This window comes from Schistocerca gregaria, chromosome 2 (genome assembly GCF_023897955.1).
Source record: "Schistocerca gregaria isolate iqSchGreg1 chromosome 2, iqSchGreg1.2, whole genome shotgun sequence".
Classification (NCBI taxonomy): Eukaryota; Metazoa; Arthropoda; class Insecta; order Orthoptera; family Acrididae; genus Schistocerca; species Schistocerca gregaria.
This window is the reverse complement of record NC_064921.1, coordinates 1045693413-1045837591: the sequence shown is the minus strand read 5'-3', so window position 1 is coordinate 1045837591 and position 144179 is coordinate 1045693413.

Genomic DNA, 144179 nt, shown 5'->3' with positions numbered 1-144179 from the left:
CACAGTCAACGTCTATCTTCAGGAGTTATGGGGACTGGGGTGATGCAAAACTTTTTTTGATGTATGTGTATACCTACATGTAAGACACGACAAAATTAAGGAACACAGAAATGGATCAACTGTCATTAAATATTTTGATTTGCGTAGAAACATCTCATGTAATACCTGTAAATTAAATGATGCAGTTGTTTCTTAAACCGTAATAAAAATGATATAAATTGTCATTAAGCTTAGATAAAATTTCACCTTACAAACAGCACTAACACCATACAACAACACTTAGAAATAAGGAAGTCAGAGCTGCACAAATAATGTATGGATTATGCCCTGTGTAAAGTACATATGACCTATAACAACCTTAATATAAGACTAATAGAAATAAACCTTTGTACATATAAATATAGGGAATGAATATCAAAGATTGTGACAGGCTCGAAGATTTCCCGCGTCCTCACAACCGAGACATCTAGTCGAGGAGATCTCTAATACAAATCTATGTACTTTCCTACTATCTTTTATTGCTTTTCCTTAACTGAAAGAACCTTGTTACTTTAGAAAAAATTCCGAATTTACAATATTTCATAAAGCTATAATATGTCACAACCTCTTTCCTATATTCCTAAATTCCTAATTTCTACACAAAAATTGTTAATTTTAAGATCTTCTGTTTCTTACTTATTTTTAAATGTATAAATATTTAAAGCTGCAGCATTGTCTAACCTTATTAAAAAAAAGAGACTAACAAAAATGTTTTGTACAGTTTCCTATTACGAAAATACTTGTGTTAGTATCAAGATGGGGTCATTTGTAAATGGCAGAACAAATGAAAACTTTAATTATACTCTGTCTGTTTGAAAATGCAAAAGAATGCATCGGTTTTAAGTGAAGAGGAAAGTGGTTTTAGGCAAGGACGATCGTGTCTTGAGAACAATCACTTTGTCAGTTATTTGAGAACAGCTGAAATAGAAATAAAAGCGTATAAATGACATTTTTGGGCTTGTAGAAAGCGTATGAGAATGTTCCTACAATAAAATTATGACATGCAATGAGAAAGGTTAATATGAGAGAAGAATGCATTGAGCTGTTTAAAAAGTTATATAAAAACACCAGAGGAATGGTTAAAATCGGAAACCGGTTACTCGAAATATTTTCATTGACAAACGTCTAAATAAAGGTTGTGGAATGTTACGTGTCTGGTTTACCAGCCATTCAGTGCTTGTTCCAAATAGGTATTACAGGAAATTTTCAGGGTTGAGATAATGACTGTTGGTGATAATGACTGTTGGTGATACTCTTCAGTCGCTTTTAGTTTTGGATGACCAGCTAATATTGTATCAAGACGAAGACGATAGGGAATATATGCTGAGAAAGCTTCAAGAGGCGAGAATTAGGACAAGACAATACATGTTTATGGGACAGAATTTGGTGAAAACTGACACAGAGGAAGGAGAAATAAAATGCTTCAGAATGTAGGAATATTTGAGAACAATAATAGACAGCTCCGGTACATGTGACAAGGATATTACTTGCAAAATAGCAATGGGGAATAGAGCTAGTAAAGCTTTTAATGGGATATTAGGGAATAATTATATTCTGCAGGACACTAGGAAAATAACATTGCAGAATGTGGGGAAGACCTTAGTTCTATATGGAGTTGAGATGTTGCCTCCAACGAGGAAATTAGAATAGTAGATACGGACTATATGAGAAAATATCTACAGTTGTGGAGCAAATTTTGGATACTATGAAATGAGGAAGTATGTACTGGATTGAAGTAAGGTGCTCCAAAACTGGATAATAGAACCCTTCAGTGATACGGGCACTCACGGAGAATGCCTGTCCATAGGTGGTCAAGGACGATTTTAAACTGAAAGCCCCCAGAATGAAGAAGGAAGGGAAGGCTGGCGCTAAGATACAATAGATACATGAAGCAATGGGAAGCAGAAATCTAGGACCAGATCACAAGAAGGAAAGAGGCCTTTGAAGGGTCGGAAACGGCTATGTCCTACGTGATAACACCGAAGCAGAGACGAAGATGCTGCTCTCTGCGTTGTTTACTAACCCTACGAATCTGCTACTGCTCAACTAGACATTTTAGGCGTATGTGAGTTCAAGCGCTGTCATTAAGAACCCCGAAGGAAACAACACGTAAGGCAGGAGCTGTTTCGAGAGACGACCGTTGCAGAGATCACTTTGTGGCTTCAATGGGCATACGGCACACTCTCATGCCTCCATCACCTCGTCACAACTAAAACTATTATTCATAGGACCACGCTAGGCGCAGTCACTGTTCATGCACTGGTTAAGTTGTCTGCTGGCCCTTGTCAGTCATCTATTGAGCTTTGTGTGGACGTGTCAGCAAAGGGAGGCAAATTGTCAGCTGCTGGCGCTTATGTAGTGAATTTCTCTCCTTACAGTAGTGAGTTCCTCATGTCTAAAATTCAACTCTACATCTACATCTACATCCATACTCCGCAAGCCACCTGACGGTGTGTGGCGGAGGATACCTTGAGTACCTCTATCGGTTCTCCCTTCTACTCCAGTCTCGTATTGCTCGTCGAAAGAAGGATTGTCGGTATGCCTCTGTGCCGGCTCTAATATCTTAGACTTTATCCTCGTGGTCTCTTCGCGACATATACATAGGAGGGAGCAATATACTGCTTGACTCCTTGGTGAAGGTACGTTCTCGAAACTTCAACAAAAGCCCGTACCGAGCTACTGAGTGTCTCTCCTGCAGAGTCTTCCACTGGAGTTTATCTATCATCTCCATAACGCTTTCGCGATTACTAAATGGTCCTGTAACGAAGCGCGCTGCCCTCCGTTGGATCTTCTCTATCTCTTCTATCAACCCTATCTGGTACGGATCCCACACCCGTGAGCAGTATTCAAACAGTGGGCGAACAAGCGTACTGTAACTTACTTCCTTTGTTTTCATATTGCATTTCCTTAGGATTCTTCCAATTGAATCTCAGACTGGCATCTGCTATACCGACGATCAACTTTATATGATCATTCCATTTTAAATCACTCCTAATGCGTACTCCCAGATAATTTATGGAATTAACTGCTTCCAGTTGCTGACCTGCTATTTTGTAGCTAAATGATAAGGGATCTTTCTTTCTATGTATTCGCAGCACGTTACACTTGTCTACATTGAGATTCAATTGCCATTCCGTGCACCATGCGTCAATTCGCTGCAGATCCTCCTGCATTTCAGTACAATTTTCCATTGTTACAACCTCTCGATATACCACAGCATCATCTGCAAAAAGCCTCAGTGAACTTCCGATGTCATCCACAAGGTCATTTATGTATACTGTGAATAGCAACGGTCCTACGACACTCCCCTGTGGCACACCTGAAATCACTCTTACTTCGAAAGACTTCTCTCCACTGAAAATGGCATGCTGCGTTCTGTTATCTAGGAACTCTTCAATCCAATCACACAATTGGTCTGATACTCCATATGCCCTTACTTTGTTCATTAAACGACTGTGGGGAACCGTACCGAACGCCTTGCGGAAGTCAAGAAACACGGCATCTACCTGAGAACCCGTGTCTATGGCCCTCTGAGTCTCGTGGACGAATAGTGCGAGCTGGGTTTCACACGATCGTCTTTTTCGAAACCCATGCTGATTCCTACAGAGTAGATTTCTAGTCTCCAGGAAAGTCATTATACTCGAACATAATACGTGTTCCAAAATTTTACAACTGATAGACGTTAAAGATATAGGTCTATAGTTCTGCACATCTGTTCGACATCCCGTCTTGAAAACGAGTATGACCTGTCCTTTTCCAATCCTTTGGAACGCTACGCTCTTCTAGAGACCTACGGTACACCGCTGCGAGAAGGGGGCAAGTTCCTTCGCGTACTCTGTGTAAAATCGAACTGGTATCCCATCAGGTCCAGCGGCCTTTCCTTTTTTGAGCGATTTTACTTGTTTCTCTATCCCTCTGTCGTCTATTTCGATATCTAAAATTTTGTCATCTGTGCGACAATCTAGAGAAGGAACTACAGTGCAGTCTTCCTCTGTGAAACAGCTTTGGGAAAAGACATTCAGTATTTCGGCCTACAGTCTCTCATCCTCTGTTTCAGTACCATTTTGTTCACAGAATGTCTGGACATTTATTTTGATCCACCTACCGCTTTGACATAAGACCAAAATTTTTCGACGGCAGTGAGAGTCACACTGGGTCGTCGATCGGCCGACTTGATTTTCGAGTTGACGTGATGTCCAGTCTTCAGGTACTTGTGATCGCTCTGAGCGCCAGTTTCAGCGTATAGAAACACTGTCTATGTGGAACTGAAGATTTAGCCTAGACACTGTTTACCTTGGAAACGCGAATTCTTTCGTAAACTTTTATACGTTGCGTAACCAAGCGTTTTGCACCAATTATCACTCTACGTTTAAGGCCATTCAACTCGCGACGTCTTGCCACGTTAATTACACAGACTGCTCCGATATCGTGATCGCATTCGCCCCATACACCTCATCTACTCGCAACATTCTGGCAACATACACGGAGCGTCTTCAAATGGGCAATCATCCCCCTGACTTTCGCCCATTCACTTTAAATAGACTTGATAGGATTTGACATTTTGGTGATCGTTACGTTATCTTCGACAACGTGAAAAGTAAAATAATTTTAAATTGTCTCATCATCCTGACTATGGGCGAAAGGTAATGACAACAATGTAGACGACGTAACTTTCTCTCACGGTTGGAGAGCTCAGTCATTCGGGGCGAGGAGTCTGTTGTCTACTGACGGTACTTACATGCCCTCCGCGTGGCCCATTGCGGCGACTAAGTACTGCAGTTAGACGACATTTAGTCGGCTTGAAGTTTCTGACGTGTTTCTTCTATAGATGTATAGTTTCGGAGCAGTAGTGAAATCTGGTGTCAGCATGATGCTCACTCGGTGAGGTGCAGCCAGGTTCGCACCAGAGCGAAGTCATTCAGTGGCGTCTACAGGTACAGCCGATCACGTGTAGTCCGTCGGACGAAGCATTCGAATGCTAGCCGAGTGGCGTACTTAATTTTACGGTCGCATGTCGGTGGAAGGGTACCAAGCCTGCTGAAGAGCAAGTCACAAGTACGAAATATCACCGAGGTTGCTGCGTTCGTTACTATAACTCAGTAGTAACTTTCATAAGTGGATATAACAAAAAGTGAGATCTGAGTCAATACGGTTAACGAAGTCCGCTCAACCAGTCATCAAATGATCATGAGAAACGAGCAATAATCAGCAAGGAGAAAAGCAGCTACCAACGAAGCAAGCAAGTGAGAGAGCACATGAATCTGGATCCACGAACAGTAGTGGGCAGTCAGCACAGGTTGTTGGTCTGCAGGTTTGAAATCCCACTGGATACAGACACAAATTCTCTTTTACGCACGTCAGGCGGTGCTCAAAGTAAAGTCTATACTGCCGTGGAACACAGTCACAAACGGTACAAATTGGGAGACGTGATACTCGATTTCATCCAGAAACTTGCAAGCCAAATAATTCCAGAACGGATGCCAAGTTCGTCCTAAGCAATATGCAAATAATCAGAGTTGTATCCAAATCGAAATCAAAATCCAAAGCGACGTAGTCTATACTATAATTGTGCTAAATGGGGTGTTTCATGTGCAGTAAGTATACAAACTTATTTACATCCGCGTAGCGGGCTTATTTAATGTCTTTAAAGCATGTAAAATAAAATTTGTTTTCTTCTTTCGTTTCACCCTCTTTGGGGTACGCTGGATCAGTCATTTCTTTGAGCGTTGTTCTTTCCTTAGGGCCTATTATTTCTTCATTCTCTCTGATATTCTTTTCCTCTCTTCTTCTGAGATATAGGGTTTGGAATTTTCTGTAGATTTGTCTTGGAACCTTATGTTTTCATCTTTAGTAATTAATTTAGCTGTTCGACCAATAAATGAATTTTCTGAAATCTTTAATTCTACTAGGTCTTTCTCACTTTCTTTAAACCAGTTGGCTTTTGGTTTTGCAGTTACGGAAAAGTCAAAGATTTGTTTAGTTAACGTGTTAGAACTCATTCTGAGGAGATGACCATAAAAATTTATCCTCCTTTTTCGCATAGTATCTGAAAGTTTTTCAACTTTCTTATAGAGAGTTTCATTTCAGATGTATATAATCTTATTGTCTTGAAATTTTGGTCCAATGCTTTTCCTTAAAATTTTTCTTTCCTTTAGCTCAAGTTACTCCATTTGGCCTTTGAAATTCATTTTAAGTGTTTCTGCTGCATACAGTGCTTCTGGCTTAATCACTGTCTTGTAATGTGTAATTTTGGACCCTCATGAAAGGGATTTTTTGTTGTATGTATTTTTTGTTAGTTGGACGGCCAATTCAAGTTTATGTTTTCTGGATTCCATTGCTTTGCTGTCCCCAGCGTTCCAACTAATCCAATCTCCGAGATATTTGAATTCTTTTACCATTTCAATCTTTTGCTCTTGAACTTTGAGGTATTTACATGAATGCTTGATGTTTGTCAATATCTTAGTTTTTTCAAAGGAGATGTGAAGACCTATTTTACCTATTTGTTTCTTTAGTTCAAGGATTTGCTCCCATGCTTCTTCCATTGTTTCAGCAAACAGGGCCATATCATCTGAAAAAGCAATGTAATTTACTATATGGTTCTTCTTTTTGCAACCCAGTCTTATACCACACTTAATATTTGTGTTCCATTCTTGACTACTTCCTCAAGCGCACAATTGAACAGCAACGGTGAGCTCCCATGCACCAGTAGCACTCCCATTTTTATTTCAAAGGGTTCCGATAGTTCGTCCATAAATTTAACTTCCGAAAATGTATTTGCAAGGGTCGTTTATATAATATTAGTTGTTTTCTTATCCAAACCCATTTCTTCCCGGACTGATAATAGAGATTTTCTATCAATCGAATCATACGGTTTTTTGAAATAAATGAAGGAGATTACATGTGCCTTTCCATTGATTTTTGTATGGCATAATGGTTTTGAGGTTCAGTATTTGTTCCGAACATGATCTACACTTTGTAAAACCTCCCTGGTATTCCCCGATTTGTGAGTCCAATTGCGCGTCTGCCCTGTTCAAAAGGACTTTAGAAAGATATTGTATGTTATATCCAGCAGTAATATTGCTCTGTAAGTGTTAGGGTCTGTCTTCAAACCTTTGTTGTGGTTAGAGTGGATGAGAGCTGTTCTCCATTCTGTGGAGATTTATTATATTTATTATAATTTACTGTAATAAGTGACTTTTCTAAAATGTTACTAATATCATTATCATCTGGGACAACTAACGCCCGCAGCTCCACCACATAAACCATTCCGTTTGCGGGTAAGAATTTTCAAGAATGTCTCAATAAAACTTCTATGATAATGTATTTGAAGTACTGTTGTTCTCTAAAGGATTTTCCAAACACGTATTAACCGTCATTCGCTTGGCAAGCGCTTTTGTATGCGGTTTAATCTAATAGTGCTCAAAATGGCCAAATAACGAGAAGCCTCTAGAAGTTTTTTGGAATTTTTGAAGTACCATGAAAGTTTCAGGTCAAAAATGGAAAAAAATACGTTAAAATGATACTTTTTGGGTTTTCCTCTTATAAATCAGAAACGATGTATTGAGCAGGGTGACGTAGTAGTTACCACACTGGCCTCGCATTCGGGAAGACGGCGGTTCAAACACGCGTCCGCCCATCCTAGTTTAGGTTCTCCGTGCTCTCCCTAGATCGCTACAGACAAATACTGAGACAATTTTTTTGAAAGGGCGCGCCCGATTTCCTTCCCCATCCTTCCGAGCTTCTGTTCCGTCTCTAATGACCTCGTTGTCGACGGGACTTTAAACACTAATCTCTTCCTCCTCTTTTTCTTCCCCTTCAGAAACTAGTCAGTTTTCGGCAAAGTTTCTTATTTATCAAAATAAAGACGATAAAATTTCCATGTCAATAGGTCTGAGTGACGTTGTTTGTGAGACCACACGTGTGGCGTATAGCGCGTGTTGTAGTTAGCTTGATGGCCACCTCAGTACCTCGCCCCTCCGCCATCTTACCGTACTTTCCTACACACCCATTGCTGAATTCCATCCTCCAATACTGTCCCGGTGTTACTGAAGTGGCTGGTAGATGATGCTTACCACGGTGGAGGGCTAAGACAGTGACACTGACCTCCTCGTCTTGATGGAGAAAACCTGTTGCATCAAGTTGTTTAGCACAAAGGGCAGTCATTTTCAGATACCTGTGACAGTAACGTTATCTCCATTCAGACGAAGTACAATGTTCGATGATTATTCTGAGAATCTGAACAACGGCACCAAGGAGAAAGAGCGAGGAAGAAGGCCCCACAAACACAGCTATGTAGAAATAACCGTCAACGAAACGGTGGTAACACGTGTCGCTCAGGAAAAATTTCCTTTTTAAATCGAAGATAAAGGACCGCTTACTAATAATGTTAATGGGCAAACTGGCCAAAGAAGGCATAGCTTCCACGCAAGCTGTGGAAGATGCTGATATCTTGAACCTTGGGCCTTGCGGAAGTCTTAGGTCCTTTACTGTTCTTGATATACATTAATGACTTACCATTCCATATTGATGAAGATGCAAAGTTAGTTCTGTTTGCTGATGATACAAGTATAGTAATAACATCCAAAAACCAAGAACTAAGTGATGTAATTGTAAATGATGTTTTTCACAAAATTATTAATTGGTTCTCAGCAAACGGACTCTCTTTAAATTTTGATAAAACACAGTATATACAGTTCCGTACAGTAAATGGCACAACTCCAGTAATAAATATAGACTTTGAAAAGAAGTCTGTAGCTAAGGTAGAATTTTCAAAATTTTTAGGTGTGTCCATTGATGAGAGGTTAAACTGGAAGCAACATATTGATGGTCTGCTGAAACGTCTGAGTTCGGCTACGTATGCTATTAGGGTTATTGCAAATTTTGGTGATAAGAATCTCAGTAAATTAGCTTACTATGCCTACTTTCATTCACTGATTTCGTGTGGTATCATATTCTGGGGTAATCCATCGTTGAGTAGAAAAGTATTCATTGCTCAAAAACGTGTAAACAGAATAATTGTTGGAGCCCACCCACAGTCATCTTGCAGACATCTATTTAAGGATCTAGGGATCCTCAGAGTAACCTCACAGTATATATATTCACTTATGAAATTTGTTGTTAATAATCCAGCCCAGTTCAAAACCAATAGCAGTGTGCATAGCTATAACACCAGAAGAAAGGATGATCTTCACTATGCAGGGTTAAATCTGACTTTGGCACAGAAGGGGGTAAATTATGCTGCCACAAAAGTCTTTGGTCACCTACCAAACAGCATCAAAAGCCTGACAGACAGTCAACCAACATTTAAAAATAAATTAAAATAATTTCTAGATGACAACTCCTTCTACTCATTCGCTGAATTTTTAGATATAAATTAAGGGAGGGAAAGAAACTAACTTAAGCATTAGTGTCATGCAATATTTTGTGTAATGTAATATCTTGTACAGACATCTTTCATTAACCTGACACGTTCCACATCATTACGATGTGTCGTATTCATGATCTATGGAACAAGTATTAATCTAATCTAATCTAAGAAACACGGCATCCACCAGGGAACCCGTGTCTATGGCCCTCTGAGTCTCGTGGACGGATAACCGAGCTTGCGCTATTCGTCCAAGAGACTCAGAGGGCCATGAAAATGGGTTCCCAGGTGGATGCCGTGTTTCTTGACTTCCGCGAGGCGTTTGATACAGTTCCCCACAGACGTTTAATGAACAAAGTAAGAGCATAAGGACAATCAGATCAATTGTGTGACTGCATTGAAGAGTTCGTAGATAACAGAACCGAGCATGTCATTCTCAATGGAGAGAAGTCTTCCGAAGTAAGAGAGATTTCGGGTGTGCCGCAGGGGAGTGTCGTAGGACCGTTGCTATTCACAATATACATAAATGACCTGGTGGATGACATCGGAAGTTCACTGAGGCTTTTTGCGGATGATGCTGTGGTATATCGAGAGGTTGTAACAATGGAAAATTGTACTGAGATGCAGGAGGATCTGCAGCGAATTGACGCATGGTGCAGGGAATGGCAGTTGAATCTCAATGTAGACAAGTGTAATGTTCTCCGAATACACAGAAAGAAAGATCCTTTATCATCTAGCTACAATATAGCAGGTCAGCAACTGGAAGCAGTTCATTCCATAAACTATCTGGGAGTACGCATTAGGAGTGATTTAAAATGGAATGATCATATAACGTTGATCTTCTGTAAAGCAGATTCCAGACTGAGATTCATTGGAAGAATCCTAAGGAAATGGAGTCCGAAAACAAAGTAAGTAGGTTATAGTACGCTTGTTCGCCCACTGCTTGAATACTGCTCACGGGTGTGGGATCCGCACCAGATAGGGTTGATAGAAGAGATAGAGAAGATCCAACGGAGAGCAGCGCGCTTCGTTACAAGATCATTTAGTAATCGCGAAAGCGTTACGGAGATGATAGATCAGTGGAAGACTCTGCAGGACAGACGCTCAGTAGCTCGGTACGGGCTTTTGTTAAAGCTTCGAGAACATACCTTCACCGAAGAGTCAAGCAGTATATTGCTCCCTCCTACGTATATATCGCGAAGAGACCATGAGGATAAAATCAGAGAGATTAGAGCCCACACAGAAGCATACCGACAATCCTTCTTTCCATGACCAATACGAGGCTGGAATAGAAGGGAGAACCGATAGAGGTACTCGAAGTACCCTCTGCCACACACCGTCCGGTGGCTTGCGGAGTATGGATGTAGATGTAGATGTAGAAATTCCTTACGCCGTCAAGGGACAATACACATTAATATGTGACATATATGTACGTCTAACCGTTCCTGAGAAAAAGGTTTCTTAACAGACGGAGGGACAGTCTGACAACAAACGACACACAAAAATTTGTTTTGTATCATTACACATTAACGATTTTCGGATTTTTTCTCTTACGTGTACCTTGAAACCTATCTTGTTGCCAAATTTAATGATTCTAAGTGAACAGGAAGTACCCAGTGGATTCTGATAAGTAGGTTAGCCAGTAACAAAATATGTGACATAACTGGCCTTTTATTTTGATCGCATTGCGATGCCGGCTTAAATGTTTTACCATTTGAAGAGATCATAGACCTTCGTAAGTGACATAAATTTCAACTTGATACCCGCTCCTGAGGGAAAGTTTTCTTAGCAGTTGGACAGACAGGCAGAACGACAGATAATAGTGTGATCTCATAAGGATTCCGCTTTTATCGATTAAATTACAGAATCCTAAGAAAGAAAAAATTGGCAGTAGGTAGTAGAACCACCTGCTTTGGTAAAAACAAGTGATTCTATTCCATATACGTTGTGCTATGGATCTTATTAAATGATATATTACCCTGATATTTTATGTGGTTAAACGAAGTCAGCATCCGCTGATCGTGAACATAAGTGCCGAAACATATTTCCTTAAAAGATTGAAGAAGTTTTTTTGATCTATTTTTATTTTAATATTTTAAATCGTCTAGCCATTAGTGTCTTCAGACACTACGCTAAATAAATCGTTTACTAGTTACAACACTTTATTCTTTTCCATCATCCAATAAAGATTTACAATAAAATAAATTAGTTCTGTATTTCCATACACAGGGGAGAGATCTGTACGTAAAATTGGACCAAATAAACGTGTTTTCTTCCAGTATCTCTTCACAGATCAAATTCCAAGATCTTCCAAGTCGTAAGATATTGCGATGATTCTTATACATGACTTTCGGAAATGGCAAAAGCTAAAGTAGTCGTTCGTCGACCACAACGCAGCTTTTATGAGCTAATGAAGACAGATTTTATTCTTTAAGAAAATGACTCTGCGTCCGACCAGGAGTACTTGACGACAAGCTACGAGCAATTCATTACAACGATCGGCAGGCTCTTTTCTCGTTCTGGCATTTACGCGGTGTGCTATGGGTTTCGCATTCCTAAGGGTGACATGTTTAAGAGCCAGTATCGCTTATCCCGTTGTAAAAACAGTCAAAGCCGTATTGACTCGACGAAAGATGCCAACCGTAATTCTTTTCTTTGTTATACCGCTTTCACGTCAAGAAAGGCAGTTATCGTTTTGCATCAAGACCTCAGACCAGTTTTCTATTACACTGTACAGCTAAATAAATACTACATGTGTTTCAAAGATGTGAACGACGGGACCATCTAATGGCGAACCCTGCTAAATAGCAAGTAATCGTTGTACGTCACAAAGACTAGTCAGATCACCTTTGGACGAATTCAGTCCACACATCTCTCCTAATCGGGTAGCTACCCAGTTCAGTTTCTTAGCGTTATTAGGGCAAAATTAAATAACCACTAAATACTGACTAAAAAATGCTGTATGAAAAAATAAGTGAAGCACCCGCAAGGATAGAAGCAAAAAAATGAAAATTCACGATTGTGATGTTGTTTTAGTGATTACAAAATGGAGAACTTGGCAGTACCAGCCCACGTCAGAGTACAATAATGAAACATCCTGGCAGATTATCCTTGTTTCCCTTCGGTATCTGTTCTCTTTTCCTTGTGTTTCCTTTCCTTTTTTAGTGTGTTTCTTCTCCTCTTGTTTTGCCTCTGTATGTGCGCATTTGGAACTGCGTCAGGCCTGTGTCTTTTAGCCGTTCTCCTTGTTCGGCGTCCGTCTTCGTCCCTTCACCGCTTGTGTTCCTGTTTCTATGCGTTTGGGCGCTGATGACCACGCTGTTTAGCGCCCGTAAACCTCAAACACACACACACACCACACACTAAAACTGTGTGCCGGACCGAGACTCGAACTCGTAACCTTTGCCTTTCGTGGAAAAGTGCTCTACCAACTGAGCTACCCAAGCACGACTCACGCTCCGTCCTCCCAGCCTTACTTCTGCCAGTATCTCGTCTCCTACATTCCAAAATTTACAAAAGCTCACCTGCGAATCTTGCAGAACTAACAGTCCTGAAAGAAAGGATATTGCTGAGACATGGCTTAGCCACAGCCTGGGGGATGTTTCCAGAATGAGATTTTCACTCTGCAGCGGGGTGCGCGCTGATATGAAACTTCCTGGCAGATTAAAACTGTGTGCCGGACCAAAACTCGATTTCGGGATCTCTACCTTTCGCGAGCAAGTACTCCACTAGTACAATGTTGTGCCCCCTCTAGACTGCATGCATGCACTGATAAGATTGGGAAGGGTGTAATAAAGCATCTGTATCTTCTCCTGAGGCTAGCTGCCACACAACTGCTGTAACTGCTCCTCTTTATTCTAAATACTGATTTTGGGACGGAGTTGACGTCCCAGCTGGCCCATGTATGTTCTAACGGGGACACATCTGTAGATCTCGCTGACCGTGAGAGTCCGTCCACATCATGCAGGCAGTTCATAGAGACACGTGTTGGGAGCGAACGAGTTATTGTCCTGTTGAAAAATGGCACCACGATACTGTTGCTTGAGAGGTAATACATGAGGATGCTGGATGTCCGTGACGTACCGTCATGCCGCCAGAGTTCCCTCAATCACTGTCAACTGTGACCTAAAATCTTACCCAAAGGCTCCCCACAATATAACGCCAGGAGTAACAACACTGTGCCTCTCAGAAACACTGGTAGAGCGAGAGCACGATCGCCGGCCGTTGTGGCCGAGCGGCTCTAGGCGCTTCAGTCCGGGACCGCGGTGCTGCTACGGTCGCAGTTTCGAATCCTGACTCAGGCATGGATGGTTGTGATGTCCTTAGGGTAGTTAGGATTAAGTAGTTCTACGTCTAGGGGAGTGATCACCTCAGATGTTAAGTCCCACAGTGCTCAGAACCATTTGAACCATCGAGACCTCACTCCAGTTGTCACCATACACGCCTACGAGATCATTCGAAGCGATGTAGAACTGCTATTCAATGTTGTACACACGTCATTCATAAGCAGTTCAAGCTTTCCGAACATGGCTCCATTCAAATGCTACCACTTTTATTGCGATATTAAAGGAGCCTACGCCTGGGATGGTAATTCCATAATCCAGCTATTGTCTCCGACGAATGGTGCGTGATGACATACACTACTGGCCATCACAGCTCCTACACCAAGAAGAAATGCATATCATAAACGGGTATTCACTGGACAAATGTATTATACTAGAACTGATATGTGATTACATTTTCAAGCAATTTGGGTGCATAGATCCTGAGAAATCAGTACAAAGAACAACCGCCTCTGGCCGTAGTAACGGCCTTGATACGCCTGGGCATTGAGTCAAACAGAGCTTGGATGGCGTGTACAGGTACAGCTGGCCATGCAGCTTCAACACGATACCACAGTTCATCGAGAATAATGACTGGCGTATTGCGACGAGCCAGTTGCTCGGCCACCATGGGCCAGAAGTTTTCAATTGGTTAGAGATCTGGAGAATTTGCTGGCCAGGGAAGCAGTCAAACATTTTCTGTATGCAGAAAGGCACGTACAGGACGTGCAACATGCGGTCGTGCATTATCCTGCTGAAATGTAGGGTTTCGCAGGGATCGAATGAAGGGTAGAGCCACTGGTCGTAACACATCTGAAATGTAACGTCACAGCTTTACTTCTGCCAGTATCTCGTCTCCTACCTTCCAAACTTTACAGAAGCTCTTCTGTCAACCTTGCAGAACTAGCACTCCTGAAAGAAAGGATATAGTGGAGACATGGCTTAGCCACAGCCTGGGGGATGTTTCCAGAATGAGATTTTCACTCTGCAGAGGAGTGTGCGCTGATATGAAACTTCAGGAGTGCTAGTTCTGCAAGGTTCGCAGAAGAGCTTCTGTAAAGTTTGGAAGGCAGGAGACGAGATACTGGCAGAAGTAAATCTCTGAGTACCGGGCGTGAGTCATGCTTCGGTAGCTCAGATGGTAGAGCACTTGCCCGCGAACGGCTAAGGTCCGAGTTCGAGTCTCGGTCGGGCACACAGTTTTAATCTGCCAGGAAGTTTCATATCAGCGCACACTCCGCTGCAGAGTGAAATATCACATTCTGGAAACATCCCCCAGGCTGTGGGTAAGCCATGTCTCTACTAGATCCTTTCTTTCAGGAGTGCTAGTTCTGCAAGGTTCGCAGAAGAGCTTCTGTAAAGTCTGGAAGGTAGGACACGAGATACTAGCAGAAGTAAAGCTGTGAGTACCGGGCGTGTGTCGTGCTTCGGTGGCTCAGATGGTAGAGCACTTGCCCGCGAAAGGCAAAGGTTCCGAGTTCGAGTCTCGGTCGGGCACACAGTTTCAATCTGCTTGGAAGTTTCATATCAGCGCTCACTCCACTGCAGAGTGAAAATCGCATTCTGGAAACATCTCGCAGGCTGTGGCTAAGCCATGTCTCCACTATACGCTTTCTTTCAGGAGTGCTAGTTCTGCAAGGTTCACAGAAGAGCTTCTGTAAAGTTTGGAAGGTAGGAGACGAGTTGCTGGCTGAAGTATATCTGTGAGTAGCGGGTGTGAGTCGTGCTTCGGTAGCTCAGATGCTAGAGTACTTGCCCGCGAAAGGCAAAGGTCCAGAATTCGAGTCTCGGTCCGGCACACAGTTTTAATCTGCCAAGAAGTTTCATATCAGCGCACACTCCGCTGCAGAGTGAAAATCTCATTCTATATCGATGATGTTTTGTTGAAGGACTCTGACGCTGTCGCTTGTTGATGGCCCAGCATTGAAATCTGAAGCAATTTGTGGAAGAATTTCTTTTTGTCTCGAACGATTTTCTTCAGTCGTCCCGTTCTCGCAGGATCTTTTTCCGGCCGCAGCGATGTTGGAGATTTGATGCTTTACCGGATTCCTGATGTTCCAGGTACACTAGTGAGATCGTACGGAGATGCCGTGTCCTATCGCTCGTGCGCCGTTTATAACACCACGTTCAAACTCGCTTAAATCTTGATAATCTGCCATTGTAGCAGCAGCAACCCATCTAACAGCTGCACCAGAAACTTGTGTTATATAGCCGTTGCGAATCGCACTGCCGTATTCTGTCTGTTTACATATCTGCATATTTGAATAAGCGTGCCTATAGCAGTCTCTTTGTCGCTTCACTGTTGTTTTTTCTCCGACGAATTACCTCTTGCACGTCTCGAATAAGTCATCAACCAACTGTAGTGTCCTATGACACTGCTGGCCATACTTCCGTGTTTCCATTACTCTGATGTCTTCTAATAAATAAAAACAATCGAGATGACTGTGTAAAAAGTGAAACCTGAGGCTCATGAGATAGTCATTCCTCTTGAACTTTTACAGATTATTGGCCGAATATAATGTGGTAGCTCTAGAATGTCACATCCGGCGGCCTCTTTCGGTGACAATTCTAGCGGATGGGAGACTTACCATACAAATAGAATCTTGAATCATTCTACATCTTTAGGTAAGGCTTTCACATCTGATTCATTAGGCCCAGTTTAATATGGAGCGTTAATTACAGATCATTTTTCTGGTCGACAAGATTCTTCTGTCAAATGATGAGTCAAAGAGCTAGTCACAGTAGTTATGATATGTACAAATTACTGTAACCACTGTTACTGACATTTTAACATCTTATCGTATATTAACCGAAATAATATGTACACAGAGAAATAATTTGTAGAAAATTGTGATACGATTTCCTTTGTTATAATACCGGGTGATTCAAAAAGAAAGAACAGATTTCAGTTGCTTGTTACAGACAAACTCGAAAGATAGAGACACATTGCGCACGTTTAGACACAACTGCGTTGTCATTTGGTTGTAGCAACATGACGACTACACCACAAGAGAAATAATTTTGTGTGTTGATACGAGCAGAAAGTCAGTCCACTGTTCAAGAGTAACGTGCATTAGGCCTCTGTACCATCAGATTTACGACTGGCTCACAAAATTCTTGGAAGCTGGTTGCTTACACAAAACAAAAGAGCTCTGGTCGACCATGCACGTCCGATGAAAACGTCGAGCGTATTCGAAATGCGTTCAAACTGAATCCTCGGAAATTCACAAGACGGGAACTCCAGTAATTTCAATATCCTGAAACGACGCCTTGTAGCCTCCCCACAAAATACCAAGTGTAACCTCCCCACAAAATAAATTGCGTAACCTATCAATAATAAAAATGTGACTAATATATCAATAAAAAATGTGGGTCACTTATAACCTTTCAATAATTGATAGTCAATTTAACCTGGTAAATTTTGGACGTCAGAAATGCCATGACGGCCCTGATACATAATTCTGAGTAAACTGAAAAATCTTACCTTAATTAGATCGCCGGATAACGCGTATATATCTGCTCCTATAAGAAATTTTCCTGGTGCAGCTAAGTGCAATGCTGGCCGATAGATTTGCTTATATAAAAGGAAAGAACTGATTTTTCTTTTCAATAATCGGGAAGGCCAAGTATTGGAGAAATTAGTGAATTCTTTAAATTGAGATGAATGTCAAAAGTTACTTTTTATGAGAAAGATTATTATTAACAGATTTTTTTATAAACATTTACATGGGACTTGATGTAACAATACTACATATGCGCGAGTCTGCTTTTACCTTATCCTAAAACGCTCAGGCTCTGCCATCGCTGCACGCGACCGGCCCAGCCAACACGATACACCAGACACGACTGCTCGCTAGCAACAACTTACTCCTACTAACACACAGTTCTTACTGCAGTCAACACTGCTCTTTGGTCTCAGATTCTCTTACAGCTTACATATCGCAGGAAGCGCGTGAGCAAAACATCGAAATTACATTAGCTCGAGTGCGCTAGCAACACATTCTTTAATTATGGACCTCTTACAGCCTGCATGTGATGCCTTACAAGTTGTAGTTACTGCAGAAATTGCGTGCCGGTGACCGTAACAGTAGGCACGTACTTTGCATTTCATTTCTCCAGGTAATGACAGAGGACAATTTTTTCCGAACGGTTCATCTTCTCAGACGTATCGATGTTTCATCTATCTGTTAATATAAACCACCATAGTGTAAGAATTTGGGGGTCACAAAGTCCTGACGTCACCGAAACTGAGTGTGTTTTGTACCATTTCTTTTCACACGTTTTATGGTTCAAATGGCTCTGAGCACTATGGGACTTAACATCTGTGGTCATCAGTCGCCTAGAACTTAGAACTACTTAAATCTAATTAACCTAAGCAGATCACACACACCCATGCCCGAGGTAGTATTCGAACCTGTGACCATAGCGGTCGCGTGGTTCCAGACTGAAGCGCCTAGAACCGCTAGGCCACCCCGGCCGGCAAGGTTTTATGGATCTTTATTTTTTGCGGAGCAAACTGTGACAGGAATGTCATACCTGGACATGTTGGAAAATTGGTTGTTTCCTCAGCTTCACGAAGATTCGAATGATTTCATTTTTATGCATGACGGCGCCCTGCCACGCTTGAGATGCGGCATTGTCTTAACAACACCATCCCACAACGTTGAGCTGGAGGAGGCAGGCAACAAGATCTTGCTCACAGCGTTTAGCCTCCCGTGTCACCAAACCTCACACCTTGTGTTTTTTTTATGTGGTGGTAAATAAAAGACAGAGGCTTTGTCACACCTATGGTACTGCTCTTCAATGGCTGGGAAGTCGAATTATTGAAGCTGTCAATGCAATAAACAGGACCTTGTTGTTTCACGTGTGGAATGAAACGGACTATCGTATCCACGCTTCTCCAGCAACACATTGTGTTCATGTTGACTGTATGGTAGAGTGTCTGTGGGTACATAAATTCTGAACTTCCCTCTACCCAACGGCGTGCGCAATGTATTCCTGTCTTTCAAAGGCTGTCTGTAAGAAACAACTGAAATCTGTTCTCACTTTTTGAAAGACCCTACATTTGGACTAAGCTACTTACACTAAAATTTCTTTCATCATTAGTCTTTGTAATGACGCCCAGCTGTAGGATTTCTCCATCCTACAAGCAACAATAGTTGGTAAGTACGACGTCGAAGTGTGACTGCCAAACAAAGAAGTTGGTCCATCACTTGACAAACGCAAATATCCATAATTTTTCACACATCAACAACATTTCTTAAACATCACTTATACCACACTTAATCTTTACTTCCAATCTCCACTTGTTATGGAAAATCCTTCTTACACCATTGCATTGTATTCGCCATAGCAGTGTTTCACAAGATGTGCACCATTACTAGAAACTTTATCGTCATGAAAAATGTGTGCAGTGATTTTGAAATTCCACGCACTTCGCTCTTCCTGCACTGTCCATCCGGCTGTGAAATGTTGCTCTTGCTGTAGTATTTGGCTAGAGGTCGCGGTCAGCGGAGTGTGTGACACAGCTAACGCCCAGAGGTGTACAAATTCTCGTTCCAGCTTCTCTGCCTCTGTTTCCGCCACAACCATTACAGCAGCTCAATCCTGTCACAACGGAGACACAAGATTACATGTGTATTGAAGCACACTGGTCAAAGAACACTAGCTTCGTTTATCGGAAACCTGGTAAGCTTCACGAGACCCGTCCAGCCTGCTCCATCTGAAAACAGGTTGCCGTATCAGCGGAGCATGACTAGCCAGGTGTATGTCTGCGTAGGTAGTTTCACCCCAACACAGTTATCTTAATAGTGAGAGTGGCAAAATGAATAAAACAAACTTAAAGGAGACTGAGGAGAAATTAAGAATTGGGGAATATATAGTAGACGTGAAATAGAGCCCAAGTCCAGCAAGGAACATTTTTCGTTTGTTTGTGAATGATCTTGAAATAAATCGGTTGATATCTCGCATTGCAAAATATGTAAAAGAGCCGCTGAGTACGCTTTCGGGTATCTCGAGTGTATTACAACGTATTTGTAAATTAGACTAGCTGTTACCTCACTCCATAAATATTTTGAAAGAGAACAAAGAGTTAAAAATGGCTATGAGCACTATGGGAGTTAACTTCTGAGGTCATCAGTCCCCTAAAACATAAAACTACTTAAACCTAACTAACCTAAGGACATTACACTCATCCTTGCCCGAGGCAGGATTCGAATCTGCGACCGCAGCGGTCATGCGTTTCCAGACTGTAGCGCCTAGAACCACTCGGCTACAGAACAAAGAGTTAATGGAGGACAAGTGTGTGGCAATGTGTGTTTAGAAATTAAGGATATTTAACGACACATAGGGCAGACATTGACTGAAGTAGGAGAAAAATATGGCCCAGTGGATATTAAAAACCATATTCAGGTCGTATGCCACGTGTTTGCTAAAAGGCGTTTGGGCAATTTATAATCAACTAAAATTTCCTGCTATATTAAAATTGTGTGCCGGACCGACACTCGAACTCGGGACACTTGTCTTCCACGGGCAAGTGCTCACTTGCCCTCGAACCCGTGAAAGGCAAAGGTCTCGAACTCGAGTCTTAGTCTGGCACACAGTTTTAATCTGCCAGGAATTTTCATTTCAGCGCACACTCGCTGCAGAGTGAAACTCTCATTTCCTGGTGAACTACTTTGCCTACTTGTAATGAATTCAGAGTATCTGTAATACACACCCTGGACAAGTAATTGAAACTGGTATTACTGGGTTCATATTTGGCAGAAACACTCTAAGGATACAGAAACTAGACTTCCAAAGCCATACATTAGACTGCGTTGGAGTATAATAGACATCTTCAGGCTTTTAATTGCAAATGATCTCGACTTTCAGATATGCTGCTGCTTACTACAGAAAACATGGATAACAGATGAGATAATGGTCGCTCTAACATGGAATAGCCAGTGCTAATCGAAAGAGAGGAAAGTTCGCGTTGAAATAATTAATTAATCCCGAAGTACGCCAAAAACGAAGAAAGGGACAAACAAAAACTACCATTTTCTGGCCTGTTGTTGTTGTTGTGATCTTCAGTCCTGAGACTGGCTTGATGCAGCTCTCCATGCTACTCTATCCTGTGCAAGCTTCTTCATCTCACAGTACCTGCTACAACATACATCCTTCTGAATCTGCTTAGTGTATTCATCTCTTGCTCTCCCTCTACGATTTTTACCATCCACGCTGCCCTCCAATACTAAATTCGTGATCCCTTGATGCCTCAGAACATGTCCTACCAACCGATCCCTTCTTCTGGTCAAGTTGTGCCACAAACTTCTCTTCTCCCCAATCCTATTCAATACTTCCTCATTAGTTATGTGATCTACCCATCTAACCTTCAGCATTCTTCTGTAGCACCACATTTCGAAAGCTTCTATTCTCTTCTTGTCCAAACTATTTATCGTCCATGTTTCACTTCCATACATGGCTACACTCTATACAAATACTTTCAGAAATGACTTCCTCACACTTAAATCAATACTCGATGTTAACAAATTTCTCTTCTTCCGAAACGCTTTCCTTGGCATTGCCAGTCTACATTTTATATCCTCTCTACTTCGACCATCATCAGTTATTTTGCTCCCCAAATAGCAAACCTCCTTTACTACTTTAAGTGTCTCATTTCCTAATCTAATTCCCTCACCATCACCCGACTCAATTCGACTACATTCCATGATCCTCGTTTTTCTTTTGTTGATGTTCATCTTAGGTCCTCCTTTCAAGACACTGTCCATTCCATTCAACTGCTTTTACAAGTCCTTTCCTGTCTCTGACAGAACTACAATGTCATCGGCGAACCTCAAAGTTTTTATTTCTTCTCCATGGACTTTAATACCTATTCCGAATTTTTCTTTTGTTTCCTCTACTGCATGCTCAATATACAGATTGAATAACATCGGGGATAGGCTACAACCCTGTCTCAATCCCTGCCCAACCACTGCCTCCCTTTCATGCCCCTCGACTCTTATAACTGCCATCTGGTTTCTGTACAAATTGTAAATATCCTTTCGCTCCCTGTATTTTACCCCTGCCACCTTTAGAATTTGAAAGAGAATATTCCAGTCAACATTGTCAAAAGCTTTCTCTAAGTCTACAAATGCTAGAAACGTAGGTTTGCCTTTCCTTAATCTATTTTCTAAGATAAGTCGAAGGTCAGTATTGCCTCGCGTGTTCCAGTATTTCTACGAAATCCAAACTGATCTTCCCCGAAGTCGGCTTCTACTAGTTTTTCCATTCGTCTGTAAAGAATTCGTGTTAGTATTTTGCAGCTGTGGCTTATTAAACTGATGGTTCGATAATTTTCACATCTGTCAACACGTGCTTTCTTTGGGATTGGCATTATTATATTCTTCTTGTAGTCTGAGGGTATTTCGCCTGTTTCATACATCTTGCTCACCAGATGGTAGAGGCCGTCAGTAGTTCCAATGGAATGTTGTCTACTCCGGGGGCCTTGTTTCGACTCAGGTCTTTCAGTGCTCTGTCAAATTCTTCACGCAGTATCGTATCTCACATTTCATCTTCATCTACATCCTCTTCCATTTCCATAATATTGTCCTGAAGTACATCGCCCTCATATAGACCCTTTATATACTCCTTCCACCTTTCTGCTTTCCCTTCTTTGCCTAGAACTGGGTTTCCATCTGAGCTCTTTATGGTCATACAAGTGGTTCTCTTTTCTTCAAAGGTCTCTTTAATTTTCCTGTAGGCAGTGTCTATCTTACCCCTAGTGAGATAAGCCTCTACATCCTTACATTTGCCCTCCAGCTATCCCTGATTAGCCATTTTGCACTTTCTGTCGATCTCATTTTTGAGAAGTTTGTATTCCTGTTTGCCTGCTTCGTTTAGAGCATTTTTATATTTTCTCCTTTCATCAATTAAATTCAATTTGCGTTGGAGTATAATAGACATCTTCAAGTTTTTAATTGCAAATTATCTCGACTTTCAGATATGCTGCTGCTTACTACAGAAAACACGGATAACAGATAACATACACTCCTGGAAATGGAAAAAAGAACACATTGACACCGGTGTGTCAGACCCACCATACTTGCTCCGGACACTGCGAGAGGGCTGTACAAGCAATGATCACATGCACGGCACAGCGGACACACCAGGAACCGCGGTGTTGGTCGTCGAATGGCGCTAGCTGTGCAGCATTTGTGCACCGCCGCCGTCAGTGTCAGCCAGTTTGCCGTGGCATACGGAGCTCCATCGCAGTCTTTAACACTGGTAGCATGCCGCGACAGCGTGGATGTGAACCGTATGTGCAGTTGACGGACTTTGAGCGAGGGCGTATAGTGGGCATGCGGGAGGCCGGGTGGACGTACCGCCGAATTGCTTAACACGTGGGGCGTGAAGTCTCCACAGTACATCGATGTTATCGCCAGTGGTCGGCGGAAGGTGCACGTGCCCGTTGACCTGGGCCGGACCTCAGCGACGCACGGATGCACGCCAAATCCGTCGGATCCTACGCAGTGCCGTAGGGGACCGCACCGCCACTTCCCAGCAAATTAGGGACACTGTTGCTCCTGGGGTATAGGCGAGGACATTTCGCAACCGTCTCCATGAAGCTGGGCTACGGTCTCGCACACTATTAGGCCGTCTTCCGCTCACGCCCCAACATCGTGCAGCCCGCCTCCAGTGGTGTCGCGACAGGCGTGAATGGAGGGACGAATGGAGACGTGTCGTCTTCAGCGATGAGAGTCGCTTCTGCCGTGGTGCCAATGATGGTCGTATGCGTGTTTGGCGCCGTGCAGGTGAGCGCCACAATCAGGACTGCATACGACCGAAGCACACAGGGCCAACACCCGGCATCATGGTGTGGGGAGCGATCTCCTACACTGGCCGTACACCTCTGGTGATCGTCGAGGGGACACTGAATAGTGCACGGTACATCCAAACCGTCATCGAATCCATCGTTCTACCATTCCTAGACCGGCAAGGGAACTTGCTGTTCCAACAGGACAATGCACGTCCGCATGTATCCCGTGCCACTCAACGTGCTCTAGAAGGTGTAAGTCAACTACCGTGGCCAGCAAGATCTCCGGATCTGTCCCCCATTGAGCATGTTTGTGACTGTATGAAGCGTCGTCTCACGCGGTCTGCACGTCCAGCACGAACGCTGGTCCAACTGAGGCGCCAGGTGGAATTGGCATGGCAAGCCGTTCCACAGGACTACATCCAGCATCTCTACGATCGTCTCCATGGGAGAATAGCAGCCTGCATTGCTGCGAAAGGTGGATATACACTGTACTAGAGCCGACATTGTGCATGCTCTGTTGCCTGTGTCTATGTGCCTGTGGTTCTGTCAGTGTGATCATGTGATATATCTGACCCCAGGAATGTGTCAATAAAGTTTCCCCTTCCTGGGACAATGATTTCACGGTGTTCTTATTTCAATTTCCAGGAGTGTAATAATCGTTCTAACAGGGGATAGCCAGTGCTAATCGAAAGAGAGGAAAGTTCACGTTCAAATAAATAAATAAGCCAGAATTACGCAAAAAAGGAAGAGAAGGACAAACAAAATCTACAATTTTATGGCCTGAAATGATTCAAAATAAATATATACGAGGGTTGTCCAGAAACTATGTTCCGATCGGTCGCGAAATGGCCACCACAGTGAAACCCCGATGATCTCTGCACAGATGTGTTGGGTGATGTCTCTGGTGTGATTGTCGATCGGATCAAGAAGCTCTTTTCAGCTGTGAGCGAATAAAGGTGCCTTGAACAACGATGTCTCCCACCAAGTAGGAGGGCCCACTGAGAGGCTTCGCCTTAATGAATGCATCCCCCCTGCCACAACTGCCACGCACTTCCTTCTTCCTGGCAATTCTCGGCCGCACCCTGCATGGGCAGTGAAGACGCTCCTGCAGCCTTTTCGATGGGAAGTGTTAGGTCACCCACAACACATCCCTAATTGGCTGGCCCTGAGTATCATCTCTGTTCACATGAAGACAACATTTGGGCGCAGGCTACTCGCTATAGACCAGCGTTTAGAATTATCAGAAGGCACAGACGGCTGCCTTATATGACGATGGTGTTGGAAATTTGGTATAACGCCCCGACAAATGCCTAAGTCAGAGTGGCGACTATGTAGAGACTTCTCTGGAAAGTGTAGCTAACTCTTGCAAATAAAGTGTTTCTGGTTTTCGCTGTGGTTTCCATTTAGCGACCTATCGGAACTTATTTTCTGAGCAACCTCGTATTAGATCGGTCCCTCCCTGCGACACTCAGGTAAAAAACTACGAAGCCTCGTCATAGTACTACAATGAAAGCGTACAAAATGAAGTGCTTCGTAGCGTAGCAATCGCGGGAAGGCAGAAGGGTAAGGAAGATTCCTTCAGGCTTCTTAGGTTGGGCGTAGCTTGGCTTGGACGGTAGTGAAGCAGCCTGCCCGTTCGGCTGATAACGTGTGGCAGTTTGCCTGCCTAGCTAACAGGCGAACATGGGAAGACTGAAAGAGGAATGTGTACACTGATTCTAGCGCCACTTCCAACTAACCTGGAACAGTGAGAGATGGAAGAAGCCAGTCACCTGTTCCGCTCGCAACGAGGCAACATCTCTCGGGAGCCAGCGCCGTGATCGCTGAGAGGGGTCGGAAATCCCGCAGAGTGTCGCCAATAGTGTATGCGGCGCGCGGATGTGCTGGCTAACGTCAGTGGAGGTTGTCGGAAGCGCGCTTCCCTTGGAGGTTGGGGCAGCTGAGCCGCAGATAAGGCGACGTACAGGGAAACGAAATGACGCAATTTCAGAGAGTTATCTGGTCATATAGGTATGATTTTATGCATACAGGGTGGTCCATTGATCGTGACCGGGCAAAATATCTCACGAAATAAGCATCAAACGAAAAAACTACAAAGAACGAAACTTCTCTAGCTTGAAGGGGGAAACCAGATGGTGCTGTGGTTGGTCAGCTAGATGGCGCTGCCATAGGTCAAACGGATATCAATTGCGTTTTTTTAAATAGCAACCCCCATTTTTTTTATTACATATTCGTGTAGTACGAAAAGAAATGTGAATGTTTTAGTTGGACCACTTTTTTCGCTTTCTCATAGATCGCGCTGTAATAGTCACAAATTTATAAGTACGTGGTATCACGTAATATTCCGCCAGTGCGGGCGGTATTTGCTTCGTCATACATTACCCGGGTTAAAATGGACCGTTTACCAATCTCGGGAAAATTCGATATCGTGTTGATGTATGGCTATTGTGCTCAAAATGCCCAACGGCTGTGTGGAATGTATGCAGCTCGGTATCCTGGACGACATCATCCAAGTGTCCGGACCGTTCGCCGGATAGTTACGTTATTTAAGGAAACAGGAAGTGTTCAGCCACATGTGAAACGTCACCCACTACCTGCCACAAATGATGATGCCCAAGTAGGTGTTTTAGCAGCTGTCGCAACTCATCCGCAGATCAGTAGCAGACAAATTGCGCGAGAATCGGGAATCTCAAAAACGTCGGTGTTGAGAACGCTACATCAACATCGATTGCACTCGTACCATTTTTCTATGCAGCAGGAATTGCATAGCGATGACTTTGAGCGTCGTGTACAGTTGTGCCACTGGGCACATTAGAAATTACGGGACGATGGCAGATTTTTGGACGCGTTCTATTTAGCGACGAAGCGTCATTAACGAACAGCGGTAAAGTAAACCGGCACAATATGCACTATTGGGCAACGGAAAATGCACGATAGCTACGCAGGTCGGCCCCGGATCGCGGACGGCAGTTATAAACGACGTGTCAGCTTCCAGGAACTTTGTGTATAGCAAGAACTGTACCGCTTCAATGGCGCCTCTCGCTAGCGACATTTGATATAGATAAGTTAAGTATTGTCAATTATCTTTCTAAAAATAAAACTACTAGTGTTTTTTGTTTGAAATCGTTGCACAGCCTTCCGAGAACGCTGCATACCGTAGGCACCCTATTGGCGACGAGTGCGCAAGACCCCACACTTGCGTGAACTACTGTGGTAAGATGGCTTAGTGGTTAACGCACCTGCATAGTAAGCAGGAGACCTGAGCTCTATTCTCGGCCGTGGTACAGTTTTCCCCTACCACGTCAGTCTATATACATAAAACCACATCTGTGTCAGACCAGTAAACCCTCTGAAATTGTGTCGTTTCATCTGGATAAGCACCTCCACCTCGATTTCAGGCTGGATCCCCCATTTACGTTCGAGGCTGAGGTCCTGGAGAGCGCCGGAAATTCTCTTCGTGTATTAGGGGGGAATTTGAGGTAGTCTGAGGCGGAAGTGAGAATTTGGATCGAGGAGGGATTTGTGCCAGGGTAAACCGTGCAGTTGTGCAAACCGCTAAGCCAAGGTCGCGTAGTGCCTAACGCACCTGCTAAGCAAGCACGAGACGCTGATTCGATTCCCCGCCTCGGTAGAAATTTTCACTCGTCTCTCCAATCTACACACATAAACACAGAGGATCCTCCGCCGGTAACCACGGTGCGAGCGGCTAGCGAGTCGAGAGGCAGAGTACACTGTTCAAGAATGGACGTGCAAGAAGCCAACTGAATCTGAGGTCCGCATTTATGATTTATTGTCCTTATTAAGTGAGAGTGTTTGAAAACTATTTCTTATTTTGTTATTGTTCGCTTCGTTCGAGGGGCGTGCAAATAGTAACGCAATACTTTTTTATGTCTCGACCAATTTCGGTTGGAAAAATGCGGAATTTCTTGCGAGCATTGTGGAATATTCCTGCTTCAGCCCCTATGGTTTCGTGAAGTTGAGATAGCCGCCTATAGCTGGCGTCTGTATCGGAAGTGCCTCCCAGGAGTGAGCTGTCACTGAGAAAACCAGAGTATAGCAGATATTCATAAACCCTTGCGTAATGGTTGCGGAAACCTTGCAGTGAACAAAAGTGCTGTGAGTCTTTGAGAGAGGCGTCTGTCATCGCAACAAACTAGCGCATTCCTACCAGATCTCCTGCGTACCCTCAGGAAATTGAAGAAACAGCTTCGGCGTGTTCATCGCCACGAACTTTTTCCTTCTCTCGAACCTTCCGACTCTCATCTCTTCGGCCCAATGAAGGATGGTCTCCGCGGGAAGTAGTACGTCGATGATGAGGAGGTTATCCATGCAGCAAGATGTTGGCTTCAGTAGAATGGTAACATGCTGGAATACACGCCCTCCCACTGAGACCGTCGCATTGACGGCAGATTACGTTGAAAAATAGGGCGTTTTAGCCAAACTAGTGAGGAATCCCGAATAAACCCAACCTGGTTTCAGAAAAAGAATACATTGCATTACCTCCTGAATGCACCTCGCACTTTCAAATGTGTGACACGATCATGGGGCCACATTCATAGACTTCAAGCAAGAGCCACGCGTTGCGTGAGTAGAATTAATTGTTTCTTGTCAGTCGTTGGTAGGGAAACTAGACAAACGTTGAATGAAGTGAGAAGGTCGAGGGTTGAAAATGTTACTAGGGGGCTCTTACTAGGGGTAGCTGGAGGGACGTGAATTTGGAACACGCATGTTGCCTATACTGTGAGCCTGTCTGCAACATTTTGTGTTTCTTTTATTGCTGGGCGTGGCGCAGTGTTCTGCCCGATCACTGCCTGGTACTGGAAAGGCAGGGCCAACTTGGAAGCTATTTGTATTTTGTGCTTACTGTACTATTGGCCAAGTGACCTATTATTATGAACTGGTTGTGTTCTTCCTGTTGCCCCCACTCCAGTTTCATTGTACCTAGAACAGTTTTAATTTATAACAGTTTTGTTGTCAAGCTGAAGAGATTTTAATTCAATTTTTGAGTTTTTCTAATAACGATGCCTCAGGAATTATAACTTGGTCACTTACATAACTTCAGTTTGACAGTTCTCAAGGAATATGTTATTGGGTTAAAAATACTGTTTGTGAAACTAAGTCTACTCCTGTACAACCTCCAGACGGAAACCCTCTCCATCCAAACCCTACACTACAGATAGGAAGGAGTCCAGCGATTTTCGTTTCACCTCCTTTATGTCCAGAAAACGTTTCGCTATTTAGGTGCTTTAGAATCCTGTTTATCATACCCGTCGTTTGAGTTTCCGTCTTCGATTAGTAATCATAACTTCCTCTGTCCTGGGTTCGAAACCAGCCACCGTTTACAATCTGATTAACAACCAGCATTGACGGCCGACGACTTCCAACATAAGAAGTGACGCTCATTCTGCCAAAGGCCTTGTCAAAGAGGGTGGAATAGCGGACAGAGAATCAGAGCACACTTTTGTCCTTGGGGTGGGAAACTGCCCCTAAAGCCGGAAGAATCAGCAATGATCAACTTCATGAGGATACAGGCGGCACTGGAAACCATTGCATTACAGTCACATAACGTGTATCCACAGGACATGTGACCTGTAATTGAGAAAGTGTAATGATGATCTCTCCATTGGTTAAAGATACCGGAATAGACCCCCATTCATATATCCGGGAGGGGACTGCCAAGGGGGAGGTGAGCATGAGAAAAAGATTGAATAGCCAACGAAAGGAAAAGGATAATATTCTACGGGTAGGGGAGTGGAATGGCAGAAGCTTGAGCGCGCTAGGGAAGCTGGAAAATCTGGAAAGATAAATGCAAAGGCTCAATCTAGATAAAGTAGGGATTAGTGAAGTGAAATTGAAAGAAGACAAGTATTCATGGTTATACGAGTATAGGGTAATATTAACAGCCGCAGATGGTATAACGGGAGAAGAACTCGTTATGAATAGCAAGTAGGGCAGATTGAGTGTTACTGTGAACAGTTAAGTGACAGATTTCAGGTAGCTTACACCACGGTCAGAGAGAGATTCCGAAATCAGATACTGGATTGTGAGGCGTACCAAGGAGCAGATACAGACTCAGTTTACAATGTAGCTGTGATGAGGAGTAGGCTGAAGTTGTAGAGATTAGTCTGGAAGAATGAATACGCGAAGAAATGATATGCAGAACTACTAAGAAATGACGAGATACGCTTAAGTTCTCTAAGGCTATGTATAAAGCCATAAGGAGTACCGTAAATGCGGGCTACTTGAGCCCAGATTTCGAAACTTCTGACATTATATTTAAAAGTGGGCAGAACAGATTTTTTTCACTGACATACTCACATTATATTATTAAACTATCGTTTATTATAGATACTTTAACGTGCAGTACGCATTGTTTGTGACGTAGTAAATATTTTTATTTTCTATTTCATTTTGGCTCAAGTTAACCTTACAGTTGGGTTACTTGAACCCAGACTGTAATTACCATAGATACTACCATTTGAAGGCAGTTTGGGTCCAAGTAGGTTGATGGTTATTTGAATAACACACTTTCTGAACATCCAGTGAACTTCCAGACATTTATTTTACGGACAAATATTAATTTTGAACATTAATTTTGAACATCACTTTTTAGATATTGTACAAACAATAGAATGTAGGGATATAACAGTGTTTAGAGTCCAGTTAAAGAAAACAAACCTCTTTTCATTATTCATTACCACATCTTCAAATTTATACAACAAGACATCCCTATTTTTGGGTCACCTCCAGGCTTTTAGTGTAGGCTCCATGCAGTCGACTCTAACACCTTCTACTTCTATAGCGAGGGATGACTCCTGGGTATTGCCTCTCGTTCCATTTTACCGGAAAAACCTTGCCTATTTTTAGGTCATCTTTCGTTACAGGCACCGGTGACGGTGTTGATTTGCCTTTGGTTTGGTAAGAAGTCATAGACAAGTGTCCTATATGTTCCCCATCAGTATTGTGGAGGCTGATGTCGCTGTCACCTCCTGATGTCAAACTGAATGCGTCATCTTCTTCTGACGTGGAGTCTTCAAATTTTTGTTTTCTTTTTCCTATGGTTGTCTTGGTGGTTTTTGAAGATGCTTTCATTTTTGGACTTTCCTGGTGTTGGGTGTTTTCCACGGAGACACTGGTATTACTGGTAGAACACAAATCAGACACACACTCTGTCCAGGTGGCACTTGGAGTTTTTTCCTCTTCGTAGAGCGAAGTGTGACAAACTCGCCCCTCTTCTCTTGAAGTCGTTGAAGAAATGTATCCCCAATCATAGACAAGTCTATATTTGCCTCTTGGATTTGTCTTGATTTGACAAACGGCGTATGATCTGATTTTCATCTACAGGCAGCAATCCAGGTTTCTTGAAACCTGCCTTTAGGTTGCTTTTGATGTTTGGACCAATTTCTTCTAAAACAGTTCGCAACAGCATTGGGAACTGATCCTTTGGAAGCACACCGATTCTTTTACTTGCATCTGATTGCTTCCAACGGTCAAGAACATCCTTCCACTCATTTTGAGAGGCCTAACATATGCCAGATCCAGTGGCTGAGTGAGGTGGGAAGAATTAGGTGGAAAACAAACAAAGTGCACATTGTTTTATTCACAGAGCTGAATCATATTGATGCTGATGTGTGAAGTAAGATTGTCACCAATTACAACCTTCTTATTTTCTTGTTTCTTAAGAATTGGAAGCAGATGACTGGTAAACCAGTCCTCAAAAATTGCTAGATCGATCCACCCAGGCTTACTGCGGTAATATCTAGCCCCATGTGGGCCACCTTCCATCCAAGGTGACCACAGATTTTCGGCGTTAAATGTGATATAAGGTGGAATGGACTGTCCGGCTGCATTGCCACAAAACATTACACTTATGCTGGCTTTCGTTGTGTTCAGAATCCGCTCAGGGTATTTTTTCCTACCCAGATCATCACTCATATTTGTTTCGTCATAGTTGTAGACATTTTGAGGGAGGGGGGGGAGGTGTCCTTGAGCAGTTTTCCCATATTTCGAATGTATTCAGTGATGATCTTTTCATCGACAGCCGCTCTTGTTCTTTTTATGTTAGCTCCAAATCGAACTGAAAGACTCGGATGCCTATGTAGGAAGGACTTACAGATACCAGGCATTCTTCCAACTTTTCGGGAGTAAAAGCGTATGTCCGGTTTCCAGGTAGTCTTATATATTTATAAGGCCTGTCGTCAGATAATCCTGAAAGAAAACAACCTCAAAATTAGGATTTCCAGTGCGGAACCTTACTTCTTCCTGGCAACTTGAGCCCATACTTATTAATACACTGAACAGCAAGAAATGTCGTTATGGGTTATGCAGGTAACGTGTACCAGTTGTACTTAACCACATATTGTACAATTAATGAGTTATTCCGGACATGAACTGCCCTCAGTTGGCTTTGATGATCAACTAAATATGAAATAAATGCAGTTAACTCCATTTTTAGGCTATTCCTGATATCTCTACAGACGAAAATTTTCAGAGTGAAATAAACAACTAACACGTGTCTCGGTAGCATAACCAGCGCTGCTACTAGTGGCGACTTCCCAAAAATCCTAGACTCACGCTATGGTCTGTTTAGTGCTGCCGCCTTCCAGCGAAGCACTAAACTATGTCGTTATACTGACGCTGAGAGTGCACAGAGAACCAAACAACATTTTTCTGCTTTGGGCTCAAGTTAGCCTCCAGGGCTCAATTAGCCCACATTTACGGTAGCTCAGTATGCAGTACAATTGAAGACCAATGGACATCTCTAAAAAGGACAATCACAGAAGTTGGAAAGAAAAGTATAGGTACATTGAAGGCAACTGCGAAAAAACGACAGGTAACACAAGAAATACTTCAGTTGATTGACGAAACAACGAAGTACAGAAATGTTCAGGGAAATTGAGGAGTACAGTAATAGAAATCGCTGAGGAATGAAATAAATAGGAAGTGCAGGGAAGCTAAGACGAAATGACTGCATATGAAATGTGAAGAAACTGAAAAAGAAATGATTGTTGGAAGGACTGACTCAGCATATAGGAAAGTCAAATTAAGAGCAAAGGTGATAACATTAAGAGCGCAATGCGAATTCCGCTGTTAAATTCAGAAGAGAGAGCGGATAGGTGGAAAGAGTACACTGAAGGCATCAGTGAAGGGGAAGGTATGTCTGACGTGACAGAAAAAGAAGCAGGAATCGATTTAGAAGAGTTATGAATCAGAATTTAAGAGAGCTTTGCGGGACTTAAGATCTAAAAGGCAGAAGGGATCGATAACATTCCATCAGAATTTCTAAAATCATTAGTGGAAGTGGCAACAAAACAGCTATTCACGCTGATGTTAGCATGTACGAGTCTGGCAATATACCGTCTGACTTTCGGAAAAATTCACACAATTCCGAAGACTGCAAGGGCTGACAAGTGCGAGAATTATCGCACAATCAGCTTAACAGCTCAAGCATCCAAGTTTCTGACAAGAATAATACACAGAAAAACGCAAAAGAAAATTGAGGTTGTGTTAGACGACGATCAGTTTGGTTTTAGTAAAAGTAAAGGAATCAGAGAGGCAATTTTGACGTTTCGGACGATAATGGAAGCAAGACTAAACAAAAATCAAGACACTATCATAGGACTTGTCGACCTAGAAAAAATTCGTTAGACGACGTAGAATGGTGCAAGATGTACAAAATTATGAGAAAAATAGGGGCAAGCTCTATGGAGAAACTGGTAATATGCAATATATAGAAGAGCCAAGAGGGAATAATGAGAGCAGACGACCAAGAATGAAGTGCTAGGATTAAAATGCGTGTAAGACAGGGATGTAGTCTTCCTACTGTACTGTTCAATCTGTACATAGAAGAAACAATGATGGAAATAAAAAACAATCAGAAATGCAGTTTTAAAATTCAAGGCGAAAGGATATCAATGATACGATTTGGTGATGACATTCCTAATCTGAGTGAAAGTGAAGAAGGACTGAATGGAATGAACAATGTAATGAGTACAGATATGGATTGAGAGTAAATCGAAGAAAGACGACAGTAATGAGAAGCAGCAGAAATGAGAACAGCGAAACTTACGGTCACGAATTAGATGAAGTTAAGGAATGCTGCGACCTAGGCAGCAAAATAACCAATGACGGACAGACCAAGGAGGACATGGAATGGAAACTAGAAGGGCATTCCTGGCCAAGACAAGTCTACTAGTATCAGACATATGCCTTAATTTGAGGAAGAAATTTCTGAGAATGTGCATTTGGAGCACTTGATTGTACGGTACTGTAACATGGACTGTGGGAAAATCGGAAGAAGAAAATCGAAGCATTTAAGATGTGTTGCTACAGACGAACATTGAAAATTAGGTGGACTGATAAAGTAAGGAATGAGGAGGCTCTGCGCAAAATCGAAGAGGAAATGTGTGGTAAACACTGATAAGGAGGGACAGCATGATAGGAGATCTGTTAAGACGTCAGAGAATAACTTCCACGGTAATAAAGGGAGATGTAGAGGTCAAAAATTGTAGAGGGAGACAGAGACTGGAATACATCCAGCAAATACTGAGGACATAGGTTGCAGATGCCACTCGGAGATCAAGAGGTTGGCACAGGACAGGAATTCGTGGCTGGCCGCATCAAACCAGCGAGAAGACTGGTGACTCAAAACAAAAAATATTTAAGCATATCCTTTTCATATTTATCCTGAAAACCTAATGTCAGGATAGAGAATAATTATTTGGAGACTGAGGTGTTGTAGTGTCTGACATATTATGGACTCTCACACGTGGTGCGCCGAATAAACAAGATTTTCTTCCTAATTTAATTTTTTTATTTTCCGTAAATATCCAGGCAGAGGAGAGTAAAGTAACTGAAACCTGGCGGTAATTGGGAAGTAACTTCCAATGGAAGGAACACCCTTAGCTGCTAGAGTAATGAGTATAATGGGCGGGGCCACCACGAATGTAGTGCGGGACAATACGTTGAGAATGTGGGTTTCGCGGGAGGCGTGCCAGAGATAAATCCCTGCAGTCGCGCTATCCTCTGTGTCCTCGGTGGCTCAGATGGATAGAGCGTCTGCCATGTAAGCAGGAGATCTCGGGTTCGAGTCCCAGTCGGGGCACACAATTTCATCTGTCCCCGTTGACGTATGTCAACGCCTGTAAGCAGCTAAGGGTATTCCTTTCATTGTAATTTCTTCTAACGAGCTGTATGGTCACCGATGGTATCATGTTCGAAAGAACAGATATCATCTAAGTATATATATGGGAAGTAACTGTTTGTAACTGCTACTCTCTAAGATATTAATCGAAAACTCACACAATGTTATTAAGTCTTCTGGCACAGGCACAAAGTGTAGTGAGAACGAAATACGTTGTTACTACAGAATCCGATTTAAATAAAACGGATTTTGCACTGTCAAATCTGAACAATAGCCGAACGTGGAAAACAGCGTACTAAACTTTACGCTCGATGTATCTGTCTTCTCGTGTGATACAACACTAGTTTAGTAGAAGTTGAACCACTTTGTACGATAATCATATTAACTTTTTTCATATTACTATCGAAAGAATTATTCATTTCACATTTCATTCCATTTATACTCCCTCATTTTCTTTAACTGTTTGTTCTTCTCTTGCGAAGTACTTTATTACTTTTTAACCACTTATTTCTGCTCTTGACACTTTTATCTTTGCATTTTCTGTCTCGCCAATTTTTCAGTCTTCTTCGTGTTCACTGTCCCCTATCTCACAGTCAAATACGCTCTTCCTAACCAATTCTACTGTTACTAGTGTTATAAACCATTCTTACTACACCTCAAGCGATTCTGTTACCTCCAGTTACCTAGACATTGCTGTTATTCATATTGCCATTATTACTATTACTATTCCTTTCGCTAACTCTAGAACTGTTACACTACGTAGTTCAAGATTCTAATAGATTAAAATACATTTAGAGTAATACTAGAAACGTGTATGGAATCAGAAACCCATGCACTAAAATTTCCTGAAACATAGGCAAAACTAAAATGTAGTACTGTACTGGTGCAGAAGAGTCACGAAAGTCATACAGCCAGCGAAAAATTACTTTATTACTCAAATTGCTCACTTGACGCCTATTTGATTTATTTCCGTCATTAGATATCTGTTACATCATCGTAATATTTGGATTTATATACCAAACGAAACTTACTTTTTACGTTTAAACGTTCCCCTTAACACCGTTTGCACTCGAGGCTCGAAGATTTATGCTTGGCGTAAATAAGAACCACACCGCTAACAAAACACTTCCTGATCATGCAATGTAAACTTTAACAGCCGGTAGTGACTTCGCCTGAAACTTGATACTTACAAACGCCGTACTAGTTTTAACAGAAAAGAGGAAGGTGTCAAATTAGATAAAATTTGGGTGTCAACGTTTCACCGTAAGAATGACGATCGATTAATTTTAATCGTGAATGTTGGCATTACCAGGCATAACATCACAGCTGACTTCAGGTGACAGACTGTGGTTCCCTCTACATTCCCCGTGCATACTACCGTTTGGCCATCTGATGCACAGATATCTGTTCACCCGAAATCCAAGTGCTAACAGAGAGTACTGGAGCGCTAGTCGTTATAGATACGGAAAGCCGGCTAAAGACGGAAATAAGTTCAGCCTAATTTCTTTCAGAGACTTAATCGTGTTCACAAAGGACAGATTAAATACACTCGGTAATGGAGTGTTTGTTGCTGTCACAAATAGTTTACTTTATAGTGAAACTGAAGTAGATAGTTTCTCTGTGTTAATACGGGTACAGGTTATACGTGACAACCGGAATAAATTAACAACTGGTACGTATTAACGACCCCCCTGACTCAGATGACGCAATTGCTGAACAGCTCAAAGAAAACTTGAGTTACATTTCAGATAGGTACCCCACTCGTACAATTTTAATTAGTGGTGACTTCAATCTGCCCTCCATATGTTGGGAAAAATACATGTTTGAACCTGGCGGCAGGGATAAAACGTAATCCGAAATTGTACTGGATGCTTTCTCAGAAAATTATTTCGAACCGTTACTTCAGGAGACCACTCTAAGCGCAAGTGGTTGCGCAAACGTGCTTCACCTGTCGTCAGCAAATAATCCTGAAGAAATAGAGAGCATCATGACGGATATAGGGATTAGTGACCACAAGGTAGTTGCAACGAGACTGAATACCGTATCATCCAAACCTACCAATAATAAACGCAAAATACATCTGTTAGAAAAGGTATATAAAAATTCGCTAGACGCCTGTCTAAGAAACATTCTCCACTCCTTCCGACCTAACTGGCGAAATTTTAAAGGAACTCGAAATTTGGCGCAGATTTCAATGCGAGATTCTTTTAACAGCTTCCACAATGAAATTCTGTCTCTAAGTCTGGTAGAAAACCCAAAGAGATTCTGGTCATTTGTAAAGTACGCCAACGGCAAGACGCATTCATTACCTTTACTGCGCAATAACAATGGCTATGTCACTGATGACAGAGCCACTAAAGCAGAGCTACAAAACACAGTTTTCCGAAAGTCGTTCACGAAAGGGGGGGCAATAAATATTCTATAATTCGAATCTAGAACAACAGACAACCTGAGTAACTTAGAAGTAGATATCCCAGGTGTAGTGAAGCAGCTTAAATTACTTAATGCCGGTCGAAGTGGCCGTGCGGTTCAAGGCGCTACAGTCTGGAACCGCGCGACCGCTACGGTAGCTGGATTGAATCCTGCCTCGGGCGTGGATGTGTGTGATGTCCTTAAGTTAGTTAGGTTTAAGTAGTTCTAAGTTCTAGGGGACTGATGACCTCAGAAGTTAAGTCCCATAGTACTCAGAGCCATTTGAACCATTTTTGAAATCACTTAATAAAGGCAAGGCTTTCGGTCCAGACTGCATACCAATCAGGTTCCGTTCACAGTATGCTGTTATAGTAGCTTCATATTTAACAATGATATACAATCGCTCGCTTATCGAAAGATCTGTACCTAAGGACTGGAAAGTTGCACAAGTCACACCAATATCCAGGAAAGAAAACAGGTGTAATCCGCTGAATTACAGGCCATATCGCTAACGTCGACTTGCACTATTTTGGGACAAATTCTGTGTATCAAAATGATGAATTATCGAAAAGAAAATGATTTGTTGATTGGATATGGATTGGGGCTAAGAAATGAAAGAGGAAGCCGCCTAGTAGAATTTTGCACAGAGCACAACTTGATCATAGCTAACACTTTGTTTAAGAATCATGAAAGAAGGTTGTATACGTGGAAGAACCCTGGAGATACTAAAAGGTATCAGATAGATTATATAATGGTAAGACAGAGATTTAGGAACCAGGTTTTAAGTTGTAAGACATTTCCAGGGGCAGATGTGGACTCTGACCACAATCTATTGGTTATGACCTGTAGATTAAAACTGAAGAAACTGCAAAAATGTGAGAAATTAAGGAGATGGGACCTGGATAAACTGAAAGAACCAGAGGTTGTACAGAGTTTCAGAGAGAGCATAAGGGAACAATTGACAGGAATAGGGGAAAGAAATACAGTAGAAGAAGAATGGGTAGCTCTGAGGGATGTAGTAGTGAAGGCAGCAGAGGATAAAGTAGGTAAAAAGACGAGGGCTGCTAGAAATCCTTGGGTAACAGAAGAAATATTGAATTTAATTGATGAAAGGAGAAAATATAAAAATGCAGTAAATGAAGCAGGCAAAAAGGAATACAAACGTCTCAAAAATGAGATCGACAGGAAGTGCAAAATGGCTAAACAGGGATGGCTAGAGGACAAATGTAAGGATGTAGAAGCTTATCTCACTAGGGGTAAGACAGATACTGCCTACAGGAAAATTAGAGAGACCTTTGGAGAGAAGAGAACCACGTGTATGAATATCAAGAGCTCAGATGGCAGCCCAGTTCTAAGCAAAGAAGGGAAGGCAGAAAGGTGGAAGGAGTATATAGAAGGCTTATACAAGGGCGATGTACTTGAGGACAATATTATGGAAATAGAAGAGGATGTAGATGAAGACGAAATGGGAGATACGATACTGCGTGAAGAGTTTGACAGAGCACTGAAAGACCTGAGTCGAAACAAGGCCCCCGGAGTAGACAACATTCCATTAGAACTACTGACGGCCTTGGGAGAGCCAGTCATGACAAAACTCTACCAGCTGGTGAGCAAGATGTATGAGACAGGCGAAATACCCTCAGACTTCAAGAAGAATATAATAATTCCAATCCCAAAGAAAGCAGGTGCTGACAGATGTGAAAATTACCGAACTATCAGTTTAATAAGCCACGGCTGCAAAATACTAACGCGAATTCTTTACAGACGAATGGAAAAACTGGTAGATGCAGACCTCGGGGAGGATCAGTTTGGATTCCGTCGAAATGTTGGAACACGTGAGGCAATACTGACCTTACGACTTATCTTAGAAGAAAGATTAAGAAAAGGCAAACCTACGTTTCTAGCATTTGTAGACTTAGAGAAAGCTTTTGACAATGTTGACTGGAATACTCTTTTTCAAATTCTAAAGGTGGCAGGGGTAAAATACAGGGAGCGAAAGGCTATTTATAATTTGTACAGAAACCAGATGGCAGTAATAAGAGTCGAGGGGCATGAAAGGGAAGCAGTGGTTGGGAAAGGAGTGAGACAGGGTTGTAGCCTCTCCCCGATGTTATTCAATCTGTATATTGAGCAAGCACTAAAGGAAACAAAAGAAAAATTTGGAGTAGGTATTAAAATTCATGGAGACGAAGTAAAAACTTTGAGGTTCGCCGATGACATTGTAATTCTGTCAGAGACGGCAAAGGACTTGGAAGAGCAGTTGAACGGAATGGACAGTGTCTTGAAAGGAGGATATAAGATGAACATTAACAAAAGCAAAACGAGGATCATGGAATGTAGTCAAATTAAATCGGGTGATGCTGAGGGAATTAGATTAGGAAATGAGACACTTAAAGTAGTAAAGGAGTTTTGCTATTTAGGAAGTAAAATAACTGATGATGGTCGAAGTAGAGAGGATATAAAATGTAGACTGGCAATGGCAAGGAAAGCGTTTCTGAAGAAGAGAAATTTGTTAACATCGAATATAGATTTATGTATCAGGAAGTCGTTTCTGAAAGTATTTGTTTGGAGTGTAGCCATGTATGGAAGTGAAACATGGACGATAACTAGTTTGGACAAGAAGAGAATAGAAGCTTTCGAAATGTGGTGCTACAGAAGAATACTGAAGATAAGGTGGATAGATCACGTAACTAATGAGGAGGTATTGAATAGGATTGGGGAGAAGAGAAGTTTGTGGCACAACTTGACTAGAAGAAGGGATCGGTTGGTAGGACATGTTTTGAGGCATCAAGGGATCACAAATTTAGCATTGGAGGGCAGCGTGGAGGGTAAAAATCGTAGAGGGAGACCGAGAGATGAGTACACTAAGCAGATTCAGAAGGATGTAGGTTGCAGTAGGTACTGGGAGATGAAGCAGCTTGCACAGGATAGAGTAGCATGGAGAGCTGCATCAAACCAGTCTCAGGACTGAAGACAACAACAACAACAACAATATCATCAGATGATCAGGGGTGTAAAGTTAGTTCGCGTCCGTAGTGTAACACTACACGTGCACCCTGGGTAACGCTAAATGAACAAGCACATACAGACAGACAGATAATCGGAGGATCTACTGACTATAAGACACTTTCAGTAAGAGTTATATCACCAGACAGACCAAACGGCCCTTCTAAGGTCCCTCTGACCAGGAAACTCGGACCCGTGGTTCGAATTTGTCACATAAACATAGAAGGCATAAGCTATGCTAAGTGCCAGTTTCTATCAAAACTATTAAAAATGACAACATTGACTTGGATGCTGTACAGGAAACCCATTGTGATACAGTGCAACAACTAAATAAAAGGGGCGAAATACCAGGCTATGAACTGTTGGAAGCGACCTATCATAGGTCTTATGGAGTAGCCACATATGTCAAACAAGATATTTAAAACGCTTTCCTAATTTCTACACCAACGAAGACATTCATAATTTTGTCACAAAAATCGGACGCATTACCGTCTCCAGTATTTATAAGCCACCTGCTACACCCTGGCCAGCCCACGTTCTTCAAACTCATCCACATCCTACTGCATACGTTGGGGATTTCAATAGTCATCATGAACAGTGGAAGTATAAACAGAATGATGCAAATGGAGAAGCACTATCAAAATGGGAAAAGACGAATACTTATACCATGTACAGTTCTGTCCGACTTTCCGCACACTCGACACCGTCCAATCATAATAGAGGTAGGAACTCAAATTCCCCTAATTACCTCTATTCTTCGCCCACGATGGAATTTTAAAAAAGCCAATTGGACTGGGTTCTCCACAGATCTGGACAGATGTTTGGGATGGATAACACCTACTAGCAAAAATTACCAAAGATTTGTTGGTGCCATGATAAGCACGGCCAAAAAGCACATATCAAGAGGGTACCACAAAGAATACATTCCTGGATGGTTCCAAACCAGCGAAGAACTATACCAGAGCTTCCTTGAATCCGGAGAACAGGAAATAGCGGATGAACTGCTTCACACCTTGGATCCCGCCAGAAGACAAAAGTGTACAGAAAATGTAGAAAGCCTCAATTTCCAAACATCTAGAAGGCAAGCATGGTCACTGCTGAGAAAACTAGGTAGCAGCCCACTAACACAACGACAAAAAGCAGCTGTAAAACTAAATGCCATATCTGCACATCTAGTTAACACGTCTAGGACACCAAAGGATAAAACTCATACAATCCAAGTGCAGGTAGAACTCAAAATATTAAAACATGAAGCCACAGAAACTGAACACTCTCGCCCTTTCTCTAGCGAAGACAGAAAAAGCTCTGAAAGATGTCAAACCAACAAAGGCGCCAGGTTTCGACAACGTTCACCCTGAATTCATAATAAACTGTGGCAACTATACAAAAGTATGGCTGGCTCAATTTTTCACAAACATAATGCAAACTGGCAATATCCTACAAGAACTCAAACGATCTAAGGTAATAGCTATTCTAAAGCCTGGGAAGCCAGCTGACAACCCTAAAAGCTACAGACCAATTGCCCTGCTGTCTGTAATTTACAAATTACTAGAGAGGCTTATATATAACAGAATTAGCCCAGAATTGTTCAGGGCGATCCCAGTTGAACAGGCAGGCTTTCGGCCAGGGAGAAGTTGTACTGACCATGTATTGTCACTCACTACTTACACTGAGGAGCGATTCCAGAGAAAAATGAAAACATCAGTCGCCTTTATTGACCTCTCAGCAGGTTACGACACTGTGTGGAGAGAAGGCATCATGTACAAAATTCTTCGAGCAATTCCTTGCAAATCTATAGGAAGCTTAACAGACAGCATGCTCAACGATAGGGTGTTCCAAGTAAGTATGGACACTGACTACAGCTCCATCGAAAAACTAAAGAATGGCTTACCACAAGGATCAGTGCTCGCACGACTGCTATTTAGCCTCTCTTATGCAGACCTGCAGGAAACACAATCAAGAAAGTTCGCGTATGCTGACGATTGGACCATCGCTACAAGATGCACCACAATTGAAGCATCTGAGGATATCCTAACGAAAGATCTGAAGATACTGGGTGAATATTTCCGGAAGCGGAGACTTCAACCAAATGCTTCCAAAACAGAGGTTAGTTGCTTCCATCTCAACAACAAACTCGCTGAAAAGAAACTCAACATTCGGTTTGGAAACACCGTTCTCAGGCATAATAAGACTCAGAAGTACTTGGGCATGACGCTGGACAGAACACTATCTTTTAAAGAGCACCTAACAAAGACTGCCGAAAAATTAAAGACAAGAAACAACATTATTCAAAAGCTCTGTGGTACTACCTGGGGAGCAGCGACCTCCACTCTCCGCACCTCTGCTTTAACAGTTGTAGTCTAGGCTGCCGAATACTGTGCTCCGATTTGGCTAAACAGCCCACATGTAAAAAAAGGTGGATGTCCAGTTGCATAACACTCTAAGGGTGATTTATGGAGTAATTAAACCCACTCCGACGCAGTGGCTCCCAATATTAAGCCACATCCCGCCGCCAAACCTGCGACGTACTGACGCCCTTGTACGTGAATACAAAAACATCATGGGAATCGAAGCCTGCCAATCCACCAAGACATTGAGGCTGCAAACACTAATAGGCTTCCATCTAGGAAACCGCCAACAATGACAGCAAGTAACTGTGTACAAGAAGGTTTCAGTATCACAAACGCACGGTCTGAAAAATGGAACGCATGGCAAAATCATAACATGCCTTGCTTCACACAAAAGCCACCTGGTTTTGACCTACGACCCAAAACGAGGTCCACTCTAAATAGGATTAGAACTCGCCATGGCAGGTGTGCTTACTCCCTGTATTAATGGGGTAAAATACTATCCCCTCAGTGTGACTGCGGAGAAAATCAAACCATCAGCCACATTGTTGAGGAGTGTTCCAGAAGAGCCTATAATGGGAGCCACGACGACTTCCTGCTCGCAACTCCAGAGTCGATAGATTATGTTAATAGACTTGATGTTTGTTTGTAATCCGTAAACTTTGTTATATTAGTAATGTTGGTTTGCAATTATTAACGTTTGCTATATTAGTGATTTGTCTGTTTGTTTCTTATGTGTCTGTATTGCCATACGATAAATAAATAAATCAGATGATCAAAACCAACTGAAAAAGGATTTAGACAAGATATCTGTGTGGCGCAAAAAGTGGCAATTGACTATAAATAATGAAAAGTGTGAAATAATTTACATGAGTACTAAAAGAAATCTGTTCAATTTCGGTCACACGACAAAATCACACGAATCTAATGGCTGTAAATCCAGCTGAATGCTTTGGGATTACAATTACGAATAACTTCTATTAGAACGATCACATAGATAATGTTGTGGGTAAATCAAACCAGAGACTGCGATTTATTGGCAGAACACTTAGAGAATGCAACAGATCGATTAAAGGTACTGCTTCCACCACGCTTGTCCGCCCTCTTCTGAAGTACTGCTGAGCGGTGTGGGATCCACATCAGATGGGACTGACGGAGGACGTCGAAAGATTTCAAGGAAGGGCAGCTCGTTTTGTATTAACGCGAAACGGGCGAGAGAGTGCAACGGACATGATGCATTAATTAGGGTGGCAGTCATTAAAACAACGGCGTTCTTCGTTGCAGCAGAGTCTTCTCGTGAAATTTCCGTTACCAAGTTTACCCTCTGAATGCGAAAATATTCTGTTGGCTCCGAAGTACATAGCGAGAAATAATCATCATGATAAAACAGAAATAAAAGCTCACACAGAAAGATGTAAGTGCTCGTTTTCTCCGCACGCTGTTAGAGAGTGGATTGGTAGAAAAATAGCTTGAAAGTGGTTCGATGAACCCTCTGCAAAACACTTAATTGTGAACTGCAGAACAATCATGTAGATGTAGACTGAAGCAGCAGCCTGTGCTTTCCAACAGTTCTCTACACTCGTCTGCAGCTTGTTGTCAGTGTCAAAATGCGCCGGCCGTTGTGACCGAGCGGTTCTAGGCGCTTCAGTCCAGAACCGTGCGACCGAATCCTGCCTCGGGCATGGATGTGTGTGATGTCCTTAGATTAGTTAGGATTAAGTAGTTCTAACTTCTAGGGGACTGATGGCCTAAGATGTTAAGTCCCATAGTGCTCAGAGCCATTTGTCAAAATGCTGTTTTCATAGCCAGCGGTTCACGTGAGCACAGATGAAACTCAGGACGAGTCATTTACGGGCTGTGTTGTGGGTGATCCAACACTTTCTATCGGAAACGGTGCAGGAGCATCTTCATTGCCTCTGCAGAGTGCGTCCGAGAACTGTCATGAAGGAAGAAACGGGTGACAGTTATGTCGGCTGCACAACATCAGGCGAAATCACTCACCAGACCCTCGTATTTGGCAGGAGGCACTACTGTCTAAGCATCTTTTCATGTACACTGTACACGCAGAATTGAAAAGAGCAACGTGCTGCGTTCGACGGGCATATTAGAGCCTTTACCCAACACATATGTGCAAAATTTTATCTTATTTTCACAGTGGTTTCCATTTCGCGACCGATCGGAAACTGCTTTCCGAATAGTCCTCGTACTACGTTATTCCGGGCTACACTACTATACAACTGCAGGAGCGTCTATAGAAAGGTCGCAGAACTGCTCTCATTAATAAACGGTTACAATGCCCACATAGTACTAGGCATCGAAAGTTGGCCGAAACCAGATGTAAACAGTAATTAAACTCTAAACTCAGGTTGGAATATATACCGCAGAGATAGGCTGAAGAGTGAAGGGGGAGGCGTGTTTATAGCGATAAAAAGTGCAGTAGTATCGAAGGATATTGACGGAGACCAGAAACGTAAAATAATTTGGGTGAAGGTCACGGTTAAGGCAGGCTCAAACATGGTAACTGGAGGTCTGTATAGGCCCCCAGGCTCAGCAGCTGTTGTGGCAGAACACCTGAAGGAAAATTAGGAAAATATTTCAAGTAGATTTCCCGACTATTTTATTGTACTGGTTGGAGATTTTAATTTGCCGAATATAGACTGGGAGACTCAAACGTTCATAACGGGCGGCAGGGAAAAAGAATCCAGTAAAATTTTTAAAGTGATTTGTCCGAAAACTACCTTGAGCAGTTAAACAGAGAACCGACTCGTGGCGATAACATATTAGACATTCTGGTGACAAACAGACCCGAACTATTTGAAACAGTTAACGCAGAACAGGGAATCAGCGATCATAAAGCGGTTACAGCATCGATGATTTCAGCCGTAAATATAAATATTAAAAAAGGTACGAAGATTTTTCTGTTTACCAAAAGTGACAAAAAGCAGATTATAGAGTACCTGACGGCTCAACACAAAAGTTTTGTCTCAAGTACAGATAGTGTTGAGGATCAGTGGACAAAGTTCAAAACCATCGTACAATATGCGTTACATGAGTATGTGCCAAGCAAGATCGTAAGAGATGGGAAAGAGCCACCGTGGTACAACAACCGAGTTCGAAAACTGCTGCGGAAGCAAAGGGCACTTCACAGCAAACATAAACATAGCCAAAGCCCTACAGACAAACAAAAATTACACGAAGCGAAATGTAGTGTGAGTAGGGCTATGCGAGAGGCGTTCAATACATAGAAAGAAAGATCATTTATCTACAACACAGTAGGTCAGCAACTGGAAGCAGTTAATTCCCGTACCAGATAGGGTTGATAGAAGAGATATAGAAGATCCAACGGAGAGCAGCGCGCTTCGTTACAGGATCATTTAGCATTCGCGAAAGCGTTACGGAGATGATAGATAAACTCCAGTGGAAGACTCTGCAAGAGAGACGCTCAGTAGCTCGGTAAGGGCTTTTGTTGAAGTTTCGAGAACATACCTTGACAAGAAGAGAATAGAAGCTTTCGAAATGTGGTGCTACAGAAGAATACTGAAGATAAGGTGGATAGATCACGTAACTAATGAGGAGGTATTGAATAGGATTGGGGAGAAGAGAAGTTTGTGGCACAACTTGACTAGAAGAAGGGATCGGTTGGTAGGACATGTTTTGAGGCATTAAGGGATCACCAATTTAGCATTGGAGGACAGCGTGGAGGGTAAAAATGGTAGAGGGAGACCGAGAGATGAGTACACTAAGCAGATTCAGAAGGATGTAGGTTGCAGTAGGTACTGGGAGATGAAGCAGCTTGCACAGGATAGAGTAGTATGGAGAGCTGCATCAAACCAGTCTCAGGACTGAAGACAACAACAACAACAACAACACCTTCACCGAGGAGTCAAGCAGTATATTGCTCCCTCCTACGTATATCTCGCGAAGAGACCATGAGGATAAAATCAGAGAGATTAGATCCCACACAGAGGCATACCGACAATCTTTCTTTCCACGAACAAAACGAGACTGGAATAGATGGGAGAACCGATAGAGGTACTCAAGGTACCCTCCGCCACACACCGTCAGGTGGCTTGCGGAGTATGGATGTAGATGTAGATGTAGACTTAGAACACTACACTACAAAACGCTACACTAACTATATTACTACGCGTGGTGTCAGAACCACACTGGATTTCTTATTTGTCTCGGCAGTTAGCGCCCGGCGAGCTGAGATGCAACTCAGCTCTCACAGGTGCTGCGCTGCTGTTCCACCCAAAAAGCGGAGTTTTGGAGATGGCTGTCAGTGTGTCAGAAAATCCTTCCTGGTCCTCCGCGAGGCCAGTCTCCTCACTGCTTCCAGAAGGCTGCTGTAGGTGGGAGTTATCATAATCCGTATTCACTAACATATAATGCCACTGTTCATTTTGGTGACGAACATTTCTTCCAGCCTCACAGCTTAAAACAACCATCTCTTGCACCACCGCCACGGACTTAACTAAGTTTGCGTGTCCGATTAAGGACTCGCCTCAGATTTTGGCGTATGGTAAGAATTTAGCGATCGCATTGGGTGAATACGTTCTGGATAACAATCAGAAATTTTATCTTCACTTTGCTCTCCTATAAATAAGGGCCGCGTAAACAAGCAGTCTTTCCCAACATTAGTTACATTGTAACACGACAATCCTATTGACAGATGTTTTACGACTTGCTTCCTACTATAGAAGCAGCAAGCTTATCCTGAAGAGATCAGAAGACGAAGTGTCGCTTTCCTCCTTTCAAGACCCCAATTACCATATTTAGCCTTTCTAACACGACACTCTTCAATGCCGCTGTGTTTCCGATCAGTGGGACGGAACGGGAAGCTAGCTAGACACCTTTGCGTCCGCCGTCATAGCTTCGTCCGAATTAATTATAGCACGAGGCCGCCACATAATTTCAAATTAGAGACCCGGAGGGCGCGTATCTCAGAAGCTGCACAGTGGGTAACAATTCTCGGTGGATGGCGACCGCCGACAGAGGAACGCGGATCCCTCGGCCTAGCCGATAGACACCGGGAGCGACGATCCAAATGTCGGCCGTCCAATTAGAGTTAATGAAAAGGAACTGCCGGGGCGACCAATTTACAGGGGCAGCGGCGCGTGTCTTGTTAGGCCGTGTGAGCCCGTGTGAGGATATGACGCGCCCAGCCCGGCGTCCGTTACTTCGACTCTGGCGAGCACCGGGGCGGATCGCAGGCCGCGACTGCAGTGGTCACGCGCGGCACTTGACCGCAGTGCATCTCGTTGCGCCACTTCGCGCATTAGGGGGCGAGGGGCACCCATCGTACATCTCTGCGGTATGCCATTAGCGGGTCTGGCGTACCTGCTCCGGGAACAGATGTGACCTCCCCCTCACTTATCGACATTAATGACAGTAAAAAATTAAACCACGTGCACCTGATGGAAATTTGGGAATGCAGTCGTCACCGAAGTTAATTTGTCGGTGAATACGGAGGAAAGTGTTACATCTACATGAAAGGAAAAATTCAAATGAAATTGGTGGAAATTAATTTTGAGAAAAGGGTAAAATTAATAAAGAAAGTAAATGTGCGGTCGTTACGTTAACAATTAATTGGCGTTAATTAGATATTTGAGATTTGGGGAAAATTACGGTCGCCAGTCCAATGGACAACTACTATAATAACTGAAAATGGAAGATTAATGCACATATAATTAGTACTAAAAGCGTGGCAACTGAAGGTTGACACGTGCTGTGTGGAAACTGAATGTTTGACAGAAATAATAAATTTCGCTACACTCTAACTTAATTTAGCAAAATAATTAATAAAACATGAAAATTTAAAGTTAATTTAGTGACTGAAATTAATAGTGAGCTTTGTTTCTGAAGCACGTCGAAATTCAGTAAATTAAGGTTAGTCTTGGGATACCTCAACAATCATTTCAAAAGCTACTTGAATCTACGCAATTTAGATACAAGAGTTTTAACTTTGAACTTCAATTAAAAGATTCTGAACAATTAACAATAGTAAAATTTAGTACGTACCAAGCTGAGCTGCAGTCACAGGTAAGCTAAAATATGGTAACAAAACTCGCACTCTGAATTTGTGCTTGTGTAATCTAAATATTGTAGCCAGCTATGAATACTTTAACTGAACTTTGAAATTAAAGCAGTGAAATGGAATATTACTTTAATGCTGGCGTTTGAATTTCAACGACACTCGGGTTAATTCCGGAAAATGAAGGGACCCTGCTTGGTAATGCAATTGTGACAATGACCAACAAAGAAACTTCCTGGCATATTAAAACTGTCTGCGGGGCCGAGACTCGAATTCGGGACCTTAGCCTTTCGCGGGCAAGTGCTCTACCGACTGAGCTACCCCAGCACGACTCACGCCCCGTCCTCACAGCTTTACGTCTGCCAGTACCTCGCCTCCAACATTCCAAACTTTACAGAAGCTCTCCTGCTAAGCCATGTATCAGCAATATCCTTTCTTTCAGGAGTGCTAGTTCTGCAGGGTTCGCAGGAGAGCATATGTAAAGTTTGGAAGGTTGGAGGCGAGGTACTGGCAGAAGTAAAGCTGTGAGGACGGAGCGTGAGTCGTGCTTGGGTAGCTCTGTCGGTAGGCCACTTGCCCGCAATAGGGAAAGGTCGCGAGTTCGAGTCTCGGTCCGGCACACAGTTTTAACCTGGCAGGAAGTTTCACGTCAGAGCAGAGTGGAAATCTCATTCTGGAATGAGCAACAAAGGTTCATGCTACGTTGCTGTAATTTTGTGATGCAACAGTTTGAAAAGCTGAGGTCTGCCATACAGTTCTAAAACTTTACGCGCTTCTAGTTTTCCTTGTTGGTTGATTGAAGGTATGCAGTCGGCGATCGGGGAGGTGGCGACAGTCACTCATTGTCGGCCGTCGCTGCTGCAGAAGCTGGATGTTGGCGCGCCTCCTTCTCGACAGCGTCACCAGGCGAAACGGGCTGTAGGTGTGCGCCAGCTAATGCTTTCTGTCCGCGACACCGTGTCAGAAAATATCATAGCAAGTCGAGCGCAATTACATGCTGCCAAACCCCGAAAGCGCGGCAACTCGCGGGAGCGTCACGCAATACACTTGCTCCACCGCCCTACTCCAGCCAGACTCCCTCTGCCCGCGCTCCATGCGCTCCTAAGCACTTCGGTTCTCCACACGACCTATCGACGTAGTCGTTCGATAGCATAGTTTTCCCTAGGCCAGACGCAGCGTAAAAATACAAATAATAATTACAAAACAAACCCATTATATATCGACATAGATGCATATATATATATATATATATATATATATATATATATATATATATATATATATATATACAAATAGTAAAACAACTACAATATATAAAGACACAGAAATGTCATACCTTCAGGTAACAAATAAGGAAAAGAATTTATAGTACAAAAGATGGAAATAGGAGGATATGCATATCCGGCGTTACAAGATGCGGAGACGTCCTGCGGACACTGACTCTCGTTATAAGCTTGTCATCTCTCCGCTTTCGTGGACGTAGTTCGAGCAGTATTACCGCTATAAATGAATTAGACACTGTAATGGTACTTGAATTACGTAACCGTTACGGCACCGCCGGGCGCGGTGGTCCCGCGGTTCTGGGCGCGCAGTCCGGTAGCGTGCGACTGCTACGGTCGCAGGTTCGAATTCTGCCTCGGGCATGGATGTGTGTGATGTCCTTAGGTTAGTTAGGTTTAAGTAGTTCTAAGTTCTAGGGGAGTAATGACCACAGCAGTTGAGTCCCATAGTGCTCAGAGCCATTTTGTTACGGCACCTAAACTGAACCTCTCGATATCAGCAATATTCTACTGTGTTTCTGTAACGTAGTTAACATATTTATGAGACAACATTTAGATTTGATTTCTTTAATGTAGAGGTATTTCGATACATCGGTATGTTTATGTTGCAATGATATTATTCTTATCTGTATTCATTCTTTTGTCACTATGATCTTTGACGTACTTGTAACTCTGATTTTTGGGCGCGTAAGCGATTATTAGTTAGAGAGTCTGACCTTGAGAAGGTCAAGTCTTGGACGTCATGTTGGAAAGACGCATATTGTAGTCAGCTTATAAAATGTGAACTGTAACACTGAGGAAGATGTTTTCAAGTATGCTTTCTATTGTGAAGTGATGTTTTGTGTGTTACGTGCCATTGCAACAAAAGCAATAAAAAAGAAGTGTAACTTCAATTCGGAGTGCTGATCACTTTTTTTTACATCACCATTGTGCTAACTTTCAAAGGTTTAATCTTCAAGAATGGTTTGCGAAACTCATCTATAAAACTTTTGAATATAGCAGAACAAACCCTAGGCCTCTTTGCATCCGAGCTAGGAATCATCATCACCTAGATTTTCAATGAGACCAGCGTGGGAGACACAAAAAGATGAGTGCCTAGTTTATTCACTATTACATGAAATGACTTTATTAACTGTGCTTTAATGACACCTGCCACATAATAACTTTGTTGTTGCCCGAAATGCAGTATTTAGCAGCGTGAGTAACACCACAATCATTATTAAATTTTGACCTTTTTTGTGGTAGGGTTGTTAGAACACTCCAGTCCAACACTTTCATTCGTCCAGAATGATGGGGGCGTCGCGTCGGGATATGCACTGCAAACCCTCAATCGCCGCTCACAACTGAAAGGAGGTTTACAGGAACTGGGACTAAATTGTTCACTCGAGAGTGTCTGAGAAGTGGACAATACTACTGAGCTCCATTGTTCCTTAAGCCATTCTGATACCGAACCTCCTAGCAAATTAAAACTGTCTGCCGGAACTAGATTCAATTTTCGGACCTTTGCCTTTCACGAAAAAGTGCTCTACCAACTGAGCTGTTCATGCACGACTCACGACCCGTCCTCACCCGTAAAAGGCAAAGGTCCGGAGTTCAAGTCTCGGTCCGACACGTAGCTTTAATCTGTTCATTCTGGAAATATTCTGATACTATTTGTGAGCGATAGGATGGTTTATTTTGCTGCCTATTTCACGAAATAAGTGTCAAACGAAACAACTACAACGAACGAAACTTGTCTACCTTGAAGGGGGAAGCCAGATGGCGTTATGGTTGGCCCGCTAGTTGGTGCTGCCATGGGTCAAACGGAAATCAGTTGCGTTTTTTTAAAATAGGAACCCCCATTTTTTATTACATATTCGTGTAGTACGTAAAGAAATATCAATGTTTTAGTTGGACCACTTTTTTCGCTTTGTGGTAGATGGCGCTGTAATAGTCACAAACATATGGTATACAATTCTACATGACTACTCTGCAATTCACATTTAAGTGCTTGGCAGAGGGTTCATCGAACCACAATCATACTATCTCTCTACTATTCCACTCCCGAACAGCGAGCGGGAAAAACGAACACCTAAACCTTTCTGTTCGAGCTCTGATTTCTCTTATTTTATTTTGATGATCATTCCTACCTATGTAGGTTGGGCTCAACAAAATATTTTCGCATTCGGAAGAGAAAGTTGGTGACTGAAATTTCGTAAAAAGCTCTCGCCGCGACGAAAAACGTCTATGCTGTAATGACCTCCATCCCAACTCGTGTATCATATCTGCCACACTCTCTCCCCTATAACGCGATAATACAAAACGAGCTGCCCTTCTTTGCACCCTCTCGATGTCCTCCGTCAATCCCACCTGGTAAGGATCCCACACTGCGCAGCAATATTCTAACAGAGGACGAACGAGTGTAGTGTAAGCTGTCTCTTTAGTGGACTTGTTGCATCTTCTAAGTGTCCTGCCAATGAAACGGAACCTTTGGCTCGCCTTCCCGACAATATTATCTATGTGGTCCTTCCAACTGAAGTTGTTTGTAATTTTAACACCCAGGTACTTAGTTGAATTGACAGCCTTGAGAATTGTACTATTTATCGAGTAATCGAATTCCAACGGATTTCTTTTGGAACTCATGTGGATCATCTCACACTTTTCGTTATTTAGCGTCAACTGCCACCTGACACACCATACAGCAATCTTTTCTAAATCGCTTTGCAGCTGATACTGGTCTTCGGATGACCTTACTAGACGGTAAATTACAGCATCATCTGCGAACAGTCTAAGAGAACTGCTCAGATTGTCACCCAGGTCATTTATATAGATCAGGAACAGTAGAGGTCCCAGGACGCTTCCCTGGGGAACACCTGATATCACTTCAGTTTTAGTCGATGATTTGCCGTCTATTACTACGAACTGCGACCTTCCTGACAGGAAATCACGAATCCAGTCGCACAACTGAGACGATACCCCATAGCTCCGCAGCTGGATTAGAAGTCGCTTGTGAGGAACGGTGTCAAAAGCTTTCCGGAAATCTAGAAATACGGAATCAACTTGAGATCCCCTGTCGATAGCGGCCATTACTTCGTGCGAATAAAGAGCTAGCTGCGTTGCACAAGAGCGATGTTTTCTGAAGCCATTTTAGGCGAACAGTTGGTTACAGGTAGGTTTTTTAAATTAAAATACAGAACGTAGGTACGTTTGAATATTTTTTTTCGGTTGTTCGAATGTGATACATGTACCTTTGTAAACGTATCATTTCTGAGAACGCGTGCTGTTATTGCGTGTTTACCTGTAAATACCACATTAATGCCATAAATGCTCAAAATGATGTCCGTCGACCTCAATGCATTTGGCAATATCTGTAACGACTTTTCTCTCAACAGCGAGTAGTTCGCCTTCCGTAATGTTCGCACATGCATTGACAATGCGCTGACGCATAGCATAGCAAATATCCTTCAACTTTTCCCACAGAAAGAAATCTGGGGACGTCAGATCCGGTGAACATGCGGGCCATGGTGCTTCGACGACCAATCCACCTGTCATGAAATATGCTATTCAATACCGCCTCAAACGCACGCGAGTTATGTGCCGGACATCCATCATGTTGGAAGTACATCGCCATTCTGTCATGCAGTGAAACATCTTGTAGTAACATCGGTTGAACAGTACGTAGGAAATCAGCATTCATTACACCACTTAGATTGCCATCGATAAACTGGGCATTTTTATCACAATATCCATACATCAACACGATATCGGCCTTTTCCGAAATTGGTAAACGGTCCATTTTAACACGGGTAATGTACCACGAAGCAAATACCGTCCGCACTGGCGGAATGTTACGTGATACCACGTACTCATACGTTTGTGACTATTACAGCGCCATCTATCACGAAGCGAAAAAAGTGGTCCAACTAAAACACTCATATTTCTTTACGTACTACACGAATGTGTAATAGAAATGGGGTTTGCTATTTAAAAAAACGCAGTTGATATCCGTTGGACCTATAGCTTGCGCCATCTAGCGGGCCAACCATAGCGCCATCTGGTTTCTCCCTTCAAGCTAGACGAGTTTCGTTCATTGTAGCTTTTTTCGTTTGATGCTTATTTCGTGAGATATTTGGTCCGGTCACTATCAATGGGCTACGCGGTATATGGTGCAACAAAACGATGCTGCTAAACTTTCAGGAAACATTCTTCACGCATACAACAATAAAAACTGATGAGTGAAATTCATCCTCAAAAAAAAAAAAAAAAAAAAAAAGAGAATAGGTGAGGCGGCACACGCGAAGCAGACCGATGTTCAGCTCGCGGCGTGTGGAAAACCGCCTAAGTACCGGATCCAGGCCGGCCGGCACCCTGACCCCTAGCTGTCAATCCGCCAGACGTGTCCGGTCCAAGACCGGCGCACCTCCCGTGCTGGAAGCGCTCGCGTTAACACTAGTGGGTTTACTTACACGGAATGTTCAAAACACGCACTATCTTACATTTGGTTAGAATGGACATTTTTCCCCCAACAAAACGAAGGTAATCTTGGTATGTGACTCACTTCATTGTTTGTGTCGACATGCAACTGACTTCATTGATCTACATCTACATCTACATCTACGTGATTACTCTGCTATTCGCAATTAAGTGCCTGGCAGAGGGGTCAATAAACCACCTTCAACCTGTCTCTCTCCCATTCCACTTTCGAACGGCACAGGGAAAAACGAACACTTACATTTTTCCGTGAGAACCCTGATTTCTCTTATTTTATCGTGATGACCATTTCTCCCTATGTAGGTGGGTGCCAACAGAATGTTTTCACAATCGGAGGAGAAAACTAGTGATTGAAATTTCATGAGTAGATCCCGTCGCAACGAAAAACGCCTTTGTTTTAATGACTGCCAGTCCAATTCACATATCATGTCTGTGACACTGTCTCCCCTATTTCGCGATAATACAAAACTAGCTGCCCTTCACTGTACTTTTCCTATGTCATCCGTCAGTCCCACCAGATGTGCATCCCACACCGCACAGCAATACTCCAGAATAGGGCGGACAAGCGTAGTGTAAGCAGTCTCTTTGGTAGACCTGTAGCACCTTCTAAGTGTTCTACCAGTGAATCACAGTCTTTGGTTTGCTCTACCCACAATATTATCTATGTAATCGTTCCAATTTAGGTTATTTGTCATTGTAATCCCTAAGTATTTAGTTGAATTTACAGCCCTCAGATTTGTGTGACTTATCACGTAATCGAAATTTAGCTGTTTTAGTACCGATGTGAATAACTTCTCACTTTTCTTTATTCAGGGTCAATTGCCATTTTTCGCACCATACAGATATCTTATCTAAATCATTTTGCTAGTCGTTTTGATCATCTAATGACTTTACAAAACGGTAAATGACATCATCATCTGCAAACAATCTAAGACGGCTACTCAGATTGACTCCTACGTCGTTAATATAAATTAGGAACAAGAGAGGGTCTATAACACTTCCTTGGGGAACGCCGGATATTACTTCTGTTTTACTCGGTGACTTTCCGTCTATTACTACGAACTGTGACCTTTCTGACAGGCAATCACGAATCCAGTGCACAACTGATCTACTAACATCAAGCTCATAGATTCAACTGTTTATTGTTCATCACGGACTTGGTTTCCGGCAGAGTGTAATGGAATTATATTCGATTGCGATGTTGGCAAATGCCCGTTTGCTGCAGAAATTAGCAGATTGTAATGTCCGTGGTTCTCAACGTTCGTACTGGGAGAGATTTTCAGAACGACGGTGCCCCGACAGGATATCTGAAGCAACTAATCGTCGTCTTAGGGAGCATGTGAGAGTCAAGCCTACCATTCGCGACTGGAGGAGGCTTTGATGGTCGAGGACATCTCAGCGCGAGAAGGAACTCCTCTGCACAGTTGTCAACAACCCTGGAACCAGGGTGAGGCAATCAGCTGCAACAAGTAATGTTTACCACGTGGCTGTTTCAAGAGCGCTACATGAGCAGTACCGTGAACAGTGCTTGTAGGCAGCAAATTTTCATGCACGGGAGCATTTCATTTGACACTGTGTCAACCCTCACTTTAGCGCAAATGTGCTGTCCACGACTGAGGCTTCATCTGAGAGAAGGTTACTGGTTTTTCGTTGCGCTTTGGGAACTGAGTTCTAACATACGAACAAAGCGATTCCGGAGCCATATGAGATCATTTTCTTCCTCTACGCGTGAGGAATGTTCTCTGGAAGTTCGGCCGCTCCTCTTTCTTACACCCTGCATAGCCTGCAACCAAACCATGCTGACAAAACACGAGGAACCACAGAAGGTGTCTTAAGGTACAAATCTAGGATGGGAAAATGCTATCGAGCGAGGCTACAGGCTGTCGAAGCTATTAGGAACTAATTCTTTGAGTAGGTCATCCGTAGCCACGTGCAAGTCTTTCACTTTCGCGCCACTTCGGTGACTTGCGCGTCGATGGGGATGAAATGATGATGATTAGGACAACACAGCAACCAGTCCCCAAGCGGAAATAACCTCCGACCCAGCCGGGAATTGAACCCGGGCCCTTAGTATCGACATTCTGTCGCGCTGACCACTCAGTTACCGAGGGCGGACATTCCTACTTTGATGGACAGAAAGAGAAACTTCTCGCAGTAGGACTGACTGCATTCATATAACTGCGTAGGCTTCCGCGGCCAGAGTCAGTCGACATAAAAGTTTTCTGGGTATGGTACCGCGTCATATTCTACAAAACTACTGCTGGAGAAAAACCAACGTTTCGGCCACGGTTGCAGTGGCCTTCTTCAGGGTCTATTGGTCCGTCCGTCAAAACGTCCCTCAAGGAGCCATTTACATTCACTGGAAAATTTTCCGTGTCATATTCGCACTCTCTGTCGAATGCTGTAGGAATGTAAATGGATACGCATCAACAGGCCAGTAGGTTCCTATCCGTTCACTTGCGAGAGATAATGACAGACATTAGGTTCAAATGGCTCTAAGCACTATAGTACTTAACATCTGAGGTAATCAGTCCCCTAGACTTAGAACTACATAAACCTAATTAACCTAAGGACATCACAAACATCCATGCCCGAGGCAGGATTCGAACCTGCTTCCGTAGCAGTCGCGTGGTTCTGGACTGAAGCGCCTAGATGAGCTCGGCCACCGCCGCCGGTAGACATTAGGTACTGTCTGAACAATACCGTCTAGGTCGTTAAATACAAATTTTTATTCGTAACACCTTTTCGGCTACTGCCATCATCAGATCTGTAACTAACATTAAACTAACGTAGAAGTGAAAAGCGTTTGCTATATATTATCAGGCTGCAAAACATGTAAAAATAAAAAGGTATCATTTTTTAATAAAAGCCCATTCAAAAGTCTTAATACTTGTAAACCACCGTTCAGTATAATTATCAGTAAAACGTATGGAGAGGTGAGGAGTCGACTGCCAGATCGACACAAAAAAAAATTCAAGGATATTAGTGCTAGACAATAGGTGACGTTACCTTCACGTTCCTTTTTCCCTGGGGTCAAACATAAAACGACAGCCTGTTTAAAATACAGTCAACGGTAAATTAGAAACTACACTTTACATAAGTACAGTTACACAGTTACAAAATTTGCTTTTCAGCTTTCCTCGGAAAGTTCATGTGCAGTTCACCTAAAATCATTAAATGTGCCTTACATTCAATCTGTACAACAGCCGCTTGAACTTCAGTATTAAAAATATTATTCCTTAATATGTTATTGTGTTTACATAAGCTGAGATCGCTCCTACAATAAAGCTTGACCGATACATAAAAATCGTGCCCCGTGAACTAAAATTTGGCCAGACAATGTACTAAAACAACAAAGAATAAAAAAGATCTAATATGTAATTAAAATGTTGCCGAGGTGGTCAGGGTGTGGGATTTCCCCTAAAACAACAAAGAATAAAAAAGATTTAACATGTAATTAAGATGTTGCCGAGGTCATCAGGGCGTGGGATTTCCCCCCGTTTTTTTATGTGAAGCATGTAGTCACGTAAAAGGCATGCGACCTTAAGCACTGACATTTTTTATGCACTGTTGTTATGGTCATCAGAGAAAAATTTTAGTCATTTATGTTCAGCAACTTAATTTTACTGGCGCTTTTCGAGTAAACTCATCTTCAGAACATCAAAAGAGTTTACAAGATTCATACACACAGTATAGTGTGACGTACAAATGCCAACATCAGAGAACAACCATATCGTATGTAGAAAGCTCCCTAACTAAGATGATAGTCTGAAGACCAGTTTACTCATATAAAGTTGAGTTGCTGAACATGAAGTGTCAAAATTTTTTTATCAGCTACCATAACAGCAGTTATAAAAATCTCCCTTTATCTTCATTCCAAACCCTCCAGGACAGCCGTTGGGCAACTCAGGCTGCTGTCAAGATGAATACCGGGTTATTTCCCGTGGGGTAAATGGGGGCCCCCCACCGTACCCCTCATAGTACTACGACAAAGAAGGGCTGCACTCTGTCTAGAATCAGACCACTAGTTCGCACCACAAACATTGGCTCAACCGTTTTGTTATACTACAATATTTCGAGGGCAGCTCCATATTGCGGTGGAAATAACAACTTAACCGCATGCCCCCTACCCAACAGCATATGATCACACGTCACACCAGAAATTCACGAAAAGGTTTCGAAACTCGGCTAGGGCTAAATTCACTCTGTCCGTACAAAATTGTTTGTGCATATCTGTTTTTGCCGGGAAAATTTTCATGATACTCCAGTACGTTCAAGGCATGTGCTTTCGGGGTTCTGTGCAAACACTTTCGTGTTTCCAAGTATCTGAGCCAACTTACGCTTCTGGGATTTTTGGTACATCGTCAACGCGCTGCCGCTGCCATCATAGGAATGCTGGTCTCTCCTATATAAAATTTTTACAGACGTTACACACTCCTGAGTCACTGTATTTGTTATGCTTTTGTCCAGTTTTGTGGTGTAACCAATCTCTCAAGCTACCTCCGTTTGAAAACGTCCCGCCACGGATTCTTCTCATGTGACAGCCTCTTTATAATACCACCGTCCGCTAGTGCTATACCATAACCTTGAAGTTGGAAGCAGGCCGTGAATTAAAACTATCTTGTTAAAGCGATTATGATATAAAGCAACAAAGCAGTGTTACCCTCTGAGAGGAATTTTGTTATGTTGACCGATTTGTACCTAACGGAGGTGGCTTATCGGAAATGAAAGTCAGAATTACGTAAATATTTGAACAGTAACAAACAAAATTTTGCCTATCTGCACTGTTCAACGAATAAAGAAAACGGTCGCCAGCCTAACTAGGCAAGAGAATGATTAACATTCTCGTTCAAGAAAATAGTTATTAATAACATTAATGGATAATCACAACCTATACTTTGTCACACGCGAGTGCAGTGAACTCTTGACACATACACATGTTTACGGTTAGATTGAAACTAACAGTTAGAGCAGCACAAACTATTTGCAAAATTATAACAGATACCGAAACACACTATTACTTTCAGGGCTTACACAAACTGAATGGTCTTTATAACATTATTATTACTATTCACTGCAGAATCATTAATTGGATATAGGTTAAGTCTCTCTCAGTTAAATACTTTATAATTTAAAATGAGAGTTAATTGGAATCCACTAACAGGTTGCTTCTCACTATCATTTGAATAAAGAAATTATGGTTTTCATATTTAATGGTCTTTCCGTTACATGTTACCGAGCATTAACACAATAGACAAACTGTGGATCCTGTTAAACTATTCATATGCACTTCTAATTCACAAGAGAAACAAACACTTATCAAACATAAGTATATAACGTTTCACAACTGCAGTTTTCCACTTTTACTACAGTGAGAGACAAAATTAACATATATTTAAGATACTGACTCACCTTCTGCGCTTCACAACAGGCAGTAATGTGATCATTTACTAAGCAAAACTTTATAAGCCTCAGTCTTAAGAACTTTTAATTTGAAGTTGGCAATAACACATTAATAAGCAGTTTTACTAGGAAAATTATTTTCAGCAAGCATCATTAACTTTAACTCACTGTCTTGCCACTTTAACTTTCTTTTTACTATGTTCAAGGAGCATCAATTAGCAAAAACACTGGGCCTTAATGTTCTTTCAGTAAGGACACTCGGAAATCACTTTAGTTCAAACGGAGAGGAACCTGAGAGGTGTTATGATAAGGAGAAAAATCAAGGTAGGTACATAAATTCAGATATAAATTACCTTACATTTGAGCACACTAACACATCCATTAAGCTGATCCTTCACTGTACATTACTATAGTGCTCCATTATAGTGATTGCGCAATGTGGTGGCGATTGTATGTCGGTAGGTGGAATTGCAGGTAGAATTGCTGGACCCTGTCATTTCTTGGTGGCGATGATAGATACAAATTCCAGAATAGTTCCAGCCATTTATCCATCCATCCGAGGCATTGGAAAGTAGCAGAAAAAATCCTCTCTCGGAAGCAGCACAATATGCATCTTTTACATGGCAGTGCACAGTTCGTTAGCTCGTCCCCGACTGGTGGCTCGCCCCCGACTCTCAGTTCGTTAGCTCGTCACTGACTGGTGGCTCGCCACCGACTGACTCTTGTTCCACCTTTTCTACCTAAGCCAACCATAATTTGCGCGCGCTACACAGTTCCGTTCCCGAAGGGAACCACAACAACTTTTACATACAGAATAACTAAGAACCCTAAGTGAGGATCAGCAGTTTACATAACAGCAAACAAATACAATAAATAAAACAGAACATTAGCACATATTGACATTTATACCAAAAATTATTCACACAAAATTACTATTATACACAGTAAGTTTTGTTTCCTCCAAATGGGGCAAAGAATTTAAATTACAGATACACTACTTTGCGTAGAACCAAACCATGACATCAAAGTTTGTACAAAGAAAGGAGTATACAATTTTGTGTTATCTATTCAATCAAACACATTTACAGAAGCTTAACAATGTAATATTAAATGAAACAAAAGCCAAAATAAATCAGTAAAGCACTAGAGCTATGGTGTTACATCTTCATATTTGAATAGTACATGCAACCTACGTCCTTAATTATTTCCTGGGTGTATTCCAATTTCTGTCTTCCTCCACAGCTTTTGCCCGCTGTCGTTCCCTTAAGTAGCACGGAAGTTATTCTCTTACGTCTTAACAGACACCCTATCACCTTGTCCCTTCTTGGCAGTATTTTCCATATATTCCTTTTCTCATACATTCTGTGCACAACATTCTCATTCCTTTCCTTATCAGTCCATCTGATTTTCAACATTCGTCTGTAGCACCACATCCGAGATGCTTCGATTCTCTTCTGCTTCGGTTCATCCACAGACCATGTTTCCCTACCACAGAGTGCTGTAACCCAAACGTACCTTCTCAGAAATTTCTCTCTCAAATTAAGGCCTATGATCGATGTTAGTAGACTTCTCTTAGCTAGGAACGCCTTTTTTGAAAGTGGTAGTCTACTTTTGATGTGTCTCTGATCCGTCCGCCATGGGTTATTTTACTGCCTAGATATCAAAATTCCTTTACTTCACGTACTTCGTGATCACGAATCCTGATGTAAATATTTTCGCTGTTTTCATTTCTGCAGCTTCTCATTACTTTCGTCTTTCTTCGGTTTACTCTCAGTCCACATTATTCACTCATCAGAGTGTTCATTTCGTTCAGCAGATCATGTAATTCTTCTTCGCTGTGACTCAGCAGGCATGTCATCAACGAACTTATCACTTATATCCTTTCACCTTGAATTTTTATTCGGCAGTCGAACGTTTCTTTTATTTTCCTCACTGCGTCTTCCATGTATAGATTGAACAGCAGGGGAGAAAGACTACATCCTTGTCTTACACTCTATTTAATTAGTGCGCTTCGATCATGGTTCTCCACTCTTATTACTCGTCTTGGTTCTTATATATGTTGTATATTACCCATCTATCTCTCTCTACAGCTTACCCCCAATTATCTTAAAAAAAATTCCAACATCTTGCACCATTTGGCATTGTCGAATGCTTTTTCCAGGTGCCCAGATGTTATAAACATGTCTTGATTTTTTTTTAGTCTTGCTTCCACTGTGAACCATAACCTCAGAATTGCCTCTAAAACGCTTTTATCTTTCCTAAATGCAAGCTGATCCTAACCTAATACATCCTCAATTTTCTTTTCCATCTTTCTGTATACTATTTTTGTCAACAACTTCGACCCATTAGTTGTTAAACTGATTGTGCGACAATTCTCGCACATGGCAGCTCTTTCAGTCTTCGGAATTATGTGGAAGATATTTTTCCGAACGTTTGATGGTATGTCGCCAGTCTCATACATTCCACACACCAACGTGAATAGTAGTTTTGTTGCCACTCCCCCAGTGATTTTAGAAATTCTGATGGGTTATCTATCCCTTTGCCTTATTTTATTTTAATTCTTCCAAAGCTCTTCTAAATCTTCTTTCTAGTACTAGATCCTCTATCTCCTCTATATCGACTCCTATCTCTTCTTCTATTACATCAGACAAGTCTTCCCCTTCACACAGACCTTTAGTGTACTCTTTCCACCAATCTGCTCCCTCGTCTGTTTTTAACACTCGAATTTGCGTTGAGCTCATACTGTTCCCACTCTTGGTTTTTATTTCGCCGAAGATTGTTTTGACTTTTCTACACGCTGAGTCAGTCGTTTCAGCAATCATTCCTTATTCGATATCATCCAATTTTCCATGCCGCTATTTCACTTCTTGTTTATTTCATTCCTAAGCGACTTTTATTCTGTATACTAAACTTGCCTGAACGTATTTGCTCTCCCTTCTTTCGTCGATCAACTGAAGTGTTTCTTCTGTTACTTTCTTTGGACATATGTTTTTATTTCCAACTTCTTGAGTACCCTTTTTAGAGTTGTCGGTTTTTCTTCGACTGAAATACCCACTGAGCTATTCTTTATCACAATATGTATTGCCTCTGAGAAGTTAAGGCGTTTCTCTTCATTGCTTAGTACTTCTGCAGCCAACTTTTTTACATATTGATTCTTGCTGACTAATTTCTTAAACTTGAACATACTCTACATCACTACTAAATTGGGATCTGAATCTGTATCTGGTCCTGGGTAAGCTTCACTATCCTACACTTCCCGCCAAAATACGCCATGTTGGGTGACTTCATCGCCGCCATCTTGGATGACGTCGTCGCCGCCATCTTGCATGATGGTACATTGTGCCAAAACTCCACTTGTCCCAATACTTGCACGGACGAGGTCAGTAGGCTGCGGGAGCTGCTCCGGAACTAAACGCGGCGAGCAGCTGTGGAGCGATCATTGCTGATAGTCATGAGCTTTGCCCGTGAGAAAGAATATTTATTACTTGGCAAAATTATTTCTCAATTTTGAATACATTGCTCAAACTTTATACAGTTAATTAATAAACTTACGTGTGGCTATTTACAGGAATAACCTGTAATACCGTGGAGAGTACATCAGTATGACTAAGCATCAATAAAGACAACAGTGCCTAAAAACTTAAAAGTAGACGAATTTGAATTAACATAGAGTTAGTAGCAGTAATGCAGACAGCATTAACAAAAACTGCGTAGGGTAGTTAGAAACTGGGTAGGCTTGGCAGAACATCAAGTAGCAACATAACATGAAGTAACACGTTAATCGTGGTACTACAAGTGTTAGGTTTGCGAGGGCCTTTTTATAAAATTTTGCGTATGAGGCCATAAATACAATGGAACAACGTAAGTGTGTCAAATTACATATTCTTAGCAAAACATAATGGTGGAGAGAAAGAAAGGGAGCAGTGCCTAAATATTTTCTACTTAAAATTAAGGTAGTGTACAGTTGTGTTAAACCGACATGTCTAACACTGATTAATGAAAGAACAGTGTCAACACGACTGGACTTGCAACGCCGAAGTCTTCAATTACACAATTTTTTGTTTCTGACTGACATGAGGTCAAATTCGCATTTAGGCATTTAAACATGCGTTTCTGCTTAAGAATAACATTTAATATCAGTGTGATTGGGCGTGTAAAGCCACAATCATAACTAAGAGTTACATTTGCACACTTAAATGTACATTTCTGCCTATGAACGAGACGACGAATATTTTCTCATTACGAGTATTTAACGGATAGTGGCATGATGAATGGGTATGTATCCCACAGTGCTGTTCCAGATTCGATACAAGTATCCAGACTGGCTACAAGTGACAGATAATTAATATCTAACAAGTGAGATAAAAGTAGTCGTTTCACATGGTAAGTTCAAAATGTTCAAATATGTGTGCAATCTTATAGGACTTAACGGCTAAGGTCATGAGTCCCTAAGCTTACACACTACTTAACCTGAATCATCCTAAGCACAAACACACACACACACACACCCATGCCTGAGGGAGAACTCGATCCTCCGCCGGGACCACCCGCACAGTTCGTGACTGCAGCGCCTCAAACCGCTCGGCTAATCCCGCGCGGCACATGGTAAGTGTTAGAAAAAACTTGACAGCTGATGTTAACATGAGTGGGTGTACAATCCCAAGGTACTAATAACATGCACACCAATTCTGGTTAAACGTTAAATGCAGGCTGTAAGCCGCTCTTAAAATGAGTAAATTTTAAGGTGTAGCTAATGTGGTTTAGCATTAATCATATGTGGCGTACATGCAGTCCATGTTCAGGACACCCTGAAATAGTCTAGATCCTAAAGTAACATACAAAGGCCACGTATATTATGGTAGTAAACGACGTACAGACGTACTTATAGGACTAAGACATTTTTAGATACGGGCGTAGAAAGCTAAGTGTTAGGTTTCCGAGGACCCTTTTATAAATTTGGCGTATAACGCCATAAATATAATGGAACAATGTACATGCACGTCAAATTATAAAAAGGTCCTCGAAAACCTAACACTTAGCTTTGTACGCTCATATATTTTGTATAATATTTCTTGTAATTTTTGACAATTCACACCACAGACGTTTTATACTTACATATTTTATATTTATATCACCACGTAAAGATAAAACATCTATGGTATGAACTATCAAAAATTACAACAAATATTATATCAAAATATTACGCCACACAGTACAAAACAGTACAATATCGACGTGACATCGATATTTTAGAATTTCACGTGAATTTTAACTAAAATAGTCACCAGATACAGTCTCACAAGATGTTACATATACGCGAGGACAACGCAGACGTACTTGAAAATGGAAATGTTCCGAAGACGCTGTCGTGATACTCAATATATGTCTTAAGCAGTGATACTGGAACCTTACTTACAAAGAGAAATGTGTGTAACATCCAAGTGATAACGTTTTTACATCCATAACTATGGTCTGATAACCACTGTGAATTGTATGGCATGTGATAGCCATAGAATTAATAACAGAGATGGGCCTCACAATAGTCAACTTAGTGGCTAACGAACGAAGGTTAATAAGAATGACTAACACATGTGTGGTTTGACCATCCGACCCGTTCAGCTGGTGGCACAGGTTTTCACCGATCTGCCACCTCACAGAAATGTGCCGAAAGAATAGACTTCAACTCATCGCACAAGACGTTTTGGCTTGGAGTAAGGGAAGATTGGAGTGTAACATCATGTCGAAGCCGTGCACAATTGGGACGGCTGCCAAGCTCCGGTGGGACAAGGATTGGGAAGGAAATCGGCTGAGTTCTGTTTCAAAGGAGCTCCTCTTACATTCACCTTAATCGATTTAGGAAAACAACAGAAATTCTAAACCTATTTTTTCCGGGCTGACATATGAATTTCATGGTGTCAATGCCTTTACCAAAAGGCCATCTCGCTCTGTGTATTTGCTGGGGATGATGAATTGTGACGGTACGTCACATAAATGGAGATATGGAGAAAGGGAAAGGAAGTTTTTTATATGAGACGTGTGAATTATAAATTATTTCAAGACTGTGTACGTGTGGGCGATGTGTAACAAATAGCAAAGAACGTAAGTTATTATTATCAAAACTCAAATATAGATGTAATTAACAAAACACAGTTTTTTGCTATAATCTCTGTGTAAGGTGGGAATTTAAGGAGATGGGATCTGGATAAACCGACTAAACCAGAGGTTGTACTGAGTTTCAGGGAGAGCATAAGGGAACAATTGTCACGAATGGGGGAAAGAAATACAGTAAAGAATGGGTAGCTCTGAGGGATGAAGTAGTGAAGGCAGCAGAGGATCAAGTACATAAAAAGACGAGGGCTAGTATAAATCCTTGGGTAACAGAAGAAATATTGAATTTAATTGATGAAAGGAGAAAATATAAAAATGCAGTAAATGAGGCAGGCAAAAAGGAATACAAACGTCTCAAAAGTGAGATCGACAGGAAGTGCAAAATAGCTAAGCAGGGATTGCTAGAGGATGTAGAGGCTTATCTCACTAGGGTAAGATAGATACTGCCTACAGGAAAAGTAAAGAGACCTTTGGAGAAAAGAGGACCACTTGTATGAATATCAAGAGCTCGGGTGATGTACTTGAGGACAATATTATGGAAATGGAAGAGGATGTAGATGAAGATGAAATGGGAAATACGATACTGCTTGAAGAGTTTGACAGAACACTGAAAGACCTGAGGCGAAACAAGGCCCCGGGAGTAGAGAACATTCCATTACAACTACTGACGGCCTTGGCAGAGCCAGTCCTGACAAAACTCTACCATCCGGTAAGCAAGATGTATGAAACAGGTGAAATACCCTCAGACTTCAAGAAGAATATAATAATTCCAAACCCAAAGAAAGGAGGTGTTGACAGGTGTGAAAATTACCGAACAATCAGTTTAATAAGTCACGGATGCAAAATACGCGAATTCTTTACAGACGAATGGAAAAACTGGTAGAAGCCGACCTCTGGTAAGAACAGCTTGGTTTCCGTAGAAATATAGGAATACGTGAGGCAATACTGACCCTACGACGTATCTTAGAAGCTAGATTAAGGAAAGGCAAACCTACGTTTCTAGCATTTGTAGACTTAGAGTAAGCTTTTGACAATGTTGATTGGAATACTCTCTTTCAAATTCTGAAAGCGACAGGGGTAACATACAGGGAGCGAAAGGCTATTTACAATTTGTACAGAAACCAGATGGCATTCATAAGAGTCGAGGAACATGAAAGTGAAGCAGTGGTTGGGAAGGGAGTGAGACAGTGTTGTAGCCTCTTCCCGATGTTATTCAATCTGTATATTGAGCAAGCAGTGAAGGAAACAAAAGAAAAATACGGAGTAGGTATTAAAATCCATGGAGAAGAAATAAAAACTTCGAGGTTCGCCGATGACATTGTAATTCTGTCACAGACAGCAAAAGACTTAGAGGAGCAGTTGAACGGAATGGATAGTGTCTTGAAAGGAGGATATAAGATGACATCAACAAAAGCAAAACGAGGATAATGGAATGTAGTCGAATTAAGTCGGGTGATGCCGAGGGAATCAGATTAGGAAATGAGACACTTGAAGTAGTAAAGGAGTTTTGCTATTTGGGGAGCAAAATAACTGATGATGGTCGAAGTAGAGAGGATATAAAATGTAGACTGGCAATGGCAAGGAAAGCGTTTCTGAAGAAGAGAAATTTGTTAACATCGAGTAGTCATAGATTTCATTTATCAAAATTCACGGCACTGAATGAGTTCAGTATGTTTCATTTTGGCCACCTAACGGCAGATGAGACTCTCTCCAGTTTTCCCTTGCAAATAATGAACAAGAAATATTGAAAATCATTACATTCGGCAATATCTCAGTTAATATTTATGTGATTTGGTACATAAATAACCAGTAGCGCCTGAGACCCATATCAGTAATTACAGTTTGCGTAGGAATACGCGTTTTCTCTTTTCTAAATAGAAGCGCCCACGCAAACTATTTATTAGAAGGCGGTGAGTCGAGCGCTGTGTTTAAATGGTTCAAATGTCTCTGAGCACTATGGGACTTAACGGCTGTGGTCATCAGTCCCCTAGAACTTAGAACTACCTAAACCTAACTAACCTAAGGACATCACACACATCCAAGCCCGAGTCAGGATTCGAACCTGCGACCGAAGCAGTCGCGCGGTTCCGGACTGAGCGCCTAGAACCGCTAGACCACCCCGGCCGGCGATGTGTTTAAAAAAATTATATCGTACGTACTCCGGGACAGCCGATGTCCGTACGAGTGTTATCGACGTATAAGTTAATTAAAAGTATCATGTTAGCCCACAGTATTTAAAGCCACCTCAAAACCAAAATCATGAAATATATAATTATAAAAAGAAAAATACGTAATTATCCCGTGATAAAGTGCAGCCAGAACACACACATCCACATACACACTTATACCGTTATAGAATCCTATTCTACATCCACATCTATATTTATATATGTACTCCGGAAGTCACCGTACGCTGCGTGGCGGAGGGAATCTCGTTGACTACTAGTCTTTCCTAGTCATCTCCTTTGCTGTTCCAGTCACAAATAGAGCGAGGGAAAAAGACCGACTATATGCATTCGTACGTACTCTAATTTCTCTTGTCTTGACTTATACTTGCGGTTTGCTCGTACCGACTGCAAACAAATATAGCAGCCCGTCTCCCAATTGCTTCGATGTCTGCCTTTAATCCGACCTGGTGGGGGATCCCAAACACCCAAGCAGTATTCAAGAACTGCGCAGTCTCCTTTTCAGATGATGCACACTTTCCTAAAATTCTTCCAATAAACGGAAGTCAACCACTCACCTGACCCACTACAATACATACGTACTCGTTCACTTTCGTATCGCATTGTATACGCGGTCTCTGGATAGCGTCTTAGATCAGTAACAAAACGTCCTCCGTCCTGAGTTCGAAGCACCTTGAATTTTTAATAAATCCATCGGCATTGGCAGTCAAAGACTTCCAGCATAAAAAGTCACCCTCATTCGGCCAATGCCCTTGTCAAAGAGGGAAGACAAGCGGACGGAAATTCAGTGCATTCTTTTGACCTTGGGATGGGAAACTCCCACTAAAGGCGTAAGAATCAGCAATGATCAACGCCGGGAGGATGCAGAGGGCAACGGAAACCATTCCATTAAAGACACACAATGTGTATCCACAGGCCTTGTAGACTGTAACTGACGAAGTATCACGATGATATCTCCATCTGAAAAAGATCCCGGAATAGTGCCCCATACGGATCTCTGGAAGCGGATTCCCAAAGGGGACGTGACCATGACATAAAGACTGAATAAATAACGAAAGGATAAAGTTCTACGAATTGATGCGTGGAATACTAGAAGTTTGAACATGGCAGAACAGCTAGAAAATCTGAAATTAGAAATTCAAAGACTCAGTCCATGGAGGTCAGTGAAGCGAGATGGGACGAAGACGAGGATTTATGGTCGCCCTAACCGCCGTCTGCTTCACGTCTGCTGTGCAGATAGCTACCTTAATTTACGTATTAACTGTATTTTTCTTACTTGTCACTTCTTCTTCCGTGTGTTTTTGCTTTTAGGAAGCTTTAATTGTCGAGTGCTACTAATAGTGTTCCATAGATTTCGTGTTTGTTTTGAATACAGTCAGAGAGACTCCCTTTAGTCAGCCATAGTGCCAGTAGTGCTAGTGTTTGTTTTGAATACAGTCCAGAGACAGGTAGTGCTATTTTCATTGTTTTCTACAAGAAGTGGCTAGCAATCACAGTTTAGTCAATAATCAGCCGCCTTTAGTGAATTAGCAGTCTAGTTAAAAGTTGATTAAGTCTCTTGAGTAAATTGATTCCTTAGGATGGATAGGATGTGTGACTGCTGTGTACGGACGCAAGAGGAGCTGGCCACTCTTCGCGAACAGCTGAGCGTGTTGATGGCCGCGGTCAGCCGTCTTCAGGATGCTACCTCGGAGTGTAGCGGCAGTGGGGAGTCTGGTGCGTCGCATGGTGCACCCCAGGTGTTACATGCTTCACCCACTGTCCCTGCTATCGAGACATCTTCGCGGGTACCGGGCGCGGTTGGGCCACCCTCTCCCCAAGGGGAGTGGCTGGTTCAGCGGCGTTCGCGGCGCACGAGGCGGAGGGTCAATGTGGAGGCTGGCAGTGTGGCATCGCCCGCTCTGCCTGTGAGTGGACATGTGGCTGCTCCTTCAGCAAGGTCCGAGCAGGCACTCGGGGGGAGGGGTTTATTAGTTATTGGGAGCTCCAACGTTAGGCGGGTGATGGAGCCCCTTAGGGAAATAGCGGAAAGGTGGGGGAGGAAGGCCAGTGTTCACTCTGTCTGCTTGCCGGGGGGTCTCATCCGAGATGTGGAGGAGGCCCTACCGGCGGCGATAGAGAGCACTGGGTACACCCGACTGCAAATTGTTGCTCATGTCGGCACCAATGACTCCTGCCGTCTGGGTTCAGAGGTCATCCTCAGTTCGTACAGGCGGTTGGCGGAATTGGTGAAGGCGGAAAGCCTCGCTCGCGGGGTGGAATCAGAGCTAACTATTCGTAGTATCGTTCCCAGAACCGATCGCGGTCCTCTGGTTTGGAGCCGAGCGGAAGGCTTAAACCAGAGGCTCAGACGATTCTGCGGAGAGCTGGGGTGCAAATTTCTCGACCTCCGTTATCGGGTAGAGAAATGTAGGGTCCCCCTGAATAGGTCAGGCGTGCACTGCACGCCGGAAGCGGCTACAAGGGTAGCGGAGTATGTGTAGAGTGCACATGGGGTTTTTTTTAGGTTAGAGAATTCCCTCCCTAGGCCCGACAAGACGCCTCCTGAGAAGCGGCAAGGCAGGAGTAGGCAAAATGCAACAGGGAGTGACAATATTAATGTGCTAATAGTAAACTGCAGGAGCGTCTATAGAAAGGTCCCAGAACTGCTCTCATTAATAAACGGTCACAACGCCCATATAGTACTAGGGACAGAAAGTTGGCTGAAACCAGACGTAAACAGTAATCAAATCCTAAACTCAGATTGGAATGTATACCGCAGAGACAAGCTGGACAGTGAAGGGAGAGGCGTCTTTATAGCGATAAGAAGTGCAATAGTATCGCCGGAAATTGACGGAGATCCGAAATGTGAAATGATTTGGGTGAAGGTCACGGTTAAAGCAGGCTCAGACGTGGTAATTGGATGTCTCTATAGGCCCCCTGGCTCAGCAGCTGTTGTGGCTGAGGACCTGAATAATAATTTGGAAAATATTTCGAGTAGATTTCCCCACCATGTTATAGTTCTGGGTGGAGATTTTAATTTGCCGGATATAGACTGGGAGACTCAAACGTTCATAACGGGTGGCAGGGACAAATAATCCAGTGGAATTTTTTTAAGTGCTTTATCTGAAAACTACCTTGAGCAGTTAAACAGAGAACCGACTCGTGGCGATAACATATTAGACCTTCTGGTGACAAACAGACCCGAACTATTTGTAACAGTTAATGCAGAACAGGGAATCACCGATCATAAAGCGGTTACTGCATTTATGATTTCGGCCGTAAATATAAATATTAAAAAAAGGTAGGAAGATTTTTCTGTTTAGCAAAACTGACAAAAATCAGATTACACAGTACCTGACGGCTCAACACAAAAGTTTTGTCTCAAGTACAGATAGTGTTGAGGATCAGTGGACAAAGTTCAAAACCATACAATATGCGTTAGATGAGTATGTGCCAAGCAAGATCGTAAGAGATGGAAAAGAGCCACCGTGGTACAACAACCGAGTTCGAAAACTGCTGCGGAAGCAAAGGGAACTTCACAGCAAACATTAACATAGCCAAATCCTTGCAGACAAACAAAAATTACGCGAAGCGAAATGTAGTGTGAGGAGGGCTATGCGAGAGGCCTCCAATGAATTCGAAAGTAAAGTTCTATGTACTGACCTGGCAGAAAGTCCTAAGAAATTTTGGTCTTATGTCAAAGCGGTAGGTGGATCAAAACAAAATGTCCAGACACTCTATGACCAAAATGGTACTGAAACAGAGGATGACAGACTAAAGGCCGAAATACTAAATGTCTTTTTCCAAAGCTGTTTCACAGAGGAAGACTGCACTGTACTTCCTTCTCTAGATTGTCGCACAGATGACAAAATGGTAGATATCGAAATAGGCGACAGATGGATAGAGAAACAATTAAAATCGCTCAAAACAGAAAAGGCTGCTGGACCTGATGGGATACCAGAGACGACTAATGGATAGAGAAACAATTAAAATCGCTCAAAACAGAAAAGGCTGCTGGACCTGATGGGATACCAGTTCGATTTTATACAGAGTACGCGGAGTAACCTGCCCCCCTTCTTGCAGCGGTGTATCGTAAGTCTCTAGAAAGGCGTAGCGTTCCAAAGGATTGGGAAAGGGCACAGGTGATCCCCGTTTTCAAGAAGGGACGTCGAACAGATGTGCAGAACTATAGACCTATATCTCTAACGTCGATCAGTTGTAGAATTTTGGAACACGTATTATGTTCGAGTATAATGACTTTTCTGGAGAGTAGAAATCTACTCTGTAGGAATCAGCATGGGTTTCGAAAAAGACGGTCGTGTGAAACCCAGCTCGCGCTGTTCGTCCACGAGACTCAGAGGGCCATAGAAACGGGTTCACAGGTAGATGCCGTGTTTCTTGACTTCCGCAAGGCGTTCGATACAGTTCCCCACAGTCGTTTAATGAACAAAGTAAGAGCATATGGACTATCTGACCAATTGTGTGATTGGATTGAGGAGTTCCTAGATAACAGAACGCAGCATGTCATTCTCAATGGAGAGAAGTCTTCCGAAGTAAGAGTGATTTCAGGTGTGCCGCAGGTGAGTGTCATAGGACAGTTGCTATTCACAATATACATAAATAACCTGGTGGATGATATCGGAAGTTCACTGAGGATTTTTGCAGATGATGCTGTGGTGTATCGAGACGTTGTAACAATCGAAAATGGTACTGAAATGCAGGAGGATCTGCAGCGAATTGACGCATGGTGCAGGGAATGGCAATTGAATCTCAGTGTTGACAAGTGTAATGTGCTGCGAATACATAGAAAGATAGATCCCTTATCATTTAGCTACAAAATAGCAGGTCAGCAACTGGAAGCAGTTCATTCCATAAATTATCTGGGAGTACGCATTAGGAGTGATTTAAAATGGAATGATCATATAAAGTTGATCGTCGGTAAAGCAGATACCAGACTGAGATTCATTGGAAGAATACTAAGGAAATGCAATCCAAAAACAAAGGAAGTAGGTTACAGTACGATTGTTCACCCACTGCTTGAATACTGGTCAGCAGTGTGGGATCCGTACCAGATAGGGTTGATAGAAGGGATAGAGAAGATCCAACGGAGAGCAGCGCGCTTCATTACAGGATCATTTAGTAATCGCGAAAGCGTTACGGAGATGATAGATAAACTCCAGTGGAAGACTCTGCAGGAGAGACGCTCAGTAGCTCGGTATGGGCTTTTGTTAAAGTTTCGAGAACATACCTTCACCGAAGAGTCAAGCAGTATATTGCTCCCTCCTACGTATATCTCGCGAAGAGACCATGAGGATAAAATCAGAGAGATTAGAGCCCACACAGAAGCATACCGACAATCCTTCTTTCCACGAACAATACGAGACTGAAATAGAAGGGAGAACCGTAGAGGTACTCAGGGTACCCTCCGCCACACACCGTCAGGTGGCTTGCGGAGTATGGATGTAGATGTAGATGTAGATGAGTACAGCGTATTATCTACAGCAGCAGAAAAACTGGTCTAACAGGAGTAGGATTCGTTATGTACAGGAAGGTAGGGCAGAGAGTGTGTTACTGTAAACAGTTCAGTGACAGTGTTGTTTTCATCTGAATCGATGCCAAAAGAACACCGACAACGATAATTAGGCATATCGGTACATGTCGTCGCGAGCTAAAGATGGAGAAATCAAGCAGGTATATAAGGATATTGAACGGCTGATTTAGTACCTAAAGGCAAATGAAAATCCAATAGTCATTGGGGTCAAGAAAGAGGTTATAGCGGGGGGAACACAAGAAAAGATTACAGGAAAATATGGTACTGGGAATGAGAGAGGAGAAAGACTGATTTCTGCAATAAATTTCAGTTAGTAACAGCGAATACTCTATTTCAGAATCAGAAAGGATGAGGTTTACTTGGAAAAGGCTGGAATTCGAGACGATTTCAGTTAAATTACATCATGGTTAGGCATAGATTCTGAAATCAGATACTGGATTGTAAGACATACCCCAGAGCAGATACAGATCACAGTTTAGTACTGATTCACACTGGACTGAATTTTAAGAGACCAGTCAGGAAAAATCAGTATGCAAAGAAGTGGGATACGGAAGTACTAAGGAGGCTATAGATATTGTGATAAGGAATAGCTCAATAAGCTTTTCAGTTGGAGAGGAATGCACATCTCTATAAAGGGTAACCAGAAGTTGAAAACAAAAACATATGTATAAGGAAAGTAACGGAAAAAATACTTGAGTTGATCGTCGGAAGAATGAATTGCAAATACGTCCAGGCAGATTTAGTACACAGAAATAAAAGTGACTTAGAAACGAAATAAATAGGAAGTGCAGGGAAGCTCATTCGAAATGGTTGCATGTAAAATATAAATCGAAAAAGAAATGATTTTCGGAAGGACTGACTTAGCACATAGAAAAGTGAAAACGACGGTCTCTGAAATTAAAGGGAAGGGTGGTAACTTTAAGAGCGCAATGGGAATTCTACTGTTAAATGCAGAGGAGAGAGGAGGATAGTTGGCAAGAGACACTGAAAGCCACTATGATGGAAAGACTTCTCTGATGTGATAGAAGAAGAGAAAGGACTTGGAATAGAAGAGATAGCGTATCCAATATTACAATCAAAATTTATGATAGCTTTGGACGACTTAAGATCAAATAAGGGAGAAGGGATAGATAAAATTCCTAATCATTTCTAAAATCATCCGGGAAGTGGCAACACAACTACTATTTACGTTGGTACGTAGAAGGTATGAGACTACTGGTATACTTGTGTCATCAAACTTTCGGAAAGATATCGAAAAACAATTCCGAAGACTGCTAGAGCTGAGAAGTGTGAGAATTGTAGCACAATCATCTTAACAACTCGTGCTGACAAGAATAATATGCAAAGGAATGGAAAAGAAAATTGAGGATGTGGTAGATGAGGATCGATTTGGCTTTAGGAAAACTAAAGGCATCAAAGAAGCAGTTCTGACGTTGAGGCTGATAAAAACAAGACTTCAAAAATCACTACAACCTCATAGGATTTGCCGATCTGTGAAAAGCGTTCCAAAATGTACAAAATATTTGGAATTCTAAGGAATAAAGGGTTAAGCTATAGGCAGAGATGGGTAATTTAGAACTGGTACAAGAAGCACCAGAATCTGATGATGTTCATTACAAGGTATACATACCAAAGGCTGGAATATTTTAATATTTAATTTTTTACTTGAGCATGTCTCCTCGAAGTTTTAACTTTTGCGTTCTCACAACGTAACTGTATAGTGGTTCAAATTTCGTTCTGATGAAGACATCTAAGGATTTGTGTCAAAACCTACGTCTGTGTATTAAAACTTTACCTATAACCCACTGGCTGTGTTATTTATCCACTGAAATTTACATGCAATTGCTGAAAGACAACCATGTTCAAAACGGTATGCTAATTGCTGTCTAGGAATCGGCGCTGTGGGGGTTATAACTTCCTACTCCCATAAGAGTGGATTTGCAGGTGAAAAACGGTTTCAACTCCTGGCATCTATGCTGCCCTGCATGAGGTGTATGTTCTTTGGGTAGTACCAGAATGTGTCATAAGAGCTACACATGCAGATGGACACAACTGCGCAGAGAGAGGAGAGGGGAGGAGATGAAAGGTGAGAGAAGGAATCTGAGGTGGACAGGGGAAGTGAGAGGAGAAGCATAAGGACAGGATAGTTGGAGTAGGATATGGACATAGAGAGGAGATGGAAAACAGAGAGAATGACGAAGAAGACAGATAATATTAGTAGGATGAGTTGACAGGCAGACATGGGGGCAGGAGCAGCTGGACAGAGAGAGGGGAAGGAGGAGGACAGATAGAGAGAAGGTAGAAAAAGAGAAAGAGATGGATATCGATAGGAGCGGAGATGGACAGAGAGAAGGCAGGTGGTGTTTGCCTGAGTACTGGAGGGAGGGGGGAGGGATGAGTTGAATAGAGTGAGAAGGAGGAAATGGAGAATGAGAGAGGGGAAGGGGAAGGTCACAGAGAGTGGAAGGATCAGTTGCACAAAGAGGATGAGATGGACATATAGATAGGGGGAACGAGAAGGTGGATAGAGAGAGAGGAGGAGGAGACAGGCAGAGAGGGACTGTAGCAGCTGGACATAGAGAGAAGGGGAATAGGTGATGGAAAGACAGAAAGACCTATGAGGAGGTGATGGACAGACAGAGAGGATGGAGGAGGAGTTCAACAGAGATGGGAGAGATAGGGACAGAGATAGGATAGATAGACACAGTGGGATGGGAAGGAAGACATAGAGAGATGACAGAGAAGGAGATGGACAGAGAGAGAGGAAGAGGAGGAGATTTACAGAGAGAGGGATGGTGGTAGGGGTGGGGCTGGGGGAAGGAAATGTCTGCAGTGTATGAGTCGAACATCCATGCAAGGAAAAGGATAGTATTACATAGTTAATTTGTTCACACTCAGTAGAAAGAAGCAATCTGTAAATATTCATCTCTGAGCCATGATTGCATTTGTAAGACCTTTACCGGCCTGGGTGACCGAGCGGTTCTAGGCGCTACAGTCTGGAACCGCGCGACCGCTGGGGTCGCAGGTTCGAATCCTGCCTCGGGCATGGATGTGTGTGATATCCTTAGGTTAGTTAGGTTTAAGTAGTTATAAGTTCTAGGGGACTGATGACCTCAGAAGTTAAGTACCATAGGGCTCAGAGCCATTTGAACCATTTTTTAACTTATGGTTCCACTTATGACATTGTATTGTCCCTAACCAATCTCGTTGCTCGATGCCAACCGCTTACTCGTGACAGACAGTTCATTATATGACCACAGAAAGAAATATACAGGGGTAGACCACAGCGCGTAGATCTGTGACGAAAATACAATGATACTGGTAACTGCTAGTGGGATTTTAACACAAATGCCTCCCATACTGCCTCATGAAGCAACCACCAGTGCCCAGCATCTTGTTTAAGGTATTCATACGTTAACATCTGCACAGCTCATCTGAAGATGCGTCAAAATAGACGAAACTTAGTTTATCGTAATAAAGTAATATTTTGTAACTTCCTCGTTGCAACTACCTGTAATAATATTTCGGCGTTTTATGTCCTGCTGAGGTTACACACATCAGGCTGTTTCCGTCTGAGTCGTCATTGTTTCGCAACCGACAGCCGAAGGAGACTGCTAGACCAGCTGCTGGTTTAATAACGAGATTCGGAAAATGCTGAGGAAGCAAAGGCTGTTGCACTCTCGGTGTAAAAGAGAATGCGTAAATGACGACAAGCAAAGGTTTAGTGGACATTCATGCGTCTGTGGAAATATCTATGTACGAAGCGTACAGCTACTGCCGTCCCACCTGAGCAAAAGTTCTGGCAGAGACCCCGAAAATTCTGGTCATATTTAAAATCAGTAACCGGATCTAAGGCTTCCACTCAGTCCCTTGTAGACTAGTCTCATGCGGCAGTTTAGATCGCAAAACGAAAGCCGCTTAAGAACCACGAAGCTGAGATACGAGAAATTAGGTTCATACGGAGGCATATAGACATTCTTTATCCCCTCTTCTTTTTGCGAGTGGAACAGGAAAGAAAATGTCTAGTAATGGCAGAAACAACTACTCCCGTGTTCTCAGAGAACGTCCTAAGCGCTGTGTCTGCCGTAGCCAAATGAAAGTGCTGATCGAAAGTGAGTCGGGGAAACCAGAAACAGGAAAGGAAATGTCTAGTAATGGCATGGGGTAGTCTCCACCAAACGTGACAGTGTGGTTGGGGGGGGAATAGACGTACATGTATATATTAATGTAGATGTAGATCATATCTGTGCATGTAAACACTCAGTGACATAATTGGCGATTGAGTAAATTTAGGAAGAAAGAACTACTCCCGTGTCTCAGAGGAGGTCATAAGCGCTGTGTTTGCCGTAGCGAAATGAATGTGCTGATCGACAGTGAGTCGGGGAAACCAGAAACAAGAAAGGAAATGTTAGGAAATGTCTAGTAATGGCATGGGGTACTCTCCACCACGCGTCACAGTGTGGTTTGCGGAGTATATATGTACATGTATATATAAATGTAGATGTAGATCATATCTGTGCATGTAAACACTCAGTGACGTAATTGGTGATTCCGTAAATTTAGGAAGAAAGAACTACTCCCGTGTTCTCAGAGGAGGTCCTAAGCGCTGTGTCTGCCGTAGCGAAATGAATGTGCTGATCGAAAGTGAGTTGGGGAAACCAGAAACAGGAAAGTAAATGTCTAGGAAATGTCTAGTAATGGCATGGGGCAGTCTCCACCACGCGTCACAGTGTGGTTTGCGGAGTATAGATGTACATGTATATATTAATGGAGATGTAGATCATATCTGTGCATGTAAACATTCAGTGACGTAATTGGCGATTGCGTAAATATAGGAAGAAAGAACTACTCCCGTGTTCTCAGAGGACGTCCTAAGCGCTGTGTTTTCCGTAGCGAAATGAATGTGCTGATCGAAAGTGAGTCGGTGAAACCAGAAACCTCCTAAGTAATTTGAAACTTCTCGCTCCTGAAGGTGAGTCCAGCGTCTTAACCACTTCACCTTGTCCGATTTTATTTTAGCGCCTCAATTTTCATTATATTATAGTTGCTGTTAGGAGAACACGAAAATCATAACATTCGTGATCGACTGTGATTGGTGACATCGTCTAACATTAGGTCTGTTATTCATGCAACATGATAGTTATCAATGCATTCTAGGATATAACGTTGATGACTGGGACATCAAGTATCAAATGCCGTGAGAATACAATAGATATCTACAGGTAACACAACTTTTTAAGGGTCTGAGAGGAAACACTCTTTTAATGGATTTAAAGAACGCCCCGAAACGCGTTACATGGTTAATATATTTGATCTCACACTTTGGAGCGTTAAGACAGATGAATTATCCTGGAGGCGAAACTTTTTTTCGTTCCGTCAGCACACTCCTGAAAAGACATTCCAGCAGCACGATACACTATCAAATGTTACCCTGTGACAGCAGCACATTACTTCATGTTTTCCCTTGAGTTATTGTTCGATTGTCTACGTTATCGTTTTCAAATACGTCATCTCTGTTAGCGGAATTCACACCCAACCCGCTAGGAAGCAGCAATACTGAAAATCAGTCATGCACTGCTTTTCACATTTCATAGATTCAGACTGTTCCAACGAAAATTGTCCAGGTCCACATTAGGCATCATCGTGTTGCACTATGTAACCCAAGCATGATGAAACCACGATCTCTGGTTACGTGAATTTAGACAAACACACACACACACACACACACACACACACACAGAAGGAGAAATGCGGCCGGGAACAAAGAGAGAGCAGCTCTGGGAAAGACAGTAGCGTTTTGGATCAATGGCTCTTTTTCAATATATATATATATATATATATATATATATATATATATATATATATATATATATATATAGTAACATTTCTCGAAAGAACAGATACCATCGATTACCGTGCAGCTTCTTTTGAATAAATGATAATTAATTGAAAGCCTCAGCTGCCGACAGGTGTTGTTGATATACCTCGATGTGGACAGCTGAAATTGTGTGAACCGACCGGGACTCGAACCCGCGATCTCCTGCTTACAAGGCAGACACTCATCCATCTCAGCCACCGAACACACAGATGAATAGCGCGACTACCCATCCACTCATGACTCGCGCATACTAAGGTGACGCCTCCCTTAAGATTTCGGACAAACTGTGTGCATTCGCACAGACGAAGGTTAATGGCTGGGCAGCCTTTAACTATATATATGAAGATAGTAACTGTTCTCGGAAGAACAGATGGGCAAATATTTATTAGGTATGTAGATTGTGGACAGTTGGGAATGTGGGTCTCACGGGAAGCGTGCAAGGGATAAGCCCCTGGAGTCGCACTATTCATCTGTGTCCTCAGTGGCTCAGATGAAAAGAGTATCTGCCATGTAAGCAGCAGAGCCCGGGTTCGAGTCCCGATCGGGGCTCACATTTTTATCTGTCCTCATCGAGGTGTATCAACAACACCTGCCGGCAGCTGAGGCTTTCAATTAATTGCCGTCAAAAATGCATCTGGAACGTTCTTTCCATCAGACATATCTAATTCTCGACTTGTGGGTGTCTTATAATATTTGTCTTAAATGCAAGTTTGTCGAGGAAGGAGGAAGGCGGCAGCGTAGCACGTCCAACAAGACCATGCCTAGTGAGGCACTGTGGTGTTCAAATCAGTATTCGGATTGATGATTGCTTTACTTCACGTACTACGTTGCTAGCATCCACTACTTTCTCGTCGTTGGTGAGCTGCTCCATTACTGCTGTGTCTGCTGGCACTTGCGAGTCGGTGAATACGGTGAATGCCTCAGCTATGCAGAAGAATTACACTCCAGAATTACTCTCCAGAATTATGCCGATGGCATGGCACGCCACTATCCACACACTGCACCTGTGGCAGGTCTGGATCATCTACATCTACATCTACATGGATACTCTGCAAATCACATTTAAGTGCCTGGCAGAGGGTTCATCGAACCACCTTCACAAGTCTCTATTATTCCAATCTCGTATAGCACGCGGAAAGAACGAACACCTATATATTTCTGTACGAGCTCTGATTTCCATTATTTTATCGTGGTGATCGTTTCTCCCTACGTAGGTCGGTGTCAACATAATATTTTCGCATTCGGAGGACAAAGTTGGTCATTGGGATTTAGTGAGGAGATACCGTCACAACGAAAAACGCCTTTCTTTTAATGATTTCCTGCCCAAATGCTGCATCATTTCTGTGACTCTCTCTCCCATATTTCGTGATAATACAAAACGTGCTGCCTTTCTTTGAACTTTTTCGATGTATTCCGTCAGTTCTATATAGTAAGGATCCCACACCGCGCAGCAGTATTCGAAAACAGGACGGACAAGCGTAGTGTAGGCAGTCTCCTTAGTAGTTCTGTTACATTTTCTAAGTGTCCTGCCAATAAAACGCAACCTTAGCTTAGCCTTCCCTACAACACTTTCTACGTGTTCTTTCCCATTTACGTTGTTCATTATGTAATACCTGGGTATTTAGTTGAATTTGCGGCTTTTAGATTAGACTTATTTATCGTTTAACCGAAGTTTAACCACTTCCTTTTAGTACTCATGTGGATGACCTCACATTTTCCGTTATTTAGGGTCAACTGCCACTTTTCGCACCATTCAGATATTTTTTCTAAATCGTTTTGAAGATTGTTTTGATCTTCTGATTACTTTATTAGTCGATAAACGACAGCATCATTGCAATTAACCGAAGACTGCTGCTCAGATTGTCTCCCAAATCGTTTATGTAGATAGGGAACAGCAAAGGGCCTATAACACTACCTTGGGGAACGCCTGAAATCTGTTTTACTCGATGACTTTCCGTCAGTTACTACGAACTGTGGCCTCTCTGGCAGGAAATAGCAAATCCAGTCACATAACTGAGACGATTTCACTATGAGACACTTGGGTAGTACAGTGTCAAAGGCCGTCCGAAAATCCAGGAATACGGAATCGATCTGAAATCCCTTATCAATAGCACTCAGCACTTCATGTGAATAAAGAGGTACTTCTGTTTCACAGGAACGATGTTTTCTAAACCCATGTTGACTGTTTGTCAATAGACCGTTTCCTTCGAGGTAATTCATAATGTTCGAACACAATATATGTTCTAAAATCCTGCTGCATATCGACGTTAGCGATATGGTCCTGAAATTTGAAAAAGCTCTTTAGAAACCCCACTGTCCAATTCCTCTCACTCGAGTACTGTTATATGACCCCGCTCCGCCGTCACAGGGAAGCTATTCGTATTGATCGACTAGCTCCGTCACTAAACACTAAGCAAATAGCCAGTGATTCGTAGCGATCTTCGTATGGGAACTTGGCAGAATTTATGGGCCGGAATTCAGTGATCACTAAAATTTTATCTCCTGCATAAATCCATCCTACGAACTGCAATGAGTCACCTTTTTCTAAGATAGAATTGACCCATATGAAGAGTAGGAGGTGTTTATAAATCAAACTGCGGCATCTGACTGACTGCCCAAAGGAGTTTACTTCCTGTTTTTCGCAGTGTCGAACATATATCTTCTGTCAGCCACATATGTCAACTACGTTAATAACTATCTGAATATTCCTCTCAGGTACTAACGTTTGAACTGTTGCATACCACACATGCTGGCTGCTCCTAGCAATATATTACAGCGTCAGTTCGTAATACGTACTTGTCGGCTACGGCAACCCACGCACTGCCCGTCCCTGAAGCTTTACTGGACTTTTTGTATTATTTTGCACACTTTGTCAGCGTCCATTTAGCTAGTCCCACAGAGAGCGAGCATTCTAGCGCAATTTCACGCGTAGCTTGTTATTAACTGGTAGCAAGCTACCTCTTCTCTACCAACCCCGCTCCTAGCACCCAGTACGCTTGCATAGTCAGTGAATATATCAGTAATTAGACGATCGCTTTCTACGGCGTCCCTTCCACATCCTGCATACTAGTTTTGAATTAAGACAAGTCCAGATAAATGAGTCTGTCGTCGACGGTAATTAAACGTTTTACTGCTACTTCTATTGAGCATACAGTCAAACAAACAGGTAACTGTCAGGGGTTACCTATCTCTCAATCACGCTCTGACTGCTATCGTGGTAATAGTTTTCGCAGAAAATTAATATTTCTTGTTGTTGAAGTTGGTTGGCTGTACGCCACTTGTTTTTGGGGTCAGTTTGAGGACTTGTTACAAGCGAAACATTATTTTTTCATAACAGATGTCAGTGGACTAACTTGTATAAAGTTGTGTCCTGACCGTGATACGGAGCCGAAGAGTCAGTATGCTTACGGGCTGTAGCGGTAAGCTCCTATAGGCACTTCCTGGGAAGAGAGTGCCGATGCTGCATCGTCGCCTATAATTGAGTTCCTACTCACTAACCCACTTCACTGCATACTCTCTTACATCTCACAGCTTGCGACAACTTAAATGCAATAGTTTTGTTGCTACGCTAGCCAGCGCCCACTTCAAATTTACTTTTGCTTACCTACTCCCCTTCTGTCAGTCCTGATTATCGGTCACTTCTTAACGGCATGAGGGCCTAACATTTCATCTACCTCTTTTTTTTATCGTAAATCACATTTTTCCCAGATATCATTTATACTAGGGACCTTCAAAAAGGGCCGATCGGAGTGGCCAAGCGGTTCTAGGCGCTTCATTCTGGAACAGCTCGACCGCTACGGTCGCAGGTTCGAATCTTGCTTCCGGCATGGATGTGTGTGATGTCCGTAGGTTAGTTAGGTTTAAGTAGTTCTATGTCTAGGGGACTGATGACCTCAGCTGTTACGTCCCATAGTGCTCAGAGCCATTTGAACAATTTTTGAACCTTCAAAAAGTAAGTTACACATTATCATGGCAGCGAGCTGATTATGGCCGTAACGTCCTACGAATCACTCAATTTTTCGACGCTAGAAATTCATTGTTTGGTCTCAGAGCGGTTCTGCTTGCCAAAAGGATGGAAATCGCAAGGTGCAAGATGTGGACTTGCTGATCGGCATCGTCCACGTGTCTGCGGCTTTGATCGGGCTGCTGGCAGTATTCCACTACGTCTCCACGCGACATTACCTTACGCGGTGAATCTGTGTCTGGACCACGCGTTTTGCCCAAAAAGAATCGCACTGTCCCGCGTACTTCAACTTTGAGGTAATCCTCTAGTTGCCATGCTGGTTCATTCCCACAGAACGATGCACCTGTTATCGCACCGCAGTGGAACTACATCTACAGAAATCCTGGAACATACGCTCTCTTCTGACAACGAACCAGTCGTTTTTGAAGTCCTTACGTTGCAGACCACAGCATTCACTCTGTCTAATGACAAAATGCAGACCACAGCATTCACTCTGTCTAATGACAAAATAGGCGTTGTTTTGTCTCACACTAACAATGATAATGAAGTTTTCAGCTGCTGATGAAGATCATGTCATTATATAATCTGTACTTTCTTTTTTTTTTTTTTTTTACAGAAGTCTTTTAATGAGTTGTACTCGTTTACGTAAGACAACAACGTTCATATCACGCACATATTAAATGCTTAAATGCGGACTGATCACAAACTGGATGTACTGGTTATTATAATCATGCAATGACTTGCATTTCTCTAGAAACCAACGCGAATAAGAAAGTTGTATCACGCGAGAGGCACTTTATTACTAAGCCACGACCGATACACTTTTTATCGAAGACTGTGCCACGTGTTCCCGAACAACCACAAGTAAGTTGCCAGTGCACCGTCATGCATGTGCAACATGTTCATCCTCTCACCGTGTTTTGCCTTTGGATGGAGGTAGCCTAGTGAGTTCAGCTGGACATAAACCAGTTTTTTTCGTTGCCGAAGAGTTACGTGATGTAACGATGGCCATTTTATGTTTTATGATCGACTACAGCCAATGTGTAGAACCATTCTCAGTTTTTGTGCGTTTATAACACTGCAACTGGATTTACGTAGCCTGTACAATCAAATACGAAGTTTGTCTTATTACTTTCTATATCCCAACAGAACAAAGTAGTCCTGTCATGGAAAAGCCACGTATAACTCTACTCTCCGCTACTGCTATACCATAAGCACAGAGCTGGAGGCAGTTCGTATAATGAAATTATTTTTATTCAAGTAGTTATAGTATGAAGAAGCAGAGCAGTGTTACCCTCTGAAAGGATTTTAGTTGTGTTGACCGCGATATACCTAACGGAAGTGGCTTATCGGAAGTGAAAGTTAGAAGTACGTAAATATTTAAACAGTAATAAACAATATTTTACCTACCTATACCGTTCAAAGAACAAGGAAAACGGTCGCCAGCCTAATTAGACAGAGAGTGATTGACATTCTTGTTTAAGAAAATAGGTATGAGTAACTTTAACGAACAAACACAACCTATACTTTCCCACACGCGAGTGCAATGAACTCTGGCATTTGAATAGAGTTTCTTCACGTTAAGGTTGGAGCTAACAGATCAGAAGAAAACTATTTGCATAAATATAACAGATAACAAAAAACACCGTTACCTTGTGGACTTAGTCAAAGTAAATGGTTTGAATAATGTTACTATTAATATTCTCTGTAGAATCGTAAATTGGACATAGGTTTAATACTAGTTTTCAAACAAATTCCTATCTGACGTAAAATATGGATATGGTTCACAGCAAATTTAGTTACTGTGCTTAGTTTAAGTCTTCCACTACTAAACACCTTTCTACTTAGAATGAAAATTAAACGGAATTCACTAACAGATTACTTCTCACTGTCTTTTGAATAAAGAAGTTACTGTTTTCATAGATCGTTGTCTTTTTATTAATCGTTATGTATCATGAGCACAATAGACAAACTGTGGACCCTGTTAAAACATTAATATGCACTATTAAATATACAAGAGGAACCCAATATCGCACAGAATTTGACTTGAATAGCAAGAGTAATTGAAACTTTCTATAATTAAGTAAATTTGTGCATTTGAACTACTTTCAATGGAGGGGGGCCATTAATCTTGACCACTGTAGCAGAGCATACTAAACACAGTTTCAATACACTAGAGACACAAGTACTTAGCAACATGAACATGTAACTCTCAACAGTTGCAGTTCAGAACTTTTACTGCATTGAAAAACAAAATTGAGATATTTGTAAGATCCTTTCAACAAACAATATTAAATTTGGCACATTCTATTGCCATATTAATTTTAATATGCTTTCAATGAAGGACATTCGGTAATCACTTTAGCATGGGAAGGACCCTAAGTGGTTGTGTGACTAGGGACAAAAAATCAAGGTAGGTATAAGAGTTCGAGTATAAGTTACCTTGTATTTGCGCTCACTAGAACATCCAATGAGCTGATCCTTCACTGCACATTACTATAGTATTCCATTACAGTGACTGCGCAATGTGGTCGCGATTGCATGTTGGTAGGTGGATTTGCAGGTAGAATTGCTGGACTCTGTCATTTCTTGGTGACGATGACAGATACCAATTCCAGAATAGTTCCAGCTCTTTATCCATCCATCCGAGGCATCGGTAAGCGCCAGGAAAAGCCTCTCTCGGAACCAGCGCAATACACAACTTTTACATGAGCAGTTGATAGTTTGGTAGCTCGTCCCCGACTGACTCTCGGTTCTACCTCTCTATCCCTACCAAGCACAATTTGCGCGCGCCACACATTTCCGTTCCGGAGGGGAACCACATCACCTTTTACATACAAAAGTAGTTACTTTAAACAAAACATGTCATTTGCACATATTGGTAATTCAATAAAAAAATTATTTAAATAACATTATTTAATTTTAAAGATAACAAAAGAGATTATATGACAAAGACGAAACATATAATTAGCTCATATTGTACATATTACAGAGATTGCACTTCCTACACTCTAAAACACATCAAAGTTTTTACAAAAAAAGAGTATACAGTTTTGTGTTATCGATTTTATCAAACACATTTACAGAATTTCAACGATGTCACATTAAATAAAACAAAAGGCAAAATAAATCGTACAGCATTAGAGCTATGGTGTTACACGTTGCATTAAAGTTTTTTTCGCTGAACTTGTTTTGCATACGATTCCAAGTTAAGGATTGATGTGATGTCTATTGACATTACCAGTTTGTTCACTCTGCAGTCTGGCTCAGTTTTGTTGTTATTGTAAGCATCAAGTTCCTTATTGCTGGTACTACCAATTTGTCATCAACCCACACTTAAAATGCGTATTGTCTGAAGGTGGTGGTTACTTACAACAGAAATTAGCTAGTCATTACATTTTAATCGTCTTACGTAAATCCGGTCTAGGCATTGAAATATTTTTGCAACAAATATTCTTTTGAATTTCAACAATAGATATTCCGTTTGTAAAAAAAACATATGCACAAATAACTTCGAACCATTCCGACATTCTGTAAGGATCTATTGGCAGAAGGCACCTCGAGCTGTTAAGTCAGATGGAGCCAGGATTTTGCACTCTTCGTATTTGGTTGGGTGCAACTGCCCCTTGTGTAATATCCACCATATGGTGTAGAGCAAAACGCATTCTTCTACAGCAACCCTTCTGGGTGTTTACGTCCAGCATTGCGTCCAGTTTTTGTAGAAAGCTCTCTTTCTTTCGTGGTATGGACACTTTTGTTGATCTACTCACAGGTTGCATGTTGGATTTGGATGAACAACCTGTATCATACAGGCGCTGACGGGAGATAGTGAACATCCGCTGTCTGGCTGTCTTCTCTAAGGGTATGCTTCATGCTACCTTCCATGTGTTCCCATGACCTAGCCCGTACATGAAGTGGATTTCAGTCATTTCTTCATTTGAAAATGTGTTTGGAGCCATGGCAACCACTTAAAATGCTACAAATGCACACTGCTGTTGCTGTGCACTCTGGGAACGGGTACCTGGAACTGGATATTAATAGTGTTGTAATACTGGAATCCCTACGCTTATGCATATGCCGCATCGGGGAAACTACTGGTTAGTGGGCCTTTGTCCATTAGGGCTATTTGCTTGTTTCTTTATTGTGTGGCCCTGATTCGTTTGGATCTATAACACTGAACCGGCCTGTATACTGTGATTGTACCATTAATTATGGGTACCAACTATCGCTTAATTTTTACGTTCGCTTTGGGAGGTCGCCGGTTCAAACCCGTGTCCGGCCATCCTAATTTAGGTTTTCCGTGATTTCCCTAAATCGCTCCAGGCAAATGCCGGGATAGTTCCTTTAAAAGAGCACGGCCGATTTCCTTCTCCATCCTTCCGTAATCCGATGAGACCAATGACCTCACTGCCCGGTCTCCTCCCCCCAAAACAACCCCCCACCCAACCCAACCACCATGTGCAGAGTGTGTAGTTTATAGCTATAGCGTCAGTAGTGAAACGTGCATGTTAATGACAAAATTCAATAAACTCCATTCACCTTTACTTATTTTATTCTGAAGAATGGCTTCTGCGATGGTGACACTCTTCTATGTTTCTTGCACTCGCGGAAAAGACATAGTTGCCTTATGCAGACTCGCCTATTACTCATTGGAGCAGAATGTGGTTTTCTTTGTATCACTACAGCGCAGCCTAGCGTAACCTAAGATATCCTTGTTATCTTTCAGCAGAGTGTGGGTAATTAAGCAGACGCTAGTGTTGCTAGTGAAGTATTGATGTTTCCCAGCCGCTCAGCCGATGTCCAACAGAGCGTAGCATGCCGTGAGACACTAACACAAAGACAGCACAATATTCTTATGTAAAATTAAATGTTCGAATTATGTTTCAAGACTTGGTCAACTTCTGTAAGACGATGAAAATGTTACGTATTTATGAATCTCAACACGATGGGCTACCTTTTGTAAAATTTTAAGAAGCACATAATATCAAATTTACGAAGCTCTACTTTCGTAATTATGCGCAGTTTATCGTAAGAACAGGTGGTAGAAATTCCAATGAAGCTGCCTCTTACTTTTTGAATTATTCCACTTTTTCGAAATATTGGAAGCGTGTAATATTACAGTTAGAGAGCTCTAGTTCTGGAATTCGGTTTCAATTTGGTTTAGTTTATTATAAAAACATGTGGTACATATTTCCATCTTACCTGCTTTCTGAATTATTAAGCAAAAAACCAAGTTTGGTACATAAATTTTGTAAAGCGAGCTAGATTAACTAATATTTGTTGTTAAGCTACAAAGCCAAGATGACAATACTATATTTATACCATATTTATTGTATGTAATGATGAATCTGAACCAATCTTCTACATAATAACGTAATACAGAGATACAGACATTAAAACACAGACAGTGCAGAGGCCCCAACCTAGCCTTAGTTCTGTCAGAAAACTACTGGAGTTCAAAATTTAAGAGCTATTGGGCTAAGAATTTTGTAGAACATAATAAAGAACAGACTGACTTAGAGAAATATTGGGATCGTCTTTAATCTTCAACTAGCAACGGTATAAATAAATATGTAGTGCTAACTGGGTACTGCTGCCTAACTTACACGCGATTTTGAAGTGCTTTATTCGCCGTCCGTACCAAGCGTATATAAAGAACGAGTGTCTACTCTTCCTGGGAACCACCCGCATCGCACGCCTTGGCACTACAGGCGCACCTGAGTCGAACAGTACTTGCACAAGCAAGCTGACGGAGGTATGTCAACAGCGTGCCATATTTGAGCGGGAGTACCACAGGGGTCCGTGCTCGGCCCTCTACTGTGTTCTGTCTACACCACCGACATTTCGAAGACGACGGCGAGAGTTCAGCTTGTGCTATACTCTACATCTACATCTACGTGATTACTCTGCCATTCATAATAAAGTGCCTGGCAGAGGGTTCAATGAACCACCTTCAACCTGTCTGTCTACCATTCCACTCTTGAACGGCATGCGGGATAAACGAGCACTTACATTTTTCTGTGCGATCCCTAATTTCTCTTATTTTATTGTGATGATCATTTCTCCCTATGTAGGTGGGTGCCAACAGACTGTTTTCGCAATCGAAGGAGAAAACTGGTGATTGAAATTTCATGAGGAAATCCCATCGCAACGAAAAACGTCTTTGTTTTAATTATTGCCACTCCAATTCACGTATCATGGCTGTGACACTTCTCCCCTATTTCGCGATAATACAAAACGAGATGCCCTTCTTTGTACTTTTTCGACGTCATCCGTCAGTTCCACCTGATGCGGATCCCACATCGTACCGCAATACTCCAGAATAGGGCGGACAAGCGTAGTGTAAGCAGTCTGTTTGGTAGACCTGTTGCACCTTCTAAGTGTTCTGCCAATGAATCACAGTCTTTGGTTTGCTCTACCCACAATATTATCTATGTAATCGTTCCAATTTAGGTTATTTGTCATTGTAATCCCTAAGTATTTAGTTGAATTTACAGTCCTCAGATTTGTGTGACTTATCACGTAATCGAAATTTAGCTGTTTTAGTACCCATGTGAATAATTTCTCACTTTTCTTTATTCAGGGTCAATTGCCATTTTTCGCACCATAGAGATATCTTATCTAAATCATTTTGCACGTTGTTTTGATCATCTGATGACTTTACAAGACGGTAAATGACATCATCATCTGCAAACAATCTAAGACGGCTACTCACATTGTCTCCTATGTTGTTAACATAGATCAGGAACAAAAGAGGGGCTGTATCACTTCCTTGGGGAACGCCAGATATTACTTCTGTTTAACTCGATGACTTTCCGTCTATTACTACGAACTGTGACCTTTCTGACAGGAAATGACGAATCCAGTGGCACAGCTGAGGCGATACTCCGTAGGCACCCAGTTTGATTAGAAGACGCTTGTGAGGAACGGTGTTAAAAGCCTTCTGGAAACCTAAAAAAATGGAATCAATGTGACATTCCCTGTCGATAGCACTTATTACTTCATGAGTATAAAGAGTTAGTTGTGTTTCACAAGAACGATATTTTCTGAATCCGTGCTGACTATGTCAATAAATCGTTTTCTTCGAGGTACTTCATAATGTTCGAATACAGTATATGTTCTAAAACCCTACTGCAAATCGACGTTAGTGATATAGGCCTGTAATTCAGCGGATTACTCCTACTTCCCTTTTTGGGTATTGGTGTGACTTGAATAATTTTACAGTCTGTGGGTACGTATCATTCTGTGAGCGAGTGGTTGTATATAATTGCTAAATATGGAGCTATTTTATCAGCATACTCTGAGAGGAACCTAACTGGTATCTGGAACGAAGGCGTTGCCTTTATTACGTGATTTAAGCTGCTTTGTTAGACCGAGGATATCTACCCACCTTGTCAATTGTTCTTGATTTCAATTCAGGGATATTTACTTCGTCTTTTTTGGTGAAGGAGTATCGGAAAACCGTGTTTAATAGCTCTTCTTTAGTGGCACTGTCATCAGTTACTTCACCGTTGCAGTGAAGGTATTGATTGTGTCTTGCCATAGGTGTGCTTTACGTATGACCAGAATCTCTTTGGGTTTTCTGCCAGATTTCGAGACAGAATTTGCTTGTGGAAATTATTTAAAGCATCTCCATTTGAAGTACGCGCCATATTTCAAACTTCTGTAAAATTTTATAATCTTGGGGATTTTGCGTTCTTTTAAACTTGACATGCTTCTTTCGTTGCTTCTGTAACAACGATCTGACCCATTTTGTGTACCATGTGGGATCAGTTCCATCACTTATTAATTTATGTGGCATATATGTCTCAATTGCCGTTGATACTATCGCTCTGAAAACATTCCACAACTTTTCTAAACTTACATGATCAGATCGGAAGGAGAGAAGACTGTCTCTTAACAAGGCGTTAACAGCATTTTTATCAGCTTTTTAAATAGATATACTTTGCGTTTCTTTTTTATGGTTGTAGGTGTTACGGTGCCTAGCAGCAACTGCGTTGTGGTCGCTAATTCCTCTATTCGGCACAGCACTCACTATTTGTCCAAGATTATTTGTTGCTCTCCGATGATACTGCGCTCTACACGCACAGTAAGAGCGCGCAGCTGATGCTCAGTCGCCTGCAGCTCGCTTGCGACGACATCGGAGCATGGGTCATCAAATGGTGGCTCAAATTAAATGGAGCGAAAAGGCAAGCGCAGATGGATTCCAGATGCGCTGGAGCAAGTACGGATCATGGGAGGTCCCGTTCCGTAGTCTGGCAGTGGCAAATACCTCAGCACCACCTTGCATCGGCGCCTGACCTAAAGACCACACATCCGAGAGGTGAGAGGCCGAGCGCCCTGCAGGGTGCGCTTACTGTACCCCCTACTCAACCCACAACTACTCTGCCCACACACTGCAGTATCTCGCTGTACCTGGCACTCATCAGGCCGCTGCTGCAGTACGCGGCGGTGGCGTGGGGAAACGCGGCAGAGACACACCTGAAGACACAGAAAACGGCGCAGAACAAAGCAGTCCGTCTGGCGCAGTACCTGCCCCACTATTCTGGCAAGAGGCAGCTGTGCGACGTCGCTGGAGTCCCGACGCTGAAGCGACGCATCCGCGAGCTCACCATGAGATTCTATGGTTCGGTGCGGACGTCGGCAAACCTGGTATATTAGATTAGATTAGATTAGTTTTTCGTTCCACAGATCCGTGCTCAGGAGATCCTCTTGGATGTGGAACATGTCAATTTTTGTAAGCTGAAATAACAATAGTAACAGTATGAGTATATACAATATATCATTTGTATGTATTAAAAAATTCGTCAGTGGAGTAGAAGGAGTTCGCCACTAGTAGGTCTTCCAGGCTCCTTTTAAAGTGGTCTTTATTTTTAACTAATTTTTTTATGTTTGCTGGCACAGTATTGAAGATTAGTGTTCCCGAGTAGTGGACCCCTTTTTGAAATAAAGTAAGTGCTTTTAAGTCCTTGTGCAGATCATTTTTGTTCCTGGTGTTGTATGTATGAACTGAGCGGTTTGTTGGAGAAAGAGATATATTATTTAGGACAAATTTCATTAAGGAGTAAATATACTGAGAGGCAGTAGTTGGTATACCCAGTTCTTTGAAGAGTTTGTACAGGACGTCCGTGAATTTACTCCACAAATAATACTTATTACACGCTTTTTGACCCTGAAAACTTTTGTTTAACTTGATGAGTTACCCCAAAATATTATACCATACGACATTATGGAATTGAAGTAGGCAAAATATGCAAGCTTTTTCATTTTTATGTCGCCTATGTCTGCTAACACTCTAATTGCAAATACAGATTTATTAAGGCATTTCTGCATTTCTGTGGTGTGCTCCTCCCAACTGAATTTATTATCAAGTTTAATCCCAGGAATATAAGACTGTCAACCTCTTCTATCTGCTCTACTTCACACTTTATGCATATGCTGGGTGGAAAACTATTACAGGTTATGAATTGCATATAGTGAGTCTTTTCAAAGTTTAATGTCAGTCATTTATTAACATCCATGAGAGCGGTTCTAGGCGCTTCAGTCGGGAACTGCGCAACCGCTACGGTCGCAGATTCGAATCCTGCCTCGGGCATGGATGCGTGTGAAGTCCTTAGGTTAGTTAGGTTAAAGTCGTTCTAAGTTCTAGGGGACTGATGACCTCAGATGTTAAGTCCCATAGTGCTCAGAGCCATTTGAGCCAATATCCATGAAAATATCATTAGCAGATCTTTCTAGAACGACACTCGACATGCTATTTATTGCAATACTTGTGTCATCTGCAAACAAAACGAACTCTGCTTCTGGCAGTGTAACTGATGAGAGATCATTAATGTAAACAAGAAAAAGCAATGGCCCTAAGATGGATCCTTATGGGACACCACATGTAATTTCTTCCCATTCTGATGATGACTGATGACTTAATTCACTAGTCCCTTGCACTGACACCCTTTCTTTCCTGTTTGCGAGGTATGACTTAACCATTTTGCAGCACTGCCCGTGACATCATGGAATTCTAAAATAGTGGTCAGAGGACAGGTCAGTCAAGGTCACCGGCGCCTGGCTGGAGACGGCAGGACCTGCTGCTGGAGTGACAAATACGGCAGCAAGAGAAGAACAAACATACATATGTGTCAACCGAGAAGGCGAAACTAATATGCAAATTCAACGCTTTCTACATTAATCTCCGAAGCAGAAACAGGACGCTTCGCTTAACCTGCGTCAACCACGCTTGGAATGCACATTATTCACGTCTGTCTGTCTGTCTGTCTGTCTCCTGGGAGGTTATTCCATCGTAGGCAGGTACACTATAGAATGGGCCGTGCTTTTGTCCGCAACAGTGGCGCTTAAGCCTCAGACGGCGTTAAAGATGACTGGCATTAGGGTTTTTCGTTCGAATGATATACCGCTTATGTGTAAATGTGAGCTTAACTGACTATATGTAAACTGAATGTGGAGACGGGTAGCCGTCGGCTGCATTGGGACATTACGCGGAATCAGCGCCGACGAGTGAAAATGTGGACCGGACCGGCATTCGTTCCCTGACTCCCCTGCTTATTAGGCAGGCGCGTTAACCACTGCGCTATCCGGGCTACAGCGGTATCGCAACTAGGCGATTCAATAGAGTAATTATTTATTTCGAAAGCCCGTGTTTCGCTCAGGGTCCTGTGTGCCACCCACTGTAATACAAAAACCGCGTGCAAGTGATCCGAGATTACTCTTCACTTTTAAGGCCAGCAATTAACTTTGACCAGCAAGATAGGACAAGATTTATGGTTTGCAAAACTGATACTTGTAAGTGAGAAATTTAGACTAAATTCACTTGTCACATCTTCATGATTCCTAGCTCTTTTGCATTAATCTTAGACAGTTAAAACCTTTTCTTTCGGTTTCGACGTGATGAGTAGTGGACCCGGGAATGCAAGATTATTGAATAACACGTTCTCCATCGCTTTCTGGTTATTCCTACAAATAGCTTATACGCCCTTGTACATTGGTCGGCCGCGGTGGTCGAGAGGTTCTAGGCGCTTCAGTCCGGAAGCGTGCGGCTGCTACGATCGCAGTTTCGAATCCTGCCTCGGACTCGGATGTGTTTGATGTCCTTAGGTTAGTTACGTTTACGTAGTTCGAGGTCTAGGGGACTGATGACCTCAGATGTGAAGTTCAATCGTGCTTAGAGCCATCCTTGTACACTGAAGAATCTCGTACACCTACCTAATATCGTGTAGGGCTCCCACGAGAACGCAGTGCTGGCATGGACTCGAGTAATGTCTGAAGTAGTGCTGGAGGGGATTGATTCCATCAACCCTGCAGTACTGGTCGTATATCAATAAGAGTACGAGGAGGTTGGAGATCTCTCCTGAACATCACGTTGCAAGGCATCCCAGATATTCTCAATAATGTTTGGTGGCCAGCGGAGTTTTTAAACTCACAAGAGTCTTGCTGGAGCCACTCTGTAGGAATTCTGGACGTGTGGGGTGTCGCGTTGTCCTGCTAGAACTGCCCAAGTCCGTACGTTTCACCTGTCAGAATCGTATCCAGCCGTTTCAAGGGTCCCATATCACTCCAATTGCACACGCCCCATACTATTACAGAGCCTCCAAGAGCTTGAACAGTCCCCTGCTGACATGCAGGCTCCATGGATTCATGAGGCTGTTTCCCTACCCATACACGTCCATCCACTCGATACAATTTGAAACGAGATTCGTCCGACCAGGCAACATGTTTCCAGTCATAAACAGTATAAGGCTAGGCGTAAAGCTTATTGTCGCCCACTCATCAAGGGCACGTGAGTGGACCTATTGCCACGACTGCCCATATCGATGATGTTTCGTTGAATGGTTCGCACGGTGACACTCATTGATGGCCCAGAGCTGAAATCTGCAGCAAGTTGCAGAAGGGTTCAAATTCGGTCACGTTGAACGATTCTCTTCAGTCGTCGTTGGTCCCGTTCATGCACGATCTGTTTCCAGCAGCAGTGTCGTAGATTTGATGCTTTACAGGATTCCTGATGTTCACAGTACACTCGTGACATGATCGTACGTGAAAATCCCCACTTCATCGCTATCTCAGAGATACCGTTTCCCATCCCTCGTGCGAGGACCGTGACAACACGTTCCAACTCACTTAAATCTTGCTGACCTGCCGTTGTAGCAGCAATAACTGATCTAAAACTGCGCCAGACACTTGTCTTATATAGGCGTTGCCGACCGAAGCACCGTATTCCGCCTGTTTACATATCTCTGTATTTGAATACGCAAGCTTATATCAGTTTTTTGGCGCTTGAGTGTAAAATGCAGTGGTATCAAAACGTCGTGCAGGATTACCAAACATTAAAAGCGTTCAAAAATGAAAGAACAAACACAATAATTATACTCGCCACAGCACAGGAGATGAATTTGCCTTTAATGATGTACATAGAAACTTTGTCGCTATACTTGTGCAGACGGAACGATCTATAAACAAACTGTTTTAGCCACGATCTGCCTTCACCTGCCGTTCGTCGGCCGTGTGTCACAGAGCATTCCAGCTGACAGAATATAGTTTTCTTCTTCAGACGAGACTTTAAAGCGTCGTTGATGGCGGTAACACAGCGCAGTTGCCTTGTCAACAAGATTTTTGCTGCGGGATCGAAGAAAAACATTAGCGTACAAAGCCGACGGGCGTTGGCAGTCCCGGTGCTTTGCGATGCAGGTATGCTATTCCCCGCTGACAGTGATGGATGATGCAAAAAAAAGTCACAACTATGGCAGCAGAGAAACCTGCTCTCATAGAACTGTGCCGTATGCTCATAAATTCTCCGCGCCTCCAACGAAACGTGCCTCATTGTAATCTCTTTCTCGCCTTCAGAGACTTCCAACTGTCAGTGGGTGAGTGGTGCCTTCTGTTACTCTCTACGACCAAGATGGACATCACGTGAAAGGAACTTCCTTCTTGTTGACACCTGTCTCCTTATTAACTCTAAATTAAAAAGTGGACAATAGGGGTACTTGCATATTAAAGCAACAAGGCCCTTTCATTTTATTTGCAAAGACCGTTATAAAGCGCAGAACCTTCGAAAGAAGTCGACGTCCTGCCCCGTTCTGGTGTTAGATGTTAACATGCATAACATTAATAAAACTAAATAAATACCTTAGCGAATCTGATTAATGGTGTGTCAGACCACCTTAAGCTTGTCGTACTGCAGCAGTTCCTCACGGAGTGGACGTATGTAATTTTCTATCATTGATCATTTTCTGCAGCACTCACATCCCCCAGCAGTGGAGAGATTTTTAGCTCGCCCACTTGTTCATCAAACGACAGTTAAACAGAATTAAGCAACTTAAATGGAACGTGAACACTTCGCAATACATCGTCCAGGTTATTTAACAGCATGGATACTTAATATGTTGTCAAAATTCTTGCCTCTATTTCATGCTTTACAATGGCCCAATGATTGTTAGTGGTATGAAACTTGATTTCGGATTTAATCTTATGGTGTTATGTTATTGTAGGCTATATACGAGGGTCACTCCAAAAGAATCTTTTATTCTACATGTTTGTAAATTTTACAGTGTTCCTTTAGGAACAATATTTTCATTTCTCCACATAATTTCCATCCCTCTCAACTGCCTCAAGCCATCTTGGAACCAGGCCTGTATACCCGCACAGTACAACTCTAGAGCCACTGTTTAGCAGCATGCACAAGTGAGTCACCATCTTCAAACCTTGTTCCACGAAGAGAGTCTTTCAGTTTCCCAAAGAGATGATAGTCACATGGAGCCAGGTCAGGACTCTAAGGCAGGTGTTTCAGTGATGTCCATCCGAATTTTGTGATCGCTTCCATTGTTTTTTGACTGACATGTGGCCGAGCATTGTCGTGCAACAGCAAAACATCCTGCTTTTGCCGATGTGGTCGAACACGACTCAGCCGAGCTTGAAGTTTCTTCAGTGTCGTCACATATGCATCAGAATTTATAGTGGTTCCACTTGGCATGATGTCCACCACCAAGAGTCCTTCGGAATCGAAAAACACCGTAACCATAACTTCTCCAGTAGAAAGTGTGGTTTCGAATTTTTTTTCCTTGGGTGAATTTGCATGATGCCACTCAATTGATTGTCTCTTCGTCTCTGGTGAAAAATTATGGAGCGATGTTTCATCACCTGTCACAGTTCTTCCAAGAAATTCATCTCCACCATTCTCGTACTGATCCAAAAGTTCGCTGCATACCGTTTTACTTGTTTGTTTGTGAGCCACTGTCAACATCCTAGGAACCCACCTGGCACAAATCTTTTTTAAAGCCAACACTTTCAGTATTCTGCAAACACTTCCTTCCCCTATCCTAATGTACCGTGACAATTCGTTTAATGTGATGCGTCTGTCAGTAGTCACCAATTCGTTAACTCTCTGCACATTGTCTGGAGTGTGTGCCGTACGAGGCCTGCCGCTACGAGGACAATCCTCAATATTGCTGTGCCCGACTTCATCACGTAACCTGCTTGCCCACCGATTAACTGTACTACGATCGACAGCAGCATCTCCATACACCTTTTCCAACCTCTTGTGGATGTTTCCCAATGTCTAGTTTTCATAGCACAGGAATTCTATGACAGCACGTTGCTTCTGACGGACGTCAAGTGTAGCAACCATCTTGAAGACATGCTGTGACGGCGCCACTCACGGGAACAGGTTGAACTAATTTGAAAACAATCGGGAAGGATGTGTCTACACAATGTAAAACTTTCACACAAGCAGAGTGAAAACTGTATTTCTACAAAAATAGTGTGCATTTCTTTTGGAGTGACCCTCGTAATTACATGCTTCATAGATACACTAGTACGAACAGAACCAAGGGTAATCCTTGAAACTCCAGGAATCACTATATGTGAACGGTTTTACGATAGAATGAACCAAATACAGATTTTATGAAACTCTATTCTTAACCTATTTTATTTAAATTATCTTCTGTCTTTCATATCCCAGAGCGACATAATGTTACAGGCATTAATAAGGAACAGATTGTTAAGGTGGCACTTCTTCTATTCTTGGAATTGATGTTTATATCTTATGGCGAAATGAAATAAGTAGGGAGTTAAGACAGAGGCCTTGCATGTTCAGCAAGTGACAGATGTTCTGAAAAAAAGTAATGTGGAATTCGACGGTTGTTCAAGGGCTCATCAGATATTCAAAGTAGTGAGAGAAAGTTAATTCATCAGATATTTCAGGTCGTGATGGCAAGTTTGCAAGGCCACACTGGACTTGGGGTATGTTTTGGGAGGCGACAGGTGACTGAGTTATCACCCTGACAGCAATCAATTTAACTCATCAACCTTCCACTTTACTTACTGCCCCGTGCTCTGCTAAACTGATTTTTCCCTTAACTGTGTATGTCGTTGATACCCTGCATTAGAGGTTATCACAGCTACCACAACCTAAATGAACTTGTAATATTAATGAAACGGTGGCCCTGTCATTATTTATGTCAACTGTTGATGGGTGATTAATATATTAACATAGGATTAGTCTTTTATCAAAATTATGGCACAAGTTTATTGATTAAAAACTGGGCAAAAATACATGTTGAGCGTGATGACATAAATAAAACATGACCTAATGACGGCACAAATGAGCAACGAACACTTAACAACCCTCTGTGGTGGCTGGTTGGCAAAGATTAAGGTTTTGTGATTAAACTATTCACTCTGTCTCATGTTTTAAAATATGGATAATGAAATTTGAAATTATCAAACACTGAATGGGCCCTGATGGATCTGTTCTACACAAAAGATATACGACGTTGGTGCAGCTGAGAACACGTGGCAAGATTGTGATATTGTTGGTCCGAACAAGCTGGAGCACCAATACAACAGCCCTTTTCTCGATGCGCGCTGCTGTCTCAGAAGGCAGTAGTGGTACAAGCTTCTGCAGGTACGGTGCCTGTAATTCTCTGAAATGTGCAGAGTCGCGGATGGTGATCTTTTAGACGGATAGCAATTGCTCTCTGCCAGACCCCTGTAATCTCCGTATATCCAGCTTGTAACACTCCTGTTCCGCAGTCATACGGTGGACAATTTGACTCACTTATACGACAGTGAACACAAGGAGATCAAACCTTAGAACAGAAAACCTTTCATGAATAAGACTGCCCTCGGCACAGAGAGTTCTAAACTGTTGCTACAGCTAAGTCCTCACTATAGGCTCTCCAGTCAAGCCCAGTGACAGTGCAAAGTCACAACCAGAGTCTGAATCAGAAGACATCTCTCAAGCCTGGAGACTGAATCGGAAGACCAAGTCTTTCCTGCTCTCACTCCCTGTCAAACCTTGGCAAAGAGCCCAAAAGCACTCATGCAACCAGGCTCACAAGGGTTTCGTGCCAATCACAAGACTCTATAAGCTCCATGTCTCCCTTCTACCTCGCCTGCTCTATCCCCCAGCCAATCCAAATCCAAGTTAACAATATTCTTCTCTTTTCAGGGGAAGCGACTAATCTGCCTCGCAAATACCTGCACAGAGAGAAGCACACATGCTCCCAACTTGTTTTTTTTAGTCACTTTAGGCAGCGTGTCGTTTAGAGTTTCCACATAGCTCTAAAGTGAACAACATATTTATGATGGAGATCATTATCTGGATGGCCCGAACACTACCACATATCTGATCAGGGGCCACAGATAAAGCTAAGAGAAGTTCTTTTGTGTCCCAACGTGGATCATTTCAGAGCTGCCATAAATTTTGCGTTCCTTCTAAAATTGTCCTGAAGGTCTGAGGCTTACCAGAAAACTCTGCAGGGTGAGGGACAATACCACCTGATGGGCCCCTCAGTACTGTCCAGCCCATGGTGACATGAAAAGCCGCGAATATTTATGGCCTCTTCAGAAAAGGCGTTTACGATGCTGTTGTAACACACTGGCTGGACGACATAGGTTTCTCTCGCGCCTCAGCCTCTGCTGTGGTAAGAGGCGTCTAGTAGGTAGGTCCACATTGGTCGTTTTTTTTCTGCCTCTTTGACCGAACGCATTGTCTGCACATGTGGGAGAAATTCTTGGGCCCAGCATTCTGTCCACAGCAAATGCTTCCAGATATTTCTTCCCCTAATCGCTGCACGTGGCTTTCCAGTACCAAATTTCCACTTCAAGATTTACTGTTAAATGACCAAACTTCCTGCTTGTTCTCAACTCCAGAAAAGTACTCTTCGAACGAAAGCAACCATAACGATCCCACGTGCATTAATAATGTAGATGACTGCATCAATGCCTGTTCATGCTGATAACATCCTGACGACTCACAAACACGATATCTTAGGTGTTCAAAATGGTTCAAATGGCTCTGAGCACCATGAGACTCAACATCTGAGGTCATCAGTCTCCTAGAACTTAGAACTACTTAAACCTAACTAACCTAAGGACATGACACACATCCATGCTCGAGGCAGGATTCGAACCTGCAACCGTAGCAGTCACGCGGTACCGGACTGTAGCACCTAGAGCCGCTCGGCCACAGCGGCCGGCTATGTCATTATCTCCAGACTTTTGAATTTAATGGGATGTGTACCATGTACTCATTATTTAAAATATAATACACATTTGGTTAAAGTTGTGAACGTGAGTGGACCAGGGGTTTACTATGATATTGTCGAGACTAGAAATCAAGACCATGCCTTTAAAAGATGAAGCGTACGCCGGTAGCAAATTCGGAAAGAGCAGCTTACCGCCTTACATTGCGCCAATTGTTCTGGGCTAGATGATGTCTTGACATACTCAGTTCCACGGCGCTAAGTAGATACATAATGTATTTTAAACTAATGAGAATTTGGTATACACTAGACTTAAACTGTCTAGACTAGATGCACCATTATCACCTACTTAGCAGCTCTGTGGCCGCATACAGTAATACGATAACCAGCGTGTCAAACGCACAGGTAGGCCCGCAAAATCAAGATCGTCCCTTTACGGAACTTTTATAATTAATTCCCTGATCCAGGAGGTGGCAGCATGATATGTTCAGAGGAAAAAAGGCTAGTTGCACGTTCGTCAGATTGGTATTTCAACGTGATGTAGCATTGTCCCATTTTTATATCACATGTCAACAACCACTCTGTGATTATTTTCCTTGCCATCCAGACACGCTGATTTGAATATCATTCCATGTCCAGTGAACTCAATTCAGTACCTTTTAAATGTATAGATCTGGTAGCCTTGCATATAACGAAATATTTTTGCGAATTCGCGATACTGACGCACAGTAAAACTGTAATTCTTTAGCCCAAGTTTGACCTTCCACATACATTTCATCTTTTAAAGACGTTGTCTTATTGTGTTAAGTTATAAAGAAAAGATAAGTTTCGTCGTAGTTGGACACGTCTCTGCTTTCATACCCTTCGCAGATTCCAGGTATATTTTTCCCCCACTCCCTCCGACGCAAAGTTTTCGTCTGTTCAACCATATTCACCGTACACATTTCGAAAAGGGAGCTTGTGACTAAAGTCATACTTGTAAGTCAGCCGGCGGGTGCGCTAATTCTTTAACGATTTCCAGCTGTTTTTCGCGGATAAGAAGTCCACTCTCAGACATGTTGTTGTTACGAACTCGACAGAAGCATCCAAATAGTAGGTTTTGAACTTTCAAGCCCTACGAGATGGGGAAAAGCGTTTCTCAGAAAGATTTTCATTCGCATCTACTGTTTAAAGATTGCACTTTGGTTTCTCAAAATACCACTGATCTGTATTTTACCGATGGCCGACCACACTGCTACATCTAGTTGCTCTTACCCATAGACGTTTACTCCTTTAAAGTTAGTCTTTCGCGTTTCTGCGACGTCATAGCGCGCCTAACACTCACTTCTCAAGCTATAACCGCAAAGGATACTTCCTACCTTCCGCACCTTAAAGGTAAATGTATGTTTTGTTGCAACATCAAACATTGCGAGCTAGCTCGAGAGACTGCCCGCTGCCGGCTCAAATTATAGGAACTGAGTTTTCTATTAGCCTTTCTGTTGTTGAGAACCTCTAATTACGTCGTGGTTGTAGTGTCCTAAGTCCGCGTCCGTTGCCGTTAAACCTCATTTATGGCTGCCAGGGAATTTTGAAGCGTCTGTAGTTCAGAAGTTCCCGCTATGTAAACGTTTCCGTTAGTGAACTTTCCTGTACATCAACAAATGTACCGCATGCTGACTACCCCGACTGTTATGGAATCGCAGTGCAGAAGTACACCCACTCACAAGAGTTATGAGTTCCGCAACTTACACTTTTTTCTTATTTTTACATCCTCCAACTGACTGGCTCAAGGTGACCACTAGAAGACTGTCAGAAAAATGGAATCATCTTCTAAATTTGAAAAGATGCAACATAACATTCAAAACAATGAGAGAGAGTAATAGAGCGGTTTCAGGCACTTCAGTCCGGAACCGCGCAGCTGCTACGGTCGCAGGTTCGAATCCTGCCTCGGGCATGGATGTGAGTGATGTCCTTAGGTTAGTTAGGTTTAAGTAGTTTTAGGTCTAGGGGACTGATGACCTCAGATGTTAAGTCCCGTAGTGCTTAGAGCCATTTGAACCACTTTTGAAGAGAGTGATAATACCCTAAGTAAAATAAAAGAATCGGATACTGTGAAACTACAAGATTAATGATAAGCTCCGTATAGCTTAAATATTTAGGCGTAATAATACGAAGAAATTTGAAAATGGAACGAAGTAATCTGAAACTGGAACAACAGCCAATCTCTGTACTATGGAAGACTAATGGAGAAATTAAATTTACTGCAAGTCTATTCTGTAGTATTGCTCCACCGTTTGGACTTGTTCTCAAGCGCACAAAGCTTGACACTTCTAACGAATTCAGAGACGCGTTGCTAGGATCGTGACAAGTCATCACAACGAATAACAAATTGTAGTACGATAATATTTCTCAGAAAGTCGACATTGCTCTCGTGGAGCCTAGGTAGGTGAAAAAAGTAGCGAAGAAGATTGCAACAAACACACCGCCTATATTTCGGTTAAGGATCACGACCGTGAAAAAACAGACGGTAGTTTGCGAACGGTGGCGTTGAGATTCCTCGCTTCCTGCGACAGTAGGACTAGCACAGGAATCTGTTATATTAGTGCAGCATTCAGAAAGTCATACTGGTGAAGTTCATACCTAAATTCCAATGTACACTACTGGCCATTAAACTCGCTACAACAAGAAGAATGGCAGATGATAAACGGGTATTCATTGCACAAATATATTACACTAGAACTGACATGTGATTACATTTTCACACAATATGGGTGAATAGATCCTAAGAAATCAGTACCCAGAACCACCACCTCTGACCGTAATAACGGCCTTGATACGCCTGGGCACTGAGTCAAACAGAGCATGGATGGCGTGTACAGGTACAGCTGCCCATGTAGCTTCAACACAATACCACAGTTCGCCATGAGTAGTGACTGGCGTATTGTGACGAGCCAGTTGCTCGGCCACCATTGACCAGACGTTTTCAATTGGTGAGAGATATGAAGAATGTGCTGGGCAGAGCAGCAGTCGAACATTTTCTGTATCCAGAAAGGCCCGTACAGGACCAGCAACATGCGGTCGTGCATTATCCTGCTGAAATGTAGGGTTTTGCAGGTATCGAATGAGGGGTAGAGCCACGGGTCGTAACACGTCTGTAATGTAACGTCCACTGTTCAAAGTGCCGTCAATGCGAACAAAAGGTGACCGAGACGTGTAACCAATGCCACCGCATACCATCACGCCGGTTGATACGCCAGTATGGCGGTGACGAATACACCTTCCGATGTGCGTTCACCGCAATCTGGCCAAACACGGGTCCGATCATCATGATGCTGTAAACAGAACCTGGATTCATCGGAAAAAATGACGTTTTGCCATTCGTACACCCAGGTTCGTCGTTGACTACACCATCGTAGGCGCTCCTGTCTGTGATGCAGCGTCAAGGGTAACCGTAGCCATGATCTCCGAGCTGATAGTCCACGCTGCTGAAAACGTCGTCGAACTGTTCGTGCACATTGTTGTTGTCCCCATCTGTTGACTCAGGGATCGAAACGTGGCTGCACGATCCGATACAGCCATGCGGATCAGATGCCTGTCATCTCGACTGCTAGTGATACGAGGCCGTTGGGATCGAGCACGGCGTTCCGTATTACCCTCCTGAGCCCACCGATTCCATATTCTGCTAACAGTCGTTGGATCTCGACCAACGCGAGCAGGAATGTCGCTGTACGATAAACCGCAATCGCGATAGGCTACAATCCGACCTTTATCAAAGTCGGAAACGTGATGGTACGCATTTGTCCTCCTTACACGAGGCATCACAACAACTTTTCACCAGGCAACGCCGGTCAACTGCTGTTTGTGTATGAGAAATCGGTTGCAAACTTTCCTAATGCTGGACGTTGTAGGTGTCGCTACCGACGCCGACCTTGTGTGAACGCTCTGAAAAACTAATCATTTGCATATCACAGCATGTTGTTTCTGTCGATTAAATTTCTAGTGTGCAGCACGTCATCTTCGTGGTGTAGCAATTTTGGAGGGCAGTAGTGTATATTTCGCTTAAGGATCACGACCGTAAGATAACAGACGGTAGTTCGCGAACGGTGGCGTTGAGACTTCTCGCTTCCTCCGACAGTAGGGGTAAGATAGGAAACTGTTATGTTACTGTGGGGTCCAGAGCGCCATACCCACGAAGGTCATATGTACATTCCAATGAACATATGCGAGGGGCGTCCTGTTTGTAATGTAACACATAGTTTTCTCCGTCAATTGCGGTTGAAACCCAACTTCAGCCCTACAGTTTCCTTCAAAACGACATTTGAAACGGAGGTGAGGTCCAAGCAAAGAGCTCCCATTTATTTTCTTTTGGCGGAAAACGAAAGCATTGCAGATATTCATAGGCACTTGCTGAATATCTCCGGAGAAATGGCAGTGAACAATAGCACGATGAGACGTTGGGCGATGCCTCTGTCATCTTCGCAACAAGACAGCAATCTGTCCGATCTCCGCGTGCCGGGCGGCCACATACACAGCTGTGACTCCTGCAGTGCTGGAACGTGCGGACACTCTCATTCCAGGTGATGGACGGACCACAATCATACATTTCGCTGCTCGTATCTGCGCATCTGAGAAGAGCTCACAAACCGCCATTGGACGGTTTTTCCTCATCCACCCTACAGGCTGTAACTCGCACCTTCCAACTTCCACCTCTTTGGCCTAGTGAAGAATGCACTCCGCGGGGAGCAGTACCTGACTCCTTGGGGAGGTTACTGGTGGGGCAAGACGTCGGCCAGTAGACTGGTACCATGGAGACATATAAACCCTCCCAGCAAGGTGGCGTGAGGCCGTCGCATTGAACGGAGATTATGTGGAACGATAGGATTTGTTCTGGAATCCCGAATAAAGCCAAACTGCTTTCAGAAAAAAAGTGTATTACATGTTGAACACTCCTCGTGGGATGCTCTATCTGTTCTGTAGCCAATTGGCCCCCGTCCGTTTCAGTAGTGAACCAATGACCTGTCTTTAAAGATTTCTCCGCGGTCTTGCGATGAAACTCAGATCACAACAAGAAGAAAGCATGGTAAAAGCCGTAGATACTGAAAAGGTGCAGCAAAGTATGTGAGCACGGAGTTCAATCGACCACGTTATAACAGCTGCACTCAGTACAATAACTTATACAGTAATTTTATCAAAACAACTGGCACTATAGGTATACTACGTACGTAATTTAGGAACAGGCGAGGACAGATTGAACCTGAAGTTTATCTTACAATGAACGAAGGCAAACTTACGTTGATAACATATATAGAGCCCTTGGACTAGGGGTGGCTTGCGTGTTTACTTCAGCGTTTACGGTGAGCGATTATGAACATGAAATGTTTTCCAGGGACATTACGTGGTTCGAATCCTTCCCAAATACTAGGCAATTTAAAAAAAGTCCTTGGAGGTGTAGCATAGGATTTCTCCATACGAGACGGGACTTTTGATGAAAAAAAGACTGCGTTTTGTGCCTGCACAGTAACTCAGCGTGTTCGGTCAGAGGCCTGGCTGCCCTCTGTCATGAAAAAACTGAGTGAAGGAGTCAACGATGAACTTGAACGAGTGTCAAAGTCACGTCCGCCCAGACCAAATGCAACGAACAATCACGAACAAAATGGGAAGAAAATAAGAGACCTTCGATTAGAAATCAAATGTCATCTATCCAGGTTTCTAACCCTGCCATCATTTAATTTTGAAAAAAATTATCAACAATGGCGGACGAAGACTTCTGTTTAAGAAGTCACCCTCATCCAGCCAACAACCATGTCAACGAGAGCGGAGGAGCGGACAGAGATTCAGGGCACTTTCTTGACCTTTGGGTGGGAATCTGCCCCTAAAGGCGGAAGAATGAGCAAAGATCGACGTCATGGGGATGCAGACGGCAGTGGAAATCACTACGTTAAAGACACTTAACTGTATCTCCAGGATGTTTTCTGCAATTGAAAAAGTGTGCCGGCCTGTGTGACCGAGCGGTTCCAGGCGCTACAGACTCGAACCGCGTGTCCGCTACGGTCGCAGGTTCGAATCCTACATCGGGCATGCATGTGTGTGATGTCCTTAGGTTAGTTAGGTTTAAGTAGTTCTAAGTTCTAGGGAACTGATGACCTCAGCAGTTAAGTCCCATAGTGCTCAAAGCCATTTGCTAGTGCCCCATTCAGATCTCTTGGAAGGAATAGTCAAGGGGAAGGAAATTACTAGGAAGAGATTGTATAACCGAAGGAAGTAAAACGTTCTAAGAGTCAGGACGTGTAATGTCAGAAGTTTTAACGTTGTAGAGAATCTAGAGAATCTGAAAGGGAAAATCCTAAGGCTCAGTCTAAACATAGTGAGGTTCAGTAAAGTGAAATGGAAAGAAGAGAACGATTTCTGATCATATGATTACAGGGTAATATCAGAAGCAGCTGAAAATGGTATAACGGGCGAAGGATTTGACAAGAACAGGAAAGTAGCGTAGAAAGTGAGTTACTGTGAACAAACAGTTCAGTGATAGCGTTGTTCTCACCAGAATCGGCAGAAAACCAAGATCTATTACGATATTTCATGTATACAGGCCGACGTCACAAGCCAAAGGTGAAGAGACACTGAAAGTAATGACATACTAAACGAGTGATTCTGTATGCATTGGCAGACAACAATCTAATAGTTGGCGATGGAATGCGGTTGTAGGGATAGCAGTAGAAGAAAAGATTGCGGGAGAGTATGAGAGAGGAGAAATACTAACTGAGTTCTGCAATAAATTTCAGCTAGTAGTAGCAAACACTCTGCTCAAAAATCACAAGAGGTGGAGGTATGCTTGGAGAAGGCCAGGAGATATGGGAAGATTTCAGTTAAATCATGGTAAGAGAGATATTCCGAAATTACATACTGAAGTGTAAGTCGTGTCCAGGAGCAGGTATTGACTCAAATCACAATTTAGTAGTACTAAAGAGTAGCGTAAGAGACTACTCAGAAAGAATCAGTACTTAAAGAAGTGGGACATGGAAGTACTAAGGAATGAAGAGACACGCTTGAAATTTCCTTAGGGTATAGATACTGAGATAATGAACAGCTCAGTAGGCATTCAGTTGAAGAGAATGTGACATCTCTAAAAATGGCAGCCACAAACGTTGGAAAGAAAACCATAGGTACAGTGAAGGTAGCTGCGAAGAAACCCTGGGTAACAAAAGAAATACTTCAGTTGATCGATCAAAGAAGGCAATACAAATATCTTCAGTGAAATACAGGAATACAGAAATACAAGTCACTTAGGAATGAAGTAAATAGGAAGTGCAGGGAAGTTAAGGCAAAACTGATGCATGAAAAGTATGAAGAAATCGAAAAAGAAATCATTGTCCGAAGAACTGACTCAGGATAGAGAAAAGTGAAAACAACCTTTGGTGAAATTAAAACATTAAGAGTGCCATCGGAATTGCACTTCTGAATGCAGAGGAGAGAGCGAATAGGTGGAAAGAAGAGACTGAAGGCCTCTATAAGGAGGATCACTTGTCTAACGTGATACAAGAAGATACAGGAGACGATATGGAAGAGATACCGGATCCAGTATTAGAATCGTAATTTAAAAGACCTCTGCTAGGAGATAACATTCCATCAGAATTTCTAAAATCACTGGGAGAAGTGGTGGCAATACAACTATTCACGTTGGTGTTTGGAATGTAATGAGTGTGGAGGTATACTATCTGACTTTCGGAAAAATATCATCCTCAAAATTCCCTATATCGCAAGAGCTGACAAGTGCAACAACTATCGCACAGTCAGCTTAACAGCTCATGCATCAAAACTGTTGACAAGAATAATACATAGAAGAAGGGAAAATAAAATTCTGGACGTGTTACATGACTATTAGTTTGGCTTCAGCAAAACTAAATGCGCCAGAGAGGCAGTTCTGACGTTGCGGTTGATAATGGAAGCAAGGCCAAAGAAAGATCAAGACAAGTTCATAAGATTTGTTGACGTGAAAAAAATGTCAAATGGTGCAAGATATTTGAAATTCTGAGACAAGTAGGAGTAAACTGTAGGGAAACATGGGAAACATACAGTATGTATGCAAGCCAAGGGAGAGCGATTAGAGTGGAAGATCAAGAACGAAGTGCTCGGTTTAGAAAGGGTGTAAGACAGGGATGTAGCCTTTGCCCCTACTATTCAATCTATAAATCGATAAAGTAACTACTTAAATAAAAGAAAGGTTCAAAAGAGAAAACATTGCCACCGTAAGTGAAAGTGAAGAAGAATTACAGGATTTGCTGAAGGGAATGAACAATCTAATGAGTACAAAACATGGAGTGAGAGTACGTCGTAGAGAGAAGAAAGTAATGAGGAGTAGCAGAACAGAACAGGATGAAATTTAACATCAGTATTGGTGATCACAAAGTAGATGAAGTTAAAGAATTCTTCTACATAGGCTGTCAAATAACCCACGATGGACGCAGCTAGCACGACATGAAAATCCGACTAGCACTGGGAAAGCAGGCTGTGCTGGCCAAGAACAGTTTACTTGTATCAAACCGGATTTAATTTGAGTAAAAAAGTTTGGGAATGTACATCCGGAGCACAGCATTGTATGGCAGTGAAACATGGACTGTGGGATAACCGAAAAAGGAGAGAATCTAAGAATATGAGCTGTAATGCTTCAGAAAAATGTTGAAAATTAGGTGGACCGATAAGATAAGGGAAAAGGAGGTTCTCCAGAGAGTTGGCGAGGAAAAGAATATATGGGAAACACTGAAAGGGAGGGGATGGTAGGACATCTGCTAAGATATCACGGAATAACTGCAGGGTACTAGAGGGAGCTGTAGAGGGTCAAAACTGTAGAGGACGACAGAGATCGGAACACATCCAGCAAATAATAGAGAACGTATGTTGCAAGTGGTGCTCTGAGATGAAGAGGTTGGCACAGGACAGGAATTCGTGGCGGGCCGCATTGAAGTACTCAGACGTCTGATATTTCTGAATTTGTTTGTCAGTGTAGAATGTCTCAAAATGAATACTTGACTTTTAACTCTTTTTAGCATTTAATGCAGTCAACGTACAATTACATATAACTTATCAAATGAAAGAGTGACTAACAGTTTTTCTTATAAGTGTTCAGCGTGAGCACCGTTCGTCATACATCAAACAGATGCTCCAATTCTTCACAAAACTTGATACGTATGTCTGGAATAATTGTTGCAAGAATGCTGTTTCTAAAGTGGGGTGGGTCAGCTGGTAGCGGAGGCAAGTACTCATGATCCTCTATGAACCCTCAAAGATAAAAATCAATGGCGTCAGGTTGTGCATGAGCTTGGAGGTCATGAAAAAGGATATCCGCCTTTCACTCAACATCTATATCTAAATCTGCATCCATACTCCGCACGCCACCTGACGCTATGTGGCGGAGGTTCTCCCTTCTATTCCAGTCTCGTATTGTCCGTGGAAAGAAAGATTGTCGGTATGCCTCTGTGTGGGCTCTAATCTCTCTGATTTTATTCTCATGGGCTCTTCGCGAGATATACGTAGGAGGGAGCAATATACTGCTTGACTTCTCGGTCAAGGTACTAGCTACTGAGCGTCTCACTTGCAGAGTCTTCCACTGGTGTTTATCTAGCATCTCCGTAACGCTTTTGCGATTACTAAATGATCCTGTAACGAAGCGCGCTGCTCTCCGTTGGATCTTCCTTATCTCTTCTATAAACCATATCTGGTACGTAACCCACACCGGTGAGCAGTATTCAAGCAGTGGGCGAACAAGTGTACTGTATCCTGCTTCCTTTGTTTTCGTACTTCATTTCCTTAGGATTCTTCCAATGAATCTCGGTTTGACATCTGCTTCTTTACCGACGATTAATTTTATATGGTCATTCCATTTTAAATCACTCCTAACGCCTACTCCCAGATAATTTATGGAACTGCTTCCAGTTGCTGACCTGCTATATTGTAGCTAAATGATAAAGAATCTTTCTTTCTATGTATTCGCAGCACATAACACTTGTCTACATTGAAATTCAACTGCCTTTCCCTGCACCACTCGTCAATTCGTTGCAGATCCTCCTACATTTCAGTAGAATTTTCCATTGTTACAACCTCTAGATATACTCCAGCATCATTCGCAAAAAGTCTCAGTGAACTTCCCATGTTATCCACAAGTTCATTTATATATATTTTGGGAAACAACGGTCCTACGACACTCCCCAGCGCACATATGAAATCACTCTTACTTCGGAAGACTTATCTCCATTGAGAATGACATGCTGCGTTCTGTTATCTAGGAACTCTTCAACCCAATCACACCATTGGTCTGATAGTTCGTGTGCTCTTACTTTGTTCATCAAACGACTGTGAGGAACTGTGTCAAACGCCTTGCGGAAGTCAAGAAACACGGCATCTACATGGTAACCCGTGTCTATGGCCCTCTGAGTCTCGTGGACGAATAACGCGAGCTGGGTTTCACACGATCACCTTTTTCAAAACTCATGCTGATTCCTACAGAGTAGATTTCTAGCCCCCAGAAAAGTCATTATTCTCGAACATAATACGTGTTCCAAAATTCTAAAACTGATAGACGTTAGAGATATAGATGTGTAGTTCTGCACATCTGTTCGACGTCCCTTCTTGAAAACGGAGATCACCTGTGCTCTTTTCCAATCTTTTGGAGCGCTACGCTCTTCTAGAGACCTACGGTACACCGCTGCAAGAAGGCGTGGTGTATAACGTCGTTTAACCAGTCGCTTACGGTTTATGCCACTGAGGCAGCTATTACGTGGTTCAGTTCTTTTCCAATTGATGAAAGAGCCACAGTTCTAGCGCGTAGTTGCACTTACAGTTACTTCCCGGAGAAAAAAAGGCCCGTAAACTTTCCGCTGGGATATGGTATAAAAATATTCTGTTGCAACTTGCAGTTGTAGAATCTCATGGGGATTTACTTACCTGCAGGTGCGCACACTGTGTGTGTTCACATTTCCACTTAGGTGAAACGTCGATTCATCACTGAAGACGACACGATCCAGAAAATCTTCGTCATCACGCAACAACATTTCGCTTGCAAAGTTGACACGTAAACCTTAGTCTTCAGACTTTATAGCTTGTAACAGTATAGACGACAAGGACGTAGCTGCAAGTATCTCCTTAAAATTCTCCACACAGAAGGCAACGCTAATTCACGAACAGGCCTCCGAACTGATTCCTTGGGGATGACTCTTACCCGTTCAACACGTTCTTCATTACTCTTGGTAGTTCCATTCTCTTCCCTTTGCGCACAGGTGTACAAACCTAACTGTTTGAGCTGCTGTTCCACTTCATATTTTATTTGAAATATAAGTTGAATATAAAAAAATGCTGCAAAGCCTTAAAAGTCGTACATTCATTCTGAAGCATCCTGTGGTATATGTGGACAATAAACAGTTGAAAGAAAAAGAGAACAGAAGAGTTTGAAATGTGGTGCTACGAAAGACTGCTAAGAGTTGAAATGGTAGAGGGAGTAACTAATGAAGAAGTACTGAGTGGAAGTGGGAGAAAATAAATTTATGACACAACCTCTAACTCTTCTCTTTTAATATTCTATATTTTTTCTATGCTTTTTGATACTACGTAAGATAAGAGGTTAGCATTAATTATTTTGTTTACGTAGGTGAGACCGTTAGAAGCAGAATATCTTATAGGAGGCCAACATAAATGTTGGTTTTCTAGTTAAATGAGCACCAAGCTTCCTACAAGATTATCATAACTGGTTTTCATCTTAATACAGTCAAGGCCCAAGTTCACAGATCTACGACAAATGGTATCTCTGAAAGTATTGAAACTCTCGCAAAATTAATTGATTGAACTATTCAGATTTAAATTAAATAATGTTTTAAAATGATTTTTATCACTTCTGCTTTTGTGGAAATCTGTAAGAAAAGTTAATATTAAGTCCTCCTCGTCATGGCGGCCAATTGTTGTCAGTCAGCGATCACTGCTTTCGTCTTCTTGATAGCTGAAAAATACGAATTTTTCTCTCTCTTCAATTAAAACATTGCGATTATTGGCTGGCATGTTCTTGAAATTATGCAATGAACTCACTTTTACACATAAATTTCCATCAATAACCGGATACACATCTCTTTTATCGTCTAGTCGAAAGAACAAAAAGAACATTTGCTAGCATTCAACGCTACACGCAATATCCACCCAACAATAGTAACATGAGAATCAGAAATAGCAGAAGAGTGAGTAATAACTTATCTTTTTCCATGTTCTATAGTTATACAAAGATATAAATGTTTTATTTCATCCTGTTCTTTTCTGCGATATTGTTTATCATCGTTATTGTCTTTCCCTACAGTAGTATAGACGTTATATAATTTTTGTAAATAATTTTATATTTTTTCACAATTGACTTTCAGTCTGGTCTGTTTGGCCTTATTCAGTATTCTTATACACACTTCACACGCATTATTCTTAAACATCGCGAAAGGGACACTACAAACAGAACTAAAAGAAGGTATCAGGAAATTGTCATATTGATAGTGAAGAGGTATGTGTGTTGGCGGGTGAATGGCGAAAGGGGGGAGGGGGGAGAAAGGGAGGAGGGATTTATAGAGTGAGACGAAGACTTGACTGCATTGAGAACGTGCAAATGGATAAGCGTTATTCAGAAGTGAAGAGGTTTGCACAGGACAGAGTAGCATGGTGAGCTGCATCAAACCGGTCTCCGGTCCGAAGGCCACAGCAACCATTATTGGTTGCGAACAGTTTGAAATACTGAATCGAAGATTCTTAGTCACGTCAAACGAGAGTCCAGTCGAGAGAAAGTCGCACTGCGTTAGCGTGCACTTAAAGGTGTATCTGTGTCTGAGGCGGTGTTCCTGCAGCAGTAACAGGCCATCCGTACAAGGCGACAACCAGAGCACATCGTGAGACGGCTAACAGCGCGGAAGTGCGGCTTCGAGCGTAGTGATGCATGGCTCTGGACGATAAATCATAGCAGCTGCTCTGTTCACGGCTACCGAGAACATACGTATGCACTTTAATGGCCTGCAGCCTGTGTTCGTAGTTACCAGAGCGAGAAGACCGTTAACTCTGTCTCTCTAATGTGATCAGCAGACCGAGGCGCTCTGCTAAGTGAGACACTGGAGTCATCTTCGGTTAGTGATGGGTTGAAACCGCAGCGTAGCTACCCTCGTTTTCCTTGTCAGTGTTTCCCACGTAACTCTGTGGTAGATTTTCTCCAAACGGCTTCCACTGTTTATTTCCCCATATTTCCAGCGTTGGAGTATACCTTCGTCATTAAAGACTTTGATACTGGTGGGACGCTAAACAATAACGTATATTCCACACTTGCTGTAAATTCACATCATGGTTTGGTTCTGGATAGCGGAGGTGGACGGCTGCGTGCCACAGTTTACTACTGTCGCTTACTTCTAATTTAAACATTCCACAAATGCCTGTATTTTAATAATAATAAAAACGGAATGTATTATATATTGTAATGTAATACCAATAAATTGTTTAACTAAAACAAATGTGTTATACACAACTGGCCATTAATTTTGCTACACTACGATGATGACGTGCTACAGAAGTGAAATTTAACAGACAGGAAGAAGATGCTGAGATATGCAAATGATTAGCTTTTCAGAGCATTCACACAAGGCTGGCGCCGGTGGTGACACCTACAACGTTCTGACATGAGGAAAGTTTCCAACCGATTTCTCATACACAGACGGCAGTTGACCGGCGTTGCCTGGTGAAACGTTGTTGTGATGCCTCGTATATGGAGGAGAAATGCGTACCATCACGTGTTCGACTTTGATAAAGGTCGGATTGTAGCCTATCACGATTGCGGTTTATCGTATCGCGACAATGCTGCTCGCGTTGGTCAAAATCCAATGACTGTTAGCAGAATCTGGAATCGTTGCGTTCAGGAGGGTAATACGGAACGCCGTGCTGGATCCCAACGGCCTCGTATCACTAGCAGTCGAGATGACAGGCATCTTATCCACATAGCTGTAACGGATCGTGCAGCCACGTCTCGATCCCTGAGTCAACAAATGGGGACGTTTGCATGACAACAACCATCTGCACGAACAGTTCGACGACGTTTGCAGCAGCAGAGACTATCAGCTCGGAGACTATGGCTGCGGTTACCCTTGACGCTGCATCACAGGCGTCTGCGATGGTGTACTCAACAACGAACCTGGTTGCACGAATGGCAAAACGTCATTTTTTCCGATGAATCCAGGTTCTGTTTACAGCATCATGATGGTCGCATCCGTGTTTGGCGACATCGCGGTGAACGCACATTGGAAGCGTGTATTCGTCATCGCCATACTGGAGTATCACCCGCCGTGATGGTATGGGATGCCATTGGTTACACGTCTCAGTCACCTCTTGTTCGCATTGACGGCACTTTGAACAGTGGACGTTACATTTCAGATGTGTTACGACCCGTGGCTCTACCCTTCATTCGATCCCTACGAAACCCTACATTTCAGCAGGATAATGCACGACCGCAGGTCCTGCACGGGCCTTTCTGGATACAGAAAATGATCGACTGCTGTCCTGGACAGCACATTCTCCAGATTTCTCACCAACTGAAAACGTCTGGTCAATGGTGGCCGAGCAACTGGCTCGTCACAATACGCGAATCACTACTCTCGATGAACTGTGGTATCGTGTTGAAGCTGCATGGGCAGCTGTACCTGTACACGCCATCCAAGCTCTGTTTGACACAATGCGCAGGTGTACCAAGGCCGTTGTTACGGCCTGAGGTGGTTGTTCTGGATACTGATTTCTCAGGATCTATGCACCCAAATTACGTGAAAAGTTAATCACATGTCAGTTCTAGTATAATATATTTGTCCAATGAATATCCGTTTATCATCTGCTTTTATTCTTGGTGTATCAATTTTAATGGCCTGTAATGTACTTGAATATAAACATAATTATTTGCTTACGTCAGCCTTCAGCGTTATCGCCGGGAGTGTCAATCTGCCTTGAGGCGTACCAAGATAGTCCCTGCAGGAATGAAACCACTGTGTCCCTGATGGCGCACTGTTTGCCGCACCTGCCCAAGAGATCTCGGGTTGGAATCCCAGTCCGGTACACATTTTCTCTCCGATTAATGTCCCGCTGAAGCTGGTAGCAATAATCCCCTTCAGTTTACATAAAACTATTTCTTCACTAAATATATGCGACGAATAATGAACTCAAACAACGTCGGAAATCATTTCAAATTTTTTGTCAGTCAAAATTTCTGTCAACAGATGTCAAATATGCTCTATATTTCACAAACGCGTCAAGCAGCACCGTATACGTTCAAATATTTGGTAAACATAGTAAAACTCGACAAATTATTTGATCGTGTACTAGGCCTTACGGCTAAGCAAGAGTGTAAATTCGGTAGGGTGGGGGAGGGATGAAGTAGGGGGGGGCGGGGCGGGGGGATGCTGTTTCTATCGGTAGTCACTCATTTTCGCCCATGTTCGAGAAATTAAAGTGCCTGTTATTTTTCTGCTTGCTTTCTGTCTTCCCCTAATTCCCTGCGGTTTGCTTGTTCCCCCTGTGGAGTCTCGAACCGTATCGGGATTGTCGATAAGAACAGGCACGTTCAACCCGTGGAGTAACGCCTTTACCAGGCTGGGCTGTCACCGGTCGGCCGTAACCCCATCCGCGCCAGCAACTGGAAAACGTGCTGTGTTAAACATAGTTTGTAAATACTAGAATGTCGCGCCACTTTCCGAACTTATATTCTCCACGCTTTTTTTTTCTATTCGAAACTTAACCATTAAATCCGGAAACCGATACATGTAAAAGCATAAATCTAAATCTACATCTACATGGATTCTCTGCAAATCACGTTTAAGTGTCTGGCAGAGGGTTCATCGAACCAACTTCAGAATTCTCTATTATCCCAGTCTCGTATAGCGCGCGGAAAGAACGAACACCTGTATCTTTCCGTACGAGCTCTGATTTCCCTTATTTTATCATATTGATCGCTTTTCCCTATGTAGGTCGGCGTCAATAAACTATTTTCGCATTCTGAGGAGAAAGTTGGTGATTGGAATTTCGCGAGAAGATTCCGCCGCAGCGAAAAACGCCTTTGCTTTAATGATGTCCACCCCATATCATTTCAGTGATACTCTCTCCCCTAATTCGCTATAATACAAAAGTGCTGCCCTACTTGGAACTTCTTCGATGTAGTCTGTCAGTCCTATCTGATAAGGATCCCACACCGCGCAACAGTATTCTAAAAGAGGAAGGAGAAGCATAGTGTAGGCAGTCTCCTTAGTAGGTCTGTTACATTTTCTAAGTGTTCTGCCAATAAAACGCACTCTTTGTTTACCACAACATTTTCTATGTGTTCCTTCCTATTTACTTTGTTCGTAATTGTAATTTTTAGATATTTATTTGAATTTAAGACTAGACTGATTTATCGTGTAAACCAAGTTTAACGGATACCTTTTAGCAAACATGTAAATGACCTCACACGTTTCGTTATTTAGGGCCAACTGCCAATTTTCGCACCATATAGATAGCTTTCTTAAATCGTTTTGCAATTTGTTTTGATATTCCGATGACTTCATTAGTCGACGAACGACAGCGTCATTTGTAAAACAACCTAAGACGGCTGCTCAGATTGCCTCCCAAATCGTTTATACGTATAAGGAACAGCACAGGCCCTATGCACTACTCTGTGAAACGCCAGAACTTCTGTTTTATTCGATGACTAGTCGTCAGTTACTACGAACTGTGACCTCTCTGAGGGGAAATCACTAATCCAGTCACATAACTGATACGATATTCCATAAGCACGCAACTTCACTACAAGCCGCTTGTGTGGTGATGTGTCAGAAGCCTTCCTGAAATCCAGAAATACGGAATCGATCTGAAATCCCTTGTCAATAACACTCAACACTTCATTGCGAATAATAAGCTAGCTGTGTTTTACAAGAACGATGTTTTCCAAATTCACGTTGAGTGTGTGTCAATAGACCGTTGTCTTCGAGGTAATTCATACTGTTCGAGCACAAGATATGTTCCAGAATCCTGCTGCATATCGACGTTAACGTCATGGGCCTCTAATTTAGCGGATTACTCCCACTACTGACGATTAACGTACGAGTACAGAATAAATGCCCAGTCTTTGGAAGCGGTAACATCCGTCAAGTATCTTGGTGTGAAGATCCGAAATGATCTCAAATGCAATGTTCAGATTACACAATTAACGGGTAAGGCGAACTCTACACTGCGGTTTATTGGTAGAATCCTGAAGTGATGCAGTCCTTCAACAAAGGAAGTTGCTTACAATACGTTAGTTCGTCCAGTCTTATTGTTCATCTGTATGGGACCCTTACCAGTAGGGTCTGATTCAAGAGATATAAAAGGTCCAAAGAAGAGCAGCAAGATTCGTGATTGGTGCATTTAGCCATCGCGAGAGCGTTAAAATCTCATAGAAAGTTTAAAGTGGGACACACTTGCAGATAGACGGCGCGCTAAACAGAAGGGGCTGCTCACTAAATTCCGAAATTCCATCTTCACCGACGATGTAGAGCATATATTATTACCACCAACTTTCAAATCTCGCAATGATCACCATTCAAAGATAGGGGAAATTAGAACTCGTACTGCGGGGTTCAGACAGTCGTTTTTCCCTCGAGCGATACACGTGTGGAACAGAGGGGGAGGGGGGGGGGATATGACTTTGGTGCAAATTGTGCCCTCTGCCTCACACCGCTTGGTGGCTAGCGCAGTATATATGTTGATGTAGATGTACTACCTTTCTTCTTGAATATTGGTGTGACCTGTGCAACTTTCCAGTCTTTGGGCACGGACCCTTCGTAGAGCGAACGGTTGTATATGACTGTTAAGTATGGAGCTAATTGCATCAGCACACTCTGAAAGGAACCTAATTAGTATACAGTCTGAACCAGAAGACTTGCTTTTATCAATAGATTTTGGTGGTTCACTATCTGAGGATATATACTTCTACGTCACTCATGTTGGCAGCTGTTCTTGATTCGAATTCTGGACTATTTACTTCGTCTTCTTTTGCGAAGGCGTGCTTCTACTAAAATGTTTTTATTGGGTTATGATCACCAAGACAACTCCCCCAACCCTAGGATGCGTGTCAGTGTTTATTCAAACGTGGTCTGTTTCGTAGCTATATAAAAGAATGATCACTTTGAAAATTCCTGGCAGATTAAAATTGTGACCCAGACCGAGACTCGAACACGGGACCTTTGCCTTTTGCGAGCAAGTGCTCTACCAACTGAGCTACCCAAGCACGACTCACGTCACGTCCTCACAGCTTTGCTTCCGCCAGTACCTCGTCTCCTACCTTCCAAACTTTACAGAAGCTCTCCTGCGAACCTTGCAGAACTAGCACTCCTGAAAGAAGGGACACTGCGGAGACATGGCTTAGGCACAGCCTGGGGGATGTTTCCACAATGAGATTCTCACTCTGCAGTGGTGTGAGCGCTGATATGAAACTTCCTGGCAGATGGTAGAGGACTTCCCGCGAAAGGCAAGGTCCTCAGTTCGAGTCTCGGTCCCGCACACAGTTTTAATCTGCCAGGAAGTTTCATATCAGCGCACATTCCGCTGCAGAGTGAAACCCTCATCCTGAAGGATCACTTTGTTCATAACGAACCTGAGAATCACCGTATCGTGATTTTGCTTCTTTATAAACGCTGCAGGACGATCTCGATTGCCCAGCCTAAGCCTGCTGTCTTAACGCCACAGAAAATGTCTGGGGCGGTATGGTACAGGCGGTGAAAAGAAACGATCAACATCCCCGCCGTTTGACGGCTCTAACGGATTTACCTTCAACGAATGTAAAGGAATTTGAAACAAAAACAGTCTAAGATCGTACGTAAATGAATGACTCCAGCTGCGTATAGCATTCCTGAAGAAACTGCGGACACTCCACCTCGCCGAACTCAGACTACTATCGAGGATTCAACTGATACATCCGCGACGTCGGTATGATTTTCAAACTGGTGTGCTGATGCACTCCTAACGTAATGTTCGACCTGCAATAAGTTTAATTTCTACAATTCAGTAATTTCAAGTGGTTTTCATTGATTAATATCCATGTCGAACGTAGTCTAGTTCAGTTAATTAAGGAAAATAGTTTGATTTTCTCTCATGTGCATCTCTTGTTTCTTTTTAGTACGACCGTACTGAAAATTGTCTTCGAAATAAATATACATAATGCAGATTTCCTTCCAATTCGGCGTATTACCTTCGATAATGACATGCACACTGAAGTACTTCGGGTAGGAGCAGGTCCCACATACTCTGATGAGGCAGAACATTATGACCAACCATCTAATAGCCCGTACATCCACCTTTGGCTCAGGTAACATGGGCGACTCCTCATGACATGGAATTAATGAAGCCTTGGTAGGTCGCTGGAGCGCATTGGCACCACATCTGCACACACAAGTCACCTAATTCCCGTAAATTCCGGGGAGGGGAGGGGGGGGCGATGAGCTATGACACCGCGTTCAGTCGCACTCCAGATGTGTTCCACCGGGTTCAGATCTGGCGTATTGGGGAGTCGGCACGTCAACTAAAATTTACCACTATTTTCCTCGCACCACACCGTCATACTCCAGGTCTTGTGACATGGTGCATTATCTTCATGGAAAATGCAACTGCCGTACATGGTGCATTATCTTGGTGGAAAATGCAACAGCCATCGGGAAACATGATCGCGGTGAACGTGTGTACGCGGTCTGCAACCAATGTACGATACTCCTTGGCCGTTATGGTGCATTGCACGAGCTCCAATGGACCCATAGATGCCCACTTGAATTTTCCCCAGAGCATCATGGGCCCGATGCCAACTTGTGTCCGTCCCGCAGTACAGATGTGAATGAGCTGTTCCCCTGCAAGACGACGCATTCGCGCCTGTCCACTGCCCCAGCGTCGAGTGCCGGTGGTCACATGCCCATTTCCATCGCAGCTGCCCATGTCTTGGTGTTAATACTGACCAATTCAAGGACGTCGGCTGTGGAGGCCCATCGTTAGGAGTGTTCGGTGCACTGTCTGTTCAGACAAGTTTGTACTGTGCACAGCATTAAAGTCTGATGTCAGTTCCGCCGCAGTTCACCTGCTGTCCTGTTTTACCGGTCTACCCAGACAATGACATACGTCAATTGTAACGCCTGTAACTGGGGGTGACCACCCGACTGCTCGATGTCTGGTCATGGTTTCACCTTGGTTTCGCCACGTATTGAAGATACTCGGTCCTCGAGGTCCCAAAAAGTCGTGCAGTTTCCGAAATGCTCGTTCCGAGCCTCGGAGTCATCACAATCTGCTCTCGGTCAAACTCAAATAGACCCCCCCCCCCCCTTCCCCATTCTGCACACGGACAAAACGCTCACTCTCACTACAGGCACCGTACGTGTGTCTGACTAGCAGTCATTCCTCGCCAGGTGACGCTGCTATCCCTTGATCTGTTCTACATCGATAGTGGGTGATAACGTTTCGCTCACCAGTGTGCACTCACTCTTAGAATACACTATTGGCCATTAAAAATGCTACACCACGAAGATGACGTGCTGCACACGCGAAATTTAACCTACAGGAAGAAGACGCTGTGATATGCTAATGATTACATTTTCAGAGCATTCACACAAGGTTGGCGCCGCTGGCGACACCTACAACGTCCTGCATTAGGAAAGTTTCCAACCGATTTCTCATGTACGAACAGCAGTTGACCGGCGTTGCCTGGTGAAACGTTGTTGTGATGCCTCGTGTAAGAAGGAGAAATGTGTACCATCACGTTTCCGTTTTTGATAAAGGTAGGATTGTAGCCTATCGCGATTGCGGTTTGTCGCATCGCGACATTGCTGTTCGCGTTGGTCGAGATCGAATGACTGTTAGCAGAATATGGAATCGGTGGGTTCAGGAGGGTAATACGGAACGCCGTGCTGGATCCAAACGGCCTCGTATCACTAGCAGTCCAGATGACAGGCATCTTATCCGCATGGCTGTAACGGATCGCGCAGCCACGCTCGATACCTGAGTCAACAGATGGGGACGTTTGCAAGACAACAACCATTTGCATAATTCGACGACGTTTGCAGCAGCATGGGCTATCAGCCCGGAGACCATGACTGGGGTTACCCTTGACGGTGCATCACAGACAGGGGTACATGCGATGATGTACTCAACGACGAAACTGGGTGCACGAATGGCAAAAGGTCATTTTTTCGGATGAAACCAGGTTCTGTTTACAACATAATGATGGTCGCATCGGTGTTTGACAACATCGCGGTGAACGCACATTGGAAGCGTGTATTCGACATCGCTATACTTGCGTATTACCCGGCGTGATGGTATGGGGTGCCATTGGTTACACGTCTCGGCCACGCCTTGTTCGCACTGACGGCACTTTGAACAGTGGACGCTACATTGCAGATGTGTTACGATCCGCGGCCCTACCCTTCATTCGATCCCTGCGAAACCCTACATTTCAGCAGTATAATGCACGACCGCATGTTGAAGGTCCAGAACGGGCCTTTCTGGATACAGAAAATGTTCGACTGCTGCTCTGCCCACCACATTCTCCAGATCTCTCACCAATCGAAAACGTCTAGTCAATGGTGGCCGAGCAACTGGCTCGTCACAATACTCCAATCACTACTTTTGGTGAGTTGCATGGGCTGCTGTACCTGTACACGCCATCCAAGCTCTGTTTGAATCAGTGCCCAGGCGTATCAGCATTTAACTTCTTCTTCTTTCTCGTAGTCAAAACAAATGGCATGCTTGGAACAAGAGTACCAGAAGGCTGTTTAGCCAACAGTCCTGTAGTCTCAGCAGTACTCCACGTCTTCCAAGCGAAAATGTTAGCATCTGGAAATGCTTCAAGGCCACCATAATCTGCTTGATTGCCCCATACAACAGCAAGTGTCAGCCAAGTACTACCTCCAAACACTGCTTGTACATCACAGGCAAAGTTCAAATGGAGTCCACGAAAAACATTTGGACCTCCAATCAATTGCAGTTTATTAAACTGCCCAGCCAAGTCAATATCAATCGCCTTCAGACAGCGATACACAGGTACACTGTACCGCCAGCGACGGCGCCATGCACTTACAGATTCTCATGATCTATGCAGCCAAATTGCGTGAAAATGTAATCACATGTCAGTTGTAGTATAATATATTTGTCCAATGAATACCCGCTTATCTTCTGCATTTCTTCTTGGTGTAGTAATTTTAATGGCCAGTAGTGTACGTGCACCGTACGTGTGTCTCACCAGCACTCATTCCTCGCCAGGTGGCGCTGCTAACGCTTCGTCGGTTTTATATCGATAGTGGGTCGATGGTGACAACCTTCTACTAATCAGTGTGCATTCACACTTAGACATATTTTACTGCCCAGTAACAGTTATAACCACAATAAAGAAACAGCATCGTGGCGTATACGTACTGAAAGCTCGTCGTCGTGCAAGACATGCGCAGTTTCAATAAATCCTTAGGCGGACACAGAGGTCTTGAGATACTCCACTCCATTTGTCACTGTAATTATCATAATAATTCCTTGATAGCTACAAAATGGGATCCTACGCTTACAGCCCGTCATCACTCTCTCCTGGCAGTGTGTAATTAACTTGATTGCTCTCATACTTCCTAGATCCTATCTGCTAGCGTATTTAGTGCGTTCCGCTATTAAAATCTCAAGTACCATTAAATTCCCTAAATAAACCAATTACTCTAAGAAAAGGCTTTCCGACAAAAGAGGAACATCACTCTAGAAAGTTTTCTGCATATATAACTTTTTTTTGCGATTAGTGTCTGCCAGTTCTCCTGAAAGGGAAGTGGGCTGGCCACATACAACACAAAAAAACGTGCAGTGAGCTGTATACGATGCCATGAGCGCTCGGTGAATACCGTTATCGTCTGCTGTGACGGAGACGGACGTATGACACGTGGGCGTAGGGCGACAGCTGAGTTGCTGGATGAACTTTACACTTCTCCTTATTTTTGACAGATGCGAGGTAACGGCATCGTGCTCTACCGGTCTCTTGTGCTTTTTACATTTCTGTTACTATGGGGTAAAATTGCCACCCGTCTGGACTGCTGATTCTACTTTCCTTCTTACATTTGTCGCTTCGGAATCTGACCGTCAGAGTTAAGTCACTGTGTTGTCTTCTTATGCAGGATTTCTCCTTTTGTGATCTAATAAAATCTGACGATAAATTTCATCAGCAGCTCAGGTATTATTAGGACAACCAGCTTCCCATAGCGAATGAGTGTTCCTTACCGAGCACCTTCGTCGTAAGTATTGCTACGATACCACTCTCTCGTTTCCTGCTGGCAAGGGGAGAAAGTAATGTGTTAAACGCCAAAGCACGTAGAATACGGATATTAAAATTTGATTCAAATGGTTCAAATGGCTATGAGCGCTTTGAGACCTAACATCTGAGGTCATCAGTCCCCTAGAACTTAGAACTACTTAAACCTAACTAACCTAAGGAGAACACACACATTCATGATCGAGGCAGGATTCGAACCTGCGACCGTAGCGGTTGCGCGGTTCCAGAGTGAAGGGCCTAGAACCGCTCGGCCAGACGGACCGGCCAAAAAGTGGATTATTCGTATGATCGTCGTGCAGGGAGACTCAGATCACTCACTGTAATCTTTGACCTTACAACTGCACATTCATTTAAAACTCTGAAACCGCGAGGAGGTTCAAGGAATCCCTCCTCATTGCCGTTCATGCTGTCAATGCTCTGTCTTTCTCGCCATTCCGTAGGAATTGGTTGTCGTCGCCTTTGGTACTCAGCGTTGCGCTCACAATGACATTTCCTTCATCGAATGATTCACTTATCATCACACCTCTACGGTATGTCAAAATGGTGACAGGCCTAACTGCAGAAAAGAAGTGAGCACCCAGCATCGTGGCGCCGTAGTTAAGACGTTGCGCTCCCATTCGTGAGCAGGGGGTGCGGATGGATGGTCTGCATTTAGGCCATGGACGCCAAGCTCGTTAGAAATGTGAGGTGACTCAGCATGAAGGCCTCGGCATGTCATCCAGATATCGGTTTTCCGCTGTTTTCCCGCACCACTAATGGCCAATGTTCCGTAGATTTGCTTGAGAAGAACGCGGACAGTTTTCTTCGCCATCGTGATAGACAGATTCGCCCCTGTGTCTTAGCAGCTACGATACGTGACTGAGAAGTAGCGGCTCCATCCACCGTGTGGAAGGCTCTTAGACAACTGCAGAGAGAGCAATGTGCTGATCCCGTGCCCCTCCCCCATATCTCATATGTTAAACCCTAATTTTCCTTCCTTCCATATCACATACAAATACGACCAACTGGCGGAGGATACTGCGGAAGGCCCGCCCTGCTTGATCCTCCGGGTCTGTAGCTAATTTCCTCTGCTTTATGCTGCACAACACGAGTTTTGATGCTACTCTAATGAATTCGTCATTGGGAAGATACAATAAATCCTGCTCTCGTCTACCAGGTGTAACCTCCATTTTACTAAACGGCCTATCCTGCTTGCGATATAAAATACACTCCTGGAAATGGAAAAAAGAACACATTGACACCGGTGTGTCAGACCCACCATACTTGCTCCGGACACTGCGAGAGGGCTGTACAAGCATTGATCACACGCACGGCACACCGGACACACCAGGAACCGCGGTGTTGGCCGTCGAATGGCGCTAGCTGCGCAGCATTTGTGCACCGCCGCCGTCAGTGTCAGCCAGTTTACCGTGGCATACGGACCTCCATCGCAGTCTTTAACACTGGTAGCATGCCACGACAGCGTGGACGTGAACCATATGTGCAGTTGAGGGACTTTGAGCAAGGGCGTATAGTGGGCATGCGGGAGGCCGGGTGGACATACCGCCGAATTGGTCAACACGTGGGGCGTGAGGTCTCCACAGTACATCGATGTTGTCGCCAGTGGTCGGCGGAAGGTGCACGTGCCCGTCGACCTGCGACCGGACCGCAGCGACGCACGGATGCACGCCAAGACCGTAGGATCCTACGCAGTGCCGTAGAGGACCGCACCGCCACTTCCCAGCAAATTAGGGACACTGTTGCTCCAGGGGTATCGGCGAGGACCATTCGCAACCGTCTCCATGAAGCTGGGCTACTGTCCCGCACACCGTTAGGCCGTCTTCCGCTCACGCCCCAACATCGTGCAGCCCGCCTCCAGTGGTGTCGCGACAGGCGTGAATGGAGGGACGCATGGAGACGTGTCGTCTTCAGCGATGAGAGTCGCTTCTGCCTTGGTGCCAATGATGGTCGTATGCGTGTTTGGCGCCGTGCAGGTGAGCGCCACAATCAGGACTGCATACGACCGAGGCACACAGGGCCAACACCCGGCATCGTGGTGTGGGGAGCGATCTCCTACACTGGCCGTACACCTCTGGTGATCGTCGAGGGGACACTGAATAGTGCACGGTACATCCAAACCGTCATCGAACCCATCGTTCTACCATTCCTAGACCGGCAAGGGAACTTGCTGTTCCAACAGGACAATGCACGTCCGCATGTATCCCGTGCCACCCAACGTGCTCTAGAAGGTGTAAGTCAACTACCCTGGCCAGCAAGATCTCCGGATCTGTCCCCCATTGAGCATGTTTGGGACTGGATGAAGCGTCGTCTCACGCGGTCTGCACGTCCAGCACGAACGCTGGTCCAATTGAGGCGCCAGGTGGAAATGGCATGGCAAGCCGTTCCACGGGACTACATCTAACATCTCTACGATCGTCTCCATGGGAGAATAGCTGCCTGGATTGCTGCGAAAGGTGGATATACACTGTACTAGTGCCGACATTGTGCATGCTCTGTTGCCTGTGTCTATGTGCCTGTGGTTCTGTCAGTGTGATCATGTGATGTATCTGACCCCAGGAATGTGTCAATAAAGTTTCCCCTTCCTGGGACAATGAATTCACGGTGTTCTTATTTCAATTTCCAGGAGTGTATAACCGTGGATCACGTGTGTGCCTAATGGATATTTTTCTAATTGTATAAGGCGATCTTTCCCGAAGAAGTGATACCGATAAGTAGGAGGAAAGTGCACAACCCACCCTTCTGATGAAAAATCTACTGAATTTAAAAGTAATTAAACCGAACAGGGCTATAATTTGGAAATTCAATGTTATTTTGTGCATTCACTAACGAACAACACTGGACAGAAAGGGGTACCATTGATCATGAATCCAAAAGTTACACTAATGAACGAAAATGAAGTAATTAACGGTCGCCAGCCCACTAGGGCTGTCTACATCCAAAAACCTGCACAAGATGATGGGAAATAAAAAACGTGGCAGCTATAGGCTGTCACGACTTTTTTTTGGCACTACTATTAACTGAGTATGTGATGATAAAGGAAAACTGACACATCACTCTTACGTTATCTTAGCCGTTAAAGTTTGGAAAAGGCAATCCAGTAATGATTTGACAATATGCAATTAAAATGTATGTTAGTACTGAACTTCGTTACGTGAACAGTGACTGTCAGTGACCTCAGCATAACGTCATCACGGAAATTTACAAAAAAAAGTAAGCACTTTTTACTTTACAGTTACTTACTTTGTAAATTTGGATTTCATATTATTTTCTGACAAACTGACCCTTCTTTTACTGACTTGAACAGAATTAAATACTAGAATACATACCAAACCAAACAGTCATGTGCTCCAAGCTATATGTAAAATAAATACATCTTCCGCACTCTTAGTTTGTCCATTTCTTTAGATGAGGATTTTTTCCAGTGATTGATTCTCAAACTTAAGAAATGAAATTGCTTTACTTCAGTCACATACTGAAGCCTCTGTTGTACAACCGTTAACTGAAAGTAGACCGAGGCTAAATTTCTTAAAAGGGAAATTATTCATTGATAAACTAGCTGTAACTACTCAGTTTGTTTCTTATGACACTCAGAATATTAGGAAAAAAAGAAACAAGGATCCTGCTTGGTAACAATGTCTGGGGTCAATGAGGACACAATCGCCCTGAGTTTGACTGATTATTATTTAAATAAATCTTATCAATCAAATCACATTCAGTTGTGCTGCTGGGTTAGCTGTTAATACTTTCTACCAATGAACAGTTTTACTTCAGTGCTGCGCATACGACGAAACTCGTAGCCCACGACGAAACTGTGTTGCTGGAACTGCTGCTGTTGTTGAAGACGGTAGCATCTTGTGGGGCCACGGCTAATTAAAGGAACGGGAAATCGTGATTAATGCAGCCTCTTCCGCCCGCCCACTGTCCGTACTCCTGCTCTGGACATCTGGCCGGCGCGCGTACGTGATGTCGCCGAAAATGGTACTCTCTACTGCGATTCCGCACACTACAAGCGCTGGAACCTGTCTGTATCAACTTTGTCAAAGTACCTCTTCCTTCCTAACGACACCACACAAACAGGAATGTGTAGCATGCTCTACTCAGTTACCCATTTCCCCATGCAATTATTTTTCTTTTTACTTCGAAACATACCAATCTCTTGTATCGCGTACTATTGTGAGTCTTGCTCCTCTCGTTTATTCTATTTCACACATCGTCGGGGCAGAAGACACTGTCGTGTGCAAGTCTTCCAGCAATTTCGGAACGTATTTCAGCATATTACTTTTATTAATTTTGCTTGTTGGTTCATTTATTGTGACCTTTGGCCTGGAGATCATACAGCGAATGCAGAACGAAAAACGTGTGTAGCCATCTGTTCTACCGATCCGCTGCTACTATGATGTAGCCTCTCAGGGCACGAGTAGTGAAACCTCCATAGCTCTTAGACTAATTACGAATACTTTGGGGTGTAACACGTTTACAATATCCCGCAGTTCAACCATGACGTTGCCTTATATGCTCACACACTTGTGACCAGACATTTTGCGAAACTACCGTACGTCATGTCCACTTCATCGGCTTGTCACTGTGCATGGCCATTAGTTCCTCACATGGCAGGACAGTTACTTATGATGTCGTCATAAACACAAGGCAAGGGCTCACTTATTACCTATTTCGTAATTATTGTAGCTGTAGGCACCGATAACGTAAAATATTTCACGAACTCTCCCAGCGTTCTTGTCCGACTCTGGAACAAGCTACCCTGCTCTCCATTCACAGTTGCTTTTGATATGATAATTATTAAATAAGAAATTTACATTTATAGCCATTCCTCCCTGTCAATGAACCAAAAGCTGTCTTCCTCTAATTACACTTCTTTCTCTTTTTTGTTTTATAGTTAATCACTTTATATTATTTTTTCCGTTTTCTCCACCATTCAACCACGTGCTTGTTTCTCTCCTCTCCAGTCACTTACCTCACAATCATTCACTGCATCGCCCATTGCGTTAACAGTTTACATTTAAATTTTTTTTCTGTTCCTCACATAAAAATAAAAAATTTGTTTCTTCTCCTATCGCTATGCATCATTTCTGAAAGATCTATTTCTACCTGTAAGTATTTTATTAATAATTTTCTATGTTAGTCGCATTTTATTTTATAAATCATAATATTACCAGTTTCGGGTTTCTGCCATCATCAGATCTTTCTCAACAAAATATAAAATGGTTCAAATGGCTCTGAGCACTATGGAAATTAACTTCTGAGGTCATCAGTCCCCTAGAACTTAGAACTACTTGAACCTAACTAACCTAAGGACATCACACACATCCATGCCCGAGGCAGGATTCGAACCTGCGAGTGTAGCGGTCGCACGGTTCCAGACTGAAGCGCCTAGAACGGCTCGGCCACAACGGCCGGCAACAAAATAGAAAACCAGTAATGTAGCAGTAATAGGTTCAATTTGTATGAAGGTCATTTTTAAAGGAATGATGCAACAGTGAATAGCGAGCTTAACAAGGGGGGTCCGTGATTACGTACCATTAGGAGCATCAACGCCAAAAGCTTTGTACACACAGCAACATGAACAACTGCTAGCGACAACTTGTGGGCGTCCCAGACGAGTTGTAGCCAGTATAGGTCGCTACTGATGACGTGACTCAAATGTCCTGTGCCCCCCACTCCGGGAAGAGCGCCATTTTCAAATCCTAAATAAAACTGCCAAAGAAATATCGAGCAAAGTTTTAAAAGAGTTACTAAGGAACAATCAACAATAAGTACAACCCGATTTAGACTCCGTGCGCCTGTCCTATTCCGCCGACGCGTGGACTTGGGCAGCCGATTCACGGCTGGGATCCGCCAGCTCTCGGACTACGGGGAGGGTGCACGTTCCAAGCGGTCAAGACAAGTACCGGAAATGACAGTAGCAATTAGAATTAGGTTAGGCGTAGGATAGGATAGGATAATCCCAATAGCTTGGAACTGCAGCAATTAAATTATTTTGGGCCGGCCCGGCGCCAGGAAGCATGCCCACTGAGATTAGGTCAGTGGCCACGGCCGATAACGTAGGTTTATAGCACGCTGCCACACCTGTATCGCCACACCTGCAGGTAGTGTACGTTAGTTCAGTACATAAAGTAGCACAAAAGGAAATTACCAGCAGTGAAGTACGTCTAAGTATCATAGCAATAAAAGAAACATGTAGAATAAGTTACCAATAGAATAAGTAATTCCCATAGCGGATCGAAACAGCATATCCAAACACTCTAGGATGATAATGCCATTGAAACAGAGGATGACACGCGTAAAGCTGAAATACTAAACACCTTTACCCAAAGCCGTTTCACATAGGAAGACCGCACTACACTTCCTTCTCAGAATCCTCGCACGAACGAAGAAATGGCTGATATCGAAAAAGTATCCAAGGAATACAAAAGCAACTGAAATCACTCAACAGAGGAAAGTCAACTGGACCTGACGGGATACCAATTCGATTCTACACAGAGTACGAGAAAGAATTTGCCTCCCTTCTAACATCCGTGTACCGCAAGTCTCTAGAGGAAAGGAAAGAGTTCCAGTTTTCAAGAAGGGTCGTCGAGCAGATGCGCAAAACTATAGGCCTATATCTCTGACATCAATCTGTTGCAGTATTTTAGAAGGCGTTTTTTTTTTTTGTTCTCGTGTCATGTCATTTCTGGGAACCCAGAATCTACTCTGTAGGAATCAACATGAATCCGGAAACAGCGATAGTGTGAGACCCAACTCGCTTTATTTGTTCACGAGACCCAGAAAATATTAGATACAGGCTCCCACGTAGATGGCATTTTCCTCGACTTCCGGAAGGCGTTCGATACGCTTCCGCACTGTCGCCTGATAAACAAAGTAAGAGCCTACGGAATATCAGACCAGCTCTGTGGCTGGATTGAAGAGTTTTTAGCAAACAGAACACAGCATGTTGTTCTCCATGGAGAGACGTCTACAGACGTTAAAGTAATCTCTGGCGTGCCACACGGTAGTGTTATGGGACCACTGCTTTTCACAATATAAATAAATTACCTAGAAGATAGTGTCTGAAGTTCCATGCGGCTTTTCGCGGATCATGCTGTAGTATACAGAGAAGTTGCAGCATTAGAAAATTGTAGCGAAATGCAGGAAGATCTGCAGCGGATAGGCACTTGGTGCAGGGAGTGGCAACTGACCCTTAACATAGACAAATGTAATGTATTGCGAATACATAGAAAGAAGGATCCTTTATTGTATGATTATATGATAGGGGACGAAACACTGGTAGCAGTTTCTTCTGTAAAATATTTGGGAGTATGCTTACGGAAGGATCTGAAGTGGGATGATCATATAAAATTAATTGTTGGTAAGGCGGGTGCCAGCTTGAGGTTCATGAGATTCATTGGCAGACTCCTTAGAAAATGTAGTCCATCAACAAAGGAGGTGGCTTACAAAACACTCGTTCCACCTATACTTGAGTATTGCTCATCAGTGTCGGATCCGTACCAGATCGGGTTGACAGAGGAGAGAGAGGAGATCCAAAGATGAGCCTCGCGTTTCGTGACAGGGTTATTTGGTAAGCGTGATAGCGTTACGGAGATGTTTAGCAAACTCAAGTGGCAGACTCTGCAAGAGAGGCGCTCTGCATCGCGGTGCAGTTTGCTGTCCAGGTGATTCTGGATGAGGTATCGAATATATTGCTTCCCCCTACTTATACCATCCGAGGAGACCACGAATGTAAAATTAGAGAGATTCGAGTGCGCACGGAGGCTATCCGGCAGTCTTTCTTCCCGCGAACCATACGCGACTGGAACAGGAAAAGGAGGTAATGACAGTGGCACGTAAAGTGCCCTCTGCCACACACCGTTGGGTGGCTTGCGGAGTATAAATGTAGACGTAGATGTAGATGAAGTAGAAGTAGCACTAACACTCCCGTAGTAACAAAATAAGATAAGCTGCAGCACTTGTAGCATAAGTATAAATTAGCACCCGCTAATGTATTAGGTGGTGGTTTAAACATCATGTAGTTGATGAATAAAGAATTTAAAAAAAAATGAAGCGCAACAGAGCTAACGCACTGCTGGCAACAACTCAGCAGTGGAAGGGTTAACGGGATCGGTACATGACTAGTCCTATGCCGGTGGGAGGTGAAATTTTTGGGAACAGATTTTGACATCAAATAAGATTAGAGGTGGTGCAGGTCCTAACTATTAAACTGGATGACATTACAAATGTCTCTTCAATGTTTTCATTTATAACGACGCTTCTGTCTCTTGAGATGACCAGCACTGACGTTGAGTATTTCCCTCTCTTGTCTGTCGCTTCCGTCACAAAATAAACAATAAATTACCCTACACATCACAAATAGGAATGCGAGTAAGCTGCTACAAACGGCATAGTGAGCGCATTATTGTGGCCAAGATAGACACGAAGCCCACGCCTACTACAGTAGTCCAAGTTTATATGCCAACTAGCTCTGCATATGACGAAGAAATTGATGAAATGTATGATGCCATAAAAGAAATTATTCAGGTAGTGAAGGGAGACGAAAATTTAATAGTCACGGGAGACTGGAATTGGAGAGTAGGAAAAGGGAGAGAATGAAACAAACTAGGTGAATATGGATTGAGGCTAAGAAATGAAAGAGGAACCAGTCTGGAAGAATTTTGCACAGTGCATAACTTAATCATAGCTAACACTTGGTTCAAGATCCATAAAAGAAAGTTGTATACATGGAAGAATCCTGGAGATACTAGAAGGTATCAGAGAGATTATGAAATGATAAGACAGAGATTTAGGAACCAGATTTTAAATTGTAAGACATTTCCAGGAGCAGATGTGGACTCGGACCACAATCTATTGGTTATGAACTGTAGATTAAAGCTGAAGAAACTGCAAAAAGGTGGGTTCTAAGGAGATGGGAGCTGGGTAAACTGACTAAAGCAGAGGTTGTACAGAGTTTTAGGGAGAGCATAAGGGAACAATTAACAGGAATGGGGGAAAGAAATACAGTAGAAGAAGAATGGATAGCTTTGAGGGATGACGTAGTGAAGGCAGCAGAGGGTCTAAAAGATAAAAAAGACGAGTGCTAGTAGAAACCTTTGGATAACAGAAGAAATATTGAAATTAATTGATGGGAGGAGAAAATACAAAAATGCAGTAAATGAAGCAGGCGAAAAAGAATACAAACGTCTCAAAAATGAGATCGACAGGAAGTGCAATATGGCTAAGCAGTGATGGCTAAAGGACAAATGTAAGGATGTAGAGGCTTATCTCACTAGGGGTAAGATAGATACTGCCTACAGGAAAATTAAAGAGACCTTTGGAGAAAAGATAACCATTTGTATGAATATCAATAGCTGAGATGGAAACACAGTTCTAAGCAAAGAAGGGAAAGCAGAAAGGTGGAAGGAGTATATAGAGGGTCTATACAAGGGTGATGTACTTGAGAACAATATTATGAAAATGGAAGAGGATGTAGATGAAGATGAAATGAGAGACATGATACTGCGTCAAGAGTTTGACAGTGCACTGAAATACCTGAGTGCAAACAAGGTCCCGGAGTAGACAAAATTCCATTAGAACTACTGACGGCCTTGGGAGAGCCAGTCCTGACAAAACTCTACCTTCTCGTTAGCAAGATGTATGATACACGGGAAACACCCTGAGACTTCAAGAAGAATATAATAATTCCAATCCCAAAGAAGGCGGGTGTTGACAGATGTGAAAATTACCGAACTATTAGTTTAATAAGTCTCAGCTGCAAAATACTAAAGCGAATTGTTTACAGACGAATGGAAAAAATGGTAGAAGCCGACCTCGGGGAAGATCAGTTTGGATTCCGTAGAAATATTGGAACACGTGAGGCAATACTGACCTTACGAGTTATCTTAGATGCTACATTAAGAAAAGGGAAACCTACGTTTGTAGAATTTGTAGAAATAGAGAAAGCTTTTGACAATGTTGACTGGAATACTATCTTTCAAATTCTAAAGGTGGGAGGGGTAAAATATAGGGAGCCAAAGGCTATTTACAATTTGTATAGAAAACAGATGACAGTTATAAGAGTGGAAGGACATGAAAGAGAAACAGTGGTTGGGAAGGGAGTGAGACAGGGTTTTAGCCTCTCCCCGATGTTATTCAATCTGTATATTGAGCAAGCAGTAAAGGAAACAAAAGAAAAATTCGGAGTAGGTATTAAAATTCATGGAGAAGAAATAAAAACTTTGAGGTTCACCGATGACATTGTAATTCTGTCAGAGATAGCTAAGGACTTGGAAGAGCAGTTAACTGAATGGACAGTGTCTTGAAAGGAGGATATAAGATGAACATCAACATAAGTAAAACGAGGATAACGGAATGTAGTCGATTTAAGTCGGCTGATTCTGAGGGAATTAGATTAGGAAATAAGACACTTAAAGTAGTATAGGAGTTTTGCTACATGGAGAGTAAAATAACTGATGATGGTCGAAGTATGGAGGATATAAAATGTAGACTGGCAATGTCAAGTAAAGTGTTTCTGAAGAATAGAAATTTGTTAACATGGAGTATAGATTTAAGTGTCAGGAAGTCGTTTCTGAAAGTATTTGTATGGAGTGTAGCCATGTACGGAAGTGGTGTACCATGGACGATAAATAGTTTGGACAAGAAGAAAATAGAAGCTTTCGAAATGTGGTGCTACAGAAGAATGCTGAAGATTAGATGGGTAGATCACATTACTGATGAGGAGGTATTGAATAGAATTGGGGAGAAGATGATTTTGTGGCTCAACTTGACAAGAAGAAGGGACCGGTTGGGAGGACATGTTCTGAGGCATCAAGGGATCACAAATTAGGCATTGGAGGCCAGCGTGGAGGGTAAAAATCGTAGAGGGAGACGAAGAGATGAATACAATAAGCAGATTCAGAAGGATGTAGGTTGCAGTAAGTATTCGGAGATGGAGGAGCATGCACAGGATAGAGTAGCATGAAGAGCTGGATCAAACCAGTCTCAGGACTGAAGATCACAACAACATCACAATGTGAACAGCTAAGAATTCCCTTCCTTAACTTGTGGGGTACACAGCACGGCATGTTTTTCTTCTTCTTTTTCTTCTTCTTCTGCTTGTTCCTCTTCTTAGGTCGGAAACCATAGGTTTGTTAGTAGCAGTTCGCCATGCATTTCTGCCTTCCACTTTCTATAGATGGTGCAGCCGTTATCCTCCATGATCTGGTCTAAGTAGTCTAGTCCTGGTCTGCCTCTTGTATTTTGCCCTTCTGCTGTTTCTTCAGCGATACTTTTAATGATAGCATCATGTCTCGGCAGACAGCCGACCCATGTGTTCCTTCTGTTTTCGATTACCTTCAGGAGACAAGGCCTCTCTTTCTCCACTCTGTGGATCACCTATTTGTCTGATATCTTGTCTAATAAGGATATCGTGAGCATTCTGCGGTAACACCACACCTCGAAGACTGTTATTGTACGTTTTACTGCTTCTCTTAGTGTCCATGTTTCACTTACATGCAGCAGCACACTTTAAACAAACATCTTTATGACTTTTTCCTGAGTTGTTTGTCTATGTTGCTGGATGTGAAAAGGTTCCTTCTCTTGCTAAAGGCAACTGTTGCCTGTTGCATTGGCTTGCAATATCCTTTCTTGTCCTTCCTTGTGATGTGTTTTTACTCCCCAGGTAGTCAAAGGATTCGGCAGTCTTCAGTGGCTCATTACTAAGCGAGTATTAGGCAATGGTGTTTCTTCTGGTCACCACTAAGAGTTTAGTTTTGCCTTCTTTAATTTTCATATTATAAGAAAAGCTGAGGGTGATTTCCATCTGGGTTAGCATCGCTTCTAATTGTTCTGCGTCTTCACTCAATACTGCGATACCATCTGCAAGTCTCAGCATGTCTATTTTCTTACCATGATTTTCATTCCTCATATAGCTCCTGGTTTCTAACTTCATCTATTGCCCTCTGAATGTATCCATCGAACAACAGAGGGGAGAGTGAGTAGCCCTGTTGTACACCCTGCATAATAATAGCTATTCCTTGACGTTCTCCACACGATATCACAGCCACATCTTCTCTATACAGTCTCTGCATTACTCTTCTGTCTTTGTACTTTATGTCAGTCTCTCACTGCATGTCAAAAAGCAGTCGCCAGTTTACACTGTCAATTGCTATTTCTAAATCGATGAAGGCAATACATGTGTCTTGACCCTTCTTTAGTCTTCTCTCAAGAATTAATAGTAAACTGAGTATCGCTCCTCGTGTGCCCACACTCTTATAAAGCCGAACTGGTTATAACACTGCAACTGGATTTACGTAGCTTGTGCAATCAAATACCAAATTTGGTTTATTACGTACTATGCACCAACATAACAAATAGTCCTGTCACGGAAAAGCCGCGTATAACACTATCGCCCGCTACTGTTATACCATAACCTTCAAGTTGTAGGCAGATCGTATAATGAAACTATCTTGTTAAAGCAATTATGGTATAAAGCAACAGTGCAGTGTTACCCTCTGAAAGGAATTTAGTTGTGTTGGCCGTGATATACGTGACGTAAGTGGCTTATCGGAAGTGAAAGTCAGAATTACGTAGATAATTAAACAGTAATAAACAACATTTTACCTTTCCACATAGTTCAAAGAATAAAGAAAACGGTCGCCAGCCTATTTAGGCATAAGAATGAGTAACATTATTGTTGAAGAAAATAGATATGAGTATCTTTAATTGACAGACACCACCTATACTTTGTCACACGAAAGTCCAATGAACTCTGGTACCTGCATATGTTCATGTTAAGGTTGGAGCTGACAGAGAGGAACAAACTATTTGCATAAATATAACAGATAACGATGCACACTATTACCTTCAGGAATTAGTCAAACTGAATGGTCTCAATAACGTTACTATTCATATTTACTATAGAGTTATAAATTGGGCGTAGGTTCAATATTACTTTTGAAACATATTCCTATCTCACATGAAATATGGATATGGTTCACAGTAAAATAAGTTATTGTGCATAGATTAAGTTTCTCACTACTAAACACCTTTCTACTTGGAATGAAAATTAAATGGAAAACACTAATAAATTACTTCTCACTATCCTTTGAATAAAGAAGTTACTGTTTTCATAGATAGTGGTCTTTCTATTAATCGTTATCTGGCATGAGCACAAAGTACAAACTGTGGATCCTGTTACACCATTAATATGCACTTTTAATACACAAGAGGAACCCAGTATTGTACAGAATTTCACTTGAATAGCAAGAGTAATTGAAACTTTCTATAATTAAGTAACTTTACGCATTTGAACTAGTTTCAATGGAGGGGGGAGCCTTAATCTTGACCACTGTAGCACAGCAAACTAAACACACTTTCATTACATCAGTGAAACCAGCACTGCAGTGAAACACAAAATTGAGATATTTGTAAGATCCTTTCAACAAACAGTATTAATTTTAGCACACTCTGTTGCCATATTAATTTTAATTTGCTTTCAATAAAGGACACTCGGTAAGCACTTTAGCGTGGGAGGGACCATAAGTGGATATGTGACTAAGGATAAATCACGATAGGTACAAGAGTTGAGTCAAACTTTACCTTGTATTTGCGCACACTAAAACATCCAATGAGCTGATCCTTCACTATACATTACTATAGTGTTCCATTACAGTGATTGCGTAATGTGGTGGCGATTGCATGTTGGTAGGTGGAATTGCAGGTGGAACTGCTGGACTCTGTCATTTCTTGGTGGCGATGATAGATACCAATTCCAGAATAGTTCTAGCTATTTATCCATACATCGAAGGCACATTGGGAAACGGCACCAGCACTACACAACTTTTACGCGAGCAGTTGACAGTTTGGTAGCTCGTCCCCGACTGACTCTTGGTTCCACCTTTCTATCTAGGCCAAACACAATTTGCGCGGCCTACTAAATTCCGTTCCGGAGGGGGACCACACCACCTTTTACATACAAATAATTCAGAACCCTAAGTGAAGGTCAGCAGTTTACATAACAGTAACCAAACATATTACACAAAAAAGAGCATTTGCACATATTGACATTTCTACAAAACATTATTTAAATAAAATTACAATTATATACAGAAACTTTTGTTCCCTCCAAAAGAGACAAAAAATATAAGTGATAGATATACTACATTGCATAGAATCAAAGCATGACATCAAAAGTTTTACAAAGGAAAAAAAAGAACACTCTTGTCCTATCAATGCAATTAATATATTTACAGAAACTCAACGTTATGACATTAAACATCAAACAAAAAGCAAAATAAATCAGTACAGCGTTAGATTTATGGTGTTGGATGGTCACCCATGATATTGCGTATCCTGCCTTCAACCCGCTTTAGAATGCTAGAGATCAAAATGTTTGAGGCATGCTTCACCAGACTGAGGGTCCTATACTGTCCAAATCTGTTTGCAGTTGCTTTGTTTGGTACTGGCACTTCCAGTAATTTTTTTAAAGTCTGTTATGAGATCCCCGATCTCGTATATAACTTGTATGAGATAGAATAATTCTTCAAGTAGCTGTTCTCTAGCACCCTTGATGAGTTCTGCTGGTAACACACGACATGACATGTACACAACGCGAGTGACAGGAAATCTCTTCCTTTAAATGGCTGATCAAACTTTTGGAAGTTTTTCTATCAATGATTCCATTCCGTGTTATCCGTTACTAAAGCTGAGCTGTGGAAGTCAGTAAAACTGATTGTTTCGCAAAACCATGTCAGGCTGCTTCCGATCTCTATCGAGCACCGGTACTACTAAAAGGCTTGAGAATATTTAGATTGACGAGTAAAGTATGTATCGCACTCGAGAGAGATAGATCGTGTTCAGAATTAAATGTTCCAGCTAAAACCCCTGAAGGAGCAACATACAAAAAGGTGACAAAAGTCATGGGACAATAACACGCACACACACAGATGGCGGTAGTAGTGTCGTGTATGCGAGGTATGTAAGGGCAGTGCGTTGGCGGCGCTGCCATTTTCAATCAGGTGATTCATGTGAACAGGTGTCCGAGGTGATTATAGACGTACGACGGAAATTAAGAGATTTTGAACGCTGAACGGTGATACTAGCTAGACCCATGTGACATTTCATTTCAGGAATCGGTAGAGAATGCAATATTGCGAGTTCCACGGTATCAAGAATGTGCCAAGAACACCAGAGCTCAGGCACTGCCTCTCACCACGGACAAAGAAGTGGGCGGCGGCCTTCACTTAACGACCGAGAGCAGCGGCGTTTCCAATGAGGTATCAGAGGTAACAGGCAAGATGATACGACGGTGAGTCAAATGAAAACCTTAAATTTGTAATAACAAATCGAAATTTCGCGCCGTTATCCTTTAAGTTGGTAAGCGTGCTGCAAACAGCGTGCAGAATGGCCTGTAGGTGGCAGCAAAGTGCAGATGCACACATACCGTCGCAGTATCAGTATAAAGATGGCCGCCCGACTTGCGACTTGCACCAGGGAAGAACAGCGTTCCGTTATTCGGTTTTTGCGTATGAAGGTGTGAAAACTATTGAAAATCATCGACGAATGAAGGTTCAGTACGGTGATGGATGTTTGTCACAGCAGCAAGTCTACAAATGGAATAGGAAGTTCGCAAATGGTGTGACTTCAGAGGACGATGCTCCTACTCCAGGTCAGGCACAACGAGTTGTGACTCCACAGGACATTGCAGCGGTTGAAGCCATAGTGAAGGAAAACCGCCGAGTGACACTGAATGACATTGCAGCATGGTTACAGATTAGTAATGGGTCAGCACACCACATTGTGCATGATGTGTTCCAGTTTCACAAAGTGTCAGCAAGATGGGTGTCACGGCAGCTGACTCCCGAAATGAGAGAACGACCGACGTGTTGATGCTTGTGAAGAACTTCTTCGGCGCTTTGAACAAGAAGGTGATGGCTTCCTTGCAAGAATCGTTACTGGGACGAAACCTTGGTTCACTTCCACCAACCGGAAACGAAGAGAGCCAGCAAGGAATGGCGCCATTCCTTATCACCAAAACCAGAGAAGTTTAGAACTGGAGCATCAGCGGGGAAGGTTATGCGGACTCTCTTTTGGAACCAAAAAGGCGTCATTTTGGAGCATCACAAGCCTAGAGGGACCACTGTCACCAGTGTATCATACACAGATCTCCTAAAGCATCATCTGCGGCCTGCAATCAAATCAAAGCGACGTGGGTTGCTGTCAGCAGGTGTCTTTTTGCAACATGACAATGCAAGGCCCCACACTGCTAGTACAACAGTTGCAACAATCACAGACCAGCAGTTTCAGTGTCTTCCTCATCCACCATACTCATCAAACCTTGCCCCAAGTGATTTCCATATGTTTGGACCACTCAAAGACGCAGTGGGAGGAAAGAAGTTCCGTTCTGATGAAGAGGTACGCCACGCGGTGCATGAGTGGTTGCGCGGACTAACAAAAGAATTTTTTATAAAGAAATTTATGCACTTTGTAAGCGCTGGAGGACTTGCATTCGGGTGTGGGGGAGATTATGTTCAAAAGTGAAACAGCTTTGTACCACTTCTGCACAATAAATAATATTTTAAAAAATATTTCAGGTTTTCATTTGACTCGCCCTCGTGTCACCTCATAAATCAATGTGGGACCTACTACGAACGTATCCTTTAGGACAGCGAGGCGAGCTCTGACGTTAATGGGCTATGACAGCAGAGCAGCAGACGACCAACGCGAATGCTTTTGCTAACAGCACGACACGGCCTGCAGCGCCTCTCCTGGGCACGTGACCGTACCGGTTAGACGCCAGACGACTAGAGAACCGTGGCCTGGTCAGATGAGTCCCGACTTCAGCTGCTGAGAGCTGATGGTGGTTTTCGAGTGTGGGGCACACCCCGTGGAGTCCTGGACGTAAGTTGTCAGCAAGGCACTGTGCAAGCTGGGGTAGCTCTGTTACGGTGTGGGCTGAGTTAATATGGAATGGACTGTGTCCTTTGGTTCAATTGAAAGGATGACTGACTGGAAATGGTTGTGATCGGCTGCTCGCAGACCATTTTGCAAACATTCATGAATGTCATTCAGCCACTCATGTTCCCAAACAACAATAGAATTTTTGTGGATGACAATGCGCCATGTTTTGGAGAACATTCTGGACAGTTCGAGCGAATGATATGGCCGCCCAGATCGCCATACATGAATGCCATCGAACATTTATGGGACATAATCGAGAGATCGGTTCATGCACAACATCTAGCACTGGCAGACGGATGTAGATACAGCATGACTCAAAATTTCTGCAGGTGACTTTAAAAGGTATGTGCTAAGGTCTGATCAGGGTAGATCCAGAAAAAAAGTCAATAGTTGCCAACTGCAAGGAGGAATGAGTATAATATCTTTGAGTATGATTAATAAAATTCTTTTCCGGGCTATTATGCCGTGGTCTGATGGATTTCGCATTGTAACCCAACGTTTCGTCCCCATCTGCGGAGGACATCTTCAAGGGGGTTCGTGGCTTCTGTTAACTTCCGAAACACACACTGTCTCACTACTGACAGTGTGTGTTTCGGAAGTTAACAGAAGCCACGAACCCCCTTGAAGATGTCCTCCGCAGATGGGGACGAAACGTTGGGTTACAATGCGAAATCCATCAGACCACGGCATAATAGCCCGGAAAAGAATTTTATTAATCATGACACTTCCGGCCGTGAAAGTTTACATTTTACAATCTTTGAGTAGGCAGAAAGGCCATACCCGACATTTCTTTTTCTGGTTCCTCACTTGGCCGAGTGATTAGAAGTGTAACAGAGCCAAACACTCGTCGAAGTAAGGAATCAGAAAAAGAAATGTCGGGTAAGGCCTTTCTGCCATACATTCCCAGAGTGACTGACAGAATCGGCCGTATATTGGTCAAACATGGCGTAAAGACGATTTTCAAACCGACAAGGAAGATCAAAGAGTGTATTAGATCGGCAAAGGAGAAAAGGGACCCACTTGTAATGTCGGGAATATACCGCTTACCATGCACATGCGGAAAAGTTTATGTCGGAATGACTGGACGACCCGTTAACACCAGGATCAAAGAGCATAAGCGACATTGCAGGTTGGGGCCGGTGGAGAAATCATCCGTGGCAGAGCACGCACTGAGTGAGACCGAGCACGTAATAAAATTCGCCGACACGGGAGTTCTGACTGTAGAGAAGCACTATCACACGCGCTTGTTCAGGGAAGCTGTAGAAATGCAAAAACACGCTAACAGTTTCAACAAGAAAGAGGAAAGCCTTAAGGTATACGGATCCTGGCTTCCCGTACTGCAGCGAACGATCGTCGCAGGTAGTAAGAGGAGAACCGCACTGGAAGTGACCGCGGAGAAACCCTCGGACGTTGGTGCGCCAGGTACATACAGTCTGCGGCCGCGAGCTCGGCTCCAGTTTACCACCGGCAATGGAGGGTGAAGCTTTGACAATGCCAGCCACTAGTGCTGGCGAAATGTCAGTAGAATCATTAGATGAACGTCGGCCGAAGAACACGAGACAGAAGGCAATAGTAAGTTTGTCAACAAGTGGCCACGAAAGCCTTAACAATCTTGTATTTATATTTACCTTTTCCACAATTAAAAGTTACTTTCCTGTAAGTAATTTATAAACCCCTGCATATGTTCCATGGCCGCAGGTGCACTTATGTGCACCTAGACGGCCCTGTGACGAAAACAAGTATATAAGTCCCAGAAGTATGCACTGCATATACGTATCTGTAATAAGACCTATGCTAATTTATGAGACTACAGTACGGTGGAAGAAAGTAGAACACAAGGAGGCTGCTAAGGAGCTTGAGAAGGTGCAGGGAGCGGCTAGATCAGCCATAACAGGCAGCACTAACAGCACACCCACTGCTGAAATAGACACCATGCTGAACGCGCTCCAGTTACACCTTTGTGTTACAATGGAGGCAATGAAAGGGCCACAAAGGTTCAAAACTGGAAATAACTGACAGCCTTGAGGATATCCAGCATCCCACACAAATGTAGTGGACGCGATAGGTATAGGAACGACCAAGCAAGTGGCAGCTGGCTAAACAATAACTCCTTCCAAATTCTTCAATAAACTTTTCAAAGTAACATTTGTAAGCAGGGAGCAGTGGGGGAATAACCATGCCGCTCGTGAACACAGTCTTGTTTACTGTCCTGTTCTGGGTCCCTGGTCACTCAGGAATTAGTGGCAATGAACAGCTGATAGGCTGGCCAGGACAGGCGCAACGACTCCATTTATAGGACCAGGACTTGTCCTAACCATCAGTAAGGCGATAATAATAAAAAAACTACGCAGCTGGATTAGTAGCCAACACGCAGAATATTGGACTAAGATCCAAAAAGCTAATGACGCCGATGCCATAATTCAAGAGACGCTCTGTGATTCAGAAGACAGATTAAAGTCGTGATAGGACTAGTAACTACTCACGGGAACTTACAGAAACACCTGCACACCATAAATACAGAGAACGGCGCCCTTGGTGTTGGCTATCTGTCGAGGGGAATGAAACCGGACCACATCTAAATTTCCAATTCGATGCTTTGGAGGCCAAAGGACACAGAATATTCGGGTCGTCTATTCCTGAAGAAATTGTGTCTAATGAGGAACTAGTAAAGAGCGTCGTGCTATTCCTTAAGGGTAGCGGCTGGGTTTACGAGAATGACGGGGAGAAGAACCGCACAGCAAACTCAGTTTTGGTGGCTGCAATAGCGAGTCACGACCGTTCTTCTTTACTCTCTCTGTGCAGATCAAATCAGACCAAATCAAGGCTTAAACTTCCTTTGATAGAGACAGAGTTCAAGTTAGGGAAAGAATAAGGTTGGGGAAGAGCATCATCCATGGCATTTGCAAAACAATCGTCCCAAAGTTCGCTCTAATATATTAAACCACTGAAAGCAAAATCTGGTTAGTCGTAGGAGGGATCTGAACCCCGAATCCGGTTCCAGGGCCTTAACCACTTGGCCTCCTCACTCAGTAATTCCAGTTTAAGCGAAAGTACCTATTTTACAGATCTACATGCAACATTGTTAACTCAATATTTGCGAGAGGTTAACACGTAAGTGCTTAAAACACTCACCGGTATCCTTAAACCCATCTAAGCGTCAT